This window comes from Bos grunniens, chromosome 24 (assembly GCF_055505025.1).
Source record: "Bos grunniens cultivar Pamir isolate PY7600 chromosome 24, Bosgru_T2T1.0, whole genome shotgun sequence".
Taxonomy (NCBI): domain Eukaryota; kingdom Metazoa; phylum Chordata; class Mammalia; order Artiodactyla; family Bovidae; genus Bos; species Bos grunniens.
Window position 1 is genome coordinate 63215106 of NC_141188.1, and position 128952 is coordinate 63344057.

Consider the following 128952-nt stretch of genomic DNA (forward strand, 5'->3'; position numbering starts at 1 on the left):
AGCCAAAAGACTAGCTTCCAATTTCGAGTATTTCTACGTTGTTTCCAGCTTTACTGAGATATAACTGACATAGTATCTTACACATTATAAACGCTTATGCTACATACTGCCCTGTGCTCTAGGACGGTTTGCATACTTTGTGGCAAACATTGCACGATAATGTTATAATACTAATTCCACATTAGTTAGTATAGTAACAGTAATAGACTTCCTGACTCATTTACACTCCAGAGCCCCTCCCTCTTCTGTACATGCGTGTCCTCATCAGGAATCTCTTTTATGAGATCTAAACCAACAAGCCCTGATGTAACCAGGAAACCCACCTGGCTAACTTTTAGTGGGTCCTAAAGCTCAATAAAATGTTTGGAATTAAGCAACAACTTTTGAAACCAGGCAGTGAAGTGCAGGTAAATCATTTTATTGTGCAAATTTAGCCAGCAAACGTGTACAAAGGAAAGCACAGTAAATTCACTCCTGGCAATTTTTTTCCTTTCAGATTAATGACTTGGCACTTGAAGTGAATAAACTGAGACTAGGAACTTATACTTTTCAAATGCTTACTCCTCTTGTTGGATTAACATGAAACACCATAGTACTGAGAACAGGCAAAGAATTTATATTCTTATGTGCAATAACCAATGTTTATTCTCTATGCTCTTCACTCCTTGTTGGACTAGGTCTGCACGCACAGGGGCTTCTCGCCACAGCGGCTCCTCTTGCCGTGGAGACAGGCTCTTGGTGCTCGGGCGTCAGCAGTGGCAGCACCCAGGCTCTGGAGCACTGTGGTTCAGGCACAGGGGTTTAGTTGCCTCGGGGCACGTGAGATCCCCCTGGAGCAGGGGTCGAGCGGGTGTCCTCTGCACGCGCAAGCGGATTCTCAACCCCTGGACCACCAGGCAAGCCCCCTTATGCTCTTTAGCACAAGACACAGTATCTCCCAGACATGAACTACCGATGAGCACGTTTAGAAAAAGCAAAGTTAGTCCATTGTTATCTAGGGCCGTAGTAACAAAGGACCACTAACTGGATGACTTGGAGCAGAAATTTACTCTCCCACAGTTTTGGCACCTCAAAGTCCCAAATCAAGGTGTCGGTAGGGCCATGCTCCCTCTGAAGGCTCTAGGGAAAGATCTTTCCTCCTCTTCCTAGCTTGCGTTGGAGGCTGGCAATCCTTGGCTTGCAACTGCACTACTTCTCTCCATGCCACTGTCTTCCCGTGGCCTTCTCCCAGTTTCTCTGCTTTCTCCTATTTTCATGAGGCAACCAGTCATATTGGATGAGGACACTAATAGCCTCACCTTAATTTGGTTATATCTGTGAGGACCCCATTCCCAGTAAGGTCACATCCAGGGGTTCTGAGGATGAGGACATCAGCACCTTTTAAGGACTCACAAGTCAACCCATAACAATATGTATCTGACTTTTTTCCCCCAAACTACTGAGGAATGTTTATTCCAAAGCTCAAGGGCTCAGCCACCCCTAAATTTCAGAGAGCCATGATCTTTACAAATTCCAGCCATTCCCTGTTTGTGCTCAGAGTTAGTCTTCAGAGGCCGAAGCCTTAGCTCCTCCAGGTGGGGTGATGTGGCCCAAGCCTGCCCCCCGAGACCTCCCCCCAAGGCCCCCACCCCGAGACCGCCCCCCCGGCCAGTCCGCTCACCCTCTCCTGGAGCTGCGTTACCGCCACGGGCTTTCTGGGAGACGCCAGGGTCTCTCCCCTCTTCTCCTTGCACATATGCTTGTCTCCCTGAAAGGAACCCAGCTTTCTTGTGGCAAATTCATATTCATTCCTCAAGGTTGATCTGAACCGCTTCTTCCTTCCATGTGAACTTGCCCGCCTGTCCCAGACAGTCCAGGGATTCCACTCGTGCCACTAAAAGAGGTTTCACGTGGATGCCAGGAGTCTCCAAGTCAGAAAGCCCGTTTGGATCCAGGCTTCATCGCTTTGCTGCTGTGACCTTGGTCTAGCTACCTAACCTCTGTGCCTGTGCCCCACTGATAACACAGGGGTATAAGGGTACCACTGGCAGGGTTAGTGTATGGTTTAAGCGAGTTAGATGAAAAGCACTCACAAGAGGGACCGGCATGGGTCACACCTCCAAATGTTAGTTATGATGCCTTGGTATTGTCGGATCACCGGGCACTCTCTCTTTTTTCTTTTGCAGTGCTACACAGCACTGTGGGGTCTTAGTTCCCCAATCGGGATTGAACCTGCACCCCTTGCATCAGAAGTGTGGAGTCTTAATCAGTAGAGCACCAGGGAAATCCCACCATGTAATTTCTGACATGCATCCCCCTGCCCCAGATTATAAACTATTTGAGGGCAGGGACCATATTTTCCTCTGTACATTCCCAGCCTAGAATAGAGCTTGGCATTCAAATGATGGTGGCATAAGGGTCAGAAGCCTGAAGACAGGAATGGGGAGCGGTTCCTCTTTCTCCAGGAAGACTGGTCAGAGCCTTCAGAGGGATGAAGGGGTGAGCGGGGGACACACCAGAAATGGGATCCCCACGGGTGGGGCAGACTGTTTACACCAGTACTGTTTACACTGCCAGTGCCTGGATACCAAGCTCCTCACAGGCATTCGATAAATACAGGCCGAATGAGAATGGGGTGTATAAAATCAAGAGTGGGACAGAAGTCAAGAAATGATTTCCCTTTTAAACATCCAAACATAAAAACTACAGAGGGCATATCCTATGCCATTTATGTATACAAGTGGCTCAAACTGAAAGAAAGGTTCAATTTGCCAATCAAGCCATCCAAGGCATCTCTGGTCAATGTGACCACAATTTTTCTATTTAAGGATCGAGAAATATTAAGGCGTGTTCTTTCCCATCTCTCTCTTCTGTGCCCTTCAGAGTCTAGAAGATATTTCCTTGTTGGAATATGAAGCCTTAAAGCATAGAAAATCAATTTGTGTATGAAACATAATTACCTAAGAAATTTTCTTAAATTCCATATTTCTTCCTTTTATTCATATATCCCACACTAGAGTCACACAAATCCAGAACATTGTTTGAAACAAGGGCCGAAACATCTACTGTGAAAATAATACTTCCTAAAAAACGATAAAAATTAAGCCTTGTCAAGTGTTTAAGATGTAAGGTTAGGATAATATCACGAAAGAGACTGGTGTTTTGCTTAAATGTGTCTTTAAAAATGCACATTTCTAAGAAATACGTTTTCAAATCTGTAAAGCATGTTCCCCATTTATTTTTTGTCGTGATTCAGAAATACAAGATATGAAAATTAGGTTACAATTCTGCCACAAAAGCTTCTAAAGTAGCAAACACAGGTTCTATTATATATCAAAATAGCCATATGCACTCATCAGTTTAAAAATGCCTTTAGAGTTGTCACCTCAAGCAACTGTAAAATATAATAGCTAGTCTCTCCTCTTCAAAAAAACAAATCTGCCATCACTGCTCTGAACTAAACAAGATTTAGTCCAGAATATGGAAGATTATGGTTAGTAGGTATTTTTCAACGCTGAGTCACTAAGAAGTTAAGGAAATGAGAAAGATACAAAACATTTTAGGTCAAAAAGTATGAATAGCTTAAGTGTCCTCAAGTAAGTTAAGACATATTTAAATTGTAATATGATATAATAAAATTAAATATGTTGATACAATTCACTTTAAAAAAATTATTATGGGACTACCTTCTTCTGAAAAGACAAAGACATACAATTCTTTGAATCAAAGCAACTATTATGAAAAAGGTTTTGTCATTTAATATTAGAAATGGTCTGTCAAATTTTTACTTCCAAGAATCAAAAATAAATGGTTTACTGGATCCAAACAGAGACTTATAATGAAACAAATCCAATTTCATGTAAAGGGGCCATCACTAACAGCATTCTTAATTTCTTCTCCTTTCAGCTGTCAAAGTTAAATTTTAAATACATAGAAAAGAACAACACTCTTGACTTTGTTTTGGCAAAAATAAATGAGAATTTTCATACCTTTTTCAATGACATAGGGTCCTTGAGCATACTTTGCAATTTCAATGGCTGAATAACATTAAACATTAAAATAAATATACTCACAAATACATTATAATAAAATAGTACAACCCAACCTAGTACAGGCAGGCACATCAGACCTGAAACTCACATAATAAGCTATTGTTGGTCACATACACGGAATCCACCTTTCAACAGAATTATGATTAAACTTCTTCTGTCACAAGTAAGACTTACCCACTTCTGAGCACAATAGAAAGTGTTGAATCAATGTGATCCTTAAAAAAAAAAAAAAGCCAATAGTTTCCCTAACAATCTGCAGTCTGATTCAGTCTTTCTCTTCTTTCCGAGCAAAAAAGAAATCAGTGTAATAAACGGTTTAATAAGAATTGAGCCAAAAAAGATAAAAAGTAGAATTTGCCTTGTAATAGTTTCACGATTTAGATGAAGCCAGGTCACTGTGTGATGCTCATTAAGTGTCTACAATCACCCATCCAAAAAAAATTTTTTTTCTTTAACATTTTGAAAAGGTAATACGGGGAATACGGGGTCTACGCTGGATATTATAAAAAAACATCTCCACAGAGTCTAGGGCAATCCCTGTCATCAAAACCGTTGGTACTTCTTCAGACAAGTGATCAGCCCATGGTGTGACATAAATAAAAACTACAGGAATCTCAAGTCAGGTTTTGCTATCAAGTGCCTTATGGCACCAAGTGTAGGAAGAAAAAAAGGAACACCTCAGTTTTCAAACCTTTTTGTTTACAAAACTGTAGACCTCTGCCATCTCTGACAGATGCTCTATTTCCATGAATCTTGTGCTATAATTCCCTGATGCTATAATTTCCACGAATCTGCTCTCATGCTCGCGCTTCATCTCAGTTGGGGCCATCTCCCTGTTGTGGAACAGGGGCTCTTAGATTTGTTCAGGTAGTAGGTGACCTGGAATGACTGAAGTCTCTCTGAGAATACCTTGAGAAATGTATATTGAAATAACTACTGTAAAATAGTTAATTTAAGAATGCACCATTTTGGACCAGACTTTAATATAGACCATCAGTAGAAGATACCCACATTCAAGAAACACTTACGAGAAAAGAATAAAATTGAGAAACACCCAGCTTTTACTTTGTATCTGTTTTCTGGGAATGAGGAAAATATAGTCATTACTCCCTTTTAGAAGCTGCCCGATATGACTCAACAGAGTTTGCAGACGATGGCTCCTAAAGGCTGAGAGATTCATGAAAACTTTATGGGTTCAACCCACCCCGATAGACTGCAATGAAGTCATCCCAAGCAACTTATATATTAAATAATAATTTCTTCTATCTCTGTCAGTGTTTGAACATGTGTTATTCTCATGTCTTTTAAAAAGACACTGTGGATTAAAGCCATTAAACATCTTACTTTGTAAAAATTAAGTCATTTGAAAGTCAAGAGTTCAAAAACTCAAGAGTAAAAAAGGTTTGTCAGTGTTCAGATCTTTAATCTCTTGTACAGCTGCTGTTCTCTTCCAAAGCAGTGGTCTTTTCTCACTAAAAGGAACTGGAATGTGGAGATGCATAAGCTCACCGCGTGTGCGAGAGCGCGGGGCTCGGCACGAGGGCGCCGCCCTCGGGTCTCAGGTCTGCAGAGCGCATCCGCTGACGGAGCGGCTCACCGGCCTCGCCGCGGATCCGCCAGTGGACAGCGGGCCGCGTCCCGGGAGCAACAGCGCGTCCAGGCCTGCGCTGTGCCAGCGACCACGGCTGGGCTTGCTTAACACGCGGTAGGAGATGTTCTCAAGGTCAGTGGAGTCATGGAAAGAATAGGGCGATCATTTCATTTCAGAAACAAGCGTCTTCAACACCGGGCAGCCCTGTCGTGCTAGTTTTTTCTTAATGAGTAAACTGAGGCTGCTGCCAGTGCCCGCCTCGAGGGCGCCTCCGCAGGAGCCCCCACCCCACCCCCCAACACCGGCAGAAAACGGAAGGGGGTACATTTTCTAACTTATTTTATAAGGAGGTGGGTCCGTAAAAGTATTGCTTCAGCTGCATATTAAAATGATTATACACCTTGGCCAGATGGACTCTACCTCTGCAGTGCAAGGAAGGTTCAACACAAACATTTATCAGTGTAAGGCACCACACGGACACAGCAAAGGGGGAAAACCCACAGGACCATCTCAGGAAAAACCCCAAGCTGAAATATGCTGTCAGCGTTGTGTTTTTGCTGTGCCACATGGCATGTGGGATCTTAGTTCCCCGACCAGGGATCGAACCTGTGCCCCTGCATTGAAAGGGCAGTCTTAACCGCTAGACCACTGGCGAAGTCCCCCTTCAGTCTTTTTTAAAAGCTACATACATGCTACGAGGAGAAAAAGGTCATACTTTCTAACTTTTTCATTTGCTTTAATAAATTCATTAATTAATTTTTAAAGTCAAGGGAAAAAACTGGTCTCTCTTTTCTTTTTTTTATAAAAATATTATAGCAGTCTAAGCAAAATTGGAAAGGAAGACATGGGAAGAATAAGAAACTACAATGGAATGGGTGAGCTTCAGGTCATTATGGCTACTGAAGAAACTGTAAACTTTTAAGCTTCTAAGGTTTTACTTCTCTTCAGAAAATATTTTAGGAGGCTCCCTTTCTCCATGAATGAAAAATGAGACGTGCCCTAAGCATTCAAGTCTAAAGAAGACAAAAAACCATTGTTTTTCCTACTGGAATATATTTATCTCCTTCGTTCCTCGGTATGGTCCTCTCCCATCCCCCACGTAGTTTTATGGGATCAAAGAGAAAGAAACCACAAGTGACCACCAGCATCAGAGTGAGTCATGGACATTATTATGCATTCATACCCCACGGCAATGTGTAAAATGCATCTGGAATAAAACACACTAAGTTAAAAAAGAGAAAAAAAGAAAAGGTCCCAGAAACCCATTTCTGGACATGATTTCTAATGGGAAAAAAAAACAGAAGAAACATTTCAATGATCATTCCGGAATCCTGCTCACATGCTGTGAGTTCCCTTACCATCACCTCTCCACCTCGGAGAATCAAGTGGTCTCCTCCGTATTTGCATAGTATTAATAATAGTCTGGAGTTGAACGGCGATCCCCTTGCTTGCAGCCAGGTTTCTGAAGATCACTGGTCCAATCTCCCAGATTAGAAAGCAAGACATAAATGTCTGCAAGCCCAAAACTGTGTCCCACTTAGCAGCAAGCTGGTAAGTTATTCAGACAGTCTTTTTCCAAGGGGTAAGAATTAGGCAGTTTTGTCTACAGTTTCCAATTTCGCCTTCTGCATCATGCAGCGACGAACGATACTGTCGAAACTTCCAAGGTAAAACAGTGCGATCGTGCGGAAGAGGCCCATGGTGACCACCTGCGAGACAGAGGCCTGTGAGCTCACACGGCGGGACGCACACCCTCCCATCCAGGGGCTTTCAGATACAGCTCTGATACACAGTCCCTAAGACGTATCTCCGATCTGCTCCAAGGATCAGGGTATATAGTGAGAGCTCTGTGATCTGCTCCAAGGATCAGGGTATATAATCAGAGCTCTGTGATCTGCTCCAAGGATCAGGATATATAGTGAGACTCTGTGATCTGCTCCAAGGATCAGGATATATAGTGAGACTCTGTGATCTGCTCCAAGGATCAGGGTATATAGTGAGAGCTCTGTGATCTGCTCCAAGGATCAGGGTATATAGTGAGAGCTCTGTGATCTGCTCCAAGGATCAGGATATATAGTGAGACTCTGTGATCTGCTCCAAAGATCAGGAAATATAGTGAAACTCTGTGATCTGCTCCAAGGATCAGGGTATATAGTGAGAGCTCTGTGATCTGCTCCAAGGATCAGGGTATATAGTGAGAGCTCTGTGATCTGCTCCAAGGATCAGGGTATATAGTGAGAGCTCTGTGATCTGCTCCAAGGATCAGGATATATAGTGAGACTCTGTGATCTGCTCCAAGGATCAGGGTATATAGTGAGAGCTCTGTGATCTGCTCCAAGATCAGGGTATATAGTGAGAGCTCTGTGATCTGCTCCAAGGATCAGGGTATATAGTGAGAGCTCTGTGATCTGCTCCAAGGATCAGGATATATAGTGAGACTCTGTGATCTGCTCCAAGGATCAGGATATATAGTGAGACTCTGTGATCTGCTCCAAGGATCAGGGTATATAGTGAGAGCTCTGTGATCTGCTCCAAGGATCAGGGTATATAGTGAGAGCTCTGTGATCTGCTCCAAGGATCAGGGTATATAGTGAGAGCTCTGTGATCTGCTCCAAGGATCAGGGTATATAGTGAGAGCTCTGTGATCTGCTCCAAGATCAGGGTATATAGTAAGAGCTTCGTATGCACCAGCTCCAAGGATCAGGGTATAGAAAGCTTTGTATGCACCAGCTCCAAGGATCAGGATATATAGTGAGAGCTTTGTACGCACCAGCAGAACAGAGACAGCAGCAGCCATCTGCTCTGTGCCGCTGGACAGCACAGGGCCTGCAGACAGGCGACGACAAATCGTCGTCCAGTTACTGAAACATATGCAACTACACGGAGAACAAAATGGAGATTCTTAGTAGCCTTAGGGTTCTCTGAGCTAGGAAAGATTCAGAGAAGCATCTCCAATATCCAGACTACAATCGAGGCTTCTTGGTTTAAGGTTTATGTACTGATTGTAAAAGGCAGTCCCTATGCCAGGCACTGACAATGACTAGTGCAAGCTGCCACCAGCTCGCTCCAGACCTGGGCAGACAACCAACTGAAAAAGAGCAATTACTGTCTCAGGGTTAAGAAAGCAATTAACCATACCCATTAATTTTTGCCCTTTCCAGTAAGGGACTCTCACTGTATCACCTGTAAATGCAACTTTTAAAAGGCAGGAAACTACAAAGAGAAACATTTTCAAAGATACAAAGCATCAAAAAATTTGCCTCCCAGGAATTCCCTGGTCCTCCAGTGGTTAGGACTCCGTGCTTTCACTGCTGAGGGCCTGGGTTCGATCCCTGGTCAGGGAACCACGACCCCACAAGCCACGCAGAAACGCCACAAGCACTGCCTCCCAAGCAGCACCTGTTTTTCAAGAAGCTACTAGAAGAGGGAAACAGCCAAAGAGAAGGGCATCAACAGAGAAAGGCAAGGCCCGGTGACACAAGGAAGCAGGGGGCCCGACACTGAGAAGAGGTGGAGGGTCCCTGGGGTGACTGCAAAGGGGGGCCGGGGTCCCCCAAGTGCCAGACTCGGGGGCGGCAGCCAGTCCTGACAGCAGGTCAGGAGGCTCCACAAGGAAGTCCTTCCAGAAGGTGAAGCTGACACAGTACCTGATATTTCTAAGAGGAGATGAACACAATCATTATGAATAATACCTAGTAAAAGGCCAGCTACCCTTTCATTTCAGGGAAGAATAAAAAAGACTGTACGAGAAAGGAGAATGGGTTGTGTGTATTACACAGCTCAGCTGTGAACAGCATTGAAAGAGCCCTAATGATGGCTACTTCAGTGCAGTCTAACCAAAATCACAGTATCACTAAAAAGGGAGAATAAGAGTTGGGGGAGGGGTAGGTGTGAGCAAGGAGAGAAGGGTAAGAAAGGGGAGCTCCGTGTGCACCCTTCAGCAGGATATCAACCTGATCCAGAACCAAGAAATCAGCTAAAAGCCTCCATGGAAGTGTCTGCTCCAGAGATAAGGAGATAAAGGTCAGAGCCCGACTGCTTCTGAGAAGGGTGAACGGGGGATATGGGATGAGGGTGTGCTGTTTTTCATATCAAGTCTCAAAAATGACCTCATTCTCTCAAGTAGGCAGAAGGATAATTTTGAAAAGTGTAAAAACCAAAGTGAAGCTGGAAAAGGCAAACTCTGGAGGACAGTGAAACCCTCAGTGGTTGCCAGGGTTTCAGAAATAGGTGGACCCAAGGGAATATTCAGAGCTTCCAGTGGCCCTAGTGGTAAAGAGCCCACCTGCCAATGCAGAAGATGTAAGAGACGTGGGTTCGGTCCCTGGGTCAGGAGGATCCCCTGGAGGAGGGCATGGCAGCCCACTCCAGCATCCTTGCTGGGATAATCCCATGGACAGAGGAGCCTGGCAGGTGACAGTCCACAGGTTCAAAAAGAGTCGATCACGACTGAAGTGACTTAGCATGCACAGTGCACTATTCAGGGCAGTGAATTATCTGTAGGACATTTTAATGCTGGATATGGGTCACTCTATAGTCGTCAGAACTCACAGGATGGATGGATGACACCATGAATAAATCCCAAGGCAAACTGTGGACTTTGGGTAGTAATAATGTATCTATACTAGCTCATTAGTTAGAGCCAGCCACACCAGCCTGCAAGACATCTGGAGGGAGTGGAGAGCAGGTCTGTGGGAATTCACTGGGTTCTACTCACATTCTCTATAAACATCTAAAAGAAATTTAGTGACTGCTCTTTTTGTTGTTGTTGGCCAAACCCCGAGGCACTCGGGGTCTCGGTTCCCTGAGCAGGGGTTGACTCTGCACGCCCCTGGGCGACAGTGGACTCAACCACTGGACGCCCCGGGGCTTCCGAGGGTCTCCCCCTGGGAGAAGCAGAGTGAGAAGGAAGCCTCTCCCTACCCGACTCACTGGGACTTTCCAGGGTGAATGAGGCTACATCGCTCTGCCATAAACCGCACCCGAGGGGCTGCCCAGCCCCCATCTCCCCTCCGTCACCTGCCTCGGTCTTTCCAGAGCAATCCCTCTGTGAAAACCCTCATCACGCGGCGCTGCACTCTCTCATCAGTCTCCTCAGTCTCTCCCACCAGACTGCAAGCCTCATGGCGTCCAGAGGCTGCAGCCTTACCTCTGATTCTCCAACAGCGGACACGGCAGCAGGCTCATCAAGGAGCAGCTAATTTTTATGTCTCTTCCGGATGAGCTGTAATTGCCGTGAGTGCAGGGACTGCATCGCACCCTTGACTTACCTCCCTGAGCTTCTGTGGTCTGACTCACTGGACAGTTTCTGGTCTGATATCCTGGGACTTTCAGGCAAGACCACCTCTAACCCCTAGAGACTCCCCAGGATTCCCAGGTGGCCCTAGTGGTAAAGAACCTGCTTCCCAGTGCAGGAGACTTAAGAGACCCATGTTTGAACCCTGGGTGGGGAAGATTCCCTGGAGAAGGAAATGGCAACCCACTCGAGTATTACTGCGTGGAGAATCCCATGGACATCCCACAGACAATCCCAGAGGAGCCTGGCTGGCTACGGCCCACAGGGACAAAGAGTTGGACATGACTGAAGCAACTTACCATGCACGCACCCCCTGAAGACAAAGATTTCCATTTTTCAATTCCAGAAGAGGACGCATTCTCAGAGGAAAACCAGATTAACACCCTAATAGCAGAGCAGACGCTTTCTCTCTACACCTGCAGCCCCACGTGGAAGACTTCTTCCCAGTCTAAATTCCTCACGTTACATCTTTAACCTGGCTTCCCTGGTGGCTCAGACGGTAAAGAATCCGCCTGCCACCCAGGAGACGTGGGTTCCATCCCTGGGTCAGGAAGATCCCCTAGGGGAGGGCATGGCGACCCACTCTAGTGTTAATGGAGAAGCCCACAGACAAAGGGACCTGGCGGGCTGTGACTTAGTGACTAAACAACTTTAAAATATTTCCTGTTTACTTCTCCCGGGTAGAGGAAGAAAAAAGCTGATACTTCAGGAACAACTCTTCACACCCTCAGGTAAAGCTGCCATGTCTCCCTTCAGCCTTTGCCCACTGAGGTTCAGTGAAAGGCCCGGCTGTCTGTCTGGGTGTCCGTCTGTCCTGAGGCTCGGGCACGGCTCACCTGCTGGAGCCCTTCCATGATGGACGTTACTGGAGCCATTCCACAGGTCAGCGATGAGAGCATGTACCCGTCGGAACCGATGGAACTGTTGAAATTTCCTTGCTGAAACAGAAAGAAAGGAAAGAGGCAGTGGTAGCATCATGGAAAGCACTCAGCTCAGCACACCAGAAAGGATGACCCGTGTCCGTCCACGTCAGGGGGAGGAACGGTCACGGGCACACGCGTGAGCTCGGGGATGAACGTGGCCGTGGCAGGCTGGGGTGGCTGGATGGAGGCTTCTCAAAATGTGGGCCACAGACTCTGAGTGTCGGGAGACCCTCCCCAAAGACAAAACCACAGTCATGCCAACACTGAGACACTAATTGCCTATTTTCACCCGTGGCACGAGCACTGATGGGAAATGCCGCTGTCTGGTTAGCACGGACCACAGTGGGGGCGCCTCCCCACTGTCCCCAACACTTACAATGGTCAGTAAACACAGGAAGAAAACAAATTGTTCAATCTCCAAGAAAAATTTTAAAGGTCAGTTTTGCTTAAAACTGCACTTGTTAAGCAGTAAAATGAATCGTTTTGTTCAATCTTGACCCTGGAGGACATCCTTTTTCTGATTTTTTTTTTTTTAATTGGAGTAATGCACTGTGAAGAAGGCTGAGCGCCGAGGAATCGACGCTTCTGAAACTGTGGTGTTGGAGGAGACTCTCGAGAGTCCCTTGGACTGCAAGGAGAGCCAACCAGTCCATTCTGAAGGAGATCAGCCCTGGGATTTCTTTGGAAGGAATGATGCTAGAGCTGAAACTCCAGTACTTTGGCCACCTCATGCGAAGAGTTGACTCATTGGAAAAGACTCTGATGCTGGGAGGGATTGGGGGCAGGAGGAGAAGGGGACGACAGAGGATGAGATGGTGGATGGCATCACCGACTCAATGGACCTGAGTCTGTCGGACAGGACTGAGCTACTGAACTGAACTGAACTGATTAATAGTTGCTTCCCGACGACAACTGCTGTGCAGCCAGCGGCTCAGTCACGCGCATGCACACCCCCTCCGCCACTGGGTCTCCTTCCCATTTAGGTCCCCACAGAAAACTCAGCCAGAAAGAGAAAAACAAGTATCGCATATTAACACATACATGTGGAATCTAGAGAAATGGTACAGATGAACGTATTTACAAAGCAGAAATAGAGACAGGTGTAGGGAACAAACTATAGACAACCGCGGGAGAAAGGAGGCGTGGGACCTACCGGGACGTCAGGACTGACGTGCGCACCCTACGGTGAGTCAACAGACCACCAACGGGGCCCACTGCACAGCACAGGAAGCGGCTCGACACTCGGGGACGCGTCTTCCTACTGTTCTGCACGACGAAGAGCCTCACACGGCGCCCCCTCGCGCTCTGCGCCGGCGGAAGGGGACGGACGCCTCGCGGGCGAGCCCTGCTCCCGCTGCGCGGGTCAGGCAGGGTCCCGCTGCTTCCGCGGACCGTGTCCACAGCAAGAACCAGGCCTGACCATCTGTGGTCATTCAGACGGGGGGATGGAAGATTCCTAGCAGGAAATGCATGGAACGACTGTCGCTTCAAGAAAAGCGGGCAGCTTTTGTAGTCCGTGTGCAAATCTGAGCCAGAATTGGGAAGAACGTGTGTCTGCCATTTTGAGGCTGTCACCTTCTCAGTTACAGAAAGACTTCTATCGTAAGATCAGCAGTGATATGAATGAATGCGATTTTGGGGGGTAACTCAGGGAATTCATATTTTCCCAAGGATGAATACATAAAGTTACAAAATCATGAATGGGTACAAAACAGTGCAAGGCAGACTGATGGGCTGTCACAGAATAGAGAACAAAGAGTTCACTGCTGCTGCTGCTGCCGCTAAGTCGCTTCAGTCATGTCCGACTCTGTGCGACCCCGTAGACGGCAGCCCACCAGGCTCCCCTGTCCCTGGGATTCTCCAGGCAAGAGGACTGAAGTGGGGTGCCATCGCCTTCTCCGGAGTTCACTGCTAGAATTTCCAATTTCACATTGCGACTAACCTTTAAGAAACCACGATTCATCTAGTTTAGGTTTTTATATTAAAAAAAGAGGAATGTCCACAATGATCTGAAAAGCCCACAGAGTCTCCCTTCCTTTTCCAGTCTTTGCACGGCCAGCCTCGCTTCGCACCCTTCATGCAGAATGATCTGACAGACGGCATGCGGGAGCAGCTACGGGGCAGCTGCTCTCAGTCAGCACAGACACTAAAGAGGCTGAGGGACGAGAAACAATGCCCCCCTTCCCCCTAAGTTTTGTTTTGAAAAATACTTTTTGTTATAAAAATGTTACAGTAAAATACACTGAATTTATCATTGTCATTTTAAATGAATAAATCCCTTTTAAATGATACAGTTTCACTTTCTGATGTAGCAAATATTGATAAGGATAAGCCATGGAACCAAAAGTTCTCTGGGGCTGTGGACAAGTTTAGGGTGGAAAGTGCTCAAGAGATGAAAGAAGCGTGAGAACCTCCAGATTAAAGGAATCCTGCCAAAATACAAAGAGCTGCTTCGAATCATTAAAAACATGGAGTGTGTTTGCTTTGACTTGAGATAAGCAGGAAAAACAAAGTCCACCCAATCCACTGGTGCCATCTTCCTACGCCTTTGAACACAATCAGGGCAAAGTCCTTCCCACGTCCGCAGATGTTTTAATAGCCTTCAAGGCTTCCTGTATTCTGCTGGGTTCGGCCTGAACATGCAACGGACGTTCCTTCAAGGCCAAGGTCCAGCCAGCCGACACTTCTCATTCGGATCATCCCCAAGTTTCCTAAATCCAATGTGGGCCTAAGGATTACATGTATGTTTATATGTCCCCTGGACATGTGTATTTTTCTGCATGTGGGTTAACAGGAACGCTGCCAAAAAGCTTGTGGCCCACACGTAGTCCTACAGAACAGTACCTGGTTTAGAGAAAGATCGTTCTGGACTCTGAATAAACTCTGGAAAGTGGAGGGCCACCGGGACGATGGCCGAGGGGGCGGGCAGCACTTTCTTGTTAGTAAACATTTGGGGAAATTATACCAGGAAGCAGGAAAGGGAAAAGAAAATCCTTAAACCAGTGCGGCAGTAAGACACCTAAAAAAATATCTAGAACTGAAAATACTGTGGCAGAGGAGGAAGATGACAACACGCCAGACACAGTCCATAACCGCTTACGCATCACAGGCAAATCTCGGTTTCCTTTCAAAGAACTAAGGCTCTCAGCCTGCTCAACCTGCTCCTGAGATTAAGAGACACAACCATGCGACTTCCCTGGTGGCCCGGTAAGAACCCGCCTGCCAGTGCAGGGGCCACAGTTTCGATCTCTGGTCCGGGACGATCCCACATGCTGCAGAGCAGCTAAGCCGGTGTGCCAACAACTGCTGAGCCCAGACTCCAGGGCCGGAGCCACAGCGACAGAAGCCAGGGCGCCTGGAGCATCCACGCTCCTCGGCAGAGAAGCTGCCGCAGTGAGACGCCTCTGCAGCACGAGGAAGAGGAGCCTCCGCTTGCCACTACCAGGGAAAGCCCCATGCACCAACTGAGACCCAGTGCAACCAAAAGTAAAATTCAAAAACAAAAAGAGATATAACGAGTTTCCAGAACTTATTAACATGGAATTAACCAGGGAAGAAAAGAACAGTCTATGATATTAGATATGATGAATTTAACGTACACACACGCACAAATGCTAGTAATTTTACATTTTGAAAAAAAACCCTGGGACAAATACCTTTTTGGAAATACAGCACTGTAACCATTCACAAGGGAACAAGGGTTTTACTTACTACAGCGTCTTTAACAATTTGTTTGGCCACTTGTTCTGGTTTGCAGACAGATGTGGTCTCTGAAATAAGACGTGTCTCTAAAGGCTAAAAAGGTGAAAAAAAAACAGACATTATCAATACCGTTACTACCCACTACATTAAAAAGTAAATAATTTTGACAGTCCTCCTCCCCTAATTTATACATAATTCTAGTTTTCTACCTTTGAACGGATTCCTATTTTTAGAACTAAGTCCATCTGGATTCCAGATCAGTTTCTACCTGGTTACTGTGTACAATTCAGCCCCTCAGTGCCCCAGTTACTCTGTGGGACAAGAGTCCTAATTCCAGTGAGAACCATCAGAGCTTCATTTAAAATATGAAAAAAAAAAAAAGACCCTGCTTTGTCTTTTTTATTTTTAAATCTTTGGAGCAACATGCAACCCATGTGCTCAAAAATTCTTCAGAAGGGAGTTTCAGTTAGAAGTTTCAAAACTTAAGCCTTAAATGGTATGAAACGATTAATTTTATTTACCATGTGGGCTTGAAAAAATAAAATAAAAACCAGAACATATTTCCTTAAGATAGAAAAGCGGAGAGCTCATAAAAGCCAAGTGTTTCTTGATGAACCTGAATTAAGAGAAAAGTCCTTTGGAAGGTGCCACCACTCTCCCGCGTCCCCAGGCCAGCACGACCGCGTGTGGCCAGACCCCGGCAGAAGTAAAGGCTCTGTGCGCCCTCTACAGGGCTCACGGAGCAAGGCTGAAGTTCATCTGCCCACAGAAGTCAGCCCAAATTCTTAGCCAAGGAAAAACAAAAAGCAATTTAACATCAAAATCAAACCTTCACGGGGAAACCACCACCTGTTGTCAGCTCTGGCTTCTACCTAGAAGACCACTTATCAAATGTTGCAAATCTGCCTAGCAGATGTCCCTTATTTTAAAACAGGGCATTCACGTTAACTTTATTTCTTTGAAATAGTAGTCATTTTAGGAAGCAGAGTCAAAAAGAAATGAATAGGGGGAAAGGCTTCTAAACCATACACATCTTTCTGAAAACATACAGCCATGGGGCGTCAGTGCCAGTTTTGATGAGGTGCAGATTCACACTTAGTGAGAATCACTACAACAGAGAAGAAGACCAGAAACGACAAGTTCCAGAGGGGAAGTTCGGACTGATCCCTTCTTCCCCACTTTGCTTGCTCAGAGAGTGCCTACTACGTGTCAAGGCAGGTTCACACGAGCAAAGCACAGAGCCTGCTTTCGGCTCGGGATGACTGACAGTCACTGTATTACTGTTTAAGTCCAGAGGCGGGAAAACACAGCGGAGAATAAGGCCAGGGCGGAGGATGGTGAGCGTCCCGCGGGAGGGACGCTAAGACACAGCACGTCAGGGGAGTCCTCTCCAGGATGACAGCCACACGGAGATGAAAAGAAGCACAGGAGGAAGATCCACTCGGACACCCAGAGAGAGGGTGGCCAGAGTGCAGCCCACACGTGGGGTCGGCCGGCAGGCGCAGGGGGCGGACGGAGCCCCGGCGCGGGAGGCCTGGAAGAGGAGAAATCGCGGAGGGCGGGTGGCCGAGGCCTAGACGGGGCCCCAAACGGCTCAAGGCCCCTGGCTTCTTCTCCCAGCATGCTGGGAGCCTGGGGAGCCGCACACGCAGAGTGCCATCAACACCAACATACGGCATTTAATTCTAACTTCAAATTAAATAAAATGAGACATTCCGTGTCTCGGTCCCACTAGCTGCATCGCAAGTGTTTAACAGCCACGATGTGACCGCATTATAGAGCTGCGGACACAGATCATTTCCACCATTCCAGAACATTTTATTAGACCATGCTGCACAAGAGTTTTTGATCTTTTGTGGTTTTGGATTGTTTTTTTTTTTTAAGTTTTGCTTTTTGGCTTTTTACTCACGAGAGGGGTTTGCACAGGGGAGTGACAAGAGCTGACCTGTCCTTTACAAGGATCACCAGCTATGCCACAAAAAAGACTCCAGCGGGGCAAGAGCCAGGAGCAGGCGGGCCAAGTTGAAGACCTTTAGAACAGTTCAGGAGAAAATATCGGTGACTCACACTGCTGGGATGGTAGTGACATCTGCAGTTTAAAAAAAAAAGTCAGACTGGGGATAGGTCCTGAGAGCAGAGCCCAGGGTGGTGTGAGAGGAGGCATCGAGGCTGGCTTCAGGGTTTCCAGCCTGAGCAGCTGTGGGAATGGTGGGCACCAGAAATGAGATGGAAAATCCTAAGCAGGAACGAGAGGGAATTAAAGTGCCGTTTTGAAATGTTACATCTGAGGCGCCCATTAGACCTCCAGGCAGAGACAATGGATTAGCAACCACTTCAAGTCCTTAAATGAAATTAAGTCCAGAGGAGAAAATATTATCAGTAAAGAGTATTATGTGTCATGCTAAGTCAGTAAGTCATGTCGGACTCTTGGTGACCCTGTGGACTGTAGCCCGCCAGGCTCCTCTGTCCATGGAATTCTCCCCCACCCAGGGATCAAACCCGTGTCTCTTGGGTCTCCTGCATCGGCAGGCCAGTTCTTACCACTGGTGTCACCAGGGAAGCCGAAGACTATTAACTTGTTAGTTAAAACTACAAGCTACACTCTCCATCAGAAAGAAAGCGCTGTATTCATTACGTCAAGCCTGAAGACTTAGCAATAACGGCCTTTGAAAACAGGGTCAAACCAGGACTTTCCTCCTGGTCCAGTGGGTAGGACTCAACGCTTCCACGGCGGGGGCCTGGGTTCAATCCCTAGTTTGGGAACTAAGATTCCCACAAACTGTGTGGCATTGCCAAAAAGTAACAAAGAAAATAGGGCTATAGCCCCCAAGATTTCAAATCAAAGTTCCAGAAAGTTCTGAGGCCTCTTGCAAGCACGTAAGTTGAAAGAAGCTCAATTTTCTGACGAAAATGCCTGCAAGCTGAAAGGCGGAAAGACAGAAAACAGGAAAAGGGGTTTCCAACGTTCAAGACTAGAAACGGGGCACAGAGAGGCATACTCACCTTGGTTTGGTTTTCTTTTGCAAACCCAGGGGTGTCTGTGTCTGGTGGGTAGGCAACTGTGACATACACATTGTAAGGCTTCACCTGCGTTTCAGAGACAACATCAGGAACTTTAGTAAAACAAGACACACTTTCGCACCCTCCCTTATCAACCCACACTGGCTGCCAGGCAGACATTCCGCATGTGGCCCTGATTTTCTCAAAAGGTAGTGAGACCAACAGGCTGGTTCTGTAGAGGAGCGGTGTGTATGTGTGCAGTCATGCTGACCCCTTGCGACCCCGTGGACTGCAGTCCTGCCAGGCTCCTCTGTCCATGGGATTCTCCAGGCAAGAGTACGGGAGGGGGTTGCCATTTCCTTCTCCAGGGGATCTTTCTGACCCAGGGATAGAACCTGTATCTCTGGTGTCTCCTGCATTGTAGGCGGGTTCTTTCCCTGCTGAGACACCAGAGAAGCCCCTACCACTGGCTGAATCAGGAAACTCTTGGCCCTGAAGATCATTTAGAAATAAAGTTAAAGAGCTCACCCGAGCCTCTATTCCAGAAATCAGCTGGCCCTGAGCTACAGAGGTTCGCTAGCCTCCTTCTAAGGTTCTTTCGCTCCCACTGACCAGGGCCTGGAAGCTGCCGTGAGGACAGCAAACGGTGCTAAAAGGAAGCCTGCTGGTCCCCAAACCCCGACCCCCACCCCGAGCACTCAGCACGGCAGCCACGGCCACGGGCAAGTCTGTCCCTCGGCCATCTGGCTGCAAAGCTGCTCTCCTTCACGGTGCTTCTCAAACTGCTGCTCTGCTCATCTCACCTACGATACAGGCTGAGACCATTCAAACCCCTCCCCTCTGCCCAGACCCGGGTGGAGAGTGACCCCATCCCGAGAGTCTGCTGGCCCAGGAGTGCCCAGCACCAGGGAGGGCTCAGGGCTCTCCTCTTCAGGAAACATGGTGCTCCTCGGGGCTTCCCCCAGGTCAGACCAGGACCACCTCACCCGCATCTAAACGCGGAAACTCCTTCCCAGCTCCTCTTCCGGCACCCCTGCCCGACCTTGAACAGGATCCCAGGCTTGGTTCCCTCTCTAACGCGTCTCCCCCCTGGAATCTCTCCACTCAGAACACACCGATGACCCCTAAGGTCGTCCTGCCGCCCGGCTGGGACACAGCGCCCCATGGACCCCTGCTGCACACCCCTGCGGCTCAGTGATGCTAAGCGGGGTGATTCAAACCTTCGGAACCTTGGCCACGACTCTGCTTGCTCCTGGCTCACTGCTGAGTCCCACGGGAACACCAAGGGGACCCAGACAGGCACTGGACCTGAGGGAGGCCCACAGGTGAGGCACGTGACACCTCGGAGCACTCTGGGGTCCTGTCTGACATCCAGCCTTTTCTCCCCGCTTCCCTTCGAGATGCACAGTCCTGGAGGCCGAGGAAGGAGCTGCAGGGGCAGGGGAGCGGAAGCCCTCAGCCGGGGAGGGGCACTAGCAAGGGACGCGGTCCCCACTGGCTGGGCCCCGGACCCCCAGGCGTGAGACACACTGGCTCAGCGTCACGGGGTGGGCAGCCCCAAGGCCCAGCTCAGGGCGGCTCCGGACTCGGCCGGGCAGGGAGGCTGACGAGCAGCAACCTCTCTTCCACTTGTTCTCACGACAGCGGCTTCAGAAAGTGCCTCCCGCGGCCTTGCCCTTCGCTGGGCACAGACAGGAGAAAACACCACTGCCATTAAAACACAGAAGTCAGTAAGCGGGAATCAGACAGCCCACCGAAGCCTGAGGCTGGCGGCTCGGACGCGGCCGCTGCAGAGACAGTGCTCCTGTCCCCCACGACGGGCCAGGACGGTGGGGCTGTAAGCTCCACGGCAGGATGTCAGAGCGGCGTTGCTCCAACTCAAGGTTATGGTTGAGCTGCCAGAAGAGCTTACCGCTTTTCAGAACAGCTTTTTCCCAGGGGTGGGGTTGGGAGAAACCAGTCCAACCCCTTTCTGAGTACTGGTATCCTCGGTATAATCCTGGAGCCAGATAATCCTCTCAGCCTATGGCTGGATACCTCCAGTGGCTACGAACTTAACCACTGTATTTATTTATTCTAATGTCTGTTTATTTATTTGGCTGTGCCAAATCTCAGGGCTTCCATGGGGACTCAGACAGTAAAGAATCCGCCTGCAATGCAGGAGCGGAGAAGGCAATGGCACCCCACTCCAGTACTCTTGCCTGGAAAATCCATGGATGGAGGAGTCTGGTAGGCTGCCGTCCGTGGGGTCGTTAAGAGTCAGACACGACTGAGTGACTTCACGTTCACTTTTCACTTTCATTCATTGGAGAAGGAAATGGCAACCCACTCCAGTGTTCTTGCCTGGAGAATCCCAGGGATGGGGGAGCCTGGTGGGCTGCCGTCTATGGGGTCACACGGAGTCGGACACGACTGAAGCGACGTAGCAGCAGCAGCAATGCAGGAGACCTGGGTTTGATCACCTGGTTGGGAAGATGCCCTGGAGAAGGGAATGGCGACTCACTCTAGTGTTCTTGCCTGCAAAATCCCATGGGCAGAGGAGCCTGGCGGGCTAGGGTCCGTGGGGTTGCAAAGAGTCGGACCCGACTGAGAGACAAGCACACTTTCCCCTACACTGGGAGCTCTGAGTCTTAGCCACTGGACCACCAGGGAAGTCCCCATTGTATTTGTTTATCCAACAAATGAAAGTGAGACAGTTAGACAGCATCACTGACTCAATGGACATGAGTCGGTGAGCAAACTCCAGGAGACCATGGAGGACAAGAGACCCTGGCGCATCGAGACAGTGGGGTCGCAAGAGCTGGACACAACTGAGCGACTGAACAACAGCAACAACCCAACAGATACTTGCTGCATTATTTCTATGCCCTCATGGAGCTTACAGGCACTGGAAACTCCTGGTTAAATAATCTGTTAAAATCTAAATAAACTAACTCTGGTTGTGGTTTAGTGACTCAGTCGTGTCCGACTCTTTGCGAACCCCTGGACTGTAGCCCACCAGGCTCTGCTGTCCATGGGATTCTCCAGGCAAGAACACTGGAGACGGTAGCCATCTCCTCCTCCAAGGGATCTTCCCGACCCAGGATCAAACCCAGGTCTCCTGTGCTGGAGGTGATGTCCTGCACTGCAGGCAGATTCTTTACCATCTGAGCCACCAGGGATCAGATCAGATCAGTCGCTCAGTCGTGTCCGACTCTTTGCAACCCCATGAATTGCAGCACACCAGGCCTCCCTGTCCATCACCAACTCCCGGAGTTCACTCAGACTCACGTCCATCGAGTCAGTGATGCCATCCAGCCATCTCATCCTCTGTCATCCCCTTCTCCTCCTGCCCCTAATCCCTCCCAGCATCAGAGTCTTTTCCAATGAGTCAACTCTTCGCATGAGGTGGCCAAAGTACTGGAGTTTCAGCTTCAGCATCATTCCTTCCAAAGAAATCCCAGGGCTGATCTCCTTCAGAATGGACTGGTTGGATCCACCAGGGAAGCCCCCCAAAATTAACACTGCACCTTGATTTAATTAACTACAGTAAGTCCCCTACATACGGATGAGCTGCGCTCTAAGCGAGTTCGCTTAAATGCAATTTGTTCCTAAGTCCCACGATGTTAGCCCAGGTACCCAACCAACACAATCGGCTATGCAGTGCTGTACTGTAATAGGTATATAATAGTTTTCAAAAATTATACATAAAAAAATAAAACACTTTAAATCTAACAGTACAGTACCTTGAAAAGTACTGAAGTGCAGTACAACAGCTGGCTTACAGGGGCTGGCACCGCGTGAACCGCAAGGAGCGTCTCTGACTGGATGGGGGAGAAGGGGCAGGAGACGGCAGAGCTGAAGGATCATCAGCAGGAGGGGACAGAGGGCCAGGGACAGCCTCGCTCACGACGTGCGGACCAGATGCACCAAAGGCACGTTTGCGTCTCTGAAAGTTCACGGCTTGAAGGTGCACGTGTAGGGGACACATCAACCCCCCGACCCCGGCAGAAAAGGAAACGAGGGTGCTGTGGCCTCACTGGTTCTTGCTAAGACAGCGCTGACCCCTCAGGACCACTTCTGCGAAAAATTTAAGCCAGGACCGCACTGATTCTCTGTTGCAGACCGTTAGCCACTGTCTGCATCTCCCTGGTCCTGCTGACCAACTCCTCTCTCCCCTCCAAGGTCTGCCTGGTCCCACCCTACCATCATTTCCTCCCTTCCACCTGGCCTCAGTCTCAGAGATGCCCGCTTACTCAGGACCCAATTCATTACCCAAACAATTTCACCTAAAGGCGCGCTGTTTCTCATCCCATCAAAGCAAAGACAAGGGCAGAGAGCAGGGAGGAGCTTTCTGGGGGTCCGGGGTGAAGACCCTGCCTCCAGTGCAAGGTCTCAGTCCCATCCCTGCTTGGGCAACTTCGATCCCTCATGTCGCGGGGCAATGAGCCCGAGCTGCAGCCACTGAGCCTGTGGGCTGCAACCAGAGAGCCCTCCACGAAGCCTGAGCTGCAGCCACTGAGCCTGTGGGCTGCAACCAGAGAGCCCTCGTGCTACAACTAAGAACCGACACAGCCAAACAAAGTAACAAACAACCATTAAAAAGAAAAGCGAGACCCGGGAGCTGGAAAAAGCACTAGAGCTGCTGACAGTAAAGCTCAGAACTTAAGCTTCAGCTTCTTTTTGAGCAGGAAAAGATGAGGGAGGGGGTGGGGGTGATCGGGAGCAGGGACGTGGAAAGCAGGGCACCTAGCTTTCTTTTATTTGGTCTTTGCTGCCGTATCTTTGGCTACTCCCACCTCAAAAGTCTGCTTTCCTAAAAGAACAACTTCTAAAATCTTTAAGTGATGTCTTTATACCTAAAAGACTGAGTTTAAAAAAGAAAGCAAAAAAATGCCAACAAAGCATTCTTCCAAATTTAGTCATTGCACATAAACCATTTCTAGATCCAACTCTAGTTTAGGGAGCAAGAGTGTGGTGGAGAAAGACTTAAGAGTTTATTAAACCAGAAACAATAATCACAGGCACTTAGAGTCTGAAGTACAGAACGTTTCATTCACAAAAAGCACAAAACCACCTTGGCCAAACAGACCAACAAGAACACGGCAGTGTAAGCTGGCAAGGAAACAACCGTGTTGGCGGAAGTTCTGCTATGAACACACTAGATTTTGATGACTGAACTTACTTCCCCTCAACTCTATTTTCCACGGTACATGTTGATTTTAGTTTTTGCTTACATGAGGACATTTTATTTTAATAGAGTCCAAATATGGAGCAAAGTTATGCCGCCTGGAAAGTCCAGACCGGCCACTTGCAGCCTGTGAATCACACATGTCACTGAGAGGCTTCAGGGACTCGCCCAAAAGGGCAGCTCCTGTCGCTTTCCTCTTATTTATTAGCATCTTCCTTCCACCCAAAAGGGAACCAGGCCACGCAGATCAGACATGTGCCCTGAGTGACTCCTGGAGTCCTTCTGCGAGACAGACTTGGGGACAGAAAGCCCTCGTACACGCCTTTCAATCCCAAAACGTGTCTTCTCCTGCTGGGTTTCTGAGACCAAAGGGAAGAGCTGAGGCAACCCTGACCTAAATCACAGACACATCACAGAGCAGGCAGGGAGCGAGAAGGCAGGGCCAAAAGGCACAGACTTTGCTACTATTTCTGTTACAAAGTCATGATGTGGCTTTGAGCAACTGGACAGAGTTTTGGAAAACTCAGTTTTATCATCTAGAAGGCTACACAAGGACATCTGCCTCATGTATTTCAGGAAACTGTTATAAAAGAAGATGGTTATTCATAGAGGGATATATCAAAGTGAAAGCTACAAAAGAAATTACTTGTGTTCTTGTTGGAAGTTTCACAGCCATATGTGCCCCACTGGCTAAGCATATGTTACAGAGACCTCTTACCAGCTAAGCATATCCAGGCCGTTGATGAAAACGGAATTTGTGGCTGATTCCTGTGGGATGAGATGGGCACAGCGTGCTGGTCCCAAAGAGGCTGGTGGGGACTCTCACTGACCCAGGACCTGTCTGTGTCACACGAGCTCATCCACCGTCAGGGCAGCATGGCACTCTGCTTGGCAGCACCCAGGGCTCTCTGGGGGCTTTCTGAATCAGAGGTCGGCCAGCTATGGCCTGAGGACCAAATCTGGCCCTTTACCTGTTTCTATGAATAAAGATTTATTGGCACACATCCGTACCTGTTTATTTAAACCACCCACAAGGCTGCTTTCCTGCTACCATAAGAGATCTGAGTAGTTGCAACAGGCACCATCTAGCCCTCAAAGGCTAAAATATTCACTCTGGTGCTTTGGGCGGTTGGGGGGAGTACCCACTCCTAATCTAAATCATGAAATGAGATCCTCAAACCACACTCTTACTATAAGAGGACTGCTGCTGCTGTTTAGTTGCTAGGTCGTGTTCAACTCTCTGCGACCCCATGGACTGCAGCCCGCCAGGCTCCTCTGTCCATGGGATTTCCCAGGCAAGCATACTGGAGTGGGCTGCCATTTCCTTCTCCATTAAGAGAAACGGCCACAATTAATTTTCTTCTGGGCTTTTCACATCATGAGGTAGTGTTTCATTTCGGTACACAGTTGACCCCTGAACAACGGGGAGGTCAAAGGCACTGACTCCCTGCGTGACCCCATTTTAAAATCCACATTTAGCCTTCCAAGGGGCTCACCACACCCACGGGGCAGCATCTGAGGACTCAACCAACCTCAGATCAGGTAGCCCTATCATCTTTATTGGAAGAAAGCCACTCACAAGTGGACCTGTGCAGTTCAAATCCATGATGTTCAAGGCCAACTACATATAGAATTAGAAAGAATTTCACCTTAGAGCACATGGTTTTGCAAAGAGCCATGCAGTGCTCTCTAAGCACCCCCGGTGGCAGCAGCACAGAGGAGGGGGAGCTGCACACGCCTGACAGGCGCCGACTGGACGCTGACCCCAAACACCCTCCTTCCATGACACGCTCACTAACTATGAAGATACAAAGCACGCCCGTTCATCAATATTTCTTTAGGATATTAAAACGTAAGTATCAGGAGAGCCAAGTGCAATTGTTAGTCCAAGTCTTACTCTCAGTTTTACCAACAAGGATGATGAGATCAAGTCAAACGATTTGTCTAAATTTCCCTCACACACACACTCATTCTATTAGTCAGGCCAGCTGGCTCAGTGGCAGAGAGTCTGCCTGCCAACGCAGGAGATGCAGGAGACGCAAGTTCAATCCCTGGGTCAGGAAGACCCCTGAAGGAGGAAATGGCAACCCACCCCAGTATTCTTGCCTGGGAAATCCCCATGGACAGCAGAGCCTGGCGGGCTATAGTCCACAGGGTCGAAAAGAGTTGGACACAACTGAACACCTGAATACGCATGCATAAAGGAAGGATCGTTTCATTAAAGGAATATCTTTAAAGAATGTTAAAGAACAATGACAAAAAAAGGAACAAAGTATCTGGTTACCCCTTTGCATACTCACACAGTATTAGGTTAATACAGTCACAGCTTACTGGGATTTTTTAAATTACTTATTATTATTATTTTCTAATCAAGGTGCATCTTCCTTGTTTTTATTCACTTTTCGGCCACCTGTGCAGCATGTGGAACTCCCCCAACCGTGCTGAACGGTTGTTGAACACATGTTGCCTGCAGTGGGAGCTTGGAGTCTTAACCACTGGAAAACCAGGGAAGTCTGACATAGTTATTTTACTGTATTTTACTTTATTGCACTTTATAGATACTGCATTTTTTACTAATTGAAGGTTTGAGCTTCCCAAGTGGTGAGAGTGGTAAGCAACCTACCTGCCAATGCAGGAGATATTAGAGACGAGGGTTCAATCCCTGAGTCAAGAAGATCCCCTGGAGGAGAGCAGGGGAACCCCCTCCAGTGTTCTTGCCTGCAGAATCCCATGGACAGAGGAGCCTGGCGAGCTAGTCTGTGGAGTCCCACAGAGTCACACATGGCTGAAGTGACTTAGCACTCATGCAGAGATGCTGCATTCTTTACCAAATGAATGTCTGTGGCAACCTTGCATTGAGCAAGTCTACTGGCATCAGCTTTCCAACAGCAGCTGTGGCAACCTTGCATTGAGCAAGTCTACTGGCATCAGCTTTCCAACAGCAGCTGCTCACTTCATGACTCTGTGACACATTTTGCTAATTCTCCCAATATTTCAAACATTTCATCATGACTATATTTGTTATGGTGATCTGAGATCAGTGATCTTTGATATTACTACTAAGGATTCACTGAAAGCTCAGAAGATGGTTAACATTTTTGAGCAATACAGTATTTTTAAATTAAGAACGTATATGGTTCCTTTCAATGTTATTGCACACTTAATAGCACACTGCAGTGTAAACATAGCCTTTTTGTGCACCGGGAAACCAAACATTCATGTGACTCGCTTTATTGTGATACTCACTTTATTGCAGATGTCTGAAGCACAAGAGCTCTGCCATCTGCCCACAATACTATGAAGATGTTAGTACTGCTAAGTTAGGTTCAGTTGCTCAGTCACGTCTGACTCTTTGTGACCCCATGGACTGTAGCACGCCAGGCTTCCCTGTCCATCACCAACTCCCGTCAAACTCAGGTCCATTGAGTCGGTGATGCCATCCAATCATCTCATCCTCTGTCATCCCCTTCTCTTCCCACCTTCAATCTTGCCCAGCATCAGGGTCTTTTCAAATGAGTTAGTTCTTCGCATCAGGTGGCCAAAGTATTGGAGTTTCAGCTTCAGCATCAGTCCTTCCAATGAATATTCAGGACTGATTTCCTTTAGGATGGAAGAGCTGGAGCTCCTTGCAGTCCAAGAGACTTTCAAGAGTCTTCTCCAACACCACAGTTCAGAAGCAAAGTGCATATTAAATTAAGCAAGCCAAATACCTCACAGCCATCTTGCTTCTGTCAACACCTATCATCTTTTATGCAATGAAAACAGGGTAACTGCAAATTCAAGGGGTGGAGTCAATTCTCTTACACTGAAGACAGATTTACGAAGTTCTAGTTTCAAAGTATGGATGTGTGAGAGTTGGACTATAAAGAAAGCTGAGCGCCGAAGAATTGATGCTTTTGAACTGTGGTGTTGGAGAAGACTCTTGAGAGTCCTTTGGACTGCAAGGAGATCCAACCAGTCCATTCTGAAGGAGATCAGTCCTGGGCGTTCATTGGAGGGACTGATGTTGAGGCTGAAACTCCAATACTTTGGCCACCTGATGCGAAGAGCTGACTCACTGGAAAAGACCCTGATTCCGGGGAAGACTGAGGGCAGGAGAAGGGGACGACAGAGGATGAGATGGTTGGATGGCGTCATCGACTCAACGGACATGGGTCTGGGTGGATTCCAGGAGATGGTGATGGACAGGGAGGCCTGGCGTGCTGCGATTCATGGGGTTGCAAAGAGTCAGACACGACTGAGCGACTGAACTGAACTGAAAGGGGAACATGTCCCCCTGGGCTGAAAGGAATCAATGTAAAAGTGAAGACGCTCTTACCTCCATCTGCAAAGCCTCCGCAAGTCCCCTGAGGGCGAACTTGGATGAAGAGTATGCTGTGTAACCAAACAGGCCCAGCTGCCCGGCCTGGGAAGACACGAAGACGACCCTGCCCATGCGGCGTTCCTTCATGGTGGCGATCACTGCCCGGCTGGGGTACACGCTGCCCAGGTAGTTGATGCTCATCAGCCTCTGCAGGGAACAAAGAGGCCTGGAGCCTGAGCAGGGCGCACGCCACGGGCACCCGCCTCGGGTCACCAGTGCGCCCGCGCCCCTCAGGTACCCTGCCCCAAGTCACCGGCGCGCCCCTGGGGTACCCCACCCCAAGTCACCAGCGCGCCCCTCGGGCACCCGCCCCGGGTCACCAGTGCGCCCGCGCCCCTCAGGTACCCAGCCCCAAGTCACCAGCGCGCTCCTCGGGCACCCGCCCCGGGTCACCAGTGCGCCCGCGCCCCTCGTGTACCCCGCCCCGAGTCACCAGAGCACCCTTCGGGCACCTGCCCCGGGTCACCAGTGCGCCCCACAGGCACCTGCCCCGGGTCACCGGCACGCCCCTCGGGCACCCGCCCCGAGCTGGAGCCCGGGTTACCGGGCGCTCAGCGGAGCTGCTGAACAAACAGGAACTGAAGGGTCCCGGAAGTGATCGTGACAAACAGGGCTCCCTGCCGGGGGCCTGTTTCTTTGCTTTCTCTCTCCCTCTTTTTTGCTGCCATACAGTTGCTTCACAATGTCGCTGTTTCTACTGTACAAGAGAGGGAATCAGCTCCGTGCAAAGGACATCCCGCCCCTCTGGGTCATCACAGAGCGCCGAGCTCACTCCCTGGCCTCCAGCCTCCCACTCCTCGTTTACACAGGGCGGTGCGCGCACACGTCAGTCTCAACCTCCCAGTTCACGCCCCTCCCTGTGTCCGCCCGTGGGAGCCTATTTCAATCTCCTGTTTCACTCTAACCTCACGTTCTCACGACAGCACTTAGGTCTTTGCTGAAGCCTGGACAAAATGAGTCTTCTCCTTAGAAAAGGACACTGCACGGTGCTGGTAATCCTTTTGAGAGACACTGTGAGCGAAGAGCTTCTAAATATTTCCTGCCCTGTTAGTTCTAAGTGACGGAGAGACCACAGAGGCCAGGACAGCGGTTAAGAGCGCCGACTGCGGGCCGGGCTCTACCAGTCGCGCCTGTTTGCTGATGAACAGCAAAGCTGGACACTCTGCTTAATTCCTCCGGGAAAACTGGGTTCACACGGTGTGATCTCACAGGCCTGCGCCAAGGACTGAAAGAGGAAGCAGAAGGCAGGCCCCCTCCCCGCCCCCCCGCAGTAACTACCCAGGGCCTGTGGGCTCTGGTGACCGGGGAGGACACGCACGGGTACCAAGGGTCTCCTTTGCCCTCGTCCCGGGAACTCTGAAAAACTTTTACACTTTCAACCTGAAAGTCTCATGATACTGTATTACAATGCTTCTACAGTAAAAGTCTTATAAAAAACTAGGTCTATCACCATGTGCAATATAAAGCAGAAAAAATAATAGAGGCTCCCAGGTGAAACCCCTGCCTCCTGCGTGTTCTGCTGAGCTATCAGGGAAGCCCTCCAGGTGGCGCTAGAGGCAAAGCACCCGCCGCAACGCAGGCGACTAGGAGACAGGGTTGGATCCCTGGGCCGGGAAGATCCCCCTGGAGGAGGGCATGGGAACCCACTCCAGTATTCCTGCCTGGAGAATCCCGTGGACAGAGGAGCCTGGCGGGCTCTAGTCCGTGGGGTCGTGAAGAGTCAGATGTGACTGAAGCAACTTAGCAGGCACACACTACATCTATTAAAGAAATTAAAGTTAAAACCTTCCACAAAGAAAATCTCAGGCTTCACTGGTGAATTCTACCACGCATTTAAGGAAAAATTCTAACAGAAAACTGAAAAGGAGGGACTATTCTTCTACTGATACTATGAGGCCAAAAAGTAACACAAAACCAAAAAGTAACATTACAAAACGCTACAGCTAATATCCCTCAAGAACACAGAAAGGATAACACATCCTGACCAAAGGAGGTTTATCCCAGGAACACAAGGCTGGAAACATCTGGAAATTAGTCAGTGTAATTCACCATATTAACACGCTATTTGACGATGAAAAGAACGCTATGGTCACCCAGCAGAGGCAGGAAAAGCACCTGAGAAAATTAAACACCCATTTCATACAAAAACTCTCAGCAAAGTAGGATAAACTGCTAAACTTGGTAAAGGGCATCTACCAAAAATAAACAAACAAAACCAAAGCTAACATCATACTTAAGAGTACAAGACTAACTGCTTTCTCCCTAAAGTCAGGAACAAGACAAAAATGTCCACTTTGGCCACTTCTAGTCAACACTGCACTGGAAGTTCCAGCCCATGGAATAAGCGTATCTAGAGAGCAATGCAAGAGGGAAGACTTGCAGATGACAAGATCTTGGATACAGAAAGTCCAGTGAACACTAGAATTAATAGTTTAGTTCAGCAACACTGCACAATCGATGCACAAAAATCAATTGTAGTTTTTTCTACATGAGCAATGAAAACTCAAGAAATTGAAATAAAAAAACCACTTACACTAACATCAAAAAATATAAAATACTGGAAAACAATATGCAAGCTCCACACACTGAAAATTACAAAACAAGACTGAGATAATTTTGCTAAAAAACTTAAATAAATGGAGATATATATTATGTTATATGGGTTAGAAGACCAAATATCGTTAAGATGTCAGTTTCCCTCACATGTATCTATAATGTCAGTGCAATCCCAGTCAAAACTAACTCCTACTGGGGCTTCCCTGGTGTTCCAATGGTTAAGAACCCGCCTTGCAATGCAGGGACGTGGGTTTGATCCCTGCTCAGGGAATTAAGATCCCATATGCTGTGAAGCGCCTGAGCCCACGAGCCGCAACTAGAGGGAAGCCCGAATGACACCACTGCTAGGATAGAGCAATGAGCAGTCCGTGTGCAGAGGTGCTGGTGTGGAGGTGATGTGGGGCGGGGCGGGGGGGTGCCAAAGAAATGGACTGTAACTGCTTTTTCAAACAAAGTGAGAGAGACAGAGGGAAGGAGACAGCGTGGTGGGAGACAGGCTGAGAATAAACGAGTTTTTTTAAAAGATTAGATTCAGGCATTTTTTAAATATTGCAGCATACTTCATATTCTATACGTGTGTTTTATTTCTTCCTTCATCTCACCCGTTTTGTGTTTTCTCCTCGTCACTGACACCCACCCGCAGCTGCATGAACTTTTTTTTTAATGCCACACCACAAGGCAGGCAGCATCTTAGTCCCCTGGCGGGCTTGAACCCATGAGCCCCGCAGCAGAAGCACAGAGTCTTAACCAGGACTGCCAGGGCAGGCCCGCACAGTCACCCGGTCTTATGTGCTTAGCTCCTGCTGCTCTTGCTCAGTTATGACCCCCACAGATCTTTGACTCTGAGCTCCAGACCTCCGTTAGACACAGATGCAGGTACCCTCCCTCTCTGCCCTGGACAGACCCTGCTCCCCGGCGCCCGGCTGCACGGCTGTGTATTTACGTGCTGCAACCACACAGATCCTTGCACACCGGTCCTCTTCACCGTCCATGGTCGACCGAGGAGTCCGCTGACCTCCCTTCGTATCATCTTCCACACACAGGCACACACACTCACAGTCCTCTCACACCAGCCACCTCTGAACTCTTTCCCCTCATCCCTTCATGCCTAGACTACAGCTACTTCCTTCAAGCTGTTGAGATGATCTTCAAAATCTCCCTGTCAATACCTAGAGATAAAGGCATATAGGTCAAGACATCTATCTTTTGATTCCCCTCCCCTTTGGCTGTGCTGAGTGGCATGTAGAATGTTAGATCCCAGACCAGGGATTGAACCCACAGCCCCTGCCTCAGAAGGCAGAGTCGTAACCACTGGACCACCAGGAAGTCCTGACCCAACAGCTATCTTTTCTGCTGAGCTGATAAAGAAGCCTTACAATACCAGAGTCCCAGCTAAGGCATCACTCTGCTTCTGCCTCTGCTGGACTTGCCCAGCTTGACGTGAAATCACAGAGTTCACAGTGCTTTCCCCCAGCCTGCCAGAGCAGGACGTCTGAACTGCTACTCTGGGAATCTCCTCTTCAACAAAAGCGGGTGCGCTCTAACTTCACTGAGAACATCATCCAAAGCCCATCACCAGCACGAAGGCTCTAGAGACCAGCAAGAGAGAGACAGCTGGCACGACATCAAACGAAGAAAACACTCTAACTTCACCAAGAAGATCATTCAAAGCCCATCACCACTGTGAAGGCTCTACAGACCAGCAAGAGACAGCTGGCGCAACATCAAACGAAGAAAAACATGCTATGTATACACTTAAGAAGGATTTCAAGTCTGTTGTGTACTTCTTTGGCTGACATTTTTAAAAAACAAACAAAAATATGATGCATTGTCTTTTTCTCTTGGCTTGAGAATGCCAGAGTCTGCTCTTCAACTTTTTTTGGTTTTCATTTTTAAAAACACTGATACTTGACAAGAAAATCCAGCATCTCTTGGCTTACAAAGAGCTCTGTTGATAAAATGACCTCAGTAAGTCAATACTAACCTGTGTCAGGTTGGAGGCTGCATTCCCATTTTACAGCTGAGGAAGCCAAGGTCCAGCGGCCTGAGTAAACTTCTAAGGCTGGATGGTCACTGGGACTAAAACCCTGTCCAGCCTTCCTGTAGTTTGCTGAAGCTTCTGTTGAACTGGAATGCATTTCACCTACTTCATTCATAAAGTTTTAGCCATGAACTAGTTCCCCGTTCACCCCGCTCCAGTAGTCTGGCCTGGACGGACGAGCCTGGTGGGCTGCAGCCCATGGGGTCCCGAAGAGTCGGACCCAACTGAGCGACTTCACTTTCACTTTTCACTTTCACGCACTGGAGAAGGCAATGGCAGCCCACTCCAGTGTTCTTGCCTGGAGAATCCCAGGGACGGGGGAGCCTGGTGGGCTGCCATCTATGGGTCGCACAGAGTCAGACACGACTGAAGCAACTTAGCAGCAGCAGCAGCAGTTCTCCCTTCTAATGTATGGGCCACCACAGTGAGAAAAGAAACAAATTTTTACTTACTTCAAAAGTACTAACTTCAAGATCTTCAAATTTCCCTGAAAGTGACATTCCTGCACAGTTTACAAGCATGTCCACCGGGCCCAGCTTCTCCTGCGCCTGGAAGTTTATCAAATTGGGCATCGAGGAAGAGAAACAAAGATGCCGTGAGTAGCCCATCAAGCCAGTAAATAAAATCTATAAAACTATCAGACCTACAGGGAAGATATGCCAACTCCAAGCCACACATCAAACCGGCAAGGACCAATCAAAAGGCGAGTGGATTAACTTCAACTGACCCAACCTCTTACTTGTTTTATGACGTTCTCTACTTGGCTATAGTCTTGAGATACATCAACTGATATACAAAGCACCACCTGTTAGAAAGAGAAAAAAATGATCAAAGCTATGCAGGGCTTCAAAAGAACTGTCTTTAAAAATTAAAGGCACATTTTTCCAGTAGATAAGGAGCGCAATTTGGATGTTCCGATTGCAGGGCTTGAAACCTGATGACAATGCAATCAGGAGAGGCAAATGGGGGTGGGAGGGCAGGCCTTCCAGTGGTTCAGCAGTAGAAGACTCCGCCCACAACGCAGGGGATGCAGGAGACAGGGGTTCGATCCCTGGGTCTGGAAGATTCCCTGGAGGAGGGCACGGCAACCCATTCCCAGTGTTCTTGCTTGGAGAAGCCCATGGACAGAGGAGCCTGGGGGGCTACAGAGCGGGACATGACTGAAGCAACTCAGCCTGCACACATGGGCAATTTTTGGCAGGGGGAAAAAAAACTGTTAACAAACTACCACGGAAAAAATGTCGCCAGGGCCCTGCTTATGCTTCGCAGAGAAACAGGCCAGCTCTGGGAAGGGAGGCCGCCCTGGGACCCTCCTGCACGCCCTAGCCCTGAGGACATTCCCCTTCCTGGACGTGCAAGTCAAGGACTTTCCACAGGACCTGAGGCTTCTGCCGGGTGAAGAGCGGGGCTAACGAGAGGGAGAGGGAGCGGACACGGCGTCAGCGAGACTGGCCTTCACTGGACGCTCCAGATCCGTGTTCCAGATGATGCCCCTTCTCTACTAGAGCTCACAGGGACAGGAAAACAAAACAACGAAACTGGGGGGACCCACCGAGCTGGCGGCTTTCCAATGTCTGTGGGCTTCAGAGAAGGGGGTACAGACGGAGGCCCCGGTACTAGAGAAAAAACCCCCCACACACAAAGAGAGGTAGATGAGGACATCGGCTTGCAGCACAGAATGCAAAGGAAGAAAAATGCAAACAGCCAATAAAAGAGAACTGATTCAATAAACTCTGGGGTACCCAGGATTACGCCACAGCTGTTTTAAGAGACGAGGCAGATTTATCTGACTGATGTGCAAAGTTCTCTTTGCTTCACCACCTTAGCATCTTAACATTACTGACTCAATGGACATGAGTTCGAGCAAACTCTGGAAGATGGTGAAGGACAGGGAAGCCTGGCATGCTGCAGTCCAGCAGTCCACGGGGTCACAAAGAGTTGGACGTGACTTAGCGACTTAACAACAAAAACAACCAAGTTCTCTAACGTATTTCTGGAGAGAAAAAATGAGGCAATTCAAACCGCAGTGAGACACCGTTTAAAACCCATCAGAAAAGCGAAAATTACAAAGTCTGTTAATACCAAGTATTGGCAAGGAGTCACTAGGGGCAGGAGTGTAACCATTTTGGTGATGCATGCACTCAACTCAACAATTTCATTTCTAGGTGTATTCCATCCTTGTACAAAGTACACAGAGATGAACTTTAGCAACAGCAAGAAAGAAAGCAAACTGAAAAAAAAAATGGAGACAACCTAAATACCCACCCACAGTAGAGCTGATGGAGGACAGTCTGCACAGACAAGAGAAGTCTAGACAGAGAGCTGATGGATGGAGGACAGTCTACACAGACAAGAGAACTCTAGACAGAGAGCTGATGGACGGAGGACAGTCTACACAGACGAGAGAACTCTAGACAGAGAGCTGATGGACGGAGAACAGTCTACACAGACAAGAGAACTCTAGACAGAGAGCTGATGGATGGAGGACAGTCTACACAGACAAAAGAACTCTAGACAGAGAGCTGATGGACGGAGAACAGTCTACACAGACAAGACACTCTAGACAGAGAGCTGATGGATGGAGGACAGTCTACACAGACAAGAGAACTCTAGAAAGAGAGCTGATGGATGGAGGACAGTCTACACAGACAAGAGAACTCTAGACAGAGAGCTGATGGACGGAGAACAGTCTACACAGACAAGACACTCTAGACAGAGAGCTGATGGATGGAGGACAGTCTACACAGACAAGAGAACTCTAGAAAGAGAGCTGATGGATGGAGGACAGTCTACACAGACAAGAGAACTCTAGAAAGAGAGCTGATGGATGGAGGATAGTCTACACAGACAAGACACTCTAGACAGAGAGCTGATGGATGGAGGAGAGTCTACATATAGAAGAAAACTCTAGACAGCATAAAAAAAAATGAACGATTACTTCATGCAGCAACTGAGGGATTTTACCAACAATATCAGGTGAAGAGATCAAGTTGCCTAAGAATACACAAAGAATGATGTTGTATAAACTTAGAGAAAATAGGCTAGTGATTGCCGAGGGTCAGGAGGGGCTGGAAGAGAAGAAGGACTGACTGCTAAAGAACATGGACCTCCTTTACGGGAGGATGAGAGTGTTCCATGACTGAACGTGGCAATAACTGTAACTCTGTGGATATGCTAAAACCCACTGAACTGCACACCTTAAATCAGTGAGCTAAACGGTATGTGAAATTCTATCTCAACAAAGCTATCAAAATAAGAATGATGCCATAAAGTTCAAAAAGAAGCAGAAGTAAACACTCTTCTTAGGGTGACATGCACTTATGGTCAAATTACTAAAACAAAAAACAATGGAAGGGAGCTCCCTGGTGGTCCGGTGGTTAAGACTTTCAATGCAGGGGCGAGGGGTTGATCCCTGGTCAGGGAACTAAAGTTCTACATGCTACGTGGCACAGCCAAAAAACTAAAAAACAAAAGAAAAAAACTATGAAAATCAAGTTGGGGGTTACCTCTAGGAATGAGACAGAAGGATAAGGCTGATGTGGGCAAACAGAGGAGATTTCAGGACCCCCAACCTAGAAAATGCCATTTCTTAAGTTGGGTGATGAGTGTGTGGCTATTAATTTATCATTATGTTTTAGCCTAAAATATATATTGTATACATACACATGCCATTGCATTCATCAAAAAATTGCATAATCAAAAAATATTTTTAATACCTCCTTCCCCTTATGTTAATTTGAATAAATAACTGAAATGAGATCATTTTCTAGGAAAGCATTCTGTAATTGGATCACTTGAATTTGTGTATGTGTGTTAGAGGATATGCATTGCTTTGGTAATAACCTGAAATCCAAAATAATTCAAACAATTTCACCATTTTAAAAACAATGTAATTAGGAACAGTTGACATGTTTTCATGGGAAATAGATGGGGAAACAGTGGAAACAGTGTCAGACTTTATTTTTTGGGGCTCCAAAATCACTGCAGATGGTGACTGCAGCCATGAAATTAAAAGACGCTTACTCCTTGGAAGGAAAGTTATGACCAACCTAGATAGCATATTCAAAAGCAGAGACATTACTTTGCCAACAAAGGTTCGTCTAGTCAAGGTTATGGTTTTTCCTGTGGTCATGTATGGATGTGAGAGTTGGACCGTGAAGAAAGCTGAGTGCCGAAGAATTGATGCTTTTGAACTGTGGTGTTGGAGAAGACTCTTGAGAGTCCCTTGGACTGCAAGGAGATCCAACCAGTCTATTCTGAAGGAGACCAGCCCTGGGATTTCTTTGGAAGGAATGAGGCTAAAGCTGAAACTCCAGTACTTTGGCCACCTCATGCGAAGAGTTGACTCACTGGAAAAGACTCTGATGCTGGGAGGGATTGGGGGCAGGAGGAGAAGGGGATGACAGAGGATGAGATGGCTGGATGGCATCACTGACTCGATGGATGTGAGTCTGAGTGAACTCCTGGAGTTGGTGATGGACAGGGAGGCCTGGCATGCTGCGATTCATGGGGTCACAAAGAGTCGGACATGACTGAGCGACTGAACTGAACTGAACTGCTTTCAACAAACTATTCACAGATGAAGTCATGGTCTTTTCCTTTGCACACCTGTCCTGATTAGACAGAAAATACATCATGAGCACAGTGACTTTACCTGTTTATCATTAATAGAGTGTTTTTCGATTTCTTTCTTTGCCTGCAACAGCTTGTCCTGAAAGCAACAGAGAACGATTAGTTCTGGTGATGGTCTACTTGTCCATTTGTTTGTTTAAAAGGAGAGAAAAAGCAATTTTTTTTAAATCAAGGATTTGTTAAATGCCAGAAAGCACACGGGACAGCACCTGTGTGCAGAGCTGCGGACCACACGGCTATAAAGTAGGCTAAGCTGTGACAACGGGATGCGAGGTTTTACATTCACCGCAGAGAAAGATAATTAAAAAAATTAATGAATCTCAAGTCCCAGTCATCAGTATTAATTGCTAAGGGTCTCCCATCAATTCTAATAAATGTTTTCATTTGTCATTACGGAGATATGAAACATATTCCCAAACTGAAGGGTATGTGTGATTTCATGGCATAATGATTTCCTGCAAGATCATCTAAAGAGTCCCTCCTCCACCAAAAAAGCAAATAAAGTAAAAATCACTTGTGAGATGGAAGAGGTAAACCTATGCTTGCCTATTTCCAAAAATACTCTGAGGACAAGCAAAACTGTCCGGTAATTAAGTAATTCTCCCAAGGTCTCAATGGTGCTTGTTTTAGTCTTTTTCAAGAATCAGAGATCCATTTACAGCGCCTCCATTTGCTATCAGTGCTAGAATTTAAATACAGCATGACAGCAGAGAAGACAAAAGGAGCAGGGAGTCCTTTCAAAAGACGTGGAGGTTTTCTATACAAGAACGTGCCTGTAATAAAACCATATTATTCTATTAATAGAGAGGGACAGCATCTGACTTTGCCAGCGTCGGAGTTTAAAATCACACTAGAGTAATGGCCTTGGTGCGAGAAGGCTCATTCACCCCCAGCAATGCCAGGGGCCACGGAAAGCCTGGGAGGCCCTGACACGCGGGCCTGCCCTGCCTCCCGTTTCCTGTGTCTTCTGTACAACCTCAGCACTGGACACATCTCACAGGATGCCGTTCCACCACAGCCGGGTTTTCAGTCGAGGAAGGTGGTTTTGATGCCACAGCAGATGCGCTGTTAGGAGTCCAGGGACAAACAAAAGGGAGCTAATTCTGCCTTTCTTCATTTTTAAAGAGATGATGGCTGCCCGAGCCTGATCTGCACGGTCCCCGGGGACCCTGTGGCCGGCCATCCCCCAGGGGCACTGCCCAGCTGTGTGCCCCCCTGCTCAGCCCCAGGGCAGCTACCACCCCGCCACCCTCCCTGTTCACCGGTGAATCAAACCCCATCAACGACGCTGTGCTGCACTTGCCCCTCGGTCCATCGTCCTCCCTTCATTTCTAAAGCCAACAGAGATGTCCCGAGCGCCCACTGTGACCGAGCTCAAGCCCAAGCCAGAAGGCCCACCGTGGTCCCCCCACCTGGGGAGCAGGAGGACGCAGGACTATCGGGGAGAACAGAGCGCCCTGCCCTGGGCCCTGGCAAGGAAAACAGACACTGAACAGAAAAGGAAAACAGATCTGGTGCTGACGTGGCACAGAAAAACCCGTGTTCTGTGGAACTGCTGGGGAGGAGGGAGATTTCCCCTGTGCAGTTTGGGTCTCACTACAGATGGAGATTACATCAGAAGCAAATTACAGAGAAACGCCTACAGTCATCCTTCAGGACTCAGATCGGCCCTCCAACACTGCTGTCCGTGGCTCCAGGCAGGGGGCTGGTTGCCTACGGCCAGGGGTGCACCTAAGTCTCTGCTTCTCCGAGGTCTGCAGTCTCTGCAATGTTGCCTCAGAGTTTCTGGCCCTGAATAAATATCTGTGGAGCTAACTTGACTTCAACCAGGAAGTTTTTGCCTGGAACACAAATAACCAGTCAGATGGTAAAGAATCCACCTGCAATGCGGGAGACCTGGGTTCGATCCCTGGGTCGGGAAGATCCCCTGGAGGAGGGCATGGCAGGCCTCTCCTGTATTCCTACCTGGAGAATCCCATGGACAGAGGAGCCTGGTGGGCCACAGTCCACGGGGTTGCAAAGAGTTGGACACCACTGAGCACAGCACAGGAATCATAGCTCCAAGCAGAGACGAGGTTGAACAGTGCGAGGCTCGCACGGCCTCTGTGACTCACATCATGCTGACTCAGTACCTAAGAACCTAACTGGAAGACTTACCTCATTCCGTGCAACCAGAGTTATAAAGGCTCCTTGTTTATAGCACTCAATAGCAATGCACTTTCCGATGCCACTGGAGCCTCCTGTAACCTAAAAGCAGAAATGAAGAAATTTTAGCACTTGAAACTTCCCTTCTGTAGTAAATTTAAAAAACCTATGACCGGGGGCGGGCGGGGGAGCTTCCCGGGTGGTCCGAGGTGAAGAACCCGCCACATGTAAAATAAATAGCCTATGGGAATTTGCCGTCTGACGCAGGGAACTCAAACCCGGGCTCTGGAAGGACCGAGAGGGGGCGGGGTCAAGAGGGCGGGGACGTGGGTTCCCTACGGCTGATTCACGCTGACGTTTGGCAGAAGCCAACACAATACTGTAAAGCAATTACACTTCCATTAAAAGTAAATAAATACTAACAATAAAGAAAGAATTTATTGTTTGCAAGGCAGGGGAGGCAGTTTGATCCCTGGTTGGGGAACTAAGATCCCAAACGCCCCGGGACAACGAAGCCTGCACCTCGCAACTAAGACCCAACGTAAACAAATAGAACAACTATGAGGGGCTCCAAAATCTAACCTACAGGAGCTAAATCTTCAGCTGCTGTAGCATCGTCATCCCAGACAGAATGAATGGAGTTTAAGAACTGTCAGCAGGGCATGTGGTTTTGGCTGTTTCCAGTACTGAACTGTCCACTGCACACCTATATTTCTGAGACCACTGGGGGGAAAGAGCCCTATACATCTAGCTGATGAATCACATTTCAGTCTGATCATCCGAAAAGATCCGTGCACCCCTATGTTCACGGCAGCACCAGTCACAACAGCCGAGGCGCGCAAACAACCTAAACGCCCACGAACGGATAAGAAGACGTGTGGAGGCACTGTATGCGTGCCTGCACGTATGGAATGGAGTGGACAACCACTCGGCTTTAAGAAAGAAAGAATGCTGTTTGCAGCAACACAGATGGGCCCAGAGATTGTCGTACTAAGTGAAGTAAGCGATATAGAGAAAGACACATATTAGTATCACATGATATGGCTGTATGTAGAATCTGATGTATGACACAAGGGAACCTATGAAACAGACCCACAGAGAACAGGCGTGCGCTTCCAGGGTGGGGCGGGGCGGGGGAGGAATGGACTCGGAGTTCGGGCTTAACAGATGCAAACTGTTGCACACAAAATGAATAAGCAAGAAGGCCCTATGTACAGCACAGGGAATTGCATTCAATCTGTGGTAAACCATTACAAAAAAGAACGTATATGTATATATTATATATAACTGAATCACTTTGCTATGCCACAGAAGTTAACACATTGTAAATCAACCATACTTCAATAAATTAACAAATAAAAATGAACACATTACTTTGGCTTTGCGTCCAAATTCAAATGAACATTGTTTTTCTATATATCTTCTATGAGTGATCAGTTCTACAGGAGATGAAAAGAATAATTGCCAGCATATATCTTACGGTCTTTTAAACGACCGCTTATTATAAAGTAATACATGATCACGTGGAAACACTGAACAGTGACGCTTTTCTCCTGGCTCTATTCTCGTCTTCGCCGTCCACAGCTCAGCCATACTGGCTGGCTCCCAGTCATGCCTTCTCCAGCCACAGGACCTTTGCACATTCTATTTTCCCTGCCAGAAACGCTCTCCTCCCCTCTTTGCATCTAATTGGCATCTATTCACCCAGTAAATCTCAGCTCAAAGGATCACGACCTCGGGAAAGCCTCACAGGCTGCTCTCGGCGCAGCTCCCCTCCCCCCGCCCCCGCCCTCGCCCCAGCCGGCTTTTCAGCACCGCAGCCTTTTCCCCCTTGCTTTTACATCACTCCATAACCAAACAGCCGTGCATTTACCTGTGTGACTATCTGATTCACAATCATCTCTCCCATTACCACTCCACAGACTCCCTAAAAATACCAATTCTATTTGGGCTCCCCACTGTATCCTGGACTTCTCTGGTGGCTCAGATGGTAAAGACTCTGCCTACAATGCAGGAGACCTGGGGTCGATCCCTGTGTTGGGAAGATCCCCTGGAGAAGGAAATGGCAAAGCACGCCAGTCTTCCTGCCTGCAGAATTCTCCTGCAGAGGAGCCTGGCAGGCTACAGTCCATGGGGTTGCAAAGAGTTGGACACAATCGAGCAACTAACACACACACTATATTCCCAGCCCTTAGTATAATGCCTGGCATATAGAAAGGGCTCAAAAATACATTTAACTTAATGACACAAATGTAACATTATCTTTCTATTCATTTTTCCTACGCACATTATATAACACAGGCCAGGGGAGCAGGTGAGGGAGGAAGAGAAGAGTCAGATAGGCATCTGCCCTTACACAATTTTGTATCCTACCTTTAAAAAAAAAAAAGTATAGTCAAAAAACTAAAAGGACACACAGTATTGCATTAGATAGCTATATCAAAACTTAGCTAAATTCCCCTAGAGTCAGGTATCTAGATTGTTTTGAGTATTTTATTGTTAGATATAAATCTTGCTGTAAAGAATATCTCTGATCCCATCTCATGACTTTAAAGATCATCAAGACTCCTTCCTACACAATGTACCTATCTCCATGGAACTCCCCTGTTTCTCCTGAGCCTCAGCTTCTCACTAATGAAGGGATTTCTTTGGGTTAATTAACCAATTATCTACCAGTTACTGTTAAGACACATCTGCTATCCCACCTAAGAGTCACCTCTGGAGAGCTCTTTGCTATCAAAATACTTTATAGGGGGACTTCCCTGGTGGCCCAGTAGCTAAGACTCCCAGTGCAGGGGCCTGGGCTCTATCCCTGGTCAGAGAGCTGGATCCCACATGCTGCAACTAAGCGTTCACCTGCCACAACGAACAAATGTGGTTGCCGCAATTAAGATCCAGACTATCCATATAAATAAATGCGGTTCAGTTGCTCGGTTGTGTCCGACTCTTTGCGATCCCATGAACTGCAGCACGCCAGGCTTCCCTGTCCTTCACCATCTCCCTGAGTTTGCTTTAACTCATGTGCATTGAGTCAATATAGATAAATATTCAAAATATATATATTTCATAGGTGGTTTTGGCTTATTATTTTTTATCAGACATTCCAATTAGCAAGATCATTAAAAATGTCCCCTGGCTGTTACTGCTGCCTACAGGTCCCTTCACCTAATATCTCCCACACACCTGCATTTCCAAATCCTATGGAACCTGCAGAGGCCGGTCCCAACATCTCCTCCTCCAAGAAGCCTGTCCGGACTCCGTCGCTCTGTCCTGTCTGTCACTTTTGCACCTTCTGCAGCTCCTTCTGTGCCTGCCTGAGCTTCCAGGTCAGGCTCAAGTTCGCTGAGGAGGAATATCAAGTCTGACCTACCATCCTCATTCCTAGCACAGCACTCTGCATAAACGGTTACTAAATAAGTACCTGCCTACCATTAATTTGCAAAGTGGTGTATGATGCCATTTCCCTGAAAAAAAAAAAAAAAAAGCCAAAACTTGTAAGTAAAAATTCCCTGTTGTTCAATGAATACATGGAAGTTGAAGTGATGAGGTGACTGAGAAAATGTATATGCTCTCAAGTGCTCTGTAGGTGTGATTGTTACCGTCCTATTTCTAGACTGAAACAGGTAAGCAAGCTGTATCAAACTGCTGCACAACGAAGAACAAGGTGTAATTTTTTAAGATTTGTCCATGAAAACAAGAATAAGACTTCCCACTTCTGAGTCATGGTTCATGGGAAACTGACCTTCCAGTCCAAGCCAGCTAATTCATAGAAGGTATCTAAGCACATGCGTAAGTCAATCCAGGCTACATTACCCTTGAGTGGTATAAGAAAACATAAGAGATTTTCCTAATGGCTGAGAAAACCGGAAATACGTACCGAGTTGCCTGACCACTGGTAACTTGAGACATGAGACCCTAAAGATAACAGTTTACTGCCTTTCTTTATCACTCGCTCTGACTATTCTTTGCCACTACTGTTTTAAAGGTTAATATCTCTTCAATTGCACCACACACCTCTTATCAAGGGCAAGAGAGGGCACTTTGCTGTCAGAACAGCTTCTCCATCCATCTCCCCAAAAGGGCCGGCTGATTTTCTAGTTCTCACCAAATCAGTTTAACAGTTTTGTTTAAAAGACAGCTGATTTTTATAAGTATATACTGTGTAAGAGGGGTTCCCTGGTGGCTCAGATGATAAAGAATCTGCCTGCAATGCAGGAGATGTGGGTTCGATCTGTGGGTTGGGAAGATCCTCTGGAGATGGAAATGGCAACCCACTCCAGTATTCTTGCCTGGGAAGTCCTGTGGACAGAGGAGCCTGGCGGGCTAAGGTCCATGGGGTCACAAAGAGTCGGACACAACTGAGTGACTAAGTGTGTGCACATGTGCGTGTACACACACACTGTGTAAGACTCGCTGCACAGCTTTACCACTGTAATTAGAGAGAGAACACTAGTCAATCAGAATTATTTTAAAAACAAAAGAATAACTAGTTTTGACCTAAGCCTGCTCATGCTTCCCCATCAGCAAGACATTCTAAACACTGGCCCCTTTCCTTACATGACTGGGTCTAGTCCTAACAAATCTCAAGAAAAACAATTACACTTTTACTCTTTTTATGTCATTAAAAAAAGAAGACAGATGGTGACATCATGTGAATTATTCATGTCGTCCTCACATTATTTACAGTGGCACAGCCAAATGAGATGGTGAAAGTAAGAAATTCTGTGGGATCTACCCCAGCAGACGTGTTCATTATCTTATCCACTGCCTGCAGAAGCATGATGGGGTTGGTAGGACCAGAGTCGCCATTAAGTGAGAGTCCCTTATAAACACTTCAAGGTATGCTCTGCAAACATCACTGCTAAAAACCCAAGTTTCACAGCCACAGTTTTTGAGGCAGAAGTTCTCTTGCAGGTGTGACCCTTTCAGAAGGTAACATGATTGTAAAATTTTGCTCCTCTCCCCCTTGCTAATGAACTAACAACTCACCTCCCTATCTATCTTCTGCATCAGGAATGGCAGGAGCTGGAAGTACACTAATAGTTTGACGAGAGAAATTAAACAAAATATATGTTTCCATTCACAAACTCTCCGCGGGACGTCAGACACACTAAAAGCAACGACCATCCCATTCCATCTCATCCCAGCGATGCTCGGAGCTTAGCCAGGACACCCATATGTCACCTCCCACACCAGGAGGATTTGCGATAACTGCTTAGTAACTAACTTTTCTTATTCATAACCTCCCGTCTCTACGTGCCTCGGGCTTATAAAAAAATTCAAGTAAGAAAAGGGCCCAGAAAGCCACAGCAAATGGTGGCATACCGGGCGCAATAAAGAAGGCTTTCTGTTTAAGTGAGGTGGTCTACCTGCAGAAAAGGGATCGTCGAAGACAGGAGTTTCTGGTAAGAAACAAACCAACCCACAGACGTCCCCTTCATTCCCAACGCACAAGCCAGGTTCTCTGGCTGAACCGTCTGACTCTGCACGGGGGCGGCACCTGCCGACCCCAGGCCGAGTCCATCAGGCACAGGCCGTGCAGACGGGGCAGAAGGGCCCCAACGCCGCTCGCGAGGACTGCCGCTCCGCCGGAGAGATTCTGCCCGCTGTCACTCGCGCAGGCCGCCTTCTGGGGGCCGCCCCGGCGGAGCCCCGGACCCCGGCCAGGGCCGCACGCCGCGGGGTCCCGGCGGAGTCCCGCAGCCCCTCTGGCCCTCGGCGGACTCATCGGGGAGCCCGAGCACAAAAACCCCCAAACGCTCGGACCCCGGAGACGCCCCGGGAGCGGACGCGCGCCCCCCGAGCCCGCACCGGCCCCGGGGGAGCAGAGGCCGCGGAGGAGACGGCGCGGGGCGGCGGGGCGGCGGGCCTGCCTGCGCTCCGGGGCCCGCGCTCCGGGGACGACGCCGCCGCGGCCTCAGGGGCCACTCACCACTACGTGCGCCCCGGGCAGGGCGAGGGGCTTGGGGCTGATGAGCGGGGACACCATGTAGAGCAGCAGCACGAAGGCCACGAGAGACGCGGCGGCCAGCAGCAGCATCGCGCGGCCGGCGGCCCGGGCGCAGCTCGGCGCAGGCTCGGCGGTCACGCGCAGCGGGGCAGGGCCGGGGCGGCGCGCGGCTCGGCGGCGCGCGGGGCGGGGGCTGGGGGCGTGGTCGGAGGGCGTGGTGGGGCCGGGGCGTGGCCGGGGTTCGGCGGCGCGTGGGGCGGGGCCGGGGGCGGGGCCTAAGCCGGTGTTTGGCCCCGGGCGCGGCCGGTGGCGGAGGGGGGCGGGGTCGGCTCCGTGCGAGGGGCGGGGCGCGGAGGCGGGAGTTCCCTGGGCTTCCCAAGTCTCCGGCGCCCGGACCGGACCAGCACCCTCCGCCGGGGAGGCGGGGCCTCCTTAGGGCGGCGGGGCCGGGCGCCAAGCCTCCCCGTGTCGGAGGCGGCGGCCCGGGGCTGTCTACGCGCCGGACCTGACCTCCGGGCTTCGCTCCACCGCGGGAGGCCCGGCATCAGGCCCGCGAATCCCGGGCTCCATTTCGTATTTTCTTTCGTGCTTAGAAAATGGTGACAGCGCACTTTCGCTTGCCGAGGACCGGGAAGGCCTGGACAGGGAGTTCTAGAATCGCTCAGGTCACTCAGCTTCCTTGAGTTCAAAGTTCACCTTTTACCAGGGCAGGGTTTAAAAAAGCCAAACGCTTTATAGAAATCTAATTCCCTCACCATACAATACACCTTTTTAAAGTGCGTTATATAGTCAGCGTTGTGCAAATATCACCACCGTCATTTAGCTGCGCCCCGACAACACACACAAATAACTACGCGGTAACAGTCACTTCCCGTTTCCTCCTACCCCCTCGGGCTCTAAGTAATCACTAATCTTTCTGTCTCCGTGAATTTACCCATTCTGGATATTTCATATACATGGAATTTTAGAATAGGTAGCCTTTTGTAGCTGCCTTATTTCAGTCAGCATAACGTTTTCAAGGTTCATCCATGTGGTGCAGTGTATCAGTATTTCGTGTTTTTTATGACCAAATTCCATTGTGTCGACAAACCATATTTCAGTTATCCATTCATCAATTGATGGACATTAGGTTGTTTCTACTTTTGGGCGATTACGAACAATGCTGCTGTGAATATTCATGCAGAAGTTTTTCGTCTATCTTGGGTGTATACCCACCCAAGAGAGTGGAATTGCTGGATCTTATAATAACTGTTTAACAAGAACTGCCAGACCATTTCCAAAGCAGCTGCCCAATTTTATAATCCCCACCAGCACTGTATAAGGGTACCAGTTTCTCCACATCTGCACCAACACTTGTTGTTATCTGTCTTTTTAATTACCGCCTCCACTGTGGGTGTGAAGTGACATTTTGTTAAGGTTTTAGTTTGCAAAAGGCACATATTTTTTGTTCACTTATGTGCTTTACTATTTTGGAGTTATTCTTAGAAATACTAGAGAGCTCAGATACAAAGGAATTGATCTTGAGTTTTTCTTCTTAATTTGTTGCCCAGAATTAGCCAAATCTCAAGCTTTGAGTCCCCAAGACTTCTGACATCAACTGAATGTTTGGAGGAGGGGTTCCCAAGCCACCCTCAGGTTTAATTATTTGCTAGAAGGACTCAGAGAGCTCAGTGAGAGCTGTTACACTCATGATTATGGTTTATGAGGGTCAGCCAAGAGAAGTTGTACATAGGGCGAAGTCTGGGCTTCCCTGGTGTCTCAGTGGTAAAGAATATGCCTGCTAATGCAAGAGACGCTTAGCTGCAGGTTCAATCCCTGGGTCTGAAAGATCCTCTGGAGAAGTTTCCAGTATTCTTGCTGGGCAATTTCATGGACAGAGGAGCCTGGCAGGCCACAATCCATGGGGTCATAGAAAAAGAGTCAGACGTGACTTAGCGACTGAACAACAGCAGGGCACAGTCTGGAAATCTCCAGACATGGATCTCCCAACACCGGGTGTGACAGTTCCCATGGAGAGCTGCCAACTAGGGCAGGTCAACCAAGGAAGCTCCTCTGGTGTCCAGAGTTTATACCGGGGCTTCATTCATAACAGAATTGACTAATCGCCTTTGTGGCTGAGGGCAGTCTCCAGGTTAGCAGATAACAGGGAACTCCCACCTAAATCACATGATTGGTCTTTCTGGAGTGGGCAGGCCCCACCCTAAAGTCCAATTTCGCCAGCCCTCATCTGAACAAGGACGCTTCCATCAGGTCTGAGGGAGAACACCTCCAAGAAGCCAAAGGAAACGGCAAGAACGTCTCTGGGGTCCAGGCCATCCAGTGCTCTTCTACCACAGAACAAACGTATGCCTAGTATTTGGAGGAGGCGATGTGAAGTAGGAGGCTCTTAATTCAATTTCCCAACAGATTTAACCACCAGTATCCATGTTGCAGTCTTGCTGAGATGATGCCAGTGTTACATCATATCCAGCTGTGTTTCTTGTTGTTGTTTAGTTGATAAGGCCACCTGCCTGGCTTCTCTGTCCATGGGATATTGCAGCAAGAATACTGGAGTGGGCTGCCATTTCCTTCTCCAGGGGATCTACCCGACCCAGGGAACGAACCTGTGTCTGCTGCATTGGCAGGTGGATTCTTTACTGGTGAGTCACCTGGGAAACCCTCTCGAGGTGTGAGTAGTAGACATAGCCTGAAAAAGAAGAATGAAATGGACTGAAGACCTAAACAGACGTTTCTCCAAGGAAAACATACAGATGACCAAGAGGCACATGAAAAGATGCTCAACATCACTAATTATTAGAGAAATGCAAATCAAAACACAGGTCAGAATGTCCGTCCTCAAAAAATCTACAAATAATAAATGCTGGAGAGGGTCTGGAGAGAAGGGCACCCTCTGTCACTGCTGGTGGGAATGTAAGCTGATACAGTGACTATGGAGAACAGTATGGAGGTTCTTTTAAAAACTAAAAATAAAACTACCATATGACCCAGAAACTCCACTATGGGCCATATACCCTGAGAAAACCATAATTCAAAAAACACATGCACCCCAATGTTCATTGCAGCACTGTTTACAACGGCCGGGACACAGAAGCAGCCTAGTGGTCCACTGACGTGTGAGTGGATAAAGAAGATGTGGTACATGTACACAGCCATTAAATTTATGAATAGTTCATAAATTTATTTATATAAATTTATGAATATTTTAATGGCTGAATATTACTCAGCCATTAAAAGGAGTGGAACTGAATCATTTGTAGAGATGTGGACGGACCTAGAGACTGTCAGACACAGTGAAGTAAGTCAGAAAGAGAAAACCAAATATTGTATGTTAGTGCATATATGTGGACTCCAGAAGAATGGTCCAGATGAACCATTGCAGGCAGGAATAGGTAAAGAATGGCCCAGATGAACCACTGCAGGCAGGAATAGGTATGCAGATACAGAGAACAGACGTGCGGGCCTGGAGGGGAAAGAAGAGTGATGGTTCAGAGCCTGGGGCTGCCACGCACACACTCCCTCGTGTGAAGCAGACAGCCAGTGGACACACAGCCCCCCATATCAGACAAGGGGCTCAGCTCGCTGCTCTGTGGTGGCCTAGCGGGGTGGGATGCGGCGTGGGTAGGAGGGAGGTCCGAGAGTGAAAGGCTGTATGTATGCACATCGCTGATTCATTTCACTGTCCAAGAGAAACGGACAACACCTTGTAAAGCAGCTCTGCCCCAATTTAAAAAAAGATGGCATCACATTTGCTAGACTTTCACTCAATTACCAACAGTTGGTCCAGCTTATCAACACATCATCTGACCAAAATGTCTCCCAAAGCATGCCGCTCGGGGTTGCAGGTTTCAGAGACTATCATCGCGTGCTCTGAGCTTCCCTCAAGGAATTCGTGTAACGTTGGTTTTTCCTTGTCACATAATCCATTGATTCATTCCTTTTTCTTTGGTTACCACTTCTCCTTCTATTTATGATTTGCTTTTACTCAAATCATTGTGTTTGAGGGACACTGTGTTCAACCTAGTACTGAACACATTGGAAGGGACATGGCGTTAAGCCTGGTATTCTGCTTTTCCAGATTGCTGGCGCAGATACTAATCTAGAAACCTCTCCTCTCCGTCCACTCTGATTTGTATATGGTAGGATGACACAGCATACCGCTAGTGGGCTTTTGGCAACCACTGGGCTTCCCTGGTGGCTCAGACAGTAAAGAATCTGCCTGCAATGCAGGAGACCCGAGTTTGATCCCTGGGTCTGGAAGATCCCCTGGGGAAGAGAATGGCTACCCACTCCAGTACTCTTGCCTGGAACACCCCGTGGACAGAGAAGCCTGGCGGGCTGCAGTCCATGGGGTCACACAGAGTTGGACATGACGGAGCGACAAGCAGAGCACACAGCACAGCATAGGCCACATATCTGCATTCATGGTCAGTCAGGTGGATCCGTTCATGAGTTTGCCAGGCAAAGTGAAGGTGTTATCCACCCATAAGCCTCTTAGGGATTCCGGTGTAAAGGTTTCAAAGGATAGTCACAGTCTCCTGCTTAGGGATGATCCCTGATTCGGCACCCACGCTTGAAGCACTGGTTCCTGGGAACACTGCGTCAGGTGGAAAAATGAGGAAGTTGAGGCACTGTGAAGAAAAAAGAGTAAACCATAGTGGTACCAGCATCTTCTTCCCACGAGAAGAGCCGTGTAATCATGTCACGTTCTCCCGCCCCTTCGCCTCCAGAACCCCCAGAAAAGGGGAGAAGTGCACTAGCAGCCCCTTTCTTGGTTTTCCTCATGCTGACGTCTGCACGCACTCGGGACAGCGTGTGAGCCTGCCCCACTCCCCATCACAGCCGTCCCAATCCCCGTTTCAGCTCTCTGAGACCTTTCCTCTGAGGACGGCATGCCACGTGAGACACCCACCTGATGGGACAGCTCCTTGCCCATTGTTGGACGTCATGGGCTTAGTTTTACTTTTTTGCTGTTATTTTTTCAATGTTTAAAATTTATTTTATTATTTTATTACAAAGTGTGTTTTTCCAATCAAAATCTTAGCAAGACTTTTTTTGTAGCTATAGCCAAGATTATTCTAAAATTTATATGTAAAGGCAAAGGAACTAGAATATCTAAAACATGGGGGGAAGAGGGAGTAATTAATCAGTCTACGTGATTTCAAGACTTATTACATGGCTACAGCAACAGAGACAGAGCGGTAGCCACAGAGAGAGCAGAATCCAGCGGAACCCAGAACCCACGACACATGCCCCAGGCTTTTGACAAGGCTGAGGAAGCAGTTTGATGGAGGAAAGGTAGCCTTTTCAAGAAACAATGCCAGGAAAATTGGACATCCATCGACAAAAAAAATGAAACTCAACCTCAACTTTACACCTTCTGCAAAAATTGACTCAGATAACACGATGGTTAATTTTATGTGTCAAGTTGACTGGGCCGCTTGGTACCCAGCTCTGTGGTCAAGCCTCACTCTGGGTACTTTTGTGAGCATGTATCTCATGAAGCAGACATTTCAATCAGGAGGCTGAGTAAAGCAGGTTAGCCTTCCCAGTGTGGGTGGGTCTCATCCAATCAGTTGAAAGCCTGGAAAGAACCAAAAGGCTGACCTTCCTCCAAGGAAGAGATCATTATTCCTGTCTGATGAACTTTTAACTGGAACACTGCCCATTTTTCTTGCCTTTGGACTTGAGTTGAAACATCAGCTCTTCTTACATCTCCAGCTTGCCAACTCACCCTGCAGATCTTGGAATATGCCAGCCTCCATAATCATGGGAGCCAATATCTTATACTTCATACACATGTATATTCATATCTTCTATTAGTTCTGGTTTTCTGGAGAAATCTAATACAGAATGGATCATGGGCTAAAATGTAAAACTATAGGGAAAAAAAACCACATTGGGTTTAAAAGAAGGAAAACTTCGGCCAATCAGGCCAAAAAAAAAAAAAAATCAGGTCACTTGTTTAAAAAAAAAAAAAATCCAGCTAGTTTCAGATTTCTCCACAATGACATTCAGTGGGTGAGAACAATGATATGTCTATAAGATCCTCCAGGAAGGAAATGTTGAGCCAAAGTTTTCTATCCAGCTAATCTGTATTTCACCCTTGAACATGTAATGATCAATACTTTTCCCATGAGTGCCTCTTGAAAAAAGCATTAAGGTTATTATATTAGTCTGTCTGGGCAGCTGTAACAGAAGACCATAGACTGGGTGGCTTATAAACAACAGAAATCCATCTCTCTCCATTGTAGAGCCTGAAAGTCCAGAACCACGGGACTGATAGGCTGGGTGTTGGGTAAGAGTTCACTTCCTGGTCCCTGGAGGCCATGGTTTCACTGTGGCCTCACTTGGAAAGGGCAGGGAGCTCTCTGGGGTCTCTTTAACGAGGCTGCTGATCCCGTTCCTGAGGCCAAAACCACCTCTCTTGACTGCACCTTCCGATACCATCACCTTGGGTGTTAGGGTTTCACATGTGAGTTTGGGGCATGCAGACATTCAGTTTCTAGCAGAAACTTCAGCCAGTCACAAGATGACTGAGAAGAGTAGCGTGAAAGGACTGTCCTTCGAGAATTTGGCAAATGAAATAAGTTTAACTATATAACAAAGATTAAAACAAATGTAGCATCTAGGGTAAAGATGGTATATGAGTGTTATACCTTAACAAGGTAGAAATAATAGAACGTTTTGGGAGAGGAAGAAGGAAAACACTTGGAAGGTAGGATGACTTTATTAACTGCCTCATTTGCAACTGATGCCCAAAGATAATGGTTAAAGTTGACAAATTAAGTCACAGAAGTATAAATATTTACCACCGTAAAGGTAAACATTAAGAAATATATTTTTGGGGCTTCCTTGGTAGCCAGTGGTTAGGCATCTGCCTTGCAATGCAGGGGACACACGTGCAATCTCTGGTTTTGGAACTAAGATCCCACAGACCTCGGGGGAACCAAGCCAGCTCCACAGCCAGAGAGGCTGCAGAGTTCACACACCACAGAGAAGGATCCCACGTTCTGCAACTAAGACCTGACACAGCCAAATAAATAAAAACAGAAATATATTATCGACTCAAAAGAAGTATGCAAATTTTATCATTGTTTATGGTAAAGACTCACAGATCCCATCAAAGGAAGTGGATCCAGGGCTAAATAAGGTGTAATTATATAGGCAAACAACACTACTACAAACTATGCTAATGAGAGGTTATAAAAAGAAGGCAGAGAGGGACTTCCCTGGTGGCTCAGTGGTAAATAATCCGCCTGCCAACGCAGGGAACACGGGTTCGATCCCTGATCAGGGAAGATTCCACATGCCTTGGAGCAACTAAGCCCTCGCGAGCCCACCCCGGAGCTGCAGCTTCTGAAGCCCATGAGCCTGGAGCCTGTGCCCCACAGCAGGGAAGCACCACAGAGAGGAGCTCGTGGACTGCAACTGGAGAAGAGCCCAAGCAGCAGGGAAGACCCAGCACAGCCAAAAATAAAGAAATCAGAAGGTGGAGGGAAGGCAGCACTACCGCCTTCACAGCGTCCCTCTGCCGCTGCCTCTCCCAGCGCGTGCTGCCTCGAGTCCCCAGCGTCCCCCGCATTCTGCAGGACTCACGGGTGACCCCCAGGCATACTGCCCTTTTCACTCTTCAACGAGACCAGTGCTTCTCAAATCGCGTTGCATGTCCAGTTTCCTTTTTGATTTCCTTTCTGTGGCCAACCAATTAGAAAAATGAAACCAAACCAAAACAAAGACTCGCAAAATACAACCTTTAATGATTTATTATTAGAGTCCACAGACTTAAAAGTGCATTTTAATAAATGTAATCGGAACAGTCATAAAAAGGAGAAGGACACAATTGTACAGGCTGTTCATGGAAAGTAAGCATAAAAGTGGTGAATACAGAGAATTACTGTTGCAACAAACTATATTTTCCAAGGATGGGGCCACAATCTCTCCAATCCGTAAGTTCTTTCAATGTGACCAGCACTGACGGGGGGTCTATGAACGCGGGTGGACCTTTGTGACTGCCTTGACCAAAGGACTGTGGCCAAAGTGACACGGCGGGCCTTGTAGTAACAACCTGGAAAAGGCCCCACAGCTTCTCCCCGGTTTTCTTGGAGCACTCGCCCTTGCAGTGATCCTTTGAGTGAGCTCAGCCTGTCTATGGAGAGGTCCATTCAAAGAAGAGCTGAGGCCTCCAGCCCGCAGTCCCGCTGGACTCCCAGTCAGTAGCCGACACCAACTTGCCAGCTGTGTGAATAAGCCATTTTCAAAGAGCATCCTCTGCCCACAGTGACAGTGCATGGAGCCCATACATTTGGCAGTTTCGTGAGCAGAATAAATGGTCATCAAATAAATTGTTTCATAAGCAAAATAAATTGTTTCCAGCCATTGAATTTTGGAGTTATTATGAAGCAACAGTTCGTAATAACTGTTGGCCACCTGATGCGGAGAGCCAACTCATTAAAAAAGACCCCGATGTTGGAAAAGATTGAGGAGAGGAGGAGAAGGAGGCGACAGAGGATGAGATGGTTGGATGGCATCACCGACTCGATGGACATGAGTCTGGGTGGACTCCGGGAGTTGGTGACGGACAGTGAGGCCTGGCGTGCTGCAGTCCGTGGGGTCGCACAGAGCTGGACACGACTGAGCGACTGAACAACAGTAAATGAAACTCGATTACACTGATGGCTTTCTGTTATTTTGCTTTCATAACAAAATTATGAGTGAACTAGCAATGACTCATATTGTTATTCAGTCGCTCAGTCGTTTCCGACTCTTTGCGACTCCATGAACCGCAGCACGCCAGGCCTCCCTGTCCATCACCAACTCCTGGAGTTCACCCAAACTCATGTCCATCAAGTCGGTGATGCTATCCAACCATCTCATCCTCTGTCGTCCCCTTCTCCTCCTGCCTTTAATCTTTCATTCAGTTCAGTTCAGTTCAGTCGCTCAGTCGTGTCTGACTCTCTGCGCCCCCATGAATCGCAGCATGCCAGGCCTCCCTGTCCATCACCAACTCCTGGAGTTCACTCAGACTCACATCCATCGAGCTGGTGATGCCATCCAGCCATCTCATCCTCTGTCATCCCCTTCTCCTCCTGCCCCCAATCCCTCCCAGCATCAGAGTCTTTTCCAATGAGTCAACTCTTCGCATGAGGTGGCCAAAGTACTGGAGTTTCAGCTTTAGCATCATTCCTTCCAAAGAAATCCCAGGGCTGATCTCCTTCAGAATGGACTGGTTGGATCTCCTTGCAGTCCAAGGGACTCTCAAGAGCCTTCTCCAATACCACAGTTCAAAAGCATCAATTCTTTGGTGCTCAGCTTTCTTCGCAGTCCAATTCTCACATCTATACTTGACCCCTGGAAAAAGCATAGCCTTGACTAGGCGGACCTTTGTTGGCAAAGTAATGTCTCTGCTTTTCTTTTCTTTTTTTTTTTTAAATATGGAACGCTTCACGAATTTGCGTGTCATCCTTGCGCAGGGGCCATGCTAATCTTCTCTGTATCATTCCAATTTTAGTATATGTGCTGCCGAAGTGAGCACATGTCTCTGCTTTTCAATGTGCTGTCTAGGTTGGTCATAACTTTCCTTCCAAGGAATAAGCGTCTTTTAATTTCATGGCTGCAGTCACCACCTGCAGTGATTTTGGAGCCCCCAAAAATAAAGTCTGACACTGTTTCCACTGTTTCTCCATCTATTTCCCGTGAAGTGGTGGGACCAGATGCCATGATCTTCGTTTTCTGAATGTTGAGTTTTAAGCCAACTTTTTCACTCTCCTCTTTCACTTTCATCAAGAGGCTTTTTAGTTCCTCTTCACTTTCTGCCATAAGGGTGGTGTCATCTGCATATCTGAGGTTATTGATATTTCTCCCAGCCATCTTGATTCCAGCTTGTGCTTCTTCCAGTCCAGCGTTTCTCATGATGTACTCTGCATAGAAGTTAAATAAGCAGGGTGACAATATACAGCCTTGACGTACTCCTTTTCCTATTTGGAACCAGTCTGTTGTTCCATGTCCAGTTCTGTTGCTTCCTGACCTGCATACAAATTTCTCAAGAGGCAGATCAGGTGGTCTGGTATTCCCATCTCTTTCAGAATTTTCCACAGTTTATTGTGATCCACACAGTCAAAGGCTTTGGCATAGTCAATAAAGCAGAAATAGATGTTTTTCTGGAACTCTCTTGCTTTTTCGATGATCCAGCGGATGTTGGCATTAGGTGCCTATAATTACACTATGTAGCATTTTTATTGTGAGGCATGAGCTGGATCCTTTCTCCTTAATTTATCTAGTGTAGGTTGAGTTATCAACAATGTAATTCATAAGGGATAATCTTCACTGAAACTATTTGAATGCTTTGTTTTAATACATGCCGCATTGCTAAAGCATACACAAGGGAAGGTGCTGTAGATTCCATTTATATGAGGAACCTAGAATAAGCACATCCACAGAGAAAGACGGCAGACAGCGGTTCTCGGGCTGGAGGGAAGGGAGAAAGGGGAGGTGGGGCTGAGAGTTTCTATTTGGGTCGAAAGTTCTGGAAATAGTGTTGATGGCTCCACAACACTGTGAATGTACTTCATGCCACTGAACTGTATTACACTCAAAAATATTAAAAATGGTAAATTTTATATTACGCATATTTTACCTCAATAAAAGAATGCTCCCGTCATAAAACTTAGAAAATAAGAGCGTAAAGAAAAAATGTTTAATTAGCGATTCTACAACTCAAAGGGAGCTGTTTTTAGCTCCAGACTTTCCTGGAGACACCTTCCTGGGATGACCTAACCCTGTGTGGCAGGATTATTATTTTTTGTATTTTCTCCTCCCCTGTTGTCTGAAGATGACAGGCTTCCCTCGCATTGAGTAAACAGGCAGAAACACAATCTCTTGTGCAATATTCTCCTTCCTTCTGGCTCCCCCAACAGATCCTAACCTCTCATGTCACTGAGGAGGTTAAGCTAAATACCCTGGAGGGCAGCAGGAGAAAGAGGAGATTTTGCAGGCTCCGGGCAGGCGGGAGAGGGGATTCCTCTGCCCAGAGAGCCGAGGGCTGGCCCACCTGCTGCCCCAGCGCCGGACCTCACACCAGGCGGGGCGGGGTTCCCGCCTGAGCAGATTCTCGGCCTCCTGCTGCTGCGGAAACCAGAGCGGAGGGACATCAGCGAACCTGAAGAATGAAAACGGCCGCAGCGGTTCTGGACTCGAGATCTACCTCCTGCTCCAGAGAACTTCAGTGTGATCCTTGGAGGAAGAGGTCTAGTGAAGACCAACAGTGATTTTCCAGACAGCACAGCAGATTCGGGTTTGACTTACTGATAGTGTAGAAATATGATGCTTCTGTCTGGAGTCTGTGAACTGAAATTTAGACTTGCTGTTAGCGAGCTCCCATATTTTCAGCATCCCCTAAAGAAATAGAAAAAATTGTCAAAGGGTTTTCTCTACTCTGTAGTCAAACCTGTAGCAGAAGGAATCTGTGAGAACACATTTTCTACCTCTTATTGGAAAGGTGTGTGTGTGTGTACTTTTATTAAGATTCTAGACCTGTCGCCTTGGAGACTGACAGGTGCTGAGAGCAGGCGGCTATTCTGATTGGCCAGCGCTGTGCCCACCGTATCCCTGATGTTAGACACTTTTAACATCATCCTTCCCACTTTCCTGTGAAGTGAAGTGAAGTGAAAGTCGTTCATTCGTGTCCGACTCTGGGACCGCATGGTCTATATAGTCCATGGAATTCTCCAGGCCAGAATAGAGCCTTTCCCTTCTCCGGGGGATCTTCCAAACCCAGGGATCAAACCCAGGTCTCGCACTGCAGGCAGATTCTTTACTGTCTGAGCCACCAGGGAAAGCCTCACGTACCTGTGGCTGCCACCAATTCCTTCCATTTTCAAAGTTTTTATTTAATAACCTAGAACTCCTTTGATATTTTGTTACTATTTTTAATATGGAATGTTTAAAGGTTTCTATAAAATTGTCAGTGAATTCTTAAAGGAATTATTTATGGCCTAAGACATCATACCTTGCAATTAAATACAGGAAAGCCTTTTAATGCTGCAACACAGGATGTCTTAGGCCATAAGTCTTTCAAGAAGCCACTGGCAATGTTATAGAAGTCTGGAAAAGTAGGCTGTAAGTCTTAGAGTTTTGACAACATTCTAAGACACAACTATTCATTCCCGTATCAAGGAATACCTACGCTCGAGTACCTCACCATTTCAACCAGGACTGTGCTCAGCTGTATACAACAAGGACAGTCCCACGACTTTTTTATAGGGAAGTCCTGGGTCTGTGTTAAGTGCTTGGGAAATATGAAGATCACTTAGTTGGTGATGATTTTCTAAAAACCACTACATGTTTTTAGAGTTGACTCTTCAATTTCATCTCCTTCAGAAACGATCCTTCACCCTTCAGTCCTGTTTATTGACTCTGTCACATTTGCTATGTGGGGATGTGAATGTGGGTGGACACAGCTTTACAGTAGTTGCAGACATCATGGGCTTTCTCCCCCATCTCTGTATGCGCAGAATTCAGGGTGTGTCACCTGGAAACAAGGCCCCACAAACACTAACATAATCACAACATCCTGATCACATCCAAGACAATAACAATTCCAAAGTATCTGGTATCTGGTTTGTAGTCAGATTTCTGCAATTACCTCCAGTGTCTAATAAAGCTGTTTTCCCCTCAAACCAGGATTCAAATCAATGTTCTTACCATGCATTAGGTTCTGGGTTGTCCTCAGTTTCTTTTAACCTGGGGCTTCCCTTGTGGCTCAGCTGGTAAAGAATCTGCCTGCAATGCAGGAGACCTGCGTTTGATCCCTGGCTTGGGAAGATCCCCTGGAGAAGGGAAAGGCCACCCACTCCAGTATTCTGGCCTAGAGGATCCTTTTAACCTAGGAAATCCTCTCAACCTTCCATTTGGTAGCGGCACTGTTTGGAGGCCAGGCCAGCTGTCTCACAGACGTCCTACAGGCTCTTTGGCCGGACTGGTTCCCCATGACGTGCTTTGTTTTGCTCTCCTGAATTTCCTGTAACCAGCAGTCAGGTCTATGGTTTGGCTGGATTCAGAATATACACTTCCGGTGGGAACAATTCCTGAGTGTGTTTGCTGTTGCGCCCATAGCTTGGAGAGAACCCGAGACTTGGAGAGAGGTGTCCGCTGTCCCAGACATGCTCCCAGCTCCAGCCACTGGCCCCAGCTGGGCAAGAGGCTCCTGGCCAGAGCTGCTCAGCCAAGCTCCCCTGAGCTCTTGACCCACCGAGAGAGAAAGTCGTGTTTCAAGCCATGAGGTTTTGGAATGCCTAATGCAGTAATAGAGAACTGAAGTCATTTTGGGGGTTATCACCGTATCTGCTTATTGTATTATATTCTGATTTGTTGACCTTAGACATCATTTCCTCTTTTGATAGATGCGACCTTAGCTCACTTACATTAACCTTTCTCTTCTCCCTCCCAATTTTCCATAGTAAATATCACCATTTAGAATTCTTGTTGGGTTACATTTGAAACTCTCACCATTGTAAAATCTCTATTTCTTTTTCCATCAATTTTTGAAACCTGGCATTACTACCCATTCTGTAAGATTAAGCTTATATAATACCTGACCCCTTTAAAGATTTTTATTTTTTGAATACTTTATTACTTTGTGGGGGCCGCATCGCGTTGTGGGATCTTGGCTCCCTGACCAAGGACTGAACCTGTGCCCTCAGCAGTGAAAGCACTGATCTTAACCACTGGACCACCAGGGAACATGTTTGTATTCTTTTTAACACACCTCTTTCAATTCTCAACCATCTCAGATACATCTTAATGATACATTAGGCAAACAGAAGAACATGTAAGTAGGTAGGCCCTGATATTCTATAAAACGCACTCCTTTTCTGCACTGTCCATCCTGAGGAGTTAAATGGGCCCCCGCTGGATACCACCACACCAGCGTGCTTCCTGCCTGAACGGTGGCATGAATTTGTGGGATTTCTCCTAGGGCTGTAAATACTACTTCACTGTTTTCTCAGGAGGGTGGAGCTCCCGGGGCCCTTCTTTTTCCATTAACCTTCACTCCCTGGACCAGCGAACAGCCAAGATGACCCTGACCACGGCTGACTTGTTCAGAGTTCCCCTGGGCCTGCTATGGTGCAAAGTCTGGTCAAAACTCCACCACACTCATTGCTTGCTCCCCATAAATTCTCTCTTGAACAGTGGACCCCAAGGGCTTCCTGATTCTCCAGTAAAGAGTATTAGCTCAGAGTCACGGTCCAGTAAGCCTGAAGCAGCCCCACACCCTTTGGGGAAGGCTGAAGGCAAAGCTCCCTCTGAACCTGGGATGTTCTGGCAGAAGCCTTTCTCAACAAGACAGTCTCCACTTCTTTCAAGCGGCACAGATTCCATGACCTGATTCAGGTCTGGAAATCACGACGGCCAGACCCCTGCTCACCAGGCAGGCGTGTTTTGTTTGTACTACTGCTGCAGCGCCTTACTCACGGTCTTAAGGACCCTGCCACCACTGATCATGACCTCTGCAGGAAAGTCCACTCTGATTATCACTCCAGCCCTGCTGCTTAATGCGGTGACCAAGTCCCCCTGGCTCGTGCTAACTGCTACTACTTGACTTTTGCAGCCGAGACTGCTCCAGCTCCGATGAAAGTGAAGGCCCTGGAAAACACTCTGGAAGGCACTCCTTCACCTGTCAGTGCCCCGCTTAAGGGGCTGGGTTCTGGGTCTCTTCCAGGAACATGTGGTTTTGTGAGTGGTTCTCATGTGATAAAATCTACTCCAGCATTCCTATTTCCTAGATATGAGATTCTTTCTTTTCCACCACTTTTTTTTTTTTTAAGTCACTCAGTCGTGTCCGACTCTTTGCGACCCCATGGACTATACAGTCCATGGAATTCTCCAGGCCAGAATACTGGAGTGGGTGGCCTTCCCCTTCTCCAGGGGATCTTCCCAACTCAGGGGTCACTTTAGTGGAGTTTAGAGCAGTTGACAGTCAAGTTCAGATTCTTCAACCAGTCTAGCAAACAACTGAAATCACTCTCTGCTGCTCAAACCAAAATTCTAAATCCTGAATGTTTACTGAACCCATACTGATAAATTCAGTAATTAGCTACAAGCTCCCCAACCAGACTCTTGGCTCATCACCAACATCATCCATTCCCACACAGCCCTCCACATATTGCCTGGTACTCAGGATCTTCCAAATCCTCACAAGTGGAAGTATTTCAGTAGTATGGCTCCTACTCGACCAAAGTTCCTGACCGTCACATAAAGTCGATGAAATTTGTGTATTCCAGCATACAGTCTGGCAACCTGCAGGATCAAATGCCGACTTTTGCTTCTGGTAGCTTCAGTGCTGTGGCTGCCGCTGTCTCTTGCAGCAAGTCCTGAGGGTCCAGGTTTCCAGTGAGCGTCCTCCACGTTCTCATGCCTTCATCTCGTTTAGTACTATCGTTGTTTAGACGCTCTGTCGTGTCCGACTCTTTGCGACCCCATGGACTGTAGCCCCACCGGGGTCCTCTGTCCGTGGGATTCTCCAGGCGAGAGGACTTGAGTGGGGAGCCACTGCCTCCTCCAGAGGGTCTTCTTGATCCAGGGATGGAACCCCGGCTCCTGCTCAACGTCTTCCCCTCACTGGGCACTTCATTCCACGAGGCCACAATTAGCTACCAGAGTCCCATCCACCTACTTAAGATGCTGTTGATGCTGCTGTGACCTTGTTTTTAAAGTCCTGCCATCTTTGCGGTGCTCAAGACTGAAGGACTGCACAGCAGAGCCTGAAAAGCCAAAGCCGGTCAGGGGCCCGGGTGGGGTCCACCACCTGAGGAGGAGAGGAGGGCCTCCCCACTGCGCTCCCAGGATCCGGAGGCGGGGCGTCCCCACAACCATGTAGGCAATGGGGATGAACATGCCTCCAAAGTACGTTTGTTTGGTGAACATCCTTCCTGTCCTTTTTCCTTAAAACCTTTCCTTTTCTATTATTTCATCAGGTTCCAGAGGAGACAAAGTCCTGTCACTAGCTGACAAGTTGACTGCAATTCTTTCTTAAAGACTTTTAATTCCGGGAAATTAACATAAAGATAAAAACAAAGAAAAAATTAATAAGTATCCATATTTCTATCACACAGATTTAGCCATTGTTCTTGATGTGGGCTTGCCTGGTGGCTCAGTTGGTAAAGAATCCACTTGCAATACAGGAGACCTGGGTTTGATCCCTGGGTTGGGAAGATCCCCTGGAGAAGGGAATGGCAACCCACTCCAGTATTCCTGCTTGGAGAATCCCATGGACAGAGGAGCCTGGTGGGCTACAGTCCATGAGGTCACAAGAGTTGGACACAACTTAGCAACTAAACCACCAAACTGTTGATGTGTTTTCATTCCTAATTTTCTTCTTTTACAAGTAAAATTTGTAGGGTTGGCAGGGAGAGAAAGAGGGGCAAAAATTATACACATTCTTTGTAAAGTATTCAGACTTAGGAAAAATACAAAGATTCATTCACTCAATAAATATTTATTGACCACCCATCAGGCACTAGTACTGTTCCAGATACTGAAGGGACAGCAGAGGAAAAAGACAAGAAAACCCCAGCTTTCCCGGAACAAACGTGAGGTGAAATCACAAATAAGAAAAGCAGTCAAGTACACAGTATGTTAGATGATGGTAAGAACTACAGAGAAAAATAAAGCAGGGGCGGGGTTGTTTTCATTTCAGTTTCTAACTGTGGCTACAATATAGAAATACAATTTTTACTTACTAACCTGCATCTTCTAATCGTGTTAAGCTCAGACTCTGTTTGTTACTTTGGATTTCCTACATATAGAGTCATGTCACCTGAGGATGACAATTGAGTTTCTTCCTTTTAAACCCTGAACGTTTACTTTTCCTACAACTGTGTAGAATCTCCTGCACAGAACTGAAAGGCATGGTGGGAGCAGGCACCTTGGTCTTCTTCCCGATGTCTGGGGAGCCAAGTTTTCAATAATTCACAATAAAGTATGGTACTCGTTAGAGTTTTTGTTTCTTTGGTAGATGTTCTTTATTAAAATAAGATGTTCTCTTCAATCCCTAGTTTATAAAGTTAAAAAAAAAATCACAAATGGTGCTGGAATTTTATTAAATGCTTTTTATGACTCTTCAGAGACATAACTTTTCTCCTTTATTTCTGTAAACATAGGAAATACAAATTTTTTGATTTTAAACTACAGTTCTTGCTTTGTCCCGTGCCATGTAAATGGAAACTTACTGGATTCTATGGTGAAGATCACGGCCCCCGTGACAGGTTTCAAGCTGCCCAGGCAGTCAGGAATAAGAAAATCTGGATCTTGGGGCCAAAGGAGCCAGCCAGCTCTGGTACACCTATGATTTCAGCTCCAAGAACCAAGACTGACATTTACCACCACAGCAGGAGACCAGCAGGAACAAAGCAACTTCAAATTATCTCTTTTATGAAAACTCTCAAAGATAATCTAGGAAGTTGATAAATATGGATATAACTCCAATTTTTTCAAGCCTTTATTAAGTAAAGGCTTGAAATAATAAACATAATAAACAGTGTCAAGCACCATGCTACTGCAAAGGAAAGTCAGCTTTACTTGTTGGCTTAGAAGAAGACTAAGAGTCCCTTGGACAGCAAGATCCAACCAGTCCATCCTAAAGGAAATCAACCCTCAATGTTCATTGGAAGGACTGATGCTGAAGCTGAAGCACCAATACTTGGCCACCTGATGAGAAGAACTGACTCATTGGAAAAGACCCTGATGCTGGGAAAGACTGAGGCGGGAGGTGAAGGGGACGACAGAGGATGAGCTGGTTGGATGGCATCACCGACACGATGGACATGAGTTTGAGCAAACTCTGGAAGATGGTGAAGGAGAAGGAAGCCCGGTGTGCTGCACTCCATGGGCTGCAAAGAGTTGGACAGGACCGAGTAACTCAACAGCAGCAAAAATCGTAATGGTCAACATCCAGGCAGAGAGAGCCTGAGCATTCAGCTTCCTCTTGAGTAGTTATCTGCCCATAAAGAGCACATGGAGATGGTCTATGCTCCACCATTCTAGAATAAGTTTAAAATTATTAGTAGATTCTAGAAACAGTTTTAAAAGCAGAAATGTGGAAAATGGCTAAAAGTGACATAGATACTGAGGCATGGTTTTCAGAGCACACAAAAGAATTAAGTGATAAAATATTCACTTGTCATTAATGCTGTACTTACACACTATTTGGTGAACTGAAGTGAAATACTTCCTCAAAACTAATTTTGGATTCACAAAGAATTCTGGATTCAATTATTATATAGTTTATACTAATAGAATTATATTAATTCTCTTAATGACAAGATTTTAATAGCAATACTGTATGATTCTGAGGCAGCTAAAGTAGAATTTTCATGGATACATCTTTAATTAATAATTTTTAATGATCTCTTGTATCTCATCAATTTAGATATATTTTCTCCTATACAGAAGATCCCGAAATAAAGAAGCGTACACAGAATACAGCCAACAGTAGGTTATGTCAATTTACTTCACGTAAGAACAGCGTATTTTGGGCCTATGATTTCCATTTAGTATCAACAAAAACAATCTGTACAGAAAACCCCAAGGCAACCATATAGCATAATATGTAAAATGTGCAAATAGAATTTAAAATGCAAGTTATTCTATAGCATTTGCAAGGCAGAACTTCATAGTAAATTAAGGAAATCTACCTCATTCTAGCTGACTTAATAATACTTTGCATGGAGAGGCCAATGCAAATGTACAAGGCACAGCTTAGTGTTGGTGCTGAAGTGTGACACACCCCTCAGATTAGGGTATTAAAATAACATAAAATCATGTCTGCATTTTATTATTTAAGGAGACTATCAGCTCATTTCTAAAGCGTCATGAACCATTACACTGATAACATATGTGTGGTCAGGACAAACTGTTCCCTGAACTTAAAAGGTCAAAGACAAGACTCTAGCTATCTTATATTTAAAAAATTTATATGTATATATATACACACACACATACCCCGATATCACATACAAGAAACTTTCCATAATCCAAAGGGAGGCAGTGCGTTCCTTTAAGTAAAGGTTCCCACACAGTATTTCATGACAGAATTATTTAAAAAGTACATATTTATTCACCACCTGTTTTGGTCAATCTTACTACAAAAAGACACTGAAAGACACAATTTTCTTCTTCAAAACAAAGACAACGCCTAACTTAGAGAGTCTTTCTCTAAAGATTGCACAGTGAAAGGTATTACTTAGTTAAATATAAAAAAGCTTGCAGCTTTTATAGAAACTATTTAAATCTACATGGAGAAACAAGCCACCCTATCAAAAGTCAGCAAGCCCCTTGGCTACAACACAGTCCAGGGCCTTCTAAACCTGACCACAGTGCTCTCTGCTGTCTTACTGCCCATCCCTGAGAGTAAAGCATTTAAATTGTTTTTAGTAAAGCAAATGAATTTTACTTTGATGAGAATGATGCTTAAGATTTTTTTTTCAAAATATGAAATAAACCCCATTTCGTTTTAGTTGGAAAAAAAAAGTATGCTCTTTGCGAAGACCACTATCCCTAACAATTTAAAATGTTTGTATGTCACCCGATTTTAACTTTCTTCTCACCGGGCAACTTCTGTTTCTCTGCTATTTATGTATCACTCGTTTTCCTATGGCCCATTATTTTATAAGTTTTGTTAACGGGAGGATTTAATTGGTAATGGAGCAAAAGTACATATAAAACTTAAAGGAACGCTGAGGTGAGATCTGTTTCCTTATGGTAAGAGTTTTACTGGAAAGAATCTGACTGCCACACAGGAAAAGCAAAACTGCCCACGCGAGAGAACACGCACGGTCAGCGTCGTCCTTGCCGTCTTTGGTCTAGCCTTCTTGGCCAAAATCTTCTGTAAACTTCTTTAGTTTTAACAAGTCGTGTTCATTGACCGTGGGCTTTGTGCTAGACAGTGACCGTAACATGTCCGACTGTCAGGAAAAAGAACGGGCGAGGATTAGTCATTGATTTAACTGAATAAAAAACATTTCATCAGCAGCATTATTACTACTAACTTTCGCCTAAGGTTAAATCTGAACATCTGCAGCGTGTCACGGACTACTGATGATAAACTCTCCTGCTTTCTTTCTTTGCAAAGAGCAACTTCAACTATGCTACTCCTTTCTTTTAAACTTTCGGTTGCTTGCCCCGTCCTGATCATAACCTTCAAAGGCTCCTCGGCACCCAAGAAGTGCAGTCCTCTTCACCTGAGCACCAAGGCCTCCAGAATTAACCCGATCCTTTTTCTGGCTGTATGTTTACTTTTTAAGAAAGCAGCTGTCAAAATGCAACTCAGAAGGGATATATTCATTCACATATGTGGAACAGAATAATAGCATTTAATCAAAACCAATTTATCAAAAAGTTTAACTATCAGCTAAAGTCATAATCAAAATGGAAAGAAAATATATCAATATAAAAAATTTATTAAAAAATTAACTTTTAGACCATGTCTCCTGTAAAATAGTATGGAAAAATGATCAAAAGAATGAAAGCTTTAAAAAATAAAGGATTTCTAAATAATTTCTCAGATAAGCAGTGGTGAATTAACACATAAATATTTCTAGATGTTTACAGATATATTATTATATACATATACGCACAAGCTTATGTACATATGTCTATAAATCCAGATCTACATATCATGTAAAAGTTAGTTAATTTCGACATATAGATCTGAAAAATCTTTAACTAAGAGAAGATTTTAAAACTCAATGTTCATATTGGCTACACCTCAATACGAAACAAAAAGTTTAAAGTCTGGGGGAAGACACTGAACACTCATAATAAGTAGGCATCTTTCCTCTCTCTTTTGGCGGCTGCTGGCTGGGGTTTTAGTTTCCTCACCAGGGATCACACCTGTGCCCTGCAGTCTCACAGGTTATTCACTTCCTCAATAGAAGCTGTGGAAATGCAATGCTTTACGAATATTTTAATTCCTTCAATATAAACTGCAGAAATGTAACTTCTTATGATAAAAATTTTGTTTTCAGAGCTTTTAAAAAAGTACTGCATTATTTAAACTTTCTATGACGCCTTGAGACATAAAACAGAAAAACACTGCCATGAATCCTGTGATTCACACAACAGCGTTTCTGCATGCTTTACCAAATCAGAGGTTCAAGGAAAAATATTCTCACAATATTACTGTAAGACCTACATCAGAAACCCGTACGTTTTAAAAAACAGCTTATTCACTTATAATTAAATTTTCCTTGAAGCTCAAAAAAAGTTTAAAGATAATTATTTGATACTTTAGATTCTATTAATCTCTATAACCTTTGAAGTATTACTATTAAACATGGCTGATCATACTAACATTTTTAAACTAAATTTTATAAAACTGAAAATTTTATATGACAAATTATGAAATATAATGCTAAATAATTTTTTTTTAAAGCAAACAAAACGTCAAACCATGCAAACAACTGGCTCCAAAAGTTTATCCCCAGGGACATCCATCCATGTCATCTCAATGGCACCAGGGTCGCCTGGAGAGCAGGGCGTGAGCAGGTCATCTACTATGTTGTTAGGATCAGCCCGTGAAGGTCCGCGAACCTGCAATAAACAGTCATTTGAGATCTTTATTTGAACAAATTGAATAAATATTAAGATTTAAACCATTATCAGGAAATATGAACATGTACTATTATCATGTTTTATTAAAATGCTTAGTTCTGAAAACAAACAGAATATACAACAAAAAGTCAATTATCTCCGGGTGATGGCGTAGACTGTGTTTGATTTTAATGTTTTTCTTGATGATTTTCTATATTTGAAATTTCCTACAGTAGATTACTTACATGATCATAGGGAGAAAATAAGTTAAAAAAAAAATTCCCTGTGCCTAAAAATACCTTTTTTCTTTTCTAATGGCTATTAAGTGGTAATAATCCTAGACACCAAGAACAGACCTGCATAACACGCTGCTATACTTAAAACAGATAATCAACAAGGACATATCGTATAACACAGGGAACTCTGTTCAGTATTCTGTAATAACTGAAACAGGAAAAGCATTGGAAAAAGAATGGATCTGTGTGTACGTATAACTGAATTACTTTGCTGTACATCTGAAACTAACACAACATTGTTAAGCAACTATACCCCAATGTATCGATAAAAATTAATAAAAAACAGACCTACTTAAAAATTCCTTTAAGTTACTCTATTTTCCATAGTAAGAAATTTGTATCTTTGGGAGGTTTATTATTGTGAAATTACTGTCTCTCCAACAAAAACTCCTTCAAATATAAGTACAAAATTAAATGCTGAGTGTAATTTAAGTGCTAGCTGAACTTATAACTCATAACTGATTTAAAGTAAAGAATTTTCATAATATCCAGAAAAAGAACCTCTGTGATAGTGACATACAATTTTCAGCTTGCACCACATTCGTATCAAGTCGGGGGCTGCTTTGTCCTTCGCACTTGTTTTAAATGATCAGTCTCAAATACTGTCTTAGGATCAGGGTAGGGGCAGAGAAATAAACATTTTCACTTTACTTGTTACGTATTTTATTGTTTGTCTTCTCTCACAAAAATTTCAGTGGCAGGGATTTTTGTTTTTCGACCACTGTACTTTCTGACTTACCTCTGGGCCCAGATTAGCGCTGATACATTTAATAAATAAAATCACAGGCAAACTTGTTCTTACTAATCAAAACGCGGAAGAGAAGATGGAGCCATAGAGATCTATTGGACTGGGGATACAGAATGCCTGATGTTGAGAGATCTGGCTGCTCCACCTTTATCCTCCTAACGAGGGCCTGGCTCTGGGTTGTATAAGCTGCCCCCAACAGTAACACAGAAAACTGGCTGGAAAGTTCTTAGCAGGGGAGGACTGGGCTCCTTCTAAACGGCAAAGAGAATGTTAAGGAGAAACCCAACGGCTGTGGCATAAACCTTGGTCCCAAGCTAACTGTGCTTCTCTTGTACTGAAATGACGGAGGAAGAGGCGACTAACATCTACTGGACTGTTCAGGCACCATGACCGCTGTGTTATCAATCTTCCTCTTTTCATTCTCATAAAAGCATTTCAGAGCAGTGTTACCATCCTTACTTAAGAGATGATAAAAAAAAAAAGAGAGACTTAAAAGGTAACAACACAATTTGGTCAAGTAGATAAAATAAGTAAATTGTGGAGTCAGGCTTCAAATTCAGGTTTTAATTCAAGCTCCTCATTTTTAAAAGAAATTATTTACCATGGTAACACATGGCATACAATAGACACACATATGCTTATCAGAGCCGTGACACATTAGTTTGTCATATACTGATGGATTAGGTTTGCTGACAGTGTTTTGGGATTTTCACATCTACGTTCACGAACATATTGGCGATTGCTATTCTCAGCAAGAGTGTAGGTCCAAATTACCTAGTCTACAGTTACTTAAATTGTCTCCCAAGACTGCACGGAGAAGGAAATGGCAACCCACTCCAGTACTCTTGCCTAGAGAACCCTGTGGATGGCGGAGCCTTGCGGGCTTCTGTCCATAGGGTTGTAGAGAGTCGGACACGACGGAGCGACTTCACTTTCACTTTTCACTTTCATGCACTGGAGAAGGAAATGGCAACCCACTCCAGTGTTCTTGCCTGGAGAATCCCAGGGACGGGGGAGCCTGGTGGGCTGCCGTCTAAGGGGTCGCACAGAGTCGGACACGACTGAAGCGACGTAGCAGCAGCAGCGGCAAGACTGCACAAAATTCCCTCTCAAACCATATATGCTTACGTCACTCATGAGACCAAGCGGTGCACGGGAGAAGCTCGAGAGGAGGGTGGCTGAGACCCCAGTGCCAAGCACGTGAGTTTATTAAACGACAGTTAGCTATCATTGTTTTTACTTTGATAAGGAAGTATAAATGTATGGGTAACATGCTTCCAAAGCACTCATACAAAGTAGTTTTAAAACACGTTGGGAGAATTTATTTCAGTGGAATGGACACGTCTATTATGTAAATCCACTTATTTATTACACAAAACTGAAATCTTCCTAAAATTCTTCAAAGACAAGTCAACAGTGGTCTCAAAACTTGATTTTAAAAATATATGAAAAGACAGATAAACGTTCCTTACCTTTTTAAAATGGGTAGCTGACTGCACTTTCCTCACTGGCTGCATAAGTGCGTCCCGTACAATGATGCTTATGTCCGCCCCTGAGTAGCCCTCAGTCTTCTTTCCGAGGTCCCGGAAGTCTGCTTCTGTCAGACTGTTCTGAGTGGTGCCCAAGTGCAGTTTAAACATCGCTGCTCGGGCATGCGCCTCAGGCAAAGGAATGTAAATTCGTTTCTCAAACCTTAGAATCAAAGAAAAATTACATCAAGATTATCATATGATAATATTTAATTTCTATTAAAAATTACTTTTCCAAGAACTAAGCAAGATATTTAGATATTCTCTTTTATACAGAGCTAAGCTGAACACATTAAATGGGCCCATATCCACCATAATTAAACATATATATTTAGGGTAATAAGGGAAAAATACCCAGAACACATTAACAACAAATGCCTGCCTCCCCTGGCCAAGTCAGGGGTCAGCAGGGCTTACGTACACTGAAAAACATTCTAGAGTTATCAGAATGGGAACTGACACTCACTTACTACACTGTAATTAGAAATACAGTGTTCCCTGTATTGTCATACCTTCGCCTAATGGCAGAATCCAGAACCCAGGGTATATTTGTAGCTCCCAGAACCAAAATTCCATCATTGTCCACGCCAACCCCTACAGCAAAATAGATATAGTTTCAGGTAATTTGTCATTTCAGTGTTCTTTAAACCTCATCTGTATCTTCTCTTATGAATGTGGTATTTCTTTGTTAAAAATGCTTCCCCTTGAGAGTCTCTCTCTGAGAACACTGTATTTAATCATATTTCATACTACCAGAATATGATATAAACATTCCCAACAGTAGAATCTCCTAAACTGTGGGAAAATACTATTAATATTCTTTTCAAAATATTTCTCAAAAGATTTAAATTTGAAGTCTACTTTTTCCTTCTATTGATATTGTTTCTGGTATAAGTGAACATATAAATCAGTCTCTTTACTACTTATACCAAGATGATTACAACTGGGCAGAAATTAAATCAGTTGAGCACTACCTTGCATCTGAACTAGGAATTCTGTCTTAATTCTTCTTGCAGCTTCACTTTCATTTTCACTTCTTGAACCACACAGAGAATCGATTTCATCAATGAAGATAATCGAAGGTTTATTCTCTCTGGCAAGCTGGAATAAGTTCTTAACTAGCCTAAAAATAAATTAAAAGTTTCAATTTCTAAAAATTAGCCAATAACACATGACAATGAAAACATTAAAATAAAACAATGTATCAATAGGAACTCTAAGAGTGCTCAGCTGTGCCCAACTCTTTGCCACCCCATGGACTGTAGCCCATCAGGCTCCTCTGTCCCTGGGATTTTTCAGGCAAGAGTGCCGGAGGGGCTGTCATCTCCTTCTCCACACGTGTGTCACGTGCTAAACCATACGTGTGCCACGTATGCTCTCTTCTCCCTCTGAAACGAATTTTGAACTAGGGAACAGTTTGACAGAGAAATCAATACCGCCTGTACCACAGCACTTTTTGGAACGCCTATTAATGATGTAAGAAACCTACGACTTTACAGATAGAATGACCACCAAGCAAAGAAAACTTTAAAAAAATCAATTTACTACTTACTTTTCACTTTCACCTAGCCACTTAGAAACAAGGTCAGAGGAAGATATTGAGAAAAATGTTGAGTTATTTGCTTCTGTGGCTACAGCTTTGGCTAAATAGGACTTTCCTGTTCCAGGTGGCCCAAATAACAGGATTCCCCTCCAAGGCGTTCTCTTGCCTAAAATGTGTATTAAAAAACAACATGAGAACTTCAAGACCATTAACTTCGTCATCCACCGTGAAGCATACCATGAAGAGGTTCCACTCTAAAGCTGGCAGGAGGATGAAACACAATTTAAATCAATCAATCTAAGGTGAATATGTCTTAAATGTACTTTATTTCCTTTTTAGAGACCACTTTGTCAAAACCGTGTTTGTACACTATAATCCTCCCAACAGGCAGTCATCCGCATGCCCACCATCCGACCACTATGTACGGAAGCCACAGTGGCAGACAGAGCTACGGCACAAGGGTCTCTGACCTCCAGGGCCCTCCAGTCTATTAGGCGGAAAAGCACTCAGTTAAAAGGCAGTTGCTGATCATCCACTATGTGCACTGCTCAAATTCAGAATATTGTAGGAGAAACTACACCCACAGGGGGAAGGCAGCTGCAAGTATTTCCTTTAATATTCATGACATTTGCAGGGGTGAGACTAACAGTTTTGATGACTCGTGACGTTACACTCAATTCCTGATTTCACAGGAAGCACATATTATTATTTTAGGTGGCAGATTTCCATTCTGATGATTGGAGAACAATAGGGGGACTCCACCTTAAATTCCAGTTTTGCCAAAATATAGTTAACAAGTGAACAAAATCAGATCTTTGAACCTCAGTTCTACTAATGAGAAATTATAATGCTGCCTTACATAAACCAGGCTGGGTTACACCTGGCAATAAAATATCACACATTTAAAAAAGCCAAACAGCTACTAGGTGTGCACTGCGGGTGACACAGGGGGTCTGTGAAGAGTGACACGCAGACGGCGGACGCGACGCCAAGCGCTGCCCGTTGTGAGGGAAGCCGCAGCCTCTACTTGAATCCTCTTTCGGGTCAAATGTCTGCAATCGTCAGTCAGCGTCCCCTTAAGCGTGGTCCACACACCAGTGCTGGCAGAGGAAATGCTTTTAGGTGGCGTACAAGCCCTTTCCATTTGAATAATTTTTACAACGCATTCTATGAAAACACTCCTCACCCACAGAGACACAAAGACGTCTTTTATTACCTAAAAAAAATGTTGTGGCCACATCGCACAGCGTATGGGATCTCAGTTCCCCAAACAGTGACCAAAGCTGCCACCCCTGCACTGGAAGCGTGGAATCTTAACCACTGGACCGCCAGGGAAGACCCCCAAGTAATTATTCTATAGTAGAGTTATTAAGTAAAAACAAAGGAGATGACTTAAAAGTTCAAATGTGGGCAAGACAAGCTGTGATGTTAGAAGTCAAGACAGAGGTCCCTCTCTTGAGGGAAGACACAGGGATGGATTTCTAAGTTCCTCACATCGATTTCTTATCTGGGAGATTATCACCGTCGGTAATAATTTATGAGGCTGAACGCACATGGGTTCCTCCATGTCCCTGTACATTTATACTCCAATTTAGTAAGTTTCTCTAAAAGTGATTTAAAGAAGAAGATTAAAAAAATAGTAGTACACGTATATGGCAAAATTCACGAAGCTGACATACAGGACTCATGTTTGGGAAACACTGGGATAAGCAACGTAAGTTCAACTGCATTTTTGTGCCTTTATAGGATTCTGATGACAACTTCTACACTGTTAGTTTCGTATTCCTGAAGCGAGGTTCTGAGTCGCAGCTCGAAGCTGGGTGGACAGCGGGCTCTTGCTCGTCATCACTGCTCTACAGGACACTGCTGTTTGGACCTGTTCAGTTTGAACCCAGATTTGCTCTCTATATAAACCAGCTTGTTTTTAAAAGGAAAAACCTCTGTTTCACTGTTAAGACTGTGAGTATAGCCATATCACGAACACAGGCTATGGGGCACGAAAGGGACAACGTGAAGGATGGCTCAGCATGGACAAACCGCCTGCGGCGGAGCTGGGGCTCCAACTCGGTCCAGAAGGCAGCTAGCAACCTTCCCCTGCAGTGATCATGAGCTACCAGAGGATACACGCTTCATCTGAAACTTTAAATACTTGGATACAGACGGTATAACTTGCTTTTTGAGCTTTACAATACAGGCAGATATTCTTTCACGTCCATTATAATGGTACATACATTCTAGCGAGTGCGCTGTACTCCACCCTCTCTCCCTGACTTACCTTACGTGCTGCTGCCTGACATTTAGGTTGTTCTGAAATATATGTATATATTACAAATACGTATATGCATACGAAGTCAGTATCTGTGTAAGGGTATACCACTGCCTTGTAAGAGGATTTAAAATAACACTTTACGATACAGTGACCAGAGTTCACAATACTTTACCTCAGTCATCAGTGTGCTTTTTAAAAAATCATAAAAAAAATTATTTACAAGCCATCTCACCTGTAAAGAGATGAGGAAATTTGATAGGCAATATCACGGCCTCTTTCAGAGCTTCTTTAGCTCCTTCCAGACCAGCAACATCGCTCCACTTCACATTGGGTCGCTCTATAACAATGGCACCTACAGAAAATTAAATCATCTTTCAATCAAAGAGGGCTATTTCATTAAATTTAGATAACAACATGAAATAATGAAATTAAAGAAATGCCTTATAAATTTGTCTGGAAAAGTTTTATGTATTAAAGACAGTTCTAGAAGGGTGTGACAAGAAAGTGGTTGTTCGGGGGCAGTGAGGAGGAGTCGGGACCTGGGGTGGGTAGCTGGATAATCCAGCATAAAGCCATTCAACTGTTCTATCTCCACTACCTCGCTGTGAAACAGAAATAGCATCATCTGGCCAGACTACTAAAGACAGATGAGTGTAAAGGTCAAATGAAGCACTAAACCCCAGAGAGCCCGGAACAGCACCGAACAGTACGCACACACTCACGGTGTCTGACCACTGGTTCTGGAGTAGCTCCTATTTCTCCTTTTAACCAAAAGAATCAGTGATCCAATGCTCCCCTTACCCACAGAAATAAAGCACATTTAACCACTTTACCTGAAGACAGACGGGCAGAGAGACAGACGGACAGAGAGAGGGGAAGGGGAGGGTGAGAAGGGGATGATGGAGAGAGGAGGTGTGCTCTTACAGACCTGCACATTTCCCAAGATCTGCCAGTTTCCATTCGACTTCTAAATAGATCTATTTACACTTTCTGTGCATTAACAAAGTTATTTAAATGATTTAGTTTTTGAACATAATATATTCAGAAGTCATAGCAAACTGTTACAGTAAGAACAAGTAAAAATCAGTAACAGTCCACAAAACATTTCTTTTACTGTAGCTTACTGCTGCTCTTTCTACAAATCTTTTATCAAAAGCTTTCCCAATCTTCTCGTCTATAGAAACGGCTCAACCATGAAGGAGCCTGTTCTAAGATGATGTGTAACTGTTTTAAGCGTAACATCACCACTTACACAGTCTATTCATTACCTATGATATTACTTTACGGGTATTTTTCTTGCTTTGAAAGGTCATCTGTTAAAGAATGCATATACTTGGCAATTTCCCTAAATTACGGAACTCTTTAGCTATACATTAACATGAAATAAAACTATGAACTCTTTTTGCATTCTGAAAGTTCAGACTAAGTATAAATTAAGGGGAAAATGTACCTGCCTCCTGAGAAATCTGTATACAGGTCAAGAAACAACATAATATGTCCAGTTAGAACTGCACATGGAACAACAGACTGGTTAAAAATCAGGAAAGGAGTACGTCAAGACTGTATATTGTCACCCTGCTTATTTAACTTATACGCAGAGTAAATCACGAGAAATGCTGGGCTGGAGGAAGCACAAGCTGGAATCAAGATTGCTGGGAGAAATATCAATAACCTCAGATATGCAGATGACACCACTCTTATGTTAGAAAGTGAAGAAGAACTAAAGAGCGTCTTGATAGAAAGACAAGAGTGAAAAAGTTGGCTTAAAGCTCAACATTCAGAAAACTAAGATCATGGCATCCAGTCACATCACTTCATGGCAAACAGATGGGAAGACAGGGGAAACAGTGGGAGACTATGTTTTTGGCTCCAAAATCACTGCAGATGGTGACTGCATCCATGAAATTAGAAGATGCTTGCTCCTTGGAAGAAAAGCTATGACCAACCTAGACAGCATATCAAAAAGCAGAGACATTACTTTACCAAAAAAGGTCCATCTGGTCAAAGCTATGGTTTTTCCAGGAGTCCTGTATGGATGTGAGAGTTGGACTATAAAGAAAGCTGATGCCAAAGAACTGATGCTTTTGAACTGTGGTGTTGGAGAAGACTCTTGAGAGTCTCTTGGACTGCAAGGAGATCCAACCAGTCCATACTAAAGGAGATCAGTCCTGAATATTCACTGGAAGGACTGATGCTGAGGGTGAAGCACCAATACTTTGGCCACCTGATGTGAAGAACTGACTCACTGGAAAAGACCCTGATGTGGGGAAAGATTGAAGGCGGGAGGAGAAGGGGACGACAGAGGATGAGAGGGTTGGATGGCATCACTGACTCGATGGACATGAGTCTGAGCAGGCTCCGGGAGTTGGTGATGGACAGGAAGGCTTGGTGTGCTGGAGTCATGGAGCTCCAAATAAGTCAGACGTGACTGAGGGACTCAACTGAAGTGAAGGGAAAACCCAATTCACTTTTTCTTTCCTATGTTCCATTCTGATTAGTAACCCTACATGAGAAAAACATTATGTCATCTGACAAGATTTTGTGTCTATTAAACAAAAGTAGATTTATACATAAGCATTATCTCGTCAACTAAAAGGTTTTGCTATGAATTTTCTAAGTATGACATAATTTATCTTCACATTTAATTAATACTTTTCTCCTTAAAGTTTAAACTAGGTGACTTTGGAATGTTCAGTGATAAAAGAACATCTAGATGAAAGTAACATTAATTACTAGACATGGAGTCATGATTTTTAAAATTAAAAGGGAAGGATTATTAGAAAATAAAAGCCAAACAATTTGATTATTCCCAATCTAATAAATCCATCCAGCCTTTGGCATTACTTATTACACTAACACGCCCTGTGTGTGTGTGCTCAATTGTTCAGTCATGTCGAAATGTTTGTAAGCTCACGGACTGTAGCCCACCAGGCTCCTCTGTTCATGGAATTTTCCAGGTAAGAATACTGGAGTGGGTTGCCATTTCCTACTCCAGATATTAATATGTTATTTAACCTCAAAGTCACTGAATATCAAAATTAACAGAAGACTCAAATCATTAATTTTAATAATTAAATATTACACTTAATATCATAACCTAAAACAGAAGTAAAAGATTTGGAAAACTATTTCAGGAAAAGTGAGAAAAGATTCAAAAAAGGATTATTTTACAATGAAATCCATCAGCAAACCATGAAACTAAAAGATGTGGAAAAAAGGATTCTCAGATAAGAAAAGCTAGGACTCTCTCCATATTCTATTTCATCCTGAAATTCCAAATAAATTTCCTCATTTAAATGTTTTAAGCATCTGCATTTTTATACATCCTTGGGCCTTATCGTCACTGATAGGAAATGTAGAAAAGTATTCCTTATTAAAAACTGGGTTGTATCTTTTCCAAAATTAAAGATATTAAAAATTCCAATTTTTCCTTCAGTGGGGCAGAGCCGGAGAGATGGGGAACAAAACCAAAAGAATGGAGAGAAAAAGGCTTTCTGCCTTATCAGTAAAATAAAGCCACCTGGCATGGCCCACGGGGTGGCCCTAAAAAGCTAACCGAGGAGGAAGCAGGCCCACCATGCTCGAGGCAGTGGGAACTGCAGTTACCGGCCTTGGACTACACCCACCACTGATGTTCTCGGCACATAAAACATCCTCGATAACTGTAGGGTTTCTGAAGTATTATCCTTATAGGATTCCCCTATCCATCCCCGTGGGGTCGGTAAGACAGAAATACGAACAAAATGAAGAGACTCGAACAGCAAGGATAAAGGTCTGTCCAAACTAGGAACGTCCACCAGTCCCTGAGGCTGGCCCCGTGGGATGGCTATCGTTCCCAGATACAACGCGTTCTGCCTGGCAAGATTTAAATGAATAAAATCCAGTGACTGAGCATAAAATTCAACTTGAAAAACCATTTGCTAATATATCAAAGAACAATCAAATATCAGGAATTAAAGAAGTCAGTAATTAATGAGATGCCTTTTTAGATACAGAGCTACTATTTCCTCTGCGTGCTAAGTCGCTTTAGTTGAGTCCGACTCTAACGACCCCATGAACTGTAGCCCACCAGGCTCCTCCATCCATGGGACTGTCCAGGCAGGCACACTGGAGCGGGCAGCATTCCCTCCTCCAGGGACTACGTACTGAATCCCTACGTACTGAATCCCTAGCATTTGTCAGATGGAACACTAGGTAGTTTTACACTGTTGCTAACCTTTTCAGAGCCCCGAAAGCATTTTTAACTTGCATTTTAGAGCGGGGCGGGGGGGGGGGGTGTCTCAGGCTCTGAGACATCAGGCTCCTTGCCCCAGATCAGAAAGACTTAAGCCCAGCACAGCCTGCAGTGGAATCCAGATGTGAACGGAGCCACAGTCTAGACCCTCCCCATCATCCCATTCCCTACAGCAGAGAGAAAGGGCTTTTACAGTGTGGAAGGTGTGAAAATTAAAGGGGAAAGAGCAGTGTAAACAGGAGCACTGAAACGGGGTAAGAAAGCATGAGAAGAGCAGGCAGGACCATGAAACAGACAGTGCCAGTGGCGTAGTGGCAGTGACTGTGGTGACGGCCAAGCGCGAGCCTGAGCCATCCTGCTCCTGACAGGAGACGCCAACACCGTCAGACTGCATAGTACGTGAACAGTGTAACTGCTACGCTCTCTAAAACGGGGCAAATAAGGCAAAGTGAAAGAGTACACTTTTTAAGGCAGATATAACGTGAAACAGCAGCCTAGGAAAAACCAACCAATCTGAGAACCTAGACAGGAAATCTTACAAAAACGGTTTCAAACAAAGCCAGCACGCAATCACTGGGACCAAAGCCAGTTCTTGGGCCTCATTTAAGTACAGGTGGGAAAGAAAAACCAACTCAAACAGACAATTCACTACGAGTTTTTAAAAAATAAGTAAATTTAAAAGTGAAATCTAAAGCGACCTTGAAGTTGATTCTGCAGTTTCTTTTTTTCGGGATCATCAGATTCTCCTTCCCCATCACTGTCATTCCTAATAAAAAGAATTTAATACATTCAAATGATCACTCATTGCTATCAAAATACGGCAAAAAATAAAGGAAAAGAAGTATCTGTAATGAAAGTAGCAAAATAAGACAGTCACTAAAAGCTTAGCTCATTTTATTACTTTGAAGAACATACTAAACAAAACAGGAAGCAGGCATTTGTTGTTTAGCTGTGATGTCGTGTCTGACTTTGCAACCCCGTGGACTGCAGCCCACCAGGCCCCTCTGTCCATGGGCTTCTCCAGGCAAGGACACTGCAGGGGGTTGCCATCCCCTTCTCCAGGGGATCTTCCCCACCCAGGGATGAACACGCATTGGTGGGAAGCCGGCCTATTACCTATCAAAATGGAACTGTGAACAGAAAATGGAGAAAAAGACCAGAATGAAGTCAGGAACTAGCTCCAAATTCCCGTGACATACCTATGCATGTATTAACTCATAAATGCATGACCAATACTTTATTCCACAGAAGATTTAAGATGAATTACAAGAATGTTGTAAACAACAACAATTAAAAAAATCAGGACCAGGCAAACTATATATTAGACCAAGAAGCCATAACTAGGAGGGAAAAAACCCAGAATACTATTTAAGGTACAAAGATTGGTAACCTTAGTCTGGGGGTTCCAAAAGACAGATTAAACTTCTGATGAAAATGAACTGACCCCAAAGAATAAGGAGCTAAATCCAGACATTTCCTATCTAGGGATTTATTCTGAGGATGTAATTTAAAATGAGTTCAGGGATTTGACTGCAAGGATAATCATGCCCATGTTGTTGACAATAGGGGAAAAATCAGTAATAATGTGCATTCAACTATAAGGATTAGTATATAGAACATGCTGCAATCTTTAAAGCAAAAAATATGCCTTTAAGACACATTTTTTACAATATTTAAAAAATGTCATTACATAAAAAGTTGGCAGGTTTCATCTCAAAACAGGACTGTGTGGTTCTCACAGGATGGTGGGGTTATTTATGGGTGAGGGAGAGACTCCAAACTGACTCACCTTGACTTTAGACTTGGGGGTCTACCAACTCTCTAACCTCTTTCTACCACACTTTCTTGTACAACAGACAGTACTTGGTTAAAGAAAACCTGCCATTCCTAGGCCCCTAGCCATATGGAGTCCAAACTTGTCTCCCCGGCCCTCGGATTCTGGAAGGGAAAGCGCTACACGTCTCCAAAAGGTGCTTTACGACACTGTGCTTCTACAAAAGACCTATATCAGTACCCATTTTCACTAACTGCAAGACAGCCAAAGAGGATTACCGCTTTTCCAAGGAAAGGCAAACAACAAGAACAGCCTTCAGCACCAGTTTTGCAGCGAGCTCTTCCAGAGGCAGCGCGACCCGCGCAGTGCGCTCTCCCTCCGGGAAGCACACCAGCCTCTCAGCCCGAGACGCCGCAGCAGGGACCGGGGGCCGTGAGCCTCTGTGCTCGCTCTCCGTGCATTCTGCACCTCTACTACCAGGAAGTAATGGCTTCTCTGCTTTACCCCGTCTCAGTTTAAAGCTGGTCCTGCCGTCCACTACAGAAGCAGGGCGTCACCTCAGCAGGGACACCACAGGCTCTCCAAGCGTGACCAAGAGGGCCTCAGCCCGCAGGGGAGGGGGTGCTTCTGCTGCCAAGGGGGCCTCAGTGAGATCTGAGGGCCCGAGGACCCAAGGTCAACTGATCCTTCCCAGCAGTTTCATTTCAACTTAAGAGAAATGTCCCGATTTTCACATAAGAAAACCAGTGAAGTTCAACTGATTTTGAAATTCGGTAAGCTATGAGGTCAGCGAGGGCCTCATTTTTGTCCTGCCGATGCTAGAGCTGTGAGAAGATAAAATATTCTTAGGGTGTCACAGGAGCTCCTGGTTCTCTGACCACGTCATGAACAGAGAATATAAAACTCCTGAGCCTACTAAAAGTTTCTTCCAAGTCTTCCACGTAGTCCGAAGGAGCCTGTCAACTCTTAGATCTGACAGTTGCCCATGCGAGTAGCCACAGGCCCCCAAGCACTGCCTTCGAGGGACCCTGTGCCTGGTGATCACAGGGATGATCTCAGGAGCCTGCGCTCCACTCCTACAATTTTAAACCTCATTACACGATGGTCAGAGGGAAAGAACTGGGCAGCATTCCTGCCAAGCGTTTCTTCTGCTACCAGCCAGTCAAGGAGACGATTTGATGGCTATCACTTCCTGAGCTTGGCAAACTAGGGGTTCGAAAACTTTTTTCTGTAAAGAATCAGACCGTCGACATTTCAGGCTTTGTGGGCCACACAGTCCTTTGTCACAACCACTCAGCTTTGCAGGTCTGACGCAAAAGGAGCCGCAGACAACAGGGAACTGAAGGGAGGAGGCTGTACCCCCACACAGCATCACAAAGCAGGCCGTGGGTCAGATCTGCCCAGGAGCCACCCTTTTCTAAAGCCTATAGTTTCAACAAAAGAAATTTCCTTCACAAACTCCTGCACTCTTGTGATTCACTCTGAGACGCATACCCCTTCTCGTCAGCGGGGGCCGGCTGCCCCTCCTTCACCGGCTTCTGGGGCTTCTTCTCTCTCTTCTTCAGGTACTCCTTCAGCTTCTCCGCTCTATCAAGATACTCCGTACACTTCGCCCTGATACTCTGCTTGGCTTTATCACCTTGTGCTTCATCTAGTGAAGGGAAATGCAAGAGATTTTTTCCTTCAGTGTTCTTTACAGACAGATTTAAACTCTTAAGACACACTTTTCAAACAAGGAAAATCTATTTTGGAGGAGAGAGAAAAGATCATCTCTGGTTCATCATAATCAAATGATGATCCATCTTTTCTGATCCTTCATCCGGCAGGGTTCAACACTGAGTGCGAGTCAGAAAGAGCTCTGAGCAAGACACTGGTATACTTTAGGCTCACGCTAAAGAGTGAGCAGAAATCCGTAACATCCTGTGGGACTCATACTCTTCCCTTACATTCTCTGCAGATAGTTGAAAGCTGTTTATCTCACACAAAACCAATTATAAGACAAACAAAAATAAAGCAATATTAACCATTCCCACTAATGCCTATGTAAGCTTTACTTCAGAATATAAAAAGTGACAGAAATCCCAGATATTATGTGTACCACCAATACAGTAATTTTATTACATAAAGGCCCCAGTGAGGGCTGTTTGAAAGGAGACTTCAGCAATATATGCAGTTCATGAGATGAGCCCTATCCATCTCATCAGGTTAAGACTCATTCTTAGTTTCACTTTAATTTGACAGAAAAACCTCAGAATTAAAGAGGGAAGCTCAGAAGAAAATCCTTAATTACCCAACTGCTAAAATTTTTATTTAAAACAGTAACAGACAGAAAGACACTTTTTTAACATCTTATTTCACATGCATTCAGCATTAGGTTTAAAAGGTTTTTCTTTATCCGTTTCTCCCTTACTGCTGTATCCCACTGTCTAGAACAGTGCTGGGGATTGGGCAGGGGGCGATGTTAACACTGAACACAAATTTGGACATACACAAATGAAACGTCTCCCAACCTCTTTTTAAAACATTATTTTCAAAGAGACGTTTACAAAATGAGTAAGTCCGGATTACAGATCTGGGTACATTACCAGTAAAATAAAAACCCTCCTTTTCCTTGGCTAGACGGCATTTGAGTGTTTGGGTGCACAGAGCAGTAAGCGCGGCAGCTGCACACACTCGCTGGCTGAGGACTCAGGAACCACCAAGAAGCTGGTGGGGCTTCTTTGCAAAGTGATATTTTATAATCTTCTAGGATTGTATTTCAATGTTTATAAATGAAATAGGATAATCTTTTCTATTTCTCGGAACAGAAATGAATAATCTTTTCTATTTTATTGTTTTTAAAATAACAAAACAAACGATGACCTTACATTTAACCACGTGGAGAAAATACTGCACAGCATGTTGGTAGAGTTGAAGGGCCTCCTCGTAGTTTCCGGCTTTATCTTCCTGGGCTGCTTTGCTAGCAAGATCTATGGCTTTCTGTTTGAAGGGAGACAAAAACCATACCATCAAAATCAAAGCACAGGATAACTCTGAAGTCAATAACCATATTGAAAGCTTTCTTTAAAAATAAAAGCAACTTTAAAACAAATCTTTTTTTCTCTAAATCACAACTGCATGACGTTATAAATGGTGACTATTTATAAATGCAAATTACGTTTGTTACATAGGTAAACGCTATCTGAACACCACTTTACCTAGTACCAATCACTAAGTCTCACATAATTTTTCACCCAACAAAAGTCAAGCTCAGGGCTAGTAAGGAATAATAGAGTAAGATGAAAATTCAACTTAAAAACGTTGACGGAAATTCTCAAAAACCAAATGCTGTTACGTCTAAAGCGTATGACAGCAGTAAAATTTAAATGGGGGAGAAGCCCTTCAGAAGCAACAGAGCAATGAAACCATAGTGTGAAAAGTACCCAAATCTTTTAACTCTGTAATTAACTAAAAGGTTCAGTGAGCAAAGAGTAACCAGAGAAGTCTTAACAAATAAAACAAGACCTGGAAACTTCAAAAATTCTATAATGAAACAGGCAATTTTGGGTAGCATTAAAAAAACAAAAAACAACTACCAGAATTAGATCCATACAAACACCTCTAACTGAACTCTGACAAAGACACAGAAAGGCAGGTAAGGGCAGAGAGACAGGCCTCAGAACCAGCTCCAGAGCAACTGAACATCCATGAGCCAAAATAAAATAGAGAGAGAAGGAGAAATCGCAAACCAAACTCTGTACTTGTACAAAAACTAACTCAAAATGGATCATGGACTTAAACCATAACATCTTTAGACAAAACAAAGCCATCTTCAGCATCAAGGGCAAAGGGTTCTCAGACTCGACACCAAAACAGAACGCATGAGAAGGAAAAATAAAGCAGGCACGTAGATCGTGGGCCAGAAGAAAGAGGCCAGGGGTAAGCCAATACAGACACCGTCAATTAACTCACCGCAAAGGGGCAAGACGGGTATGGGAGGGAAGGAATAGGCTCTCCAATAAGTGGTGCTGGGGAAACTGGACAGTCATTTGCAAAAAATGAAAATAAGCATTATCTTACACCTTATACAGGTATTAACTTAAAAATGGATTAAAGATCTGAACATGAGACCTAAAACCGTAAAACTCCCAGAAGAAAACACAAGTGAGAAGCTCCCTGACACTGGTCTTGGTGACAATATTTTGGCTTTGACACCATAAAGGCAACAGGAGCAAAAATAAGTAAGTGTGACTACATCAAACAAAAAAAGCTCTGAACAGCAAAGGAAACAATCAACAGAACCAACAGGTAACCAACTGAAAGGGAGAAAATACTTACAAATCACGTATGTCTGACAAGGGGTTAGTGTCAGGAAAACAAATCAATAGCAAAAATCCAATTTGATCAAAAAAACGGGCAGAGGATCTGAACAAACATTCTTCCAAAGAAGACATACAGATGGCCAACAGGTACGCGAAAAGGGGCACAGGAGTGCCAGTCGTCAGGGAAACGCAGATCAAGACAACGAGATGCCACCCCACACCCATCCGAATGGCTATTACCAGAGAGCTCTCACCACAAGGAAACCGTGCGTGGTGACCGACGTTAACTAGACTCACCGTGGGGATCCTCTCGCAGCGTACACAGCGCACCAGGCTGCACGTCTGACTCTATGTGTCAATTACACCTCAAAGGTCAGGGGACAAACGAACTGAGCCTCGTCAAAAACCCTTGCTTTACAAAACATCCCATTAAAAGGATGAAAAGACAACTTACAGACTGGGAGATGTTTGCAAACCACATATTAGGGAAAGGACCAGTACTTAGAATATAGAAAGAACTCTCAGAAATCAACAGTTTAAAAACAACTGAAGTAGAAAACAAGCTAAAGACATAAATAGACATCTCACCAAAGAGGATACACAGACGGCGAGTAAGCGCATGAGACGCGCTCAACACCGCCAGCCGCGAGCGGGATGCAGACTGAACGCCACGGGCAGCACGGAACACGGTCAGAACGGCTAAAAGAAAACGCGGCAACACCAAACGGCAATGAGCACGCAGAGAAGGGAGTCGCTTCTACACTGCTGGGACGGAAACGGTGCAGTTATTCTGGGAATTAGGTTTTTTTATTTTTTACAAATCTAAACAGGTAACTACCATATGAACCAGCAACTGCACTCTGGGGCGGTTATCCCAGAGAAAGGAAGACTATGTTTGCACAAAAAATTGTACTTGAACGTCCTGGATGTCCTTCAAAGGCTGCATGGCTAAGCTCTGGTACGCCCACAGCAGGGATAAGTACTGTTCAGTAACAAAAAGGAATGGACTACTGATATACACAGCTTGGAAGAAGTATGCTAAGTGAGGAGAACCGATCCTGAAAGGGCACGAGTCCATTCATATAACCTCAAATGACAAAACCAGCTAGGCATCGTCAGGAGATAAGGATGCAGGGGGAAGAGAAAGAGAAGGGACTGTGGCTATAAAAGAGCAGCAAGAGAGATCCCTGTGGATAGAACTCTTCTGTATCACGACTGTGGGAAGGGATTCAAGAGTGAACTCGTGTGTCAGAACTCTGACAGACACACAAAGTAAAACGGGAAATCTGAGTAACACAGCGGAAGGTACCAAGGCCAACACCTGGGCTGTGACACTGCTACACGAGACGCTGCCCCTGGGGACGCCAGGGTGACGGCTACACAGGCTCTACTGCTCCTCACAACTGCATGCGGGTCTGTGATCATCTCAGAGTGAGATTTTCACTGAGAAAGCTATCTTTAAGATTCTACAATACGAACACACATACAAATAAGGAACAAGCATGCTTACCGAAACATTCCGCCTGGATTAATTTAGGTAGTAAAACTGTATTTAACAGAAATAAGAGCCAGTAGAAAAAGTGATCACGGTCATACTATACCAAAAATAAGCATACAATTAGACATTATTCATATAATGCAAAAACGAATCATACGCTATAAATAGTATATCTGGAAGCAGTTGCTCATGGACTGCATATAAATGGGATAAACGGGAGGAACAGGCCTTCCAGCTGCAGTAGCAAGAGGGAAGAAAAATAAATGGTGTGTTTTAGAGTTGATCAAACGTAGCAGTACATGTAGCGGAAAAGGTGATGGCACCCCACTCCAGTACTCTTGCCTGGAGAATCCCATGGACGGAGGAGCCTGGTGGGCTGCAGTCCATGGGGTCACTAACAGTTGGACACGACTGAGCGACTTCACTTTCATGCATTGGAGAAAGAAATGGCAACCCACTCCAGTGTTCTTGCCTGGAGAATCCCAGGGATGGGGGAGCCTGGTGGGCTGCCGTCTATGAGGTCGCAGAGAGTCGGACACGACTGAAGGGACTTAGCAGCAGCAGTACAAGCTTCATAGTTCAGATTGTTGAACTCGAAGCTTAATTTGCAAGTCTGGTCAGCCCAGCAGGATATAAAGGGTGGGCGCATCAGTCAGCCCTCTTTTTGGAACCAAAATGACACCAGCTGAAACCAGTATAGTCAGTACTTAATAATCTAGTTCCATATATGGTAACTTTTTCTGATGAAGTACGCCTCTGTATTTGCATCGTCCAGCACAGGAAAACACAGCTCTTGAAACTTTTGGCTAATGTGACTGAAAAGTGAGTTTTAAATTTCATTTAAGTGACATGTGAATTGCCACACGCAGCAGCCACATTGGACAGCAAGGGCCTCACCTCCACTCAGAGCTGAGGATTTGAGGACGAGCCTCTGCTGTTCCTGCTGAGCGCCTCACTGCATCCTCATCCCTGTTAGCACTTTGCGTTTGAGACAAAGTTAAAATCGCTGCCAGCTCCGTCCTCTAACGCTTTTGTCAGACTTACTGCCTAGCCTCCTCTTAGCGGTCAGCCTGCTCCACACGTGATGCTGAAGCCCGTACAGCACCAGGGAGGGGCACCCTTGGGCGGTTTCCCCCTGCAGACAATCAGCCCCCAGTGCTGGGTTGTGGTCTGTGTCGGCCTGGCTCTGTCTGGGTCTCAGCTGAAACCCTGTGGTCCCTGTGCACTCGCGTCCATCTGCTGAGGACGCTCTTCCCTCAGATTGTAGTTCAAATACCAGTTCCCAGAGAAAGTGAAAGTCTCTCAGTCGTGTCCAACTCTTTGTGAGACTGTATAGTCCATGGAATTCTCCAGGCCAGAATACTGGAGCGGGGAGCCTGTCCCTTCTCCAGGGCATCTTCCCAACCCAGGGATCAAACCCAGGTCTCATGCACTGCAGTTGGATTCTTTACCAGCTGAGCCACCAGGGAAGCCCGTCCTCAGGGAGGCTCCATTCAAAGGCCGATTCCCTGTTTAAAAGGCTGCACCCCATCCTCATGCTTAGCTCTCCGCCTGCCCTGCGCTTATTCCATCACACCCCAGCACACTCACTCACTGACCATCTCCTTCCATACGGAGAACCTCCACCAGGACGGGGGCTTCCATCTGTCATCTCTGACAATTTCTCTCCACCAGATGTTTCCCTGTGCCTGCAAACAACCCTCCTTCAGAGAGCCCTGACACTAACACCCCCTTCAGCTTGGTTGTTTCTCTGCTACTGTTGAGAACCCAAACTTCACCAAAGCAGCCTCTATTCTCTCCAGTTCCTTCTTTCTATATACCCTTCAGCTATCGACCTGGGCTCCTGTCCCTTATCTTATTAATAAAACTGCTCATATCAAGGTTCTCTGTGAAGCCAGATCCAAAGGCCAGCTCTGTCTTCATTGTGATCCCTCGACAATGTTCTACAAAAGAATATTACACTGTCCTCCTACCTCTCTGACAGATCCTGCTCAGTTTCCTTTGCTGATTCTTCTTCTTGACACTGAAAGATATTAAGGTTCCTCTGGGCTTGGGTGGGGCTTCTGCTTACTACCTCCCTAGGTGAGCTGTTCTCAATGATTAAAACTGATTATCTTTAGGCTGATGATTCCCAAATTAATTCAATTTGCAAACACATCACTCTTCTGTTTAAAATGCTCCCAGCAGCTTCTTTCTGTGCAGGTCGTTTTGGTTTTGGCCTGTCCTCTCCTACCAGAATATAAGCTTCATGAGGACAGGAGTCACGTCTGTCGTAACTGCTCTTTTATATTCCGGAGTCTAGCATGAGACTGACTGGACACTGGGATCAGCCAGGATCCAATCATCGACGTGGAGTTACAAAGGCCGGGGACTCCTGGGACTGTCCTTTTCAAGTTAGGAGACCATAACACGTGCATGCGAGAAAACCCTGGGAAAATTCCAGAACCACCTGTCTCAAGAGGAAAGATGGTAATTTTTCCCCAGTGCTCTGGAACCTACCCCCGCTTCGTCCTCTGACAGTTACTCCCCTCAATTATACCAGCGCAACTGTTCTCCCCAACCTAACTTCCCCCTTTTTCAAGGGAGCAATCCTTAGCATAAAAATGTATGTAAATCCTATCTTAGACTCACAGCTACAAAACACCAACAAAACACACCACCTCTCCCTAATTCTAAGATTCCATGTAACTAACAACTTACCTATCTCTTCACCTCCACAGCCAAGTCCCAAGGAGAACCCTGCGTGCATCTCGGTTTCCCAGCTCCGCCCAGAGTTGTCTTCCTGCTCCGACGGCCCGAGCCCTCACTCTCGGGGCTCCGGTGACCAGGTGAGCCCTCATCAGCCAGAGCCGTGACGCGGCCTCCTCTGCCCTCCCAGGCGTCACTCCTGGCTGCGGCACCACTCTTCTCAGGCTGCCTTCTCTCTCCTAACGCTGCTATTCCACTCGGTTTGTGCCTTGGTCCCTGTTCCCCTCATTCCATAAACTCCAGGACGCCCCAACCTCTGCTACCATCTGTGTGCTGCTGCTGCTGCTGCTAAGTCACTTCAGTCGTGTCCGACTCTGTGCGACCCCATAGACGGCAGCCCACCAGGCTCCCCGGTCCCTGGGATTCTCCAGGCAAGAACACTGGAGTGGGTTGCTCTGTGTGCCAGGAACCCCCAAATCCTTATCCCCACCCAGTCTAAGTTCTACATACAGGAACCCAACTGCTCAGTGGACACTTCCACCTGACTGTCCCCACAAGCACTTCAAGCCCCAAAAGCTCAGGACCCCTCCAGCCCCAAAGATGCTCCCTGTCTTCCTGTAATCCCAGAACCAACCCACTCAGACACTCAACAAAGAATCTGGGAGAAAACTCACTTTTTGAGTGGAGAGCCAGGCCCAGCTCCCCTTCCTCTTAGGTCCGTCTCTCACCAGCCCTGCCTCAATTCTCACAGCTACCGCACCACTCTGGCCTTCGCCTCCTCCCACCAGAGACAGAACCTGCCTCCTAACTGGTTTCAGTGCTTCCAGGCCTGCCACCAGTCAAGCTGTCCCTGTACACACACAATAGTTTTGTTCTAGAACAAAAACTGGAGCTTCCTGCTCCTCTTGACTCCCCACATGGAGCAGGATGGGGTCAATCACCTGCGCGCGCACTGCTGCTCGGGACGTGGCCAACCTAGGCTCAACCTCTCCCCGCACACTCCGTTCCCGTCACGCCAAACTACTGGGCCAACCCGGATGGCTCAGACTCTGCACCTCCGTGTGCAGCCTGCAGCCCACCTGGAACACTGCCCACCGCCTCCCTGTAAAACTCCAGCTTCTCGAGGACTCAGCACAGGCACTGTGGTCCTCCTGCTGGAAGCCCTCCCCAGCAAGCCTAGGAGACCTAACCATGTGTCCTCTGAATCTCCACTGCCCCCTGCACATCCTTCCAAAGGTCACAAAATACCCCAACAGTCACTCTGTATGTCTGTTTTCACATCAGCATATAAGCCCTTGGAAATCAAGGATGATATATTTCTTTTATGATGCCCCACCATGTAGACACTCTTAAAAACAAACAAACATTCCGGACTGAGGAAATGTGAGTTCCATGCACAATGAACGCGCAGTTTCTCCGGACTCTCTCCGAGGCCTGTTACACTTCTAGACTGAGGCCTCAGTTCATTTTCTCTACCTGGAATGCCTCCTACTCTCCTGTCCAAGAAGGCATGATTTTATCATGAAAAGCACCAACATATAAGCAGATAGGCCTGGATTCAAAACTACCTTCAACAAATTAACTGTATGTCTCTGGGTAAATCATAACCTTCATAAGCCCTGGATTCTTATACTGAGAAACTGAAGCAATACTCTCCTTGAAGAGCTGTTCTGAGGACTAAATGAGATCACACCCAACAACCTAGTTAGTTAGTGTCCATATCTCGCTTTATCTAAACTCACCATCACCTCCTCTGTGGGACCGTTCTCATTTCTCCTAGAAGAGTTACACAAGCCCTTCCTTTCTGCCCTCCCTCACTAGAGCATCATTACATTATTTTATTTGATTTTTAGTTATCTGCTTTCCTCCATTTGATTATAAGCATCTGGCTATGGGGACTTTTGCCTTGTTTGGTTGGAAAGTTATTTGTCAGTTAAATATTCTTCACCCAAATTTCCTACGTTAGAAGGTTGAAAAGGTTGAATGAGAAAGTGCACCTGACCCAACCACTGATAAAAATACAACTCATTCTCTCTTCCTGTTTAACACTAGCAACTATGCCTTTAAGACAGGTCAATCTCAAACTGATTCACTGAAGAACATGCATAGTCCAATTCCAATATAATGCAAACCATTATAGAATGAAACTGTAATCTTGCAAAAGAAAAAACATGGATAAGTAGATGAAGATTATATTGTAGGAAGCCTAAATCACATGCAGATTTTTGACAAATGAAACGCTGGTGGACTATGCAGAAGGTGGATAGCAACAAGGAAACAGATGGGCACAGGAAATCACGGCCATTATCTTGTGAACACTTTTAGTGGCGCATAATCTGTAGAAAAACGGAATCACTATGCTGTACAACTGAAACCAGTATAAAACTGTAAATCAATGAAACTTCAATAAAAAACACGTTTTACAGACGGTGGAATAAAACTATGCAGGTAACTGACATACCCACAGGGACGAAGACAAGGCGGGCGCTTCAGAAGAAGCCACCTCTGATACCCAAGGGAACAATCCTCTTATCAAGTGACCAACACTTTCCCAAGGACATTTGCCAAAAAGACCCCTTCTGAATGGGGTTACATTATTGTTGCATCTTAGTTTAGGAAAATCTTGTTGACAAAGATACACATATAAAAATTAACACACGACATTCTCTAAGAAATAAGTCACAGTTGCAATTATATTTTGTGAAACAAAACATTTTCATAATCTTTTTGGTCGATTTTCTATATAAAAGTCCCAAGCAAGCACTTCACCCCCTTTCCGGTGAAAATCTGATTTCGATTTAAGTCGGTCCACTTTCAGTGATCCCTCTTCAGGACCAACCGCTCTGGGCCGAGGAGACCCTCCGAGGACTGTCCTAGGTGCCTGTGCGCGTAGACGCCTTTTCAATCATTAAACCGAGAGGAGGGCTCAATACGGGCACTCACACCACCTTTCGTCCCAAACTCACCTAGTGGACTGCTGCCCTCGACACTAAGTCACATTCTAAACCCCACTTAGACTGGACAGGGAACAACGGACTGGTTCCAAATTGGGAAAGGAGTATGTCAAAGCTGTATACTGTCTCCCTGCTTATTCAACTTACATTCAGAGTACATCATGCAAAATGCCAGGCTGGAATCAAGATTGCCGGGAGAAATACCAATAACCTCAGATACGCAGATGACACCACCCTTATGGCAGAAAGTGAAGAGGAACTAAAGAGCCTCTTGATGAAAGTGAAAGAGGAGAGTGAAAAAAGTTGGCTTAACGCTCAACATTCAGAAAACTAAGATCATGGCACCCAGTCCCATCACTTCATGGCAACTAGGTGGGGAAACAATAGGAGCAGGGAGAGACTTTATTTTGGGGGGGGGGGGGCTCCGAATCACTGCAGATGGTGACTGCAGCCATGAAATTAAAAGATGCTTGATCCGTGGAAGAAAAGCTATGACCAACCTAGACAGCATATTAAAAAGCAGAGACATTACTTTGCTAACAAAGGTCTGTCTAGTCAAAACTATGATTTTTCCAATAGTCATGTATGGATGTGAGAGGTGGACTATAAAGAAAGCTGAGCGCTGAAGAATTGATGCTTCTCAACTGTGGTGTTAGAGAAGACTCTTGAGAGTCCCTTGGACTGCAAGGAGATCCAACCAGTCCATCCTAAGGAAATCAGTCCTGAATATTCATTGGAAGGACTGATGTTGAAGCTGAAACTCCAATACTTTGGCCACCTGATACGAAGAGCCAACTCACTGCAAAAGACCCTAATGCTGGGAAAGACTGAAGGAGAGAGAAGAGGATGACAGAGGATAAGATGGTTGGATGGCATCATTGACTGAATGGACATGAGTTTCAGTAAACTCGGATAGTTGGTGATGGACAGGGAGGCCTGGCTTGCTGCAGTCCATAGGGTCTACACAGAGTCGGACACGACTGAGCGACTGAACTGACCCCACTTAAGTCCTAGATCCGTTCGAGGGATGGGAGGCACTGTTTAAAAAATGTCTCATCTCAAAGAATTTCATTCCACAGAGGGTGAACAACTGTCTAAAATATTAGGATCACGTGCTTTACGAATAAAACACGGAACTCACTGCGGTAGGAAAGGTGAAGTAACAAAGGAGCTAAAGCCTACTCCATGGTCTTATTTACATGCCACACTTGGGGAGCCATCGCGGCGCACCTGAACGCACAGTCCAGGAATTCACGGATTCCTCAGATTCTACGCTCACGATTCTACTCATCTGACAGCTCGAAAGAAAGGCTTTGCTACAGCAGCTTGAGGAACCAGGAGAGGACTCCAATCTTCCTATTTTCGTCGGATCCAGAACAGTGCATTGCATGCATTCCGTTCTTTCCTCTCTCCCTTACACCTACTGGGGTCTATGCCTCTCCCTCAAGCTTCAACCAGTTCAGTTCAACCCACGCTGGTTTGAAAGGGAAAAACACCACACATACACACGGCAGAAAAGCCTCAACAGAAGTCAGGAGTCCTACAGAGCCGGGAGCTCCGGCGAGCCCAGGAGCAGACGCGAAGTCGGCCTTCTCTCCCCGGGTCGGGGCGCGGGCACCGCCCTCCCCGCCCCGCGAGGGGCGCGGCCGCGGCCGCCCTCCCCGCCCCCCACCCTCTCGCGCCGGGGATACCTGCAGGTTGGTAGGGGTGGACGCCATGGTGGAGACCCGAGGCGGCTCCCCGGGGAGGGCCTGGGGCGGAGGCAGGCAACAGGGCGACGTCGACTCACACCTGGAGCGGCCCGAACGCACGCAGGCCAGCGGCTTGGAACCTCGCGGCTGCCTCCCTCTGGAACCTGTTCGGAAACCGCCCGGCACTCAGACAGCGCCCGACCCTCCCCACGGAGCTTCCGCGATCCCAGCCCCCCGCGCCGGGCTCGCGTCCCGCCTCTGCCGCAGAACTTCCGCTTTCGCCATCAGCACGCGCCCCACCCCGTACCCGGCTGTCGCGGTCTCGCCTTCGCCCTGGGCCTCGCGAGGCCGGGACGCGGGTCCCGGAACCCCGCTGAGGCCTGGCGGAAGTCAGCCTGCGCGTAGGCGCACTACGGCTCCGCTGAGCCGGTGGGGTCGCTGGGGGTGCAGGGCTGTTCCTGCTTCTTGCTTTTGCGGCTGTGGTGTGCTTTGAGATGAGTTACTGGTTCTGGCGCCTCTCACGCGACTGAGCGTGGGGCGTGCTCTGTCGCTCTGTCATCCGAGCTCCAAGAGCCACTGATGGAGGCTTTGGGCCGGTTACCAGTTCAGTCGCTCAGTTGGGTCCGGCTCTGTGCGACCCCATGGACTGCAGGACGCCAGGCCTCCCTGTCCATCGCCAACTCCCGGAGTTCACTCAAACTCGTGTTCATCGAGTCGGTGATACCATCCAACCATCTCATCCTCTGTCGTCCCCTTCTCCTCTCTCCTTCAATCTTTCCCAGCATCTGGGTCTTTTCCAGTGAGTCAGCTCTTCGCATCAGGTGGCCACAGTATTGGAGTTTCAGCTTCAACATCAGTCCTTCCATTGAACACTCAGGACTGATTCCTTTTAGGATGGACTGGTTGGATCTCCTTGCACTCCAAGGGACTCTCAAGAGTCTCTCCAACACCACAGTTGAGAAGCATCAATTCTTCGGTGCTCAGCTTTCTTTATAGTCCATCTCTCACCCATACATGACTACTGGAAAAACCATAGCTTTGACTAGACGGATCTTTTTTGGCAAAGTAATGTCTCTGCTTTTTAATATGCTGTCTAGGTTGGTCATAGCTTTTCTTCCAAAGAGCAAGCGTCTTTTAATTACATGGCTGTAGTCACCATCTGCAGTGATTTTGGAGCCCTCCAAAAATAAAGTCTGTCATTGTTTCCACTGTTTCCCCATTTAGTTGCCATGAAGTGAAGGGACCAGATCCCATGATCTTAGTTTTGTGAATATTGAGTTTAAAGCCAGATTTTTCACTCTAATTTCACTTTCATCAGGAGGCTCTTTAGTTCTTGTTTGCTTTTTGTTATAAGGTGGTGTCATGGTTACCATTTGCTCTTCTGCAAAACGGGATCATTATGGTACCTATCTCAGGATTGTGGACAATGCTAGGGGTGCGTGCCTAGGCACATTGCACAGTGATGAGTGAACAGGAAGATCTCAGGATGTGTTAGAGCTGATTATTGCTCACACTTTACATTTCATCCAACAAACATTTTCCCAAATGGTTACTGTCATGGCTCGACGAAGCCCTGAGAATTTTAATGAAAATTGTGTCAGGCCCTCCTTTCAAGAAGTTTCCAGTAGATTGGTGGGGATGTGGCAGCTGAACAAATCCTGTGAAATTGTTTGCTGCTGCAGAGTCACTTCAGTCATGTCTGACTCTTTGTGACCTTATAAACTGTAGCCCACCAGGCTCCTGTGTCCATGGGATTCTCCAGGCAAGAACACTGGAGTGGGTTGCTGTGCCCTCCTCCAGGGGCTCTTCCTAACCCAGAGATCGAACCCACATCTCTTATGTCTCCTGCATTGGGAGTCATGCTCTTTACCTCTAGTGCCACCTGGGAAGCCCTGAAACTGTCAGATCAGATATTATTTATTCCATTTATTGTGACAGGGAAGGTTAATGGCTTGAGCAGCTAAGTGATTTCTGTGGGACGATGGAAGTCAGAGATTAGTGACAGAACTAAAATAAGACCTTTCCCCAGCATTCTGTTGTTTGCAGTCACGATTCTTTCTATTTTCCCCCTTCCTTTTCTAGCTTCTCAAAGGAAAGCAAAATAGATGTTTAATCACTCCAACGTTTTCTTTCCCACTCCTTCCCTAATTCTTTCTGAACATCTGGCATCTCCTAAATAAAGATCTTCCCTCCTGCGTCATATTTAGTGTTGGCAACTACCCAGTTCTTGAAATCTCTTCTGGGTAGTGTGCTGATGTCCTTTATCTCTCCACTTTCTCCCCTCCTCACTCTTAAGGGCGGAGTTCCCTCAGAGTCTGATACCCTCTTCTCTTTCACTACTCAAGCTTTGCCCATCTTATCTCCCTGCTGGGTTCTAGATGCAATAGAATAGAAATGGCTTCAAATTTAAATCTCTAGGCCTTCCCTGTCCTCTGCCCATCATTGACAGCTGCCTCCCAGAGAGCTCCAAAAGCCATGGGATTTTCCCACAGGAAAAATCCAACGCAGTAAAAGTCAACTTAATTATCGTGTACTCCAAACTTCCATCTCTTTGCTCCTCAAAATAAATATCACCAGCTCTCCATCATCCAGGCTCAAAGTTGAAGACCCCTCTCTGCCTGTGTGTACCAGTTCTTCCCACCCTTCTGTCCCCTTCCAGTTACTGATAAAATACTATAGCGAATCCAGTCCTTAGAATGGCAGCACATACTAGACATTTAGTAAATATTAAACTATTTAACTGAGCTGCGTAGAACAACCTCTGGTTCCTTAATGACTTTCAAGCTTGATTTTGCCTGAAGATACAACCAGACTCCAATTTACCTTTCAATTCAATCCCTAAAGGTTTACCGAACTCCCACTAAAGACAAGTCTACTGCACATTAGGAACCTATGAATATGAATAAGATGTGGTCTTTGCCATTTAGGATCTTACAATTTAGTGGAAGGCACAGACATGTGATAATGAAAAGAGAATTTATTTGAGTACCACAGTTGAGTACCACTATGTGCCAGGCTGATTTAGGTGCTGGATGTGAACCAAAGAGTCAGTAATTTCTCTTTTATAACCTATACAGTTGATACCATGTACTCCCTAATGTGCAATGAGAAAAGTGTCACCTATGAGATTTTAAAACTTCAGTCTCATCATGAGAAAGTACCATAAAAACACAAATTAAAGTTTTGTTTTTTTTTTTAAAGAAAACTACAAAATACCTGACTGTGTGCTTCAAAAATGTGAAAGTCTTAAAAAATAAGGAAAGACTGAGAAACTCATCACAGATTTTAGGATTGCGTCTGTGCGTGCATGCTCAGCTGTTCAGTCATGTCTGAATCTTTGCAACCTCAAGGACAGTAGTCCGCCAGGCTCCTCTGTCCATGGGATTTTCCAAGCAAGAATGCTGGAGTGGGTTTCCACTTCCTCCTCCAGGGGATCTCCCCAACCCACAGATCAAATCCAAGTCTCCTGTGGCTCCTGCATTGGTAGGTGGGTTCTTTACGTCTGAACCACCCGGGAAGTGAGACTCCAGAGACTGGCAACTAAATGCAGTATGGGGTTCTGGATTGAATTATAAAACAGAAAAAGACAGGGGAAAAATGGATAAAAATACGTCTTTTAGCTAATAGTATTATAATGATGCTAATTTCTTAGTTTTGATAAATATACCATGGTTGTTTAAGACGTTAACAGTAGGAGATATATAGTGAAGCATATATGGGAATTCTCTTTATTTTTGAAACTCTCTTGTAAATATTATTTTAAGATAAAATGTTTCCTTAAAAAGTCCTGCTCTTTGGAGCTTACCTTCTAGTGGAATAGAAACTTTTTTCCTTTTACATGTGTGAGATAAACAGAAAATACATATTGAACTGCGCCCTTAGTTCCTGACACAGAGCTCCTGAACCCTTGGGCTTTTCTGGGTGATTGAAATGTCTTTTGTTCCAATGAGGTGACCCTGGGTAGGCTCCTGGATGAGGATTGGTCACCAGGAAGTACAAGCTATGATTCAAAGCTTGGGATTTTTGGCCCCACCCGCCATTCCCTTAAGAAGGCAGAAGGGCTGAAGGTGGAGTTAATGACTGCTCATGCCCATGCCATGTGGGGAATCATCCGTAAAAATCCCCAAAGTACGGGCTTCAGAGAGCTTCTGGGCTGGTGAGCATGTGGAGGTGCTGGGAGGGTGGTGGGCTACGACGGGCTCGGGACCTCCACCCCGTTCCCGCACACCCAGCCCCGTGTTCCCTGCACACCCGGCCCCGTGTTCCCACACACCCGGCCCTGTGCACCTCGTCTGTCTGGATGTTCACCTGTATCCTTTATCCAAACTTTTTATAGTAAACTGATGAAAATGAGTTAAATGTTTTTCTGAGTCCTGTGAGCTGCTTTGCAAATTAATCGAATCTGTGAAGGAGGGTCACTGTAAACTCTGATCTACAGGCAGAAGCACAGGTAACATACCAGGCTTGTGACTGGCATCTGAGGAGGGTGTGTGTTGTGCGGTGGGGGCAGGAAGGCAGTCTTGTGGGACTTGGCCCTCCATGTGTGGGATCTGACGCTGTCTCCAGTGTCAGAATTGAATTAAATTTTAAGACACTCAGCTCATGTCGAAAGTTGCTGGGTATGAGGAAAAGCCTTCACATATTTGATGACCAGAAGTACATAAGAAATGTCTTTAAGAAATGACTTAAAACTCTACATTCAGAAAACAAAGATCATGGCATCTGGTCCTATCACTTCATGGCAAATAGATGGGAAAAGAGTGGAAACAGTGAGAGACTTTATTTTGGGGGGCTCTAAAATCACTGCAGATGGTGACTGCAGTCATGAAATTAAAAGACGCCTGCTCTTTGGAAAAAAGAGCAACCTAGATAGCATATTAAAAAGCAGAGACATTACTTTGCCAACAAAGGTCTGTCTAGTCAAGGCTATGGTTTTTCCAGTAGTCATGTATGGATGTGAGAGCTGGACTAGAAAGAAAGCTGAGCTCTGAAGAATTGATGCTTTTGAACTGCGGTGTTGGAGAAGACTCTTGGATGACAAGGAGATTCAACCAGTCCATCCTAAAGGAAATCAGTCTTGAATATTCATTGGAAGGTCTGATGCTGAAACTGAAACCCCAGTACTTTGGCCACCTGATGCAAAGAATGGACTCATTTGAAAAGACCCTGATGCTGGGAAAGATTGAGGGCAGGAGAAGGGGACGACAGAGGATGAGATGGTTGGATGGCATCACCTACTCAAGGACATGAGTTTGAGTAAGCTCTGGGAGTTGGTGGTGGACAGGGAGGCCTGGCGTGCTGCAGTCCATGGGGTTGCAAAGAGTCGGACACGACTGAGAGACTGAACTGAACTGAACTGAGTACTTGAGAGAAGTGTGGTATATGCTGTGCTGCTGTGCTAAGTCGCTTCAGTTGTGTCCAGCTCTTTACGACCCCATGGGCTGTAGCCCGCCAGACTTCTTTGTCCATGGAATCTCCAGGCAAGAATACTGGAGTGGATTGCCATGCCCTTCTCCATGGGGATCTTCCCGACACAAGGATTGGACCCTGGGTCTCCTGCCTGGAGGCAGAGTCTTTACCATTTGAGCCACAAGAGAAGCCTGCTTATCTCTACAATTCATTGCAAAACAAAGTGTAAATGATATTTTTTTCCCCTGACTTTTTCATGAAAGTAAAACTCCTCTTCAGATTTCTTTCAGTTAGCAAAAACAGGTACCGATGCAGATCTTTTATGAAAGCAAAGTGGTGCAGAGCAACTTTTCAAAAAGCAAGGGAGACCTGTATTGGTTTTATGAAAATGTATTTGTAGGAGGGACCAGGGAGAGAGAGGAGCCAGGAAGGTCAAGCAAGAGGCTACTTCAACAGCCTGATGTTTCAGGAAGGAGGATCTCCTGAGCCAAATGGCGATTCCGCATTCCTGAAGCACAGCTCTAATTTGGACTTTGATTAGTACACCCTCCATCCCTCGATTGCATTCACCCATTCAGCCTGTTGAAATCGTACCTATTCAAAGGACCTGTTTCAGTGTCTCTTGCTCAGGACACCTTCAAAAACTCTTTAAACTTTCATAACTTTGGGACCTTAAATTGTCCTCAGGTAATGAAGCTAAGTGCCGAATACAGTGTCTGGAACATAATAGATACTCAAAAATTGTTGTCCACGAGACGACTTCACAGTGTTCCTCCTTTCTAGACTGTAAGGTCAGTATGGGCTAAGATGTCACCTTATTCATTTTATAACCTCCTCCTCTGACAAAGAGTCGGACACGACTGAGCGACTGAACTGAGCCGGCCCTGTGCCCTTGTTCCCCACGCACACACACGGTTTTGCTCACATGCTGTGCATGCACGCTAAGTCACTTTAGTCGTGTCCGACTCTTTTCGACCCTATGGGCTGTAGCCCGCCAGGCTCCTCTGTCCATGGGATTCTCCAGGCAAGGATACTGGAGTGGGTTGCCATGCCCTCCTTCAGGGGATCTTCCTCACCCAGGGATGGAATGCCTGTCTTTACGTCTTCTTCACTGGCTGGCGGGTTCTTTATCACTAGCGCCCCTTGGGAAGCCCATAGCCAGGGTTTGTTAAATGAAGTGAAGTCTCCTTGTGAGTGATCTTTAGCGATTTGGGAGGTTGGTTGGTTGGCAGATGGCATTTGCGGACTCACCCTTCTGCAGGGTCTCACCATCAATCCGTCCAGGAACAATCTGTCTCCCTCAGGCTCCCTAAAGGAAGTGCACAGTCTGAAGCCCTTACAGCATGAGCAGGGCAGCTCTTCACGTCCACCCGGGATCAGGTTTCTGCTTGCTGAGTCACCCGCTCCCTCCCTGACCCGGACACAGCAATAAGGCAGACAAAGCATCGCCAGCTGACCACGTGAAGGGAGTGACTCATCGGGGTTCTCAGGCTGGAAACCTGCTCTCCGCTTCAGGCAGCATACCTTTCTGAACATGCTGGTCACCTGGAGGCCCAACCCCTGCCCACTTACTGTTGTTCATTTTATTCATATGAAGCTACAGAGGGTTCTGGACTGTTAGTGGGTTTAGGAACCAGCCCATCAACGTCAGTCAGCCCTCTGAGGATGGGCGTATGGCCGAAAGTGTCCATTCTTCACTGTGGCTGGTCTGCGGTCAACGTGCTCTAAGGCATCTGCTCAGGAGGAAAGGTGAGGGGCCCGCCTTCAACAGTTTTGCAAGCTGGGTGATCATTCTCCAGACGGTGGGCACTTAGATGGGCTTCCCAGGTGGCGTTTGTGGTAAAGAACCCAGCTGCTAATGTAGGAGATGTAAGAGATGTGGGTTCAATCCTTGGTCAGGAAGATCCCCTGGAGGAGAAGATGGCAACCCACTCCAGTGTTCTTGCCTGGAGACTCTCAAGGACAGAGCAGCCTGGTGGGCTGCAGTCCATGGGATTGAAAAGAGTCAGACACAACTGAGCAGCTAAGCACGCATGCACGCTACTTTTAAGCTCCCTGAAGTTGTTGGCCAAATTTATGGTAGCTTAGTTTATCAAAGCCAAGAAAACACACACACACACTCACACACACACAGGATCTTGGCTGCTTCAAGTCTCTGGCTTCAGGGAAGACTCAGACTCTCTCTTAAAGGGTTTTCCTGATTAGGTCAGACCCATCCAGGATAACCTTGATTAACTCCAGGCCAAATTATTAGGGACCTTCATCACATCCACAAAATCCCTTCACCTTTGCCATATTCTATTGGTTCTCTATTTATGTTTTGCAGGGCTCTGATCAGTATCACGTTAATTAAGATAATTAGAAAAATGGAGTAACTGGCAGAAAAAGAGGAAAGCGGTAATTTATTACTATATATGGGATCTGAAAACAGACCCAACAGGTGAGTACGGCAAAACAGGAGCAGAATAACAGATACAGAGAACAAATCAGCGGTTCCCAAAGTATAAATTGCTGTACATAAAATAAACTACAAAGATATACTGCACAGCACAGGGGGTATGGCCAATATTTTATAATGACTTTAAATGGAGTATAATCTACAAAAACTTCGAATCACTATGTTGTACATCTGAAACTAGTACAATATTGTAAATCAACTATGCCTCACCAAAAAGGAAAAAAAGTGGAATGAATAACGACAGATGCTTAGAAAGAAAGACTTCATGAACTATCACTGCCTTGGAAAATTGTGTGGAGTGGAAGCATCTGGTTTAGAAAGAGGAACAGCTTCTCTGTATCTTAGAAATATGCAGATCGATACATATTCTAGCAGCAAAATTGGTTTACACATAGAAGCCTTTGCTGTCCACTGAGAGCTCCTTCTCCAGAATGACATCCCAGTCGTCTTTCGAGCAGGTAAAATCTCTCACGTTTGCTATTGCCAAACAAACGCACAGATCCGGGGTGAGATTTGTTGGGGTGGAATCATTTTTAGTTCAAAAATAAACTTCCATTTATTTCTCATGGACTAGTTTTAGGAGAAGAATTTAGCTACTATCTTGACTAACACCCAGCACAGGACGGCACCAACTTCCAGATAGCAAGAATGCTGTCATCCAGTAATGACTGTCTAGAATAGCAAAGGAATTTTGGATTTTGTTATCTACACCAATATTTTCCCAAGAATTATAGTCTAATTTAGTTGTTCATTGTCCGACATGATTGCTAAATTAAATCAACTCTACCACAAGATTAAGCAGAAAGAAAATGAGCACATTCTTAGAGTAGCAATTATGTGTTTTACAGGCGAGGGTTCCAATATGATATCCGTTTAGTGGTGTTTTTTTTCCTTCTGCTGCTGAAAATAGTGTCATTCTCTCTTCACTCTTTTAGAAGTTCATTATTTGCCAGGAGCCAGCGTGAGGAGCTCCGCCCGTGGCAAAGGTCATGAGGAAGGAGGCTCGGCACACGCAAAGGCAGGATCAAGCCTCAGGAGTCCCCCTGGAAATTCTCGAGCTTCTACCCCCAAACCAGAGTCTGCCTACTTTCTGCTTTGTGCTCTCACCTACACCTCTGACTTTACGGGGGGCTGTCCCCTACCACCTCTCTCTGAAAAAGAGTTAAATTACAGCTCCAGTTAATAAAGTTCCTGGACGTGACAAGGGTGTTTTAGTTCACAACCGTGAGAGGCATGAGATGCTCTAAACTGTCTGAATACAGATTCCTCTGAGCTGTTAGAAGATTGGTTAGAAACTGTATTGGTGAAGGGTTTTTCACTTGTTGGGCCAATGTTTGCTGCTAAGTTTCCACATCCCCTGCCCTTATACACATTAATGAATATATAGAAGAAATAAGTATTAACCTTTGATATTAATCACGTTAGACCTTAGGCTAAGCAAATTCTTTCCTTAATTAAAACCCACTACATCCCCACCCTATAGGAATGTAACTTTATCTGGTACCTTTGGAAGGTGGCGTCTGTTTTAAGAATAATCACCCCTGGAGAAATAAGTGTTCTGGTTGACTGACCGCTGTCACAAGAAGAGGGTCATAAATTGTCAGCAGGCCCCCTGGCCAGAAGATGATGTAACACCCCTAAGACCTCTGTATACATTTGTATGAAGCACCTGACTTTAATAAAAGTCAGGACTGCCGACCCCGCGTGACTTTTGTATAACATCTCAGTGTATAAAAACAGACCCTGGAAAAATAAAAAATGGGATAAGTTCCTCGAAAGACTGGTCTCCCCATGTCGTTCTTTCTCTCATCTTCTGGCTGAATCCCCATCTGGAACGTGGAGGCTCGTCAAGCCTACTAATTATGCCTGGGCTTCTAAGATCTGACCAGGGAGGCCTTAGTGTCTCCTCTCCTTCCAGAGAACGGGAGGACGCCTGCGGCCTACATAGGTGACGTAAATTCCTTGCCCTGGAATTTTATTAGCTTTCCACGTAAACCAAGTTATTCAGCCTCTTTTCTCCACTGAATTTTCCTACTGAGCTATCCTCATTCTACTACTCTTTATATCTCTAATTAATATTTAATTAAAGCTATCGTATCCTGATCGCCGAAGCCATCTCCCCTTCGAATTTCCCTGGATCCACCGTGGCTGGACCCCGGCAATTATTATCAATTTTAGCAAATCTGTTGAGAACTTAAGCTTTGTTTCCATTTTCCTTTTCAAAGTGCATATACTTGCACCTGCATACGTTTTTGAAGAGATATCATTATGTCAGAAAATAAGAATTGGCTGCGGTTTTGTGTATGTGTCATGACTTAATTACCAGCTGAACGACACGGGGCACTGTGGTGAATGTCTGAACGCTGAGTGAGGGTGATATTCTGGGTGGAGAGGGATCTTGAGGCAGGACTGGGGAGCCCTGAAGAAACTGTGGAAAATTCTGAAAGAGATGGGAATACCAGACCACCTGATCTGCCTCTTGAGAAACCTATATGCAGGTCAGGAAGCAACAGTTAGAACTGGACATGGAACAACAGACTGGTTCCAAATAGGAAAAGGAGTACGTCAAGGCTGTATATTGTCACCCTGTTTATTTAACTTATATGCAGAGTACATCATGAGAAATGCTGGACTGGAAGAAGCACAAGCTGGAATCAAGATTGCCGGGAGAAATATCAATAACCTCAGACATGCAGATGACACCACCCTTATGGCAGAAAGTGAAGAGGAACTCAAAAGCCTCTTGATGAAAGTGAAAGTGGAGAGTGAAAAAGTTGGCTTAAAGCTCAACATTCAGAAAACGAAGATCATGGCATCCCGTCCCATCACTTCATGGGAAATAGATGGGGAAACAGTGGAAACAGTGTCAGACTTTATTTTTGGGGGCTCCAAAATCACTGCAAATGGTGACTGCAGCCATGAAAGTAAAAGACGCTAACTCCTTGGAAGGAAAGTTATGACCAACCTAGATAGCATATTCAAAAGCAGAGACATTACTTTGCCAACAAAGGTTCGTCTAGTCAAGGCTATGGTTTTTCCTGTGGTCATGTACGGATGTGAGAATTGGACTGTGAAGAAAGCTGAGCGCCAAAAAATTGATGCTTTTGAACTGTGGTGTTGAAGAAGACTCTTGAGAGTCCCTTGGACTGCAAGGAGATCCAACCAGTCCATTCTGAAGGAGATCAGCCCTGGGATTTCTTTGGAAGGAATGATGCTAAAGCTGAAACTCCAGTACTTTGGCCACCTCATGCGAAGAGTTGACTCATTGGAAAAGACTCTGATGCTGGGAGGGATTGGGGGCAGGAGGAGAAGGTGATGACAGAGGATGAGATGGCTGGATGGCATCACTGACTCGATGGACGTGAGTCTGGGTGAACTCTGGGAGTTGGTGATGGACAGGGAGGCCTGGCGTGCTGCGATTCATGGGGTCGCAAAGAGTTGGACACGACTGAGCGACTGAACTGAACTGAGTAAAGGTCAACTTGACCTGGACCACCATAAGATTGAAAATTAGCTTCTTTGTGATTTATCCATTTTAAAGAAGGGCTTCAAAAAGGACACATTTCAATGGTGAGATGAAAAACTAAGAATTGTCAAACCTAAAAAATTATTTATTGGGAGCTGCTGTATCAATGCATCTTGAGGTCAACACCTTAACTTGTTAAGATATTTCACACTTGCATTAAATTCCACTTGTAATTGTGCTGCTATTTGGAATCAAAGCATGTGGGATGGAATGCTTATTTACACGTGTGGGACATAGTTCAACACGTCGTATGCCCAGGTGTGTCCGACTCTTTGTGGCCCCAGGGACCATAGTCCACCAGGCTCCTCTGCCCATGGGATTTCCCGGGCAAGAATACTGGAGTCGGGTGCCATTTCCTACTCCAGGGGATATTCCCGACCCAGGGATGGAACTGAGTCTCCTGCACTGGCAGGCCGGTTCTTTACCACTGGTGCCATCTGGGAAGACCCAACAGAGGTGACCCCTGGGACTTTAAAGCCTTCCCTGGTGGCTCAGACAGTAAAGGGTAAGCTTGCAATGCAGGAGACCCAGGTTCTATCCCTGGGTCTGGAAGATCCTTGGAGAAGGGAATGGCTGCTCAGCTCAGTATTCTTGCCTGGAGAACTCCATAGTGGGTCCGTGGGGCCACAAAGAGTTGGATACAACTGAGTGACTAACACTTTCACTGCACTTTTCACGGAGACTTAACGAGGAGGCAGTTGAGTTGGTGACATACCTAACCCTGACCCTCACACTTTCCAGCCCCCGACCAACCGCTACTGGCTGCGCTCCCGTTGTGCAGGCAGGCCTGAACTTGATGTTGAAATACACCCAAAGGAAAAGTCAAATCTGGCCCTTTCTCCCCAAAACTTCTGGTATAGTTTGAAAAACAGCAGTTAACAAGCAGAGAGCAATCTTCACAGGGAAAAATGGATACTAAATATAATGTAGGCGTTATGAGTTAAAAACAAGTGGTGAGAAATGTTGACCGTCTGCAACGACCATTCCTGGTCTGATTTGTGCCAGGAGAGGGGACTTTAGAAGTGACAAAGGAATTTACATTTGTTCGTAAAATACATTCTGTGCTACTGAGGGGAGTTGTCCTTTAACATTATTCAAATTATAATTACAAAATGGGAGTTTTGACAGCTCAAGCATTTATTCATAATATTGGCCAGATTCCACCTTGGAAGAGTAAGGATAGGTTAAAAACCACAGCCAATTCAATTATTTAATTTCACTGTATTAAAGCTCAAGGTTGCCAGATGATCTCATTACCGAATAACATCCTAAGGTCATGCTGAGAAAATGAAGGATTCTATGCCAGACAAACTACTCCCAAGGGAAACTGCTGGCCAATGATGCTTTTGAAGTTGCAAAATGGCTGTGTTTTTCATTGGAAAATTCCATCCTTCACCCCTGGTATCCTTGAAGGGTTCCTAGGCTTACCCAATCTAGTGCAATGGAGCCTTGTCTTTATCAATGTAAAAGATGCTCAGTAACACACAAAGGACAACTAATAGCAATCTTTCCCATTGGCTCACCCGGGAAAAAATCTGCCTGCAGTGCAGGAGGTGTAAAGAGGCGTGAGTTCAATCCCTGGGTCAGGAAGATCCCCTGGAGAAGGGAATGGTGGCCCACTCCAGTATGCGTGCCTGAAAAGGCCCATGGACAGAGGAGCCTGGTGGCCTACCGTCCACGGGGCCACAAGAGCTGGACTCGACTGAGTGACTAAGCAGCAGCAGCAGCAGCCTGAGAAGCAGTTTTGTGATCGATTTTGCAATGAGACCACTTAGGTCTATGAGAGTCACAGGAGAGAGCGGAAGGTTGGGTGTTAATGACAAGTGCCTTCCACGGAGTGGGATGATCAGTATTTGCTGGTTGTTACAGACACTATCATACAGATGTCGAGCTAGTGTGTGTGCTAAAACAAGTGACCGTGCGGAAAGACCGACAAGTCCAGCTTTCCCTCCTCATCTTTTAGGACCTGTTTTATGGTGGGACTTGGCAGAAGTGAAAAGTTCAGGTTCTCTCTTAAAAGAGAAAGTATATACTTGTATTGAGGCAAGGAATACGCCCCAAAGAAAGTGGCTTCAGTGTGCCAGTGAGAATTCCAGAAGAGGGATATTGTAAAAGCCCCTACCGAGTAGATTCAGGTCAGGGAAAATATATACCTTGGAGAGGGATGGAGACATGAACTTGTTTAGAAGTTGGCTCTCTTCAAAGACCCTAGAGTGTAAAGTATCATGTAATTGATCCAAGTGGACAATATGTCAATCAACAAATCTAAACTGAGCTGACTGTTACCTGAAAGGCATCTCACCCTCCAAGCTCCTTCTAAATTTTCCCAACGAAAAAGGTGAGCATTGTGCACTGATGTCTAAGTAATGGGTATTACAACACAAATATGTTTGAGAAATGCCAAAAGAGATGCTGTAATTTTTCTGTGTGGTCTCGGCACACCGCTGTGTGGTAGGAAGAGCTCCCTCTGGGCATTAAGCTTTGACTATCGGGGTTCTAATCCCAACTCTCCCGCTCAACAGCTTCCTAGCATTTCTCAGCATTAGGAGAGGAGCTGGAATGAGACTCGGTGTGGTTTCATCAGAAGATCCAGGTGTGTGCTCAGCTATGCCCCTCCATTGCTTTCTGACTCTAGGAGAGTCATTATTTGTTTCTGTTCTTTTTTGTTTGTTTAATTGTGATGACGATGAGCTAGATCATCTCTGAAATTTCTTATTGCCTTAAACCAATCCCTCAAAGCGTAGCATAAATATACTGTCCCTGAAATGACTGTGGATTACAGATGTACCTTTGTTTCTTGCCAGATTGTTGAGGCATTGTGGAGTAACATTAAGTATTAGAGCTTTTGAGGTGAGACCCAAGGACAGGCACTTAACTGCTCTGAAACCTGGTTTTCTTACCTTTAAGTGAAAGTGAAAGTGAAGTTGCTTAGTCATATCCGACTCTTTGCGATCCCATGGACTGTAGCCTACCAGGCTCCTCAGTCCCTGGAATTTTCCAGGCAAGAGTCCTGGAGTGGGTTGCCATTTCCTTCTCCAGGGGATCTTCCCAATCTAGGGATTGAACCTGGGTCTCCTGCACTGCAGGCAGATGCTTTACCGTCTGAGCCACCAGGGAAGCCCAAGTTGGCCTTTTCTTGCCTTTAAGACTGGACTAACATTCCTGCTTTACAAGGTTTCTGCAAAGGTAAGAGATGAGGAACTATAATGTCTAAGGCCCACTGTGGGCCTTCAATAGATGGCGGTGTTTCTTACCTTTACCTCCGTGAACCACCTGATGCCAAAGTGTAGCATTATTCCTTGGGGAAAATAAAATAGACTTCATAACAGTCTACAGTTTCTGTGGTAGACAGCATAATGCTCTTTTGTAATAGAGATGGTGATCAGGTATGAAATTTTAGGAAAGTGTGTTACTGGACTTCAGTAGGAGCCCACTACTTTACAAAGGTATTGGATGTTACCTCTGTAATATCTTTACTCAGATCTTACGGTTACTTCTGACACCTGATCTCATTAGATTGGCTCCAGCAGGCCCCAAAATTAACCTGAAGGGCTACAGTGTGGACTGGATGAATCTTCTCCAGCGCCACTGTTCTCCATCTTTCCTTCCCGCTCCTCTTTTCGCCGCCGCCCTGGCACGGCGCCACCCCTTTGCACTGTGCTTCTGCATTTTCGCCCCCCTGGGTGCTGCTGGATGCCGCTTCCTCTTTCTCGGACACAGAACAGCAGGCAGCTTTCCTGCAACCTCACCTCTTTGCTTCATCTTGTTTGGAGCAATAGTGATCTCGTGAGGTGCAAAATTAGAAACCCTTTACTTTTTACACAGTGATGTTGGATTCAGGAGTCAACTCCGAATGAGTTCATTTATTCCACTTTCGAGCATCTGTCATTCTCTGTTCTTGAACCTGGGACTTCCTGTTGATTCTCACTGATTTGTATTTGCTGCGATGCCTTTCCCAGCCTCTCCTTGTATAAAGCACGATTCCTGTTCTCAGAGTTTATCGTCCATTCCTCTCATGAGGGAGCGGGGTAGACAGTCCCTGGAGACAAGTGTGAGCTGAGTGTTACCAGCAGCAGATGCTGTAGGAGGAAGAAGAGGTCGCTTCCGGCTGGACCAGGCTGCCTCCTGACGGGCAGGGGCTCTCGAGCTGACCTTCGGCAGCAAAGGAGGGGAAGCTCAGGCCAGGCGTGGGACTGGATGGTGCTGACCACGTGGTTTGTGCACAGAAATTACACAGAGGATTCTTCTTGCACAATCAGTTCATCAGCTCATTTCTGCCATGGACGTTTCTTAGCCTAACACAGGGAAGAAAAGCGGGTGTTGTACACTGGATGTGTGAGCCTGGCCGGATAATGTGTCCACATAAAGTTCGGTTTTCTCGACAGTCACAGCCAGCTGGGTTGGTGCTAGATGGAACATGTTCGTGGCAGAAGGCAGCCCCTGGGGACCGTGGGATGTCACCTCTCCCTCTGCCCCACGTCCATTACGTTTGGGACCAGTGGCGTCGCATTATCTTTATCTCCAGAGTTTATTCATTGTACATAAGAGTTTATTCACAAATTAATTCACATATTTCCGTGAATAAATCCAAATACAGTCAGTCTGTAGACTTCCTGGTTCTTTGTTATGTCTGGAATATTTCTGTGATGGATGGAAAGACATTAATCAATAATTCAAAAGAAACCTTATCAAAAGTCTAAGCACATAAAGCAGAAGATTGTGACTGGGGCTTTTGGCGGTTCAGCTCCAAAGTCACCCTTTATTTTTAAGTGTTTTCCTGTCCTAGTGCTGCTGTGATAAAACAGGACAGACTTTGTGGCTTCAAGCAACAGATTTTATTCTCGCACCAGGAAGGCTGCCGGGGGGTGGGGGTGGGGCTTCCCTGGTGGCTCAGATGGTAAAAAATCTGCCTGCAATGCAGGAGACCTGGGTTAAATCCGTGGAAGATCTCCTGGAGAAGGGAGTGGCCACCCACTCCAGTATTCTTGCATGGAGAAGCCCATGGACAGAGGAACCCGGTGGGCTACAGTCCCAGGGATGGAAAAGAGTTGGACACGACTGAATGACTGACACAGAGCTGGAAGGCTGGAGGTCCAGTCAAGGTATTGGCAGATGGGACTTCCCCGGTGGTCCAGTGGTTAAGACTTTATCTTCCAGTGCAGGGGGCGCAGGTTAGATCCCTGGGCAGAGAGCTAAGATCCCACATGCCTTGCAGGCAAAAACTCAAAGCGTAAAATAGAAGCAACATTGCAACAAATTCAATAAAGACTTAAACAATGGTCCACATCAAAAAGAAAAAGTATCTTAAGTGCTGGCAGGGCCACGCTGCCTCTGAAGGCTCCGGGGCAGGTCCTTTCTCTCCTCTCCTGGTATCTGGGTGTCCATGCCCCTGGGCGCTCCTCGGTTGTTGGACAAACTGCTCCAGTCTCTGCCTCTGTTACCACATCGTGGTCTCTTCATGTCCGAACCTCTGTCCCCAAATTTTCCTTTCCTTCTAAAGACACCACCCACCTTGGATTTAGGGGCCCGCTAATCCAGTATGACTTTTTCTGAATTTTTAAAAAACTGAGATACATTGACATATAACATTATATTAGTATCTGGCACACAAGATGTGTGTGTGTCTGTGTGTGTGTGTGCGCGCGCTAAGTTGCTTCAGTCGTGTTCCCATGGACTGTGTGACCCCATGGACTGTAGCCTGCCAGGTTCCTCTGCCTGTGGAATTTTCCAGTCAGGAGTACTGAAGTGGAACGCCATTTCCTCCTGCAGTGGATCTTCCCCACCCAGGGATCTTGCATCTCCAGCATTGGCAGACAGGTTCTTTGCCTCCAGTGCCTCCTGGGAAGCCCATGTATGCTAGTCACTCAGTCGTGTTCGCCTCTGCGACCCCACAAACTGTAGCCCACCAGGATCCTCTGTCCATGGAATTCTTCAGCCAAGAATACTGGAGTGGGTTGCCATTCTCTTCTCCAGAGGATCTTCCCCACGCAGGGATCATTCTTTATCATTTGAGCTACAGGGAAGTCCTGGGAAGCCTCTGATGATTTGATATTTGTATACACTGTGAAATGATCATCGCAGTAAATACGGTTAACATCTATCACCACACAGTGTGACCACTTTTTTTCCCCTTGTGTACTTCATCTTAATTTGATTGTATCCGTAAAGATCCTATGTCTAAGCAAGGTCACCTTCATGGGTGCTGAAGGTTAGGACTTGAACATACCTATCTTTGGAGGACACAATTCCACCTACAACATGCAGATGGCCCAAGCAGAGGCAGAAATTCCTCCTTGCGGAGGGGCTGGGGCACAGCCAGGTGGACAGAGTATGTGAACTTACAAACTCAGCTTGGGTATTCTTGTTTAAGCTTTTGAATCCAGAGCAGGTGGCCCAAAGTAGTGAAGTCAGACTCCACAACCCACCAGCAGTGGGGCGAATGGCTTTGTGTGTGGCTGTGGCCCTGGGTGGGTGAGAGGGGACGTTTCTGACCTCCTCTGTCAGTCACTCAGTCGTGTCCGGCTCTTTGTGACCCCAGGGACTGTAGCCTACCAGGCTCCTCTGTCCATGGGATTCTCCAGGCGAGAAAACGAGTGCGCACCCCTTCTCCAGGGGATCTTCCGGATCCAGGGATCGAACCCCGGTCTCCTGCACTGCAGGCAGGTTCTTTACCATCTGAGCCGCCAGGGAAGCCCTGGTCTCCTTTGGTTCCTGCTTAATTCCTGAGCTGGATCCTCTGGGCTTCCCTTCAGTTCCCTCCTGGTCCAGATGTCCTTTCACCTAATTCCCTCTCCTTTGTTTCAAACACAAAAAGTCTGATTTTTGTTGTTGTTGTTGCTGTTGTTCTCAAGCAAGAACTCTGAGTAATGGCAATACCATATTAAAGTAATTTATTACCCAAACATTTCCAGAAGGTTCCGAGGGGCAGCAGAACCCGAGCACAATTAGCTTCAGGAGAGTAACTTCCATTAAGAACATTAATTATGGCAGGACATTAAATATTGACTACCAAGTTACCCTTTTGTTGTAAATATTTTATACAAATGACAAAGGATAAAGCTACTTCATAAATAAAGTAGTTACGTCAGGAAATTTCAGATTTTATTCTTCAGTATCTAGAGGTCTGAAAAGGAAATTCAAATTATTTTTAAAATTGAAATTCAAAGTTTTACGAAAAAAAGAAAAGGAGTTCAACTAGTATTATTCCTTTTAATAATTTTTCTGGCTGTTGAAGCAGTCCCCAAATGCAGGACCATCTTCAAATTTAAGGAAATTCTCCCATTCGGTATAAATTAATCAATTTTCTTGGTTCAACCAGTGTGTCGTCTGTAAAGCAATTAACCAGCCGTTGAAGTAACTGGCTGTGCAGAGGGCCCAATTTATCAGTCTAAGTGTGGCAAGGGCTCCCTCTACTGGCGCCCCACAGAAACTAAAGCTCTCTGCTCTCGTGGCTGTAAAGGAAAAAAAAAAGGTAGTCACTTGGTCTTCCCTGGTGGCTCATATGGTAAAGAATCCACCCGCAACGCAGGAGACGCAGGTTTGATCCCTGGGTCAGGAAGATCCCCTGGAGAAGGAAATGGCAACCCACTCCAGTACCCTTGGCAGGGAAATCCCATGGATGAGCCTGTGGGCTACAGTCCAGGGGGTCCCAAAGAGTCAGACACGACTAAGCAACTTCACCTTCTTTCTTTCTCTAGTCACTTAGTCGCATTTGACTCTTTGGGACCCCCCGGACTGTAACCCACCAGGCTCGTCCATGGGATTTTCGAGGCAGGACTACTGGAGTGTCTTGCTATTTCCTTCTCCACGAACTGTAAAACAGGGCTTCCAAAACAAGAAGCAGTTTTACTGTAACCCCCTTGAAAATTGTCTGAGGTAGTAGCCTCAGGGTAGGAACAAGAAAAGGCACAGATTAAGAAATCAGCTGTGAAGGAATCTTGGCCTACCGCTCTCTGGATTCAAATGAAAAATGGATCCCAATAGAATGTTTGTTCGGTAGAAAAATTGCAAAAGCCACAAGTGTGAGCCAAGTATTAATTTTAAATTTCCTAGTGGCCATATTTTTAAAAAAGTAAAGCCAAACAAGTAAAATTTATTTTAATTATGTATTTCCTATTCAACCCAATATATCTAAAACATTATCACTTCAGCATGCAATCCATATAAGAAATTAATTAGCTATCCTTTATTGAGCTTAAGCCTTTGAAATCTGGATTGTATTTCCCACTAGCAGTACATCACAGTTTGGATTAGCCACATTTCAGGGGATCGGTAGCCCCATGGGGCTAAAGGTTGTTAATTAGACATTGTGGGAGCAGAGAAACTCCAACAGCAAGGACAGGAACACGAGAGACATATTAGCTGTTTCATAATTTATAATTCATAGCTCAGGGTGGCATCTCACAATTTGTCCAAAGCCTGTTTAGAAAAGGACCGTCAAAGATGAATAAATTGGCCGTCAAGAACTGTGAGATTTGTTTCCTTTGCATGATTGTTGATGATACTCTGTACAAGGCTCTGGAGAGTGATTTGACATCATGCATCCAGAGCTTTCAAACGTTCCCAGCTTACACTGTGGGAATGGGAGCAGCGGGGTCTGAGCACAGGCTGGCTCTGGGTATTGAGAAATGGAGTATCTCCCGCCGTATCAGTGAACAAGGACGTCACAACATCGGTATTGCAGCCCTCCACCATGAGCCGGCGAGCCCTAATGGCACTCAGGAAGGACAGGAACGCCTACCGTCCAGCGGTCCTCAGGCTGCAGCCAGCCCTCCAGAGGGCCCCACGGGAGCTCGGGATGTGGAAAAACACAGGAACTGCCTCCACAGAGGAGGTGCACACGGAAGGAATGACTTCAGGGAGCCCAGACTCCTGCATCCTCCCACACACGAAAGAGCGCTCAATTCCTCAACTTGGGATATCTGGTTTTAATTAATGATGCTCTTTTGACGTTCAGACTACCTGCCTTTTGTTGCAAAACCTCCATATAACCTGGCTCCGCCCCTCACCTCCTGAAGCCTTTCTCTCAGGCTTACTTGAGATGCTGCCTCCTGGATTTGTTGTTGGTCAGTCGCTCAGTCGTGTCCGACTCTGGCGACCCCATGAACTGTCCATCACCAACTCCCGGAGTTTACCCAAACTCATGTCCATTGAGTTGGTGATGCCATCCATTCATCTCATCCTGTTGTCCCCTCCTCCTCCTGCCCCTAATCCCTCCCAGCATCAGGGTTTTTTCAAATGAGTCAGCTCTTCGCATCAGGTGGCCAAAGTATTGTAGTTTCAGCTTCAAGCATCAGTCCTTCCAATGAATATTCAGGACTGATTTCCTTTAGAATGGACTGGTTGGATCTCCTTGCAGTCCAAAGGACTCTCAAGAGTCTTCTCCAACACCACAGTTCAAAAGCATCAATTCTTTGGCGCTCAGCTTTCTTTATAGTCCAACCCTCACATCCATACATGACCACTGGAAAAACCATAGCCTTGACTAGATGGACCAGTCTTAAAAATTTCCACTGAGTAAAGCATAACGCTCAGCTTCTAGGCTGTGGCTGTGTTTTAAGTGGGTAGTATCAAGCTCCCGTTTGACAGTAGCATGGCTCTCTCTCTTTCCACCTGGTGCGTCTCTGTGGGCTCTCAGGGCAATGCAGTTCTCAGTGGCACAGGTCTAGCCCGGACCCATGGGAAGAGCCTTGAGACTGCTCATCAGCACTTTCTTGGCAGGCTGTCCTTACTCTTCTTGTGGGATCTGAGCCTGGGTGGCTAGTTAAATGTAAGATGCATGTATAAAATTAGTGAATTAATGAATATAAGGTAACTAATTAAAATAAGCATATAATTAAGCTCATGAAATGTACTATTGATTATAAAAGTCTTTGTCCTCAGAGGCATTTTTGGTGGGTCTAATTAGAAGCAGCCACAGCTTGCGGGGGAAGAGCATGACTTTCCCAACAGGGCCCACTTCCTCTGCCCCAGAACAGGGTTTTGCCCCAGGAAAGGGTCCGAGTCGCAGACTAGGAGCTTGGATGAAGCTGTTCAACCGTCTGATGCTATTAGGAAAAAAGGGAGGCAATTTATTCAACAGTATGCGATTACTTAACACTAGTTCCACATGGTAGACATTGTGCAGCTTTCAGAGTGAGGCTTCAGTGAATGCTTTTCCACTTTGTGTTTGGTTTGGTTTACTCACTGATACCCAAGTTTTGAATGGTTATGAAAAGCTTCAGCCCCGCCTTCCCTTCTATCTCCCTTCTTCCCAAAAGGCAGACTAGGCGAAATTCACCTTCCACTAGAGAAGATTATAAGGGATGGGGTGTCGGGGCAGCAGGGGGTAAAATTCCAGGTAATTTAATGTGTGGAGCTGGAACAGGCATACCAAGAAATCGTTGAAGATATGGGGTTAAGTAGTCACGTAACTCGATGAATTTTCAAAAATCAGGCATTAAAACTGTAACTGTTTTGACAACTGAATTTAGTTCTAACACAGAGAAAAGAAAATAGTCTGGCATCTTATTAACCAATTCAGTTATTAATACATTCAATACTCTGGAGGAAGCATTACTGATTTAAAACTTTGTCATATTCAGAACAAACTCAGTTGCATGAAGGAGAATCTTTGCAAGCACACTGTCTTACCCCAGGATGGATATTAGGATGTGATGGTTTTGAATGGTTCATATGGTAAAGAATCTGCCTGCAATGCAGAAGACCCGGGTTCGATCCCTGGCTCAGGAAGATCCCCTTGAGAAGAAGGAGATCTCTACTAGAGAAGATCTACTGGAGAAGGCAACCTGCTCCAGGACTCTGCCTGGAGAATCCCATGGACAGAGGAGCCTGGCGGGTACAGTCCATGGGGTCTCACAGAGTCGGACACGACTGAGAGACTAACCCTTCCACCTTCCTTCCCCTGGATGGACGTTAGGACGAGGTGGCTTTGTATCCCAGCTGCATGGGGCCCCGGAGAGGGTGATCACTTCAGAGGCCCTCCTGTGCCCACAGACACTCTCAGCCTGCCCCTTCCTCTCTCGGGCCTGGTGACCTCAGGGAGAGCCTCTCTGTGGAGCTTGCTGACCCCCGGGCCTCCTCCTGGTTTGAGGCCCAGGCCCCGCCTGACCCTGGATTCAAACTTCACAGGAGGTGTCAGCTCCCTCCACCTCCAAAGGACCTGCCAAGGGAGAGACGGCTTGTGGGCTCCCACACTGAGCACTTCCTGCCCGCTTCCTTTCCAGGCCCCCTTCCTCCTCCATCCCAAAGGACAGGGACTTTCCTTTTATTGGAGTGGTGTGCGCTAAGTCACTCAGTCATGTCTGACTCCTAACTCTTTGCGACCGTGTGGACTGTTGCCCGCCAGGCCCCTCTGTCCATGGGATTCTTCAGCAAGAATCCTGGAGTGTGTTGCCATTTCCTCCTCCAGGTGACTTCCCGACCCCAGGGATGGACCGTGTCTCCTGCATTGCAGGGGATTCTTTACCACTGAGCCCCTGGGAAGCCCTTATTGGAGGTGGGTGGGGCCTAAGGGAGCTAGGCCTGCCCTGTGAGTCCTCTTTTCACATCTTTTCTGCCTTACTCCTTTCAACACCCTTGTGTGCTAATTCTGGCGGCTGGGGCTGGTGGGAGGGCCTGAGAGCGCACAGGAAAGATGCATATGAGGGTGGGTGGCTGTTGTCGTAATTTAGCTGCTAAGTTGTGTCCAACTCTTTTGAGACCCCACTAGGACCATAGCCTGCCAGGCTCCTCTGTCCTGGGATTTCCCAGGCAAGAATACTGGAGTGGGTTGCCATGCCCTCCTCCAGGGGATCTTCTCAACCCAGGGACATCCTGCTTTGGCAGGCGGGTTCTTTACCACTGAGCCGCCTGGGAAGCATGAAGGTGGGAGCCCCAAGCAGTAACATCTCACAAAGCTCCCTCTATGCTCACCAAGAGCAGAGATTCCGAAGGGGCCTGTGTAGCAGGGGCTGGGTAGGGTGACGCGGGTCTCAGGGGAGCACTAGAGCTAGGCCGGACAGAGAGGCGAGTCCGGGAAGAAGTGGGCAGAGGTTTGCACCATCAGCGGTGCCAGATACTGGAATTGAGGGGAATTTTAAGGGACGTGTCTGGTATGGAGGTGCAGGAACTCACAGTGGACAGAACTCATCCTATGTTTCTGGGACATTTGTATCACGGCTCTAAAGGTTTCTTTCTTCTTCATTTTTTCCCCATTCATTTATTTTAAACGTGTTGTGGTTGGAAACAGATTGCTTATTATTTCTTGGGCATTAAGGCGTATTTTCCTTTAACCCTGAGTAATTGCCTAGATATTTGAAAAGGCAATAAATTAAATGCATTAGTAGCTTATAAAATTATTCTCTCTCACACACACACACACCACACGTGTGCACACACCCCCTGGAAGTCTGAGCAGGTCACGCTGACGGAAGGTCTCTTCAAAACGTGCCGTCCAACCGCCGCAGCGATGATGTCACTCATTGGCAGTGAGCTCTCGGGCGCCATCATTGAGTCTGACAGGAAGTTAGAAAAACGAGTCCCCAGGGAAACACGCTGTCTGCTTCTAGTTCCTGATGTAAATGTGTCTCTGGAAATGAATACCGACGTGCGTTATTCCTTATCACCACGTAGAGAAGAACCCCTGAGGCAGAGCGGATGTCCTGACGGCTCTGCACTCAGCTCGCCTTCCTCGAAGGTGCAGTGTGGGGTCTTCACTCCTCGGGGCTGGGGACCTGAGATGTTACCATTTAAAAAATCTATCCCCTAACTCCTTCCCTGCCCTTATTCAAAGTGTGAGTTCATTGTGTTGAGCCAAGATTCAATAAAGGCAGGGCTTGTCCCACGCCCTGATGAAACGTGCTTTTTGAATGTGTAACAGAAATGCATTCATCCCTAGAAACTGGAATCGGGCAATTCTCTTGCAGGGGCTTGTTGGGGCAATCCTTTATTGGAGCAAACCTCCCTGGGAACTGTGCCCGGTCCCGGGCAAAAGAACCTGCTCGGTCACATTTGCATCCAAAAGCTGAATATCCTGTCTTATCGGGAAATGAATGAGCTGTCCTAGACTCTTTATGGGAGCCTAAGACGGGGTGGTTTGCCTGGGGTAAGAGAGACGAAGGAAGACTTGGACAAAGAGAGAAGCAGATCCTCATAGGTTTAGAATTATTAAGAAAAAATTGACTTTGGAAAGGCAAAATTCTGAATTATAGAATACTTGAAACATAATTTAATGTTTTGAAATATTTTATATATATATATATATATATATAAACTAAAATGCCTATGGTTTTTAGTCAACCAAATGAAGATATGAACTTTTTTTAGTCCTGTATGATATATTAATATGTCACAAATTAAAAAAAATATTTGAACTTTTCAGTTCAGTCGCTCAGTCGTGTCCGACTCTTTGTGACCCCATGAATTGCAGCACACCAGGCCTCCCTGTCCATCACCAACTCCCAGAGTTCACTCAGACTCACGTCCATCGAGTCAGTGATGCCATCCAGCCATCTCATCCTCTGTCATCCCCTTCTCCTCCTGCCCCCAATCCCTCCCAGCATCAGAGTCTTTTCCAGTGAGTCAACTCTTCTCATGAGGTGGCCAAAGTACTGGAGTTTCAGCTTTAGCATCATTCCTTCCAAAGAAATCCCAGGGCTGATCTCCTTCAGAATGGACTGGTTGGATCTCCTTGCAGTCCAAGGGACTCTCAAGAGTCTTCTCCAACACCACAGTTCAAAAGCATCAATTCTTCGGCACTCAGCCTTCTTCACAGTCCAACTCTCACATCCATACATGACCACAGGAAAAACCATAGCCTTGATTAGACAGACCTTTGTTGGCAAAGTAATGTCTCTGCTTTTGAATATGCTATCTAGGTTGGTCATAACTTTCCTTCCAAGGAGTAAGCGTCTTTTAATTTCATGGCTGCAGTCACCATCTGCAGTGATTTTGGAGCCCCCCAAAATAAAGTCTGACACTGTTTCCACTGTTTCCCCATCTATTTCCCATGAAGTGATGGGACGGGATGCCATGATCTTCATTTTCTGAATGTTGAGCTTTAAGCCAACTTTTAAGCAAATGCAAATCACAATACAATATACACATGAGAATAACTTTCAAAAGAGTGAAGTCAAAATCAACGGAGCTATTGTCTTATTACTAATATTAAAGTAACTATTGCTTAATAATTAAAATGACAACTTCTCAAAGTTCTTGGAAAAGACATTTGAAGGGGTGTTCCCCTTTACAATGAAACAATTTGAATGCAAAGATCTGTAAGAACATACATTATTGGGAACAGACTCTGGTACCAAGAGTGCCGACTCATATGGTAAGCGTAATTTTAGTGTTTAAGGAGGCTGTGCCATTTCACTTTCCTCTTAGCAGTGTCTGAGACCTGCTTTTCCCATCGTCATCAGCATTTGGAGTTGTCACTATTTTTCTTACAGTTGTTCTAATGTGTGCAGTTCCACTAAATTTTTAATGATGAAACAAAAGCATTATCCTACTGAAAATACAGTTGTCCTCAAGACCGAATGTCAAGTACGGGGAAACTTGACAAACTCAGGAAAAACTATCCATAAGAGTGAAATGGGCTTCCCTGGTGACTCAGTGAAAAGAATCAATGCAGGAGACACAAAAGTAATGTGTACACACACATATACACACACACGTACATGCTATGTACACACACATCATGTACATGCATGTGCATTCATGTGGATAACTTGGTGACTATATTCTTTTTGAATAAACATATTACTTCTGTCTTTTCTCTTCTTGAGCTGGAGAGGCAGACGTTCAAAAGAGGAGTGGGAAGGTGGGGATCTCAACACATGAGGAGCCATGTCCCCTCCCCCTGAGTTGGCACCATCTCCTGCCTGGTCTCACACGTGGAAATGTGACAGGTAAATTGGGCTTGGAAGGTCTTCCTCCTGAATAGAGATTTTGGATCAGCTATCACTCAGTTGGTCTTTTCTGTCTGAATGATAGAAGTGGTGAAAGTCTAGATGAGTGATCCCCAAACCTCAGAACACTTGAGAAAATATAATAAAATTCATCTTTTTAGGAGTGAGGCTCAGAGAGCTGTTTTTTATTCAACCAGATTTGGGAAACTCTGGTTCCATCCCAATCTTTCTGGTCTTGGATTTCAGACATTCTAATTAACTGGGGAAGTTGTTAAAGATGGAGATTTGGGGACTCCTCTCAAAATTCTGACTCAGTAGGCATAGGGTGGGGCCCCACCCTAGAAACCTCATTTTACAGTCAAACCTGGTGATTCTGTTAACACTGGCTTCTAGTTCACAATCTGAGATGTAATTCTGGGAACTTTTAAAACGTAGACATCAGGGCCCCACCCCCAGACCAATTACATCAGATTTTCAGGGAGTATAACTAGGAAACTGACTTTGTTAAATGGTAATTCTAACATGTAGCTTGAATGAGGAGGATACTATTCAAGGATGTCTATAACAAGGGATGTCTATGGTGAGGTTGGCATTTGATTGTGTACTTGGAGAGATTCTCCAACACCACAGTTCCAAAGCATCAATTCTTTGGCACTCAGTTTTTTTATAATCCAACTATCACATCCATACATGACTACTGGAAAAACCACAGCTTTGACTAGATGGACCTTTGTCAGCAAAGTAATGTCTGCTTTTTAAAGTGTTGTCTAGGTTGGTCATAGCTTTTCTTCCAAGGAGCAAGTGCCTTTTAATTTCATGGCTACAGTGATTTTGGGGCCAAAAAAATAAAGTTTCTCACTGTTTCTATTGTTTCTTCATCTATTTACTATGAAGTGATGGGACCGATGCCATGATCTTCGTTTTTTGAATGTTGAGTTTTAAGCCAGCTTTTTTACTTTCCTCTTTCACTTTCATCAAGAGGCTCTTTAGTTCCTCTTCACTTTCTGCCATAAGTGTGATGTCATCTTCATATCCGAGGTTATTGATATTTCTCCTGGCATCTTGATTTCAGCTTTCACTTCATGGAGCCAGCAGTTCTCATGATGTACTTTGCATATAAATTAAATAATCAGGGTGACAATATAAAGCCTTGACATACTCCTTTCCCAATTTGGAACCAGTCCGTTGTTCTATGTCCAGTTCTAACTATTGCTTCTTGACCTGCATACAGATTTCTCAGGAGGCAGGTAAGGTGGTCTGGTATTCTCATCTCTTTAAGAATTTTCCGCAGCTTGTTGTGATCCACACATTCAAGGGATCTTGACTTTAGCCTAGTCAATGAAGCAGAAGTAGATGTTTTTCTGGAATATTCTTGCGTTTTCTATGATCCAGCGGATGTTGGCAATTTGATCTCTGGTTCCTCTGCCTTTTCTAAATCCAGCTTGAACATCTGGAAGTTCTCGGTTCACATACTCAGTTCTCAGTTCAAGGTTCAGAAATGCTGTATAATTAATGCAAGATCATACATCTCATGAGTTTTGGAACCAGCACTGGATTCTGAGCTCAAAGATCTCTTGTAATACATCTTACTGTCTCCTTCCATTGAGAGGTGCTGTGGAAAAATGAAAACAAGTTTGTTTAATTCATTTTGGAATTAAAATGAACTGATGACCCCAATTCTTTATATAAGGTATGTTGTTCAGTCGCTTAGTTGTGTCCAACTCTTTGTGAACCCATGGACTGCAGCCAGGGCTTCCCCGTCCTTCACCAACTCCCAGAGTTTGCTCAAGTTGTCCATTGAGTTGGTGATGTCATCCAACCATCTCATTCTCTGTCGTCTCCTTCTCCTCTTACCTTCAATCTTTCCCAGCATCAGGGTCTTTTCCAATGAGTCAGCTCTTTGCATCAGCCGTGTCCAACTCTTTGTGACCCCATGGACTATAGCCCGCCAGGCTCCTCCGTCCATGGGAGTCTCCAGGCAAGAATACTGGAGTGCTTTGCCATTTCCTTCTCCAGGGGATCTTCCTGACCCAGGGATCTGACCCAGGTCTCCTGCATTGCAGGCAGACACTTTTCCATCTGAGCCACCAGGGAAGCCCAGAAGCACTATATAGTGTTCAAAGTATTAGAGCTTCAGCTTCAGCATCAGTCCTTCCAAATAAGATGTATAATGTATTACAAGCTTAAGTGGGTCATGTGCATGTACTGTGATGAGTGACTAACCAGTGGGACAGTTTTGTCAGCTGCTGACTTATAGGCATCTTGACCATGTGGAGTGAGGTATGGATGCCCCACAGACATACTAGTGACTTTTGCTGGAGACCCCCTTCTGAGAATGCCAGTTAGCTCATCTCAGGCAGGGGCCGTCTGGAACAGATACTGCTTGCTTTCTCTGGTCCAGAGTTGCTCTGAATCTCAGCGGAACATTAATTTGTGTATAAAAATTGAGGGAGAATACTTAATCTCTTGTCCCCTTCTTCGTGGTTGGTGTTCCACAGCTTCTCGGGCACAACCTTTGAGGGGTGTGACCACAGCTGTCATCCAGCCCTCTGCCTGGCCTGTGATGTCACTGGCTGCTGCACTCATGGGACTTGGCCTTGCTTTGGGGCAGATTCATGCTGACTCACCAAGAGCTCCCTGTAGCCTGAAGCTTTTTGGACACTGTCATTAACTGCCCCACCCATGGTTCCCTGGACTCACCTGTGAGGGGAGGGATACTATATAGTGCTTCTGGGCTTCCCTGGTGGCTCAGATGGAAAAGTGTCTGCCTGCAATGCAGGAGACCTGGGTCAGATCCCTGGGTCAGGAAGATCCCCTGGAGAAGGAAATGGCAAAGCACTCCAGTATTCTTGCCTGGAGACTCCCATGGACGGAGGAGCCTGGCGGGCTATAGTCCATGGGGTCACAGAGAATTGGACATGGCTGAGTGACTTCACTGCCTCTCTTTCAGTTAAATGTAGGACTTGTATATTTTCTGCAGTCACATATGTTTTGAACAGGTACATTTTTCTTAGCGGATCACAACACAAAAACTTTGGTTTTGAATGTAGACTTTGAGTTTGAAAGAGGGATGAGGGTTATTCCAAAAACTGGGAATGTTCCAGGTTCTAAGTTGTTCAGTCAAGCTCTGAATGATCACTAGAATGCTACTGAGTAGTGCTACTTTTGTACGATGCATAATTGCAACCCAGGTCACCCACCGATGTCTATATGCCCTGTATGAATTTCTCTCTCTCCCTTCCCATGGTCTGAAGCGACAACTTCAACCTGCAGGTGAATGGCAGCTCCTTCTGCCCACCCGCTTCTCTGTGTGGCAGACAATTCTGACTATATATTAGTATATGTATATATACATCATATGGGCCACCCTATATACATAATATGCGCGGCACTGGAGGGTGAGCGGCCTAGAGGAATACCCCACATCCAAGGTCAGGAGCGGCGGCCGAGAGGAGATACCCCATGTCCAAGGTCAGGAGCAGCAGCCGAGAGGAGATACCCCACGTCCAAGGTAAGAGAGATCCCAGTAAGACAGTAGGTGCTGAGAGAGAGCACCAGAGGGCAGACAGACTGAAACCACAGTCATAGAAAACTAACCAATCTGATCACATGGACCACAGCCTTGTCTAACTCAGTGAAACTAAGCCATGCCGTGTAGGGACACCCAAGATGGATAGGTCGTGGTGGAGAGTTCTGACAGAATGTGGTCCTCTGGAGAAGGGAATGGCAAACCACTTCAGTATTTTTGCCTTGAGAACCCCATGAACAGTGTGAAAAGGCAAAAAGATAGAACATTGAAAGATGAACTCCCCAGGTCAGTAGGTGCCCAATATGCTACTGGAGATCAGTGGAGAAATAACTTCAGAGAGAATGAAGAGATGGAGATAGAAGCAAGATCCGATGCTGTAAAGAGCAATACTGCATAAGAACTTGGAATGTTAGGTCCACGAATCAAGGCAAACTGGAAGTGATCAAAAAGGAGATGGCAAGAGTGAATGTCAACATTTTAGGAATCAGTGAACTAAAATGGACTGCAATGGGTGAATTTAACTTAGATGACCATTATTTCTACTACTGTGGGCAAGAACGCCTTAGAAGAAATGGAATAGCCATCATAATCAACAAAAGAGTCTGAAATGCAGTACTTGGATGCAATCTCAAAAACGACAGAATGAGCTCTGTTCGTTTCCAAAGCAAACCATTCAATATCACAGTAATCCAAGTCTATGCCCCAACCAGTAACACTGAAGAAGCTGAAGTTGAACGGTTCTATGAAGAACTACAAGCCCTTTTAGAACTAACACCCAAAACAGATGTCCTTTTCATTATAGGGGACTGGAATGCAAAAGTAGGAAGTCTAGAAACACCTGGAATAACAGGCAAATTTGGCCTTGAAGTACAGAATGAAGCAGGGCAAAGGCTAATAGAGTTTTGCCATGAGAACACACTGGTAAAACACCCTCTTCCAACACACAAGAGAAGACTCTACACATGGACATCACCAGATGGCCAACACCAAAATCAGATTGATTATATTCTTTGCAGCCAAAGATGGAGAAGCTCTATTCACTCAGCAAAAACAAGACAAGCAGCCGACTGTGGCTCAGATCATGAATTCCTTATTGCCAAATTCAGACTTAAATTGAAGAAAGTAGGGAAAACCACTAGACCATTCAGTTCAGTTCAGTTCAGTTCAGTCACTCAGTTGTGACTAACACCCAACTCTCTGAGACCCCATGAACCACAGCACGCCAGGCCTCCCTGTCCATCACCAACTCCTGGAGTCCACCCAAACCCACGTCCATTGAGTCAGTGATGCTGTCCAACCATCTCATCCTCTGTTGTCCCCTTCTCCTCCTGCCCTCAATCTTTCCCAGCATCAAGGTCTTTTCAAATGAGTCAGCTCTTTGAATCAGGTGGCCAAAGTATTGGAGTTTCAGCTTCAACATCAGTCCTTCCAATGAACACTCAGGACTGATCTCCTTTAGGATGGACTGGTTGGATCTCCTTGCAGTCCAAGGGGCTCTCAAGAGTCTTCTCCAACACCACAGTTCAAAAGCATCAATTCTTCAGTGCTCGGCTTTCTTTATGGTCCAACTCTCACATCCATACAGACCATTCAGGTATGACCTAAATCAAATCCCTTATGATTATACAGTGAAAGTGACAAATAGATTTAAGGGACTAGATCTGATAGACAGAGTGCCTGATTAACTGTGGATAGAGGTTCATGACATTGTACAGGAGGCAGGGATCAAGACCATCCTTAAGAAAAAGAAATGCAAAAAAGCAAAATGTCTGTCTGAGGAGGCCTTACAAATAGCTGTGAAAAGAAGAGAAGCGAAAAGCAAAGGAGAAAAGGAAAGATATACCCATTTGAATGCAGAGTTCCAAAGAATAGCAAGGAGAGATAAGAAAGCCTTCCTCAGGGATCAATGCAAAGAAATAGAGGAAAACAATGGAATGGGAAAGACTAGAGATCTCTTCAAGAAAATTAGAGATACCAAAGGAACATTTCATGCGAAGATGGGCTCGATAAAGGACAGAAATGGTATGGACCTAACAGAAGCAGAAGATATTAAGAAGAGGTGGCAAGAATACACAGAACTGTACAAAAAAGATCTTCACGACCCAGGTAATCATGATGGTGTGATCACTCACCTAGAGCCAGACATCCTGGAATGTGAAGTCGACTAAGTGAGCCTTAGGAAGCATCACTACAAACAAAGCAAGAGGAGGTGGTGGAATTCCAGTTGAGCTATTTCAAATCCTAAAAGATGATGCTGTGAAAGTGCTGCACTCAATATGTCAGCAAATTTGGAAAACTCAGCAGTGGCCACAGGACTGGAAAAGGTCAGTTTTCATTTCAATCCCAAAGAAAGGAAACGTCAAAGAATGTTCAAACTACTGCACAATTGCACTCATCTCACACGCTAGTAAAGTAATGCTCAAAATTCTCCAAGCCAGACTTCAGCAATACGTGAACCATGAACTTCCAGATGTTCAAGCTGGTTTTAGAAAAGGCAGAGAAACCAGAGATCAAATTGCCAACATCCACTGGATCATCAAAAAAGCAAGAGAGTTCCAGAAACACATCTATTTCTGCTTTATTGACTATGCCAAAGCCTTTGACTGTGTGGATCACAATAAACTGTGGAAAATTCTGAAAGAGATGGGAATACCAGACCACCTGATCTGCCTCTTGAGAGATTTGTATGCAGGTCAGGAAGCAACAGTTAGAACTGGACATGGACCAACAGACTGGTTCCAAGTAGGAAGAGAAGTATGTCAAGGCTGTATATTGTCACCCTGCTTATTTAACTTATATTCAGAGTACATCATGAGAAACACTGGGCTGGATGAAGCACAAGCTGGAATCAAGATTGCCGGGAAAAATATTCAATAACCTCAGATATGCAGGTGACACCACCCTTATGGCAGAAAGTGAAGAGGAACTCAAAAGCCTCTTGATGAAAGTGAAAGTGGAGAGTGAAAAAGTTGGCTTAAAGCTCAACATTCAGAAAACTAAGATCATGGCATCCGGTCACACCACTTCACGGGAAATAGATGGGGAAACAGTGGCAGACTTTATTTTTTTCGGCTGTAAAATCACTGCAGATGGTGATTGCAGCCATGAAATTAAAAGATGCTTACTCCTTGGAAGGAAAGTTATGACCAACCTAGACAGCATATTAAAAAACAGAGACATTACTTTGCCAACAAAGGTCCGTCTAGTCCAGGCTACGGTTTTTCCAGTGGTCATGTATGGATGTGAGAGTTGGACTATAAAGAAAGCTGAGTGCCGAAGAATTGATGCTTTTGAACTGTGGTGTTGGAGAAGACTCTTGAGAGCCCCTTGGACTGCAAGGAGATCCAACCAGTCCATGTTTAAGAGATCAGTCCTGAATGTTCATTGGAAGGACTGATGTTGAAGCTGAAACTCCAGTACTTTGGCCACCTGATTCGAAGAGCTGACTCATTTGAAAAGATACCAGTGGTAGGAAAGATTGAAGGCAGGAGGAGAAGGGGACGACAGAGGATGAAATGGTTGGATAGCGTCACCGACTCAATGGACATGAGTTTGGGTAAACTCCAGGAGCTGGTGATGGACAGGGAGGCCTGGTGTGCTGCGGTCCATGGGTTCACAAAGACTTGGACATGACTGAGTGACTGAACTGTAGTGAACTGAACTGAATTGATGGGCCTCCTTGGTGGCTCAGTGGTAGAGACTGAGCAACTAAGCCACCACTACCATCACCATATATAATATATATAATGTTTATAAATCTATGGAATGCTTTTCTTCATCATCCTAAAGTTTTCTTTCACACTCGAACATTTTCTAATACTATGAATTACTGAACATGTTGACTACAGGTAGGATTATCCAAAGGTACGACATACCTTAGGTGAAAATCACAGCTTATACAGATAGAACTTTAAGAGGTTGACAAACGTACTCTAGATCAGAAGAGATACTGAGGATTCATGAGTAATCATGGGCCTACATCTTTCCATACATATGTTTATAATACAATTAATAGATTTATGGCATCAATTGCTCTATCATAACTGGTAAACATTGTAACTATAGCATCATCAAGATGAGACCTAGGTTTTGTTTCCCCTATGTGTTCATCATCGTATATAATCTTTTGTCTCAGAGAATTCTAGAAAACTCTTTTATATGCGTAAAGGACTCCTGTAAGTTTGTGTTCTATCTTCATGTGACTTTTCCCGTTGTTATGACACAGCCAGATACAATGTCGACTGAAATCACAATCAGCAGTTATGACCTGCAGGTTTTATCTGGAATATCTGCTTGAAGGGAAGGTATTGGCTTCTCTTGTCACTTGTGCTGATCACTCTGATGCTACTTGATCTGAAATCTTTCCTTAATTGGCAAAGTGGCCTGTCTTCAAAATTACCTCATTCTATCTAGTAGTTTCCTGGGCTTCTTGTGTCCAGAGGCTGTATATTTCTTAAATTCTTCCTCTCTCTTTCTTTTTAAAACTTTAGTAAGGAATGCTGCTGCTGCTGCTAAGTCACTTCAGTCGTGGTCTGACTCCGTGCGACCCCATAGACGTCAGCCCACCAGGCTCCCCTGTCCCTGGGATTCTCCAGGCAAGAACACTGGAGTGGGTTGCCATTTCCTTCTCCATTAGTAAGGAATACTGTGTTTCAAATGTATTCACAAGTAGAGAAAATACTATACTGAGCCTTCATTTCATCTGTAAAAATATGAGAAGGTATCTCTGATTGAGAAGAATTTTAAAAAGTTGTAACCCTGCTATAACAATCACACCTGAAGAAATTATATTGGTTTTGAAATAACATCTTTGGTATCCGACGAGTCTTCAAATCTCAATTTTCTCATATTTTCATTATTTACAATGTGTGTGAAGCATGTTTCAAATAATTGTGATTATTTGACATCTTACAAATTTCCTCATATTACAGATTCCCCTTTGAACTCTTTTTGTGCTTGCAGTTTAATTGTTGAACGGCAGTTTAATTGTTGAAATGCTTGTAGAATTTCTTAGAGCCTGGATTTTGCTGGTGGAATTTCTAGGGCACAGAATTCTCCTTTATTTCTTATATTTCCTGAAATTTGTAGTTACATTTAGATGCTTGATCATATTCAAGTTCTACTTGTTTTGGTTAGACTACTTCAAAGGCAATGCTGTAAACTGCCATCCAGAAACACACACTGCCTGATTAAATCTCTTTCGTGATGGAGTCAATCACGGACGCTCATAGCCTAGATGTATTCGTTTATTAGAGGCTATAAAATTGTGTTCTAGTCTCATAATCTCTTTATTCACTAGCTGGAATACGTCTATAAAGAGAAAATGACCAACTATTTGGTTAACTGAGATTTGCATAGAAAAAGCAAAAATGAATGTTGAGTTCCTTCTCCTTCCATCTGTTTTCAAAGCAGTTGCTTAGGAGAGTGTATTCTTTTAGAAGCAGAAGAATGCAACTGTAGAGTGTATTTGTTCCCTGTTGAGAGTTAACCACACAGATTTGAAGTTCAGTCTCATCTTTGGTTTTCCTAAAAACATGCCAATGCAAATGGAAAATTCAGCATCTGCCAGACCACAAGCACAAAGAATAACGTGGTAATTTTCATCTTCAAAGCATTTCAGCACTAATTATTTCTCCCACCTCCCCAAGAAGTAGGTGTTATTAACTTCATTTTAAAGATAAGAAAATGAAAACTTAAAGAAGCGATGAGACCAATTTGCTCGCAGCTAAGATGGCATCACCATGAAAGATGTGAATATAATTTATGTATGCTTTAATTAAAAAATTTTATACCAAGAAAGAGAGATACATGGAGAGCCATAGGAAAGGGGAACTGAGATTACTGACTCAGTTCTGACACGATAAGTTGTGCGGTGTGTAGAGAACTGAAAACTGTCTGGGCCATGGTGATTATCAATGAAACATTTGATATTTTAGTCTGATGAATAGTAGGTGATGAGCAATAGTTGTCAGATGACTGAGAACAAATAATTTGCCACGCTTTGCTCCTATGGATATCCCTATAGTATGACAAGAACAAAACCTTTCCACTAGATTCTGACCCTCAGTGATGTACACCCGGTGGCTGGGATATGTGAGTCTTTTTTTCCCCTCTGTCCTGTGCTCAGTCACTCAGTGGTGTTAAACTCTTTGTGACACCCTGGGTTTTAGCCTGCTAGGCTCCTCTGTCCATGGAATTTTCCAGGCAAGAATCCTGGAGTGCGTTGTCATTCCCTCCTCCAGGGGATCTTCCCAACCCAGGGGTCGAACCAGAGGCTTCTGCGTTGCAGGCAGATTCTTTAGCACTGAACCACCTAGGGAGCCTCTTTTTTCCCCTCTAACTTAGAAGTATTTAGTGTGCATGATTACTTCTTGTATAAAGCAAAGATAGTATTTTCATTAGACTTGAATATGCTCTATTCATGCTGACAGATCACATGTAATTGTGAGACTCCATTAAGCAAGAGATGATGTAATTTAGTTCTCCAGAATAGTCTTCTTTATGCCGGGGTTGGTGCTTAGATTTTTCATGGTAGAGATGTTGAAGTTAAAATAATAATCCCCATACTTACGGGCTTCCCTGATGGCTCAGACAGTAAAGCGTTTGCCTGCAGTGCGGGAGACCTGGGTTCG

General features: G+C 45.7%; 2 protein-coding genes and 1 non-coding gene across 6 annotated transcripts; all 3 read right to left on the reverse strand.

The window, feature by feature from the left end:
• Positions 1–3181: 3181 nt before the first annotated feature.
• On the reverse strand, positions 3182–45529 carry KDSR (3-ketodihydrosphingosine reductase). 4 transcript variants are annotated; one of them, XM_086373719.1, is made up of 10 exons: positions 45383–45529; positions 39463–39552; positions 37328–37384; positions 33413–33478; positions 33126–33221; positions 28032–28223; positions 18547–18630; positions 15553–15636; positions 11755–11856; positions 3182–7331 (listed from the first exon to the last, which is right to left on the reverse strand). In XM_086373719.1, the coding sequence occupies exons 1-10, from the start codon at positions 45488–45490 to the stop codon at positions 7212–7214; spliced, it is 999 nt and encodes a 332-aa protein (XP_086229845.1). In that variant the 5' UTR covers positions 45491–45529; the 3' UTR covers positions 3182–7211. The 4 variants fall into 4 exon arrangements, with proteins under 4 accessions (XP_086229845.1, XP_086229848.1, XP_086229846.1 ...); XM_086373720.1 differs by lacking the exons at positions 3182–7331; positions 11755–11856; positions 15553–15636 and adding an exon at positions 17341–17632; XM_086373721.1 differs by lacking the exons at positions 3182–7331; positions 11755–11856; positions 15553–15636; positions 18547–18630 and adding an exon at positions 20610–21022.
• A 9296-nt stretch (positions 45530–54825) lies between these two features.
• On the reverse strand, positions 54826–54932 carry LOC147346421 (U6 spliceosomal RNA). Its single transcript, XR_015154197.1, has one exon. It is a non-coding gene; the product is annotated as a U6 spliceosomal RNA (small nuclear RNA).
• Positions 54933–63886: 8954 nt separating this feature from the next.
• Positions 63887–92770, reverse strand: VPS4B (vacuolar protein sorting 4 homolog B). Its single transcript, XM_086373723.1, has 11 exons — positions 92511–92770; positions 82246–82357; positions 80873–81029; positions 78303–78370; positions 73603–73722; positions 71111–71267; positions 70533–70681; positions 70071–70152; positions 69502–69721; positions 66845–66985; positions 63887–65358 (listed from the first exon to the last, which is right to left on the reverse strand). The coding sequence occupies exons 1-11, from the start codon at positions 92535–92537 to the stop codon at positions 65257–65259; spliced, it is 1335 nt and encodes a 444-aa protein (XP_086229849.1). The 5' UTR covers positions 92538–92770; the 3' UTR covers positions 63887–65256.
• Between the last annotated feature and the right edge of the window lie 36182 nt (positions 92771–128952).

Bases quoted from the DNA above. Each gene is read 5' to 3' on its own strand.
- VPS4B (XM_086373723.1), bottom strand. From the start codon at position 92,537: ATGGCGTCCACCCCTACCAACCTGCAG. The intron at 82,358-92,510 runs GTATCCCCGGCG...CCCTTCAAACAG, and splicing joins CCACCCCTACCAACCTGCAG to AAAGCCATAGATCTTGCTAG. The intron at 71,268-73,602 runs GTGAGATGGCTT...TACACATTTTAG, and splicing joins ATTTCCTCATCTCTTTACAG to GCAAGAGAACGCCTTGGAGG.
- KDSR (XM_086373719.1), bottom strand. From the start codon at position 45,490: ATGCTGCTGCTGGCCGCCGCGTCTCTCGTGGCCTTCGTGCTGCTGCTC. The intron at 28,224-33,125 runs GTAAGTAAAAAT...TGTTCCCTGCAG, and splicing joins TTGAAGTTAGTACTTTTGAA to AGGCTGATGAGCATCAACTA. The intron at 15,637-18,546 runs GTGAGTATGCCT...TCACCTTTTTAG, and splicing joins CAAAAGAAAACCAAACCAAG to CCTTTAGAGACACGTCTTAT.